Source organism: Diuraphis noxia, unplaced genomic scaffold (assembly GCF_037042655.1).
Source record: "Diuraphis noxia isolate RWA-SAM2 unplaced genomic scaffold, SU_Dnox_SAM2 contig0001, whole genome shotgun sequence".
NCBI lineage: Eukaryota > Metazoa > Arthropoda > Insecta > Hemiptera > Aphididae > Diuraphis > Diuraphis noxia.
Genome location: NW_028301711.1, coordinates 81,296,549 through 81,415,576, shown reverse-complemented (window position 1 = coordinate 81,415,576; position 119,028 = coordinate 81,296,549). Strand labels below are relative to the sequence as shown.

General features: G+C 31.0%; 5 protein-coding genes, 1 long non-coding RNA gene and 3 pseudogenes across 6 annotated transcripts; 2 read left to right on the top strand and 7 right to left on the bottom strand.

The window, feature by feature from the left end:
- Positions 1-23,733: 23,733 nt before the first annotated feature.
- On the top strand, positions 23,734-24,260 carry LOC149062023 (uncharacterized). The gene is made up of 3 exons (XM_089217375.1): positions 23,734-23,939; positions 23,999-24,039; positions 24,070-24,260. The coding sequence occupies exons 1-3, from the start codon at positions 23,734-23,736 to the stop codon at positions 24,258-24,260; spliced, it is 438 nt and encodes a 145-aa protein (XP_089073501.1).
- Positions 24,261-26,301: 2,041 nt separating this feature from the next.
- LOC149062021 (uncharacterized) lies at positions 26,302-28,876 on the bottom strand. Its single transcript, XM_089215179.1, has 4 exons — positions 28,555-28,876; positions 28,120-28,371; positions 27,830-28,050; positions 26,302-26,625 (listed from the first exon to the last, which is right to left on the bottom strand). The coding sequence occupies exons 1-4, from the start codon at positions 28,748-28,750 to the stop codon at positions 26,302-26,304; spliced, it is 993 nt and encodes a 330-aa protein (XP_089071305.1). The 5' UTR covers positions 28,751-28,876.
- On the bottom strand, positions 26,992-27,648 carry LOC149062022 (uncharacterized). The gene is made up of 2 exons (XR_016189744.1): positions 27,516-27,648; positions 26,992-27,444 (listed from the first exon to the last, which is right to left on the bottom strand). It is a non-coding gene; the product is annotated as an uncharacterized LOC149062022 (long non-coding RNA).
- A 6,190-nt stretch (positions 28,877-35,066) lies between the features above and the next one.
- Positions 35,067-36,647, bottom strand: LOC149062020 (uncharacterized; annotated as a pseudogene).
- Positions 36,648-44,671: 8,024 nt separating this feature from the next.
- Positions 44,672-45,491, bottom strand: LOC149062019 (uncharacterized; annotated as a pseudogene).
- A 5,450-nt stretch (positions 45,492-50,941) lies between these two features.
- LOC149062018 (uncharacterized) lies at positions 50,942-55,090 on the top strand. The gene is made up of 6 exons (XM_089215178.1): positions 50,942-50,946; positions 53,604-53,765; positions 53,833-53,889; positions 53,949-54,035; positions 54,100-54,382; positions 55,046-55,090. The coding sequence occupies exons 1-6, from the start codon at positions 50,942-50,944 to the stop codon at positions 55,088-55,090; spliced, it is 639 nt and encodes a 212-aa protein (XP_089071304.1).
- Positions 55,091-65,799: 10,709 nt separating this feature from the next.
- LOC149062017 (uncharacterized) lies at positions 65,800-67,416 on the bottom strand (annotated as a pseudogene).
- An 8,478-nt stretch (positions 67,417-75,894) lies between these two features.
- LOC149062016 (52 kDa repressor of the inhibitor of the protein kinase-like) lies at positions 75,895-77,057 on the bottom strand. The gene is made up of 2 exons (XM_089217366.1): positions 76,231-77,057; positions 75,895-76,156 (listed from the first exon to the last, which is right to left on the bottom strand). The coding sequence occupies exons 1-2, from the start codon at positions 76,956-76,958 to the stop codon at positions 75,970-75,972; spliced, it is 915 nt and encodes a 304-aa protein (XP_089073492.1). The 5' UTR covers positions 76,959-77,057; the 3' UTR covers positions 75,895-75,969.
- Positions 77,058-89,836: 12,779 nt separating this feature from the next.
- Positions 89,837-94,284, bottom strand: LOC149062015 (uncharacterized). The gene is made up of 7 exons (XM_089215177.1): positions 94,113-94,284; positions 92,780-92,922; positions 92,230-92,295; positions 91,982-92,059; positions 90,855-91,472; positions 90,601-90,769; positions 89,837-90,327 (listed from the first exon to the last, which is right to left on the bottom strand). Exons 1-7 carry the CDS (start codon positions 94,180-94,182, stop codon positions 89,837-89,839), a joined length of 1,635 nt encoding a protein of 544 aa, XP_089071303.1. The 5' UTR covers positions 94,183-94,284.
- Positions 94,285-119,028: the final 24,744 nt, after the last annotated feature.

Sequence of the window (119,028 nt, the reverse complement as noted above, 5' to 3'; positions counted from 1 at the left end):
AGAATTGATGAGAATGAATGTTTAAAGAGAATGAAGGATTACAGGAAAAGAACTCCATTACCATTATGCTAGAAAAAATAAATCAATTAAAAGATTAATACAATTTTGTAAAAATTAGTATTGGTATATGCTTTGGAAATAAATAAATATAAAATTGTTATTACTCTTTTCGTTATTGTGGTTTGCAAGAAGGCTATCTCTAATAGATTTCAAATAGCTATTTTGTTCAGCTAAAAGAGACAGTTTTTGGTCCCAATATTTTTGTTTTGCCAACAATTTTCGTTCTCCCAAGTCAGCCCAAGTCAGCCAATTAAATTGCCTTCATCCAATCTAGCTGCAGCTGATGTGCGTTTATTGGTGTTACTGTTACAGTTAACTTTTTCTTGAACAATTGCTTTAGGAATGAAAAATAATCTAAATATACTTACTAACTAACTGACTTTTAACAAAATTGTCTAGTATTATATTATACCGATAATACTTATATATATAACAAAAAAATTACACAAGTACATAAGTATTTTTAGGAAAATTATATAGCTTATGATACTTACAAGATTGTTGACCATAAACTTTGGAATTGATTGTTGGATTAGATTTAGGAAACACTGTATAAGGAAAAGATTGGATTTTTATTATTTTTTTAAAAATTGCTATATACATTTTAAATCTTACTATTATTGATAGAAGTAACAGGAGCTTCAGTTAGTTGGTAAGGAAAAAGATTAGGACTTGATGGAGTTTTATCTAATAAATCATCTACGTCTGTATAAGTCTCTAAATTATCTAAAAGTATTTAAAATTATGGTATATTAAGATTTTAATGCCACTGGCTATGCAACTGAGTACTACAATATACCAGGTTCAAATGTAAACTCTGCAATGGATTCAGCTGATAATGTATGACCTGATATTGCAACAGGCTTAATTAACTGAAGAGCATTTTCCTCAACGTCATTCAGTACTATTGAGGTGGGTGGTCCTCCACCAGTTCCCCTACGCACAAATGCTGACATTTCAGCAGCTTTACTTTTGGTAGAAGCTTTAGTGTCTTGCCATGTCTAAGAATTGAAATTAAAAATATGTAATTATTCATATTTATTGAAATATTTATACCTACTATAAATCTGGGGGTTTTCTAGAGAAATTTTATAAAACCATAAAAATATATATTAAGAAAAATATTTTTGATCATTGTAATTCAAAATGTAAGTTAAATTTATTTAAAACAATTGTTAAAAATTGGTTATTAAGTGAATGTGTATAAATGTAAACTTTTTTGTAATATGTTATGTGTAAAACTTATTTTTAGTGATATATGTCATGTACAATTAATGTATTATTTACTAGTCATTGTATACTGTAACTCATTTAACCCGCTATTTTATTTTATTTGCCTATTGGGTTAAATTAATCAAGCTGTAATTTTTCATATATTATTATCATAATATGTAATGTAAAATTTGATAAAATAAAATAAAAGAAAAAAAGCGGGTAAGTCGTGTATGTCGCTCTGCTGTACAGTAGGTTACAAGTGGGTTACTGTAATGGATGGAATTAAATTTGAATCCAATGATATTATAGCATTGTATACGAAAAACGATTCTGAGCGAAGACGGTTTATCTGTCTAGGATATATTATAGATTATTAAAAATTTTCAAATCTTAGTTTTAAAAAGAAAAATTTTTATGAATTTCTAGTTTGAAATAATTTGCGAATTTTCGTAATTTTTATATATGTTGTCAAAATTCAAACTTTGAATGCTTGTAAAAAAAAAATTGTGACTACGCATTTCTTTTATTTTTCAATTTTTATTGTAAAAATATATTATGAGCCTTGTATTAAATTTTCAAATCTTAGAATTAAAAAGGAAAACTTTTATGAATTTCTATCTAAGATAATTTGAACATTGCCGTAATTTTTACGTATTAAGTCAAAATTTGAACTTTAAATGCTTATAAAAAAAATTGTGACTATATATTTCTTTTATTTTTCAATTGCTATTGTAAAAATATATTATGAGCCTTGTATTAAATTTTCAAATCTTAGATATAAAAAGAAAATTTTTTATGAATTTCTAGCTTAAAATAATTTCTGTATTTTCGTGATTTTTACATAATATGTTGTCAAAACTCAAACTTTGAATGCTTAAAAAAAAAATTGTGACTATGTATTCCTTTTATTTTGCAACTGCTATTGTAAAAATATGTTAGGAGCCTTGTATTCAATTTTCAAATCTTAGAATTGAAAAGGAAAACTTTTATGAATTTCTATCTAAGATAATTTGAATATTGCCGTAATTTTTACGTATTTAGTCAAAATTTGAACTTTAAATGCTTATAAAAAAAAAATTGTGACTATATATTTCTTTTATTTTTCAATTGCTATTGTAAAAATATATAATGAGCCTTGTATTAAATTTTCAAATCTTAGATATAAAACGAAATTTTTTTATGAATTTCTAGCATAAAATAATTTACGAATTTTCGTGATTTTTACATAATATGTTGTAAAAATTCAAACTTTGAATGCTTATAAAAAAAAAATGGTGACTATGTATTTCTTTTATTTTTCAACTTCTATTGTAAAAATATGTTAGGAGTCTTATATTAAATTTTCAAATCTTAGAATTAAAAAGGAAAACTTTTATGAATTTCTATCTAAGATAATTTGAATATTGCCGTAAAATTTACGTATTTAGTCAAAATTTGAACTTTAAATGCTTATAAAAAAAAATTGTGCCTACGAATTTTTAATATTTTTTAACTTCTATTGTTACAATGTGTTAGAAGCCTTGTATTAAATTTTCAAGCTTTTCTACCGAACAAATAAATTTTTATCGATATTTATAGAAAAAAAACTAATAAAGTTGAAAAATTAAAATGTCAGTAAACAGCTCAAAACAAATCTAAATATTTTGAAAAATTTATCAAATATATAACATACCTATATAAACATTCAGTCGAAATTTCAAGTATCTGTGGTAATTTGTTTTAGAGTTACACCAAAATAAGGAAATCGCTAAAAGTGGAAATCCAATGTTGTAAAAATTTAAATTTCAAATGCTCATAAAAATTTAATTTGAATTTCAGGTGGAATTTTTATTTGTGATAAAGATTGAAAAACTTGTAAGGAATCTTGTATTAAATTTTTAAATCTTAGATTTAAAAAGAAAATTTTTTATGAATTTCTAGCTTAAAATAATTTGTGAATTTTCGTGATTTTTACGTATTTTGTCAAAATTCAAACTTTGAATGCTTATAAAAAAAATTGTGACTATGAATTTCTTTTATTTTTCAACTGCTATTGTAACAATATGTTAAGAGCCTTGTATTAAATTTTCAAGCTTTTCTGCCTAACAAATAAATTTTTATCGATATTAATTTAAAAAAAACTAATAATGATCGAAAATTTGAAATGCCTATGAATAGTTCAACTTAAGTCGAAAATTTTTGAAAATTGCATGGTGGATAGAATATACTTATATAAACATTAGGTGAAAATTTCATGTATCTATGGTTTTTTGTTTTAAAGTTACATCAAAAACCAAAATTGATTTTGTCGAAAACTGATTGTGCGTAAAATTTCCCGTTTTTCCCTTAATTTTTAGTTTGTTTTTCTCAATTATTTAGAAAAGTATTGAGAATTTTTTACTTTTGACCCCCCAAAGTACCAACTAGATTCACTTTCTGATCGAACGAGGTACTGAAGTCAAAAATCGAAGCATTTTTACTGCCCCAAAACGTGATGACAGACACAAAAAAAAAAAAAAAAAACACACATCATGGTAAAATCAATACATTCATCGCTCCGCTCAGAATCTAAAATGTATCTCTACATACCATTTTATCTTTAGTATCCTTATATTGAAAATAAATAAACAATTCACCTTTTCTACTGACTTTTAGAAACTAAATATTCTTAAATACTTACTAAATGTTCATAGCGTGTTATATTAAATTTTTTTTTTTTTTTTTTTTTATTAGCTATTAGTTGAAACTATGATAGCTCGACAATTACGATTGTACAGGTACAAAATTAAACATTACAATTATATGATATAGACTAAAATGTTACAGTAATAATAAGAATTGAAGACCTATAGGTACATTAATTACATTTACATACTGGCAATTAAAAATATTTAAAATTCAATTTAATTATGTGATAAGAAAGGTATCAGAGTATCGGACTATGGAACAATCTGTTTATTTAGAACAGCTGAAAGGAGCGTAATGAGGGGAGTGATTAAAGAGGAAAGTTCAGATAAAAATTTAGTTAGTGGATTATCAATTGCGTGGATATTGGGTAGAGGTATATTTTTGGAGTTAGTAACGGAGGCGTAAGAAGTTTTGGGAGGGGGAGGGGTAGTCTGGAGATGAAGAGAAGTGGGTACCGGAATCGGATTCTGTGATTTTGATTGAGTGATTTTGCGTCGTTTGAGAAGAGCTTTGAAAATTTGACATCCTTTGTAATTGGAAGTGTGATTACCCATGCATAGGGCGCACTTGGCTGGACTGGTTTTGGATTTGGTGCAGTCTTCGGTGTGGTGGTCACTCCCACATTTGACACACCGTGGAGGATGGTGGCAATAATTTGCGGTGTGACCGTAGTTTTGGCAGTTACGGCACTGAGGTGGACCACTCTTTGTCCTATATGGTAGTTCGACTTTTACATATGTGTGCAAAATTGAAGACAAGTTTAGGATATCTTTATTGTTGGTGTTGGGATTTAATTCCACAAGAAACAGTGGGCATGGGAGCCCATTTTTTATGACGTAGGTTATTACTATATTGGCACTAAGCCATAATTATAATATTATTTAAGTATTTATATATTTTTCCGATTACCTATCCATAAAAATATAGTTCCTATCTACCAAATTTACATTTACCCTCCCTAACCCGATTTTATAATTCCTGGTCTAGAAAGAATACATAACAATGCAGAGTAGCTATATAGGTTCAAGTGTTTTGTTCACTCATGTCTAATAAGACTTCTGAAAATTATATTCACTATCTAGTATCTGTGAAGTAAAATGTAATTTTTAATTTTGTATTTATTAGATTATACTATTATATTATAGTACCTACCTCTCTTGTTTGTTTTATTAATTAAATTGTAATCTACTTTTGTATAATTGTTGAGCTGTATTAGTTGTACCTAACTTAAAGCTATCAATAAAAAAAAAGATTATACTAGGGGTGGCAAAATGTATATTGGCAGAAATCTACTACGAAAAAATTTCTCCTTGAGAATCGTCTTCCGTAAAAAAAATATTAGGTACGGTCAATATGAATTTAAGAAAACAAGGCAACGGAAAAAAGCGGACCAAAAAATCGAGCATATTTTTAGTGTCGGACAAAAAGTCCTAAAAAACTTATAATTCTATTAAATTATCATCTTTAATTGATTAATTTATTATATAGGTAGTTAGGTAGTTAGGCCTATATACAGGCTCATATATATCAGTGTTGTTTAATATAAGAATCACACTGAATATATAATTATAATATATTATAATCAATTAGGTAAAAAAAGTTTGTACATAGGTATATATTTTATTATTTTTTAATCTGTGTTTTTTTTCTATTTTCCTACTTTTATTATTTCGTAAAACTAACAAAAATATATATTTACTATCATAATTTATATTAATTATATAATTATATAATATTATAATAATTACATGATAAAATTAAAATTAAATACATTTTTTTGTATTTTCGGATTTTTTATCCGACACTAAAAATGTGATCGGACTTTTTGTCCAAATTTTTTTTTTTAATAGACTATTCATCATTTAAAACTCAGTTTGGTTATTAGTATGGTGTTTTGTATTGTACTTTCGTGTAGATTCCTATGTACACCAATGATCTGAAGTAGCATCTGCCGGATGCCGCAACTAATCTTTGTACCTACCCAATGTTGCATATGAATTACATTTTTGCCTATTGTGAGTTTGTGACTCATTAGTAATAAAGGTGTCTCGACTACCCAAATGTCAACTTGTCAAATGATAACAGTATAGTGTTTTATAGTGAAATTAAATACTAATATACAGCTTAATTTTGAATTTCAGTCTACCTATACTGAACCCAAGATAATATTATAATATTACGTTATACACACATGAATACATGATATATATATATATATATAGTATAACAGTATATATATTAGTGTTAATATTAGTATAATATGTATATGTTAATATTATTATATGTATATGTGTGAGCCGTCGTCGGGCTCAAGGAATGTGCTAATGAAGCCATCGAGACCCGACGACCGGCCTGGGGTCCTATTCTCGAAATCGATCGACAAGAAGTCGCATACGAGTAAACTCTATTGATTTTGTCGTAGTCGACTACAAAAGGCTATTCTCCAATGCCATTCGACAAAAATTAGTCAAATTCGAGATTTTGTCGACAAATCATAATCTTGTCGAATGAACCACAATGGTATAACCTAACATTGATTTATTATCATTTATATCAGAAATATTTCCGCCAAAATAATATATTATCAAAATCTTATCGCATTATCATCGGATACACCACACTATAGTTTATACCTTAGATCATAATAATATGATTTAAGCGGTATACACATTATTATTTTTTCTTTGGGTATACACTAGTAGTAGTAAGCTTGTAAATACTAGCTGTTTATTTGATTAAACAGATTGTCTTGCCTTTTGTCTATAATTTCTAGTTATAATGTCGTCTCGTCCAACTCAGCAGAAAATGCAAGAGTTAGTAGAGTTATTGAAAAATGATCCTCAATTGGTAGCTGGTAAATTTACTCCAACATTTACCCAAAAGGTAGCTCAGAAAAGGTGGGAAGCTATTGCCGAAACGCTGAATGCTATACCTGGCACTTCAAAATGTTGGAGTAAATGGCGTAAAGTATGTTTATTTTAGGTGTAATTTAATATACAGTTCATTGTTGACCTGCAGCGAGACCGCACGTATGTACGGTTGTTCGCTTTTTTCTACCTCTTTTCCCCTAGAATATATACGAACATTTATTAAAATGTACCTACTTAAATACGATAATAAAAATACTATAAGCTATTAAAACTCAAAATATTATAGATATTATAAAATATTATGTTTATAATCTGTGCCCAAAAATAAACTGGTCATAATTTGAAGCCAAAAATTTGAATAGAATAAAAAATTATAAAATCAAGATATCATAAACAATCAATTTTTCATAAAATTATACATGAATTAAGTTGGTTTTCAGAATTTGTGAATAAATTCCCTGTGTGAAACAAAAAATAAAACGTGGTGGTAATATTTTTACCAACATTTTGAAATTAATTGCAGACATATGCAAATCTGTTTCAATAATTTACAAATAAGTTCCGTACGTAATGAAAAATAAATAAATATGTTGGGTTGTACTCGTAGAATCATCAGGTTTTTTTTTTATAATAAATATGGATTTTTCAAAAAGATTTGGTTTTGCCAAAAAGATTTATCCAATAGTTTTTTTTTATTAAAATAAATTTGTATATCAAAATAAATGTAGTTTTTTATAAAATAGATTTTTTATTTTTTTATCAACTTGAGTTAAAAAATAGATTTTTAAAATGTTGATTTTTAGCAAAATAGATTTTTTATTTTTTTTTTTTATCAAATTGAGTTCTTTTTATAAAATGTTGATTTATATCAAAAAATGTTTTTTTATTTTTTACCAGTTTTACCAAATCTATTTTTGTTATAAACACTATTTGAAAAAAAATTTTTAAAATTAAAAAAAATTTTTTTGATGAAAATCGACATTTTATAAAAAAAAACTGGTAAAAAATAAAAAACCATTTTTTGATATAAATCGACATTTTATAAAAAAAAACTGGTAAAAAATAAAAAACCATTTTTTGATATAATTCGACATTTTATAAAAAAAAACTCAATTTGATAAAAAAAATAAAAAAATTATTTTGCTAAAAATCAACATTTTAAAAATCTATTTTGTAACTCAAGTTGATAAAAAAATACGTTAAAAGAATAAAAAATCTATTTTATAAAAAACTACATTTATTTTGATATAAAAATTTATTTTAATAAAAAAAAAACTATTTGATAAATCTTTTTGGCAAAACCAAATCTTTATGAAAAATCCATATTTAATATAAAAAAAAAACCTGAGGACTCTACAACCCAAAATATTTATTTATTTTTCATTACGCAGGGAATTTATTTGTAAATTAATGAAACTGATTTGCATATGTTTGCAATTAATTTCAAAATGTTGGTAAAAATATTTTGAAATTGCAGCTAAAATGTGGTGTTGCTGAGTGAAATTTTCCATAAGTTTTCCTTCAAGTAGCTATAGAGAAAAATTGAAGCGTCATTATAGGAAAATTTTTATGAACGTTTGAATTTTAAATTTTTACGAAATTGTAAAATATAAGAGTATTATATTAAGAGTATACGGCACCTAATGTACAGCAGAGTGATACCCACGTCATTAATTATGAGCGTAGTTGTGCTTATGATCATCATGAAAATGAAAGTGTAGAAAAAGGTATTGAAGCTGTGGAAGAATCAAATAATGGAACATCAGACGACGACGTAACAGACATATCATCTTCATCAGAATTTGAGAAAGGGAGAGAATTTTTCGAATTGTCTATTCCATATGATGTTTATAGAACAATTCACCCAGAAAAAGTTGAGTACAAGAGAAAAAATAAAAAAAGAGTTTATGAAATTTTAAAACAAAATGCCTGGACTGACGTAATAAATGATGCCTTGATTGAATCGTATAATTTCCCTTGCAATTATATCTATAAAAGGGTTAAAGTATATGCTTCAATGAATAGCAAGCATTTTATTTCATTTCAAGCCAAGTGTAAAGATAAAAGCTGTGGAGCAAAATTAAATGGTTGGAGTGATCAGAGGCCTATAGAAGGTGAGCCACTTTTAGTAACAATATTAACTACTGATACCCGAGGAATGGAACGTCAACACAACACAAAAAGACCTTTAAAAGGCAGAAAAAGGATATCTATAGGGTTAGAATTAGATAAAGATCTAGCAAGTAATTGGAGACGAAACAACGTCACTGATATGGAGTTTGGTAGATATTCTCCCCCAAATTTATATTCATTACCTACATTAAGAAAAGCCAAACAAGAAAGTAAAGATAAAATAATGGGCATTAAATATAAATGTCCAGTTCAATCTTTGATGGAATTTAAGCACAATTCAAGTCTTTCTGGATCCATTCATAGTATTGGAATTGACCCATTTTTCGTTCACTATTGGACAAACTATCAAATTGCCGTGTATAAAGATGCCAGTAAAGAATATACCAAGTTATCAATTGATGCAACCGGTAGTCTTGTGAAGAAGTTGAAGCGAACGTCATTGGATCTATTTTCAGCACACATATTTTTATATGAAGGCATTTTAAGTACAAGCACAGGCCACATTTCTATAACTCAAATGATATCTGAGAAACAAGACACGTTGTCAATCTATAATTGGTTAGCATCTTGGATGGCTACGGGTATCCAGCCACCAAACGAAGTCGTATGTGACTATTCTCGAGCTCTTCTAGCAGCAATAACCAGAGTTTTTTTTAAGGGAGCAAGTACAGACAACTATGCAAATTATGTTTATAAATTATTAATTGGCGAGGAAAAAGAAGTACCGACTACATATATTCGTTTGGACGTTGCTCACATAATCAAGATATTTTGTAGAATCAAATGTATGGCTGGAATAAAAAACAGGCACTTAAAAGAATTTTATGTCAGGGGTTTTCGTTTGCTTCTAACATCTGAAGATTTAAGTTCATTTTCAATTATACTGGAAGCATTACTGACAGCCCATCTGAAAAACACCGAGAATTTATTTTAAATTTAATAAAAGGTATACACGATGAAGACGAAAATACAAGTGACGTTATAAATAATTTGGAATCAGATGACACAAATATGGATTTGAATGATGACGACAGTGAAAATAACACTTCTAATGCAATAGGATCTTTTTTAGAAAATATAAAGCAAAAAAGTATGGCAAATGCTTTACTAAAAGGTAACAGAATATCGGCATATTTTTTACCAGAACTGTTACCGCATATGATGAGACTTTGCAAACATTTTCCACTATGGATCAATATTCTTCGTAATGTTTTCAAGTCTCCGTATAAGAATGGTTCTTCTGCAGCTGTGGAAAACGATTTTAAAGAATTAAAAACGCAAATCCTAAGGTTTGAAGTGCAGCCTATGACCGCTGATAGATTTATAAACAAACATTTGACGAATATCAACAATAATATAAAACTGTTTAAAAGTAAACAACTAAGGCACTCTTATCCTTCTAAAATTAATTCGAGCTACAGTCCTAAAATAAAAAGTAATGATAATATTTTTGAATTTGAAATTGAAACTAACATTAGTAATATAAAATCGGAAGAAGTTGAAAATAAGAAATTAAAAATTATAAATCATTTAGACATTGAAGACATAGTAGAATCTGGTGATAAATATTTACAGGTATCAAAGTATGTCAAAGAATCCGATTCTGAATGCTGTCAACCTACAGAAAACAATGGACAATTAAAAACTGATGATGATTCTGATCAAAACTTGACAATTATTGAGAGTGCATCAGAAATGTCTGATGATAACTCGTACTCTGAATATAACAGCAAAACTAAAAAAGAACCAATGTCAGATGATTCAATCAATGCCGTAGAAAATTGGAAAGGAAAAGGAAAAGGAGAAAATATTTATGATAAACCAAAACAAAAGAAAAGAAAAACCAAGTACATGGAATCAACAAAAGAAATTGATCGTATATTGTCTTTAAAACGTACACGTTCAACATTAAACACCTTGTTAATTAATGGAAACATGAAGACGCCTGTCTCTATATCAAAAAAATCATTTCTTGTTCAAAACACATGTCCATTTGACGCAGTTTCTGTTTTGATTGCCATGGCGTATACAGATATAACATCATATAAGCAATTCATTGATACAATCAAGAACGAATTTCTTATATTTTGCGAAAATCTTGCTCAGGAAGGACCAACTCTTAATATATATAAAAATAGGGTAGTTTTACTTCGAAACATTTTTAAAACTGATGATAGTATTAAAGACACTAACTTGATAGATGCGAGATGCAATGTTACTTTAATAATAACAGGTTACTTGAGAAATACTCCATCATCCATACAAACCATAACTTGTATGAATAACTGTCATACCTCTAAAGTAATTCACGATTAGAGATGTGGAATTTACCGGTAAAAAAATTTCGGTAAATTTACCGGTAAAATTTACGTAAAATTCGGTAAATTTGTAAATTTTGAAAAAAAAACTAATTTTAAGTGAAATTTTTCTACAATTATCAAATAAAGCTTATGTATCAAATTTTTTACCTTTTTTCACCATTTTTATGAATTAACATAAAACTATATTATGTAAAATAAATCATGAAACTTGTATTAAACATAAAAACATTACTTCAATAGTTCAATTACTTTGTTTTTTTTTTAATATAATTACTTTTATCAAAATAAAACAAACAAATTAATAATTTATAATATAATAAACAACAGAACAAATAACAAAATAAGTAACATATCTTTAAAAAACAAGAAAACTTAAATCAATAACAAAACTGTCTGCAGACTTATACAGTACCTAATACAGTAATACATAATAATAATTAAAAATTTAATTTAAGTTCGGAACATATATTTACTTAATCAAGATTAGGTTTAATGGAGTTAAAAAAATCATCATCACTTGAATCAGTTTCACCAAACTGATCTCCTTCAGACTCTACTACTATGTCATCAGTATTGTAATATTCTTCCTCGTTCTCACTACTAGAACTAGTAGAACTACAAGCCTGATAACTACAGGAAGGCTCATCATCGTCATTGTTAACGGTTAAAGATTCTTGGTTTGTTTGTACACTTTTTACCGGTTTTGACACTTCCAGGTCTCGATTATTTATATGTTCATAAATAAATAGTAACTTTTTGGCTGTTAAATTTGTGAGGCGATTTCTCCTTTTAGTATGGATGAGTGAATAAGAGCTAAAAGAACGCTCTGTAGCTGCTGAGGATGCAGGCAAGGAAAGAATAGCAGATGCTACTTTTGATAGACTTGTGTTTGAACAAAGGCCATTCCACCAGATACGTGCTTCAATATCATCAATATTGTTCCATAGAATATCTTTGGCCCATAATCCTTCGTGTGAACGATACTCGGCTAGTTCAATTATTATCTGTGAAATAAAATGAAAATTAAATACACAAAAAACCAATACAAAAATATTAAATTTACAAACAGTTAATTTTTAGACAAAACAATAGGTTACAATTCAATAATATTTTAATATGATCTCATTGATAGTACCCATTAATTGTATAATTTATTTAAAATTAATTAAATTAATTAAATAAAACACTGATAAGTATGAAATAAGTAGTTGAAGGGGTCAGTGGATAAAGGTGATAACTCACAATTTTGTAATTATTCAGGAGGACAGTATTAGTAGTTATAATACATAAAGGTTTGGAACTTTTTAACTGTTCAAATGCTAAAAAATCCTTGATAACAAAAATTATGTGTTTTAAAGTCATAAACAACACTCTAAAATTTTATACTCCCACTTCTAGTCAGGAAAGATCTAAATCATTTTTAGTAACTTAACACTTTCATCTACCAAAAAAATTAATATAAATAAAATAAAATATGTAATAAAGGTGTTAGAAAAACATGAATTTTTATTGAAATGTATAAAATACTTTTTGTTTATAATAACTGTTCATAAAACCACTTATATTCTTCAGGAATAAACTGTAATTGAGATTTCAAATTTTCAATTTTTTCATTTGATATTGTAGTGGACTTCTTGTGTTCAGTCTATGTAAATTCTTTTGGGGCATTTGTTTTATCTTTAAATATATTGACTGTTATAAATGGTGTTTCCTCATTCAAATTGTCTTTATACTGATACATGCCAACAGTAGTAACACGTAACCATTTAATACCATCACGAAAACAAATTTTTTCACCTTCACAGTTTTTTTTCTTATTTGTCAAACGTAATTTTGTTGCAATATTTTCTATACTCTTAAAATGGTGTTCCATGTCACTAATAACTGTATTTTTCTTTGAAGCTTCTTTTATTATATTTCGGTACTGCTCGGGTGTATAAATATTTTGATATTTTCTTAGTCGTTTTTCTATCCTTCCAAAATCACGATCTGAGTCCAAATATGAATGACCTACCTCTGGAAACTTATGGTCTATAGTATGAAAATAACCTTTCATAATCATATATTGGTACAAACATATAATATTGAAATTTTTATTTTGCCCAGCACATGAGTCAGACCAAATAATAAGGTGTGTTATATTTTTCAGAGCTATAGTTTTCATAATTTGAGTAAGATATAACAAACAACTGCCAACTTAATTACTTACTTTGCCTCCTATATTTTCTGTCCATGTAAACATAAATGGTTGGTGCCCATTTTCGGCAGATAATGTATGAACACCAAAGTTATAAAACCATAATTGTCGAAGATAAAAAGCTTTTGATGTTGAAAGCTTAGGTAGTGGCATGGTTTGTTGCAAGTCCATAGTTAGGTAGCAAATGGAAGAGTCTAGCAATACCTTTTCTTTGTCTTTACGTTGGGCTTCAAATGCATTTTTATATCGTTGAATGTGATTAATATCACTTATCTGGCCGGAGTCACAACGACTGCATGTGTCACTCTTTGGGTTTCCAAAATTTAAGTTAAACCTAGTACAAAATATATTTCTATAACTGTCTTCTTTTACTAAAAAGGAACTTGACATGTTATCTTCTTTGCATTTTTCTATGTACAATAAATACATTTTTCTTATGTTCAATAAAGGTGATAGATATTTTCTGTTGGGGTTATTATTTCTCGAATAATGTGATGACTCAGCAGGAAAACTATCAATATGATTCATAATGTGTTTAATAGTTAAGTCAGATATCTTATTTGGACGATTTTCATGTTTACCTTTTCTATCTAAAGGAGGTTAAACATCACATTTCAGTTGGTTTTGAATCAATTCTATTTTTTTGCGACCAATTTGATAAATTTCACAGAAAGCAGTTTTACATACTTTTACATCCTTTTCTTCAGTTTTCACAAAATACTGGAATGTGTAAGATCTTACTTTCTTTGGTGTACTATTAACTGTTTTACGGGCTGTTTCCAATTTTTTTATACTCTTAAAAATATATGCATTTTTTACATTTACATTCATTTTATAATATGCATTAAATAAATTATTTCTTGATTCAATATCTATATTTTTAGAACATTGCAAACGGCATCGGAGCTGACACAATTGATGTTTATTAACAGATTTTGCTGGAATAATTTTTCCTTTCTGAGATATATATTCTTTTCCTTGAGATCTCTGTAAGGCTGCTTTATTCTTCTTCCAATTTTCTATATTTTTCTTTCTTTTCCTACTGTTTTTTTGTTGATTAATTTCATCTTCTATTTGTAAATCATCTTGGTTATTATCTAAAAAATAATTTTTATAAAATAATATTAACATAATGTCTAATGTTTAAAAATGTATCTATATACATATAAAAACAGCCTAATATTATGTCTAGAAAAAAAGAAGCATATAAATTATAGAGGACCATTATACTTGGATCGGTTTAGTATATTAACATTAAACTTTGAGTTGAAGGAAATATAGCATGACAATATAAAACATTTTACAGATAATATAATATTGAAGAGGTAAAATGTATGTACCTATTTCAAAAATTAAATATAATAAATTATATAACTAAAAAATCATATACATTAGATTAACATGTTAACTGTAACATTTTAAAGGTGTTTTATTATACACATTATTTAATTTCTACAGTCAAATTGTATTATGCATATAGTAATGAAAATATTTAACTTCAAAAATTTAGGCACCGTATTTGTACTATAATTTAAAATTTTAAGTTGAAAATAAATTAAAGTTAGCTTTACCTTCTAATTCAACATAAATATTATTTTACATCATCTTTACTGATTACAAATATTTTTTGTTTATTTGCTAATTTTGAATATTTTAATATACCAATTTAATCAATGTCTATTTTATGCTATTACCTGGAGTATTAATCAAATGAGGAATATCAAAGTCCAGCCTTCTTACAACAACTGGTTCTATGAAAGGAGTAATAACATAGTCTTCGTTTCCTTGAGGAGTCCCTGGTATTATATTAACATTCAGATCTGCAGAGAAGAGTAAAATATAATAAATGTTTAAGCTTTACTGATATATTGGTATCCTACAACTATTGGCGTCACAAGCAAGTGAAGTGATGGGGTTAATATACATACATTACAATTTTTAAATTTTACTCAAATCACCCCCCAAAATAAGGTCCTAGCTACACCACTTATTACAAAAAATGAATCCCTGTAATAATCTGGTTAGGATCTTTATTAGGTGCTTGATAATATTTTTGTTCTGATACAGTAATTACATTTGTTATTTTATAGAAAATTAGTTTTAATTTTAAAATTAATTTTAATTTTAAGATTAATTTTATTTATAAAATTTTATTTTATTTTATAAAAAATAAATAATTATTAATATTATTTAAAATTGTAAATTTGATCTTTTTAAGTTAAACAAAATATTCTGCATTACTTTATAATTTAACATAGATACCTACATTATTTTTTATCAATATTTTATTTAATGAGTAAAAAATATATTTAACTAACTTGTAAACTTACAATATTTCTATTAACTATTTTTGTAATTTTCATATTATGCTATTACCTGGAGTATTAATCAAATGAGGAATATCGAAGTCCAGTCTTCTAACAACTGGTTCTATGAAAGGAGTAATAAAATAATCTTCGTTTTCTTGAGGAGTCCCTGGTATAATATCAACATTAGGATCTGTAGAGAAAAGTATTAGTGTTACCTATCTATATAAATATGAATATTTTTAAATGTTACTGATATTATAACAAATTAATACCTATAGCAATCTTGATAGAATCATCATTACTTATGATTTCTTTTTGTTCTGATGTAGTAAGTAAATCTGTTATATGATAGATGTAAGGATTTTCTGTATCAATAGAAGTTTGATATTGAGCATCAAAATAAATAACAAAATATATTAATAGGTAATAATAAAAATAAGCACCTATTATGTAATATTATATAGGTATTTATAAAAATTACATTAAATATTGTTTTTACCTGTTTCAAGTTGATAATCATTAGATTGTAGTTTATGTACAGTTGTTTTTGAACCTTGTTGGTAAGTGATTGAACGCCCTGGACTATTAGGTACAAGATTTATGTTCAACTTATCTAAGAATAAAAATATTAAACTTATTAATATTGTATTATGATAAATAATATACTGTATACCTACCATCATGAGATGTAATGTCTTTCTCTTTTAAATAATCCGGAAAGTAATATTCATCACTTGAATAATTATTTATATTATCAGAGTCTGTAAAAGAGACCAAACAACAATGTATACTTAATACAATTAAATAAAACTTACCTAGGTAATGGTAGGATAAACATATTTGAACTAAGTACTAACCTGTATCGCTGAAATTGTAGTAGTTTATTATTTTCTTTTTACGTTTAGTTCGGAAATTAGAATGGTCATCACTTTCTTCATCAATCGTACCATTTTTTAAGGCTTTTTCGACCAATAGTTTACTACGAGAAGACATAGTTTATATATTTTTACCATAAAACGCGAACAAAATATGAAATACGAGAAATGCTGAAATAGCTATTCAGATTTCAAATCAATGATCACTCGAATAAAATAATAATATTTTTACACTAACCTCAATTTCTTAAATTAAATTAAACAATATTATTATAAAATATAATATAACCAACACAACAATAATTAATAAAATAAAGTCAACGATGTTATGTCGACCGTCCCAATGTAAATAAAACGCAATGGTATTTTTACTTTGAGTTTGGTAATAACTTTCTTATGCACTGTAGACCGTAAACAGTTGTAGTTAACACCCAAGTTTAAAATAGAAATTTATCTGGTTGTATGATAATAGGGGATATAATACAATAACACCATAATCCACTAAACAAGAACGACAGATGGTATAAATAACACCTTTGTCTACTTGATATCTCCATAAAATATAAGTTATTTTGTTCTAATATTTTGTATACCTGTGTAATACATCATAATACGTTATTTTGTATAATAATAACGATTTTACAAAAAATGTCAGTTAACACCTTTATCCACTGACCCCTTCAGTTATTTGATGAAAAAACATAATACAGAAATATTTATAAGAATTGTATATTTACCTTGTTATATTCATTTGGTGTTAATAATTTATCAGCAACTTTTTGTATATAAACAATTCCCTCTACATCACATCCTTGAGGTAAATCTTTCCCTTGATATTTTGGGTCTAAGACGTTTGCTGCATAATGAATCGGATGAATAGCCATATCATAACGTTTATCAAATGCTTCATTTAAAATATTTTGTTTTTCTAAGAGTAAAGGAGAAGTAGACATTTGCAACATAACATTGTTTTTTATATCATTCAAAGCAGCCGGAACATCAGACAACCTTGGTATATCAGACTCTAATTTTGTTATCCAAAGAGTGATTGGACTAATTAGAGTAATAATACTTTCAACAAGCTCCCAGAATTCATCTGATAAAATGCTTTGTTTTACACTTTTGTCAAGTCTTTCAATTACCTACAAAATAATTTGATCAATAATATTTCTTGTTAGTTTTTGTTTTTATCATTTATTGAATATATTATGTAAATATTATAACATTTATATAGGTATATCTAAATATCACTTACACTTAAATCTTCAGAGACAGCTAGCTGTTGTAGTACATTTTTATTTTTACGAAGACTCTTTAAGCATATACAAAGTGAACCCCATCTTGTTGTAACTGGTAGTTTTAAGGAACAGTCAATTTTTTTTGTTTTTTGAATGTTCGTAAAGTTGGCTATTAAAAAGTCATACAATAATACATTACTATATCAGGTACAGTGTATTATTTTAAATAGCTACTATAATATAATTATATATTATATTATATATAATTTATTGTTAAATACATTACCTTTAAGAATATGACTGCTAATTATATTTTTGACTATGTTTTTAGATTTTTTTTCAATTTCCATACATGATTTTAATTTAATTATATCAGCTATCAAAAGATTTAAAGTGTGGCAAATACATGAATAAAATGCAATTGGTAAATTTTTGTAACGGTCATCTTTTTGTAAAAGTATCCATGCTTTTTTCATGGATGATGCATTATCTGTAACAACTCCAAAACATTTATTTCTATCCAAATCATCAATCACTTTACCCAGTTCAGTAGCAATATATTCCCCTGTATGACGCTCTGTGTTACAATCTATTGTTTTAAATACAAATGGTTTTGGAGTACCTAGTAACTATGATATTCATTATGGACTCATTTCTGAAATATTTATATGATTATTATTTTAAATTGTATATAAGATAATAATATACATGAAAGCTAATAAGTAATAATATAACAATGTGTTTAAATAAAGAAATATGTAAAAAAAAAATATGTACCTAAAAGTTATTACCACTTATTAGGTACCTATTGAAATTAGTTTAAATAAATAATTAATTTTTAATTTAACATTAAAATCTTTTGAACATTGTGGCAAACTATAAACTAAAATTATTTTAGCTATTTACCAAGTTAAATTAGGTTAAAATAATGTAGATGAATAATAAAATTATAACTAACTTTAACATAAATCAAAATATTGATGCTACAGTTTTACTATGATACAGTTTTTTGATGCTAACTAACCTTATATTACTCCAACCATCAATTTGAATTCCATAAACTTTACTGTTTTTAATCTTATTGTTGACTTCACAATTAATTCTTTCATAATCATTATTTAAAAGTCTTTTGGATAAGACATAACGTGAAGGAGGTGTGTAACTTGGCCTTAGAGCCTTAAAAAAATTAATCCAATGAGTGTTTTCTACAATTGAAAATGGTACAGTAGAAGAAAATATAGCTCTTGCCATTTACTCATCCAGACGCAACTAAAATAATTTCAAATTTCTAACATTATTTCATACATTAAATTTATAAATTAGATATTGTCATATTTATATAAGAAATACATTGTATTCCCACAAATTAATTTAATTATTTGATTTTAAATATAATATAATTCCTATCATAAAAATAACAAATTTGAAGTACTTTTATCTATATAATATTATGTTTTAAGTCACAAATAGTATTATTGTAATAGTATTAATAATAGTAGTGTGTAATGAGAACTTATCAAATTATATTTCCATTTAAAATGTATAATATGATTTTTTACAGATATAAATACAAAAAATAATTAACTATTTTACCTTTTCTTCATTGCTCATAGTATCAACAAAGTTCAATACACTTTGTTGGCAAGACACTTTTGAGTTTTTGGTTTCAACTTCAGGTGGTGTCGAATTGGTCAAATTACTGCAGCTATTTTCCTCATTAGGTTTTTCAACATAAGTACCTAATAAATATAAAAAAGATAATATTTTAAGAATAGTTCAAAAGGTTTTTATAAATTATTTATTATTAGGTATGTGAAACTGATGAGCTACTTACGTGAATACTTTGATGAAAAGTTTCCAATATATGTTTTGGTACTTTTGTACATTCTTTTTTAATATGTAGAGCCATTCTCGTAACATTTTCCTTGTAACTTTTTTCACAATATTTACACAAATACTTGTCACCATGTTTAATATAGCATTTGGTTTTTATCATTTTTGGTTTCATTTTTTAAGTAGGTACTTATTAGTTATTTTGAAATAATTTTCATAAAATATAATATAACTTACATTTACGTCGTTAATCTTTAAGTTCATACGTTTAACATTTATGATAATCGTAATCAGGAACATAAAATAGTAATTAATAATATTATAATAATCATAATTAGTAATAAATGATAACAAATAACACCGATAACCGTCAGCTAATTTTAAAACTTGGAAATAAACAACGATAAAATGTATCATGCTTATTTGCGCAATCGCGCATGTTATTAATACACAGGGTACCTAGTACAAACTACTACACTGTCAATGTTTACTTTTTAAATAAATCTAAATATAGTCATAAACTCATATGGATAATAAACTAAAATACAGAAATACCAACTAAATAAGCGTATTCCAATTGTAAAAACATTTAAAATAAGGGGTCACTCAATTTTTTTCAATGGTAAAAAAAAATTACCGGGTAAAAAAAAGCTCGGTAAAATTTACGTAAATTTACTTTTACCCGTAAATTTTACCGGGTAAATTTACCGAGCTCACATCACTATTCACGATCCTCTTATATCATTAAAATTAACGGACAAGTTTCACAATTTAGAAGAAGATATAAAAACATATATAACAGAAAAAGCAATAAAATGTTCAAACTGCAATGGAACAAAAACAACACTAAGGACTTTGGGAGAACATTTATTTATTGAAGTTGACTATTTTTCCGGTGAAATGTCCTATCAACTTCAAGAATTTCCAGATTACATAAACATTAACAAAGACAGGTATTATAAATTAAATTTGAAAGTATACATAAATAAATAACATAATAAATATTGCTGTACAATTTAAATTAACAATAAAACGTAATTTAATATGTTATATAGATATGGAATTATTGGTGTAGTTGGATATGGAAATGATCACTATCTCGTATTTCATACATTAAAAGAAACAGCAAATGGGAAGTCCACAACGACTTACAAGCAAAGATAGTATGGACCACATCAAAAAAATTAATTCAACCACATTTATTAATGTATGTTAAAATGTAAAAAAAAAATTAACATTAATTTGTATAAATTTAAATATTAATTATTTTTTTTAAGTCCCATAAGAATTAATTATAATATTAATTTTATTACTTTTATGAATAATTTTTACTTATTTAACTAAACATTTTTATTAATTTTTTCTAAATTTTTATTAATTATAATTAAGTGTTATATTTGTTATGAATTAAAAAGATAACCTAATTTTATTCATAATTATTGTATGAGTACAATAAATTAATTTAATTTTTTTTTTTAAGAATTCTAAATCTGTACCATGATTCATTTTTTATTATTATTAATATTAATATTCAATTTTGTACATTCATTCAATTGTTATTAATTTAAGATTTCCTATTTAATCATTATTATTATTGATGTGGGGGAGTTGGGAGGACTGAATGAAGTTAACCCCTCATGTAATTTTTTTTTATCTCGACTTTGCACTTGGTTTGCAAATTCTAAAAACCAATTAGCAATTATCGGCTAACCCCCCGCCCCCTCCACGGGAAAATTGGTTTTGCGGGGAATGTATTGAGTTGCAAATTATAAAACCGTTGTTGCAAATTGTTGCAAATCAACCGGAATATTTGGGTACCGGTTTCGAACCGGTACGACAATTTGGGGGGGGGGGGGGGCTAACCCCCCCACGGGAAAATTGGTTTTGCGGGGAATGTATTGAGTTGCAAATTATAAAACCGTTGTTGCAAATTGTTGCAAATCAACCGGAATATTTGGGTACCGGTTTCGAACCGGTACGACAATTTGGGGGGCTACGTGAAGTTGGCCCCCCCATCAAACAAAAATTAATTGTGCTGAAAGTATTGAGTTGCAAATTATGAAACTAATGTGGCAAATTGTTGCAAATAAGTTGCAAATTTTTTACATATGTTTGGTATATATTCGATAACATGGGGGGGCCAACTTCACGCACGTATGCGGTTGCGATAGATATCAACCAACCTCAGATAACACTTTTTCTGTGTCGGTGGCGGTGGCAGAGAAACATTGGGATTCCCGTGTAGATATTTAGATGTATTATAAAAATAGAAACTAAATATTTTTAACTAGTGTTATAATAACATTATTTTTTTTAAATCAACACCAATGGACAGTTGACTTAGGAAGTAGTAATGTGACTTAAAACAACATTATACAATTGTTGTCAAAGCTATACCTAGTGATAGCTGGAATAAGTACATGTTGTAGTTCAATTAATTAATTTAGTTTCGAATTAAGTTTTTATTATAGTTTAAATTACCATTTTTTGCTATAGTTAACATTTATCGTTGAATATACAATTAAATAGTGTTAAAATAAGAATAAAATATCTATAAGTCAACATTTTCACCCTCTACATTGATATTGGTGTTAAATCAAATCCAATATTTCTATGTGTGTACGCAAATTCGTAAAAATTTGAACTATGTTATGATTTTACACAACAAAATAAAATAACGTACGCAAAATAATTAAATAAAAATTATATTTTATTAGTTACTACGGCTAATAACAATGTTTCGGTTCAGACGTAATTATAAGACTGACTGGCCTCCCGTATAGTGTATTATGCGACGACGCTCCGTGTCACAATCAAAATCCTATGTCAGCGGATTCCACGGTCTCGCCGTCGTACAACACACTATTCCTGATGGTCTTAAAAATATCATGTAGAATAATATTATATTGTAATATTATTCATATTTATAATAATATGATTCAGGGGTTCGTAACAACTATAAACAATTTAAAAAAAAAAATTGTAGCTAATAATTTTTGATTTTTTTTTAACTATAATAAGAACAACTCATAAGGAACTTTGTATTAGTTTTTCAAGTTTTATTGGTTAACCAAATTTTTTTTTATCAACAGTTCAAAAAAACATACTTTTCTGTCACTTTTTTTTGTTTTTCTCGATATTTTTGAATTTTGATTAACTGTTGGAAAATATTTACTTTTAACCTCTATAATGCAAATCTGGGCACTAACTAGTTGAATTTAATGTGTAAAATAGTCTAATCTAACACGATAGAAAAAAATTAACTATAATTATTGTTACAATTTTATTATATTATGTAGTTTTTTTTATTTTGTTTCGCCTTTCATTTTCTAATAACCAACAAGTGATATACCTAGGTATTAATTTTCAAGAAATTGAAATTATTACTTACTTAATTACAACGTTTTGACCAAATTACTATGTGTTTAATTCAATTTTTTAGTTTTATTTCAATCAATAATTGAAGTTAGATAACTTATTATTTACATTTTAACAAAAAAGTTTTTTAATTTATAAAAAAAATTAACTTCTACTCTAACTTTAGTTTCTATTTTCACCAAACTAACTTATATTCTAACTTAGTTAACTTTTTTATTAAAGTAACTTAACTTCAACTAGTTGAAAAAAAATGACTAACTTGCCCAGCTTTGCTATAATATGCATCAAGGATATACACTTTGCCATCCGCAACCACCCACGAAGTTTGAAATTGAAGCATTATTTCGATAAGTTATGCTATACACAGATACTAAAAAAAAACACATTATTGTAAAATTAATACATTCATAATTTCGTTCAGAATTTAAAAAATCATCAATGGGTGACTTACAATAATTTTTTTTTAGTTTTGTTCCTAGTTTTTAGTTTATACTCTTATTATGCCAAAAATACAGATTGTATTAACTGTACAAAACATATAGGACATAGGTAATACTTACATATTTAATTAAATATAAATTTAAAACATTTAATTATAATTTTAGAAACTAAATAAGTTTTATTTATAATTAGCACAATGGCACTTCATCGATCCAAAACTAGTGAGGTATGGAATCATTTTACAGAAATCGAATATCAGAAGGCAAAGTGCGGATATTGCAGTATTATCCTCAGCACTGCAGGAGGATCTTTAAGTAACCTTAAACGACACATGAAGTCAAAACATTATACGATTCCATTAAATACAAATCAAAGGAATGCAAAAGAGGTTTGTGCAATTGTGTTAAAAAATATATTTTATAAAGTATTTTTGTAATTGTAGAAAAACTATATTTTTTTAGATATTGTTACCCAATTATACCCGGATCCGAATCTACTCTAGGTCCATCTACATCGTCTGAATCGACTCAAGGTCCATCTACATCATCTGAATTGACTCAAGGTCCATCCATATCTGATACTGCTGGACCATCAGGAACATCTCGTCGTCGCATAAATGGACAGTCCACATTATCTAGTTATTTCAGCAACACAAAGCCACTAAATGTCAATCATCAAAAAAGAGTAGATCAACAACTGATTAAAATGATTGTTAAAGGGTAAATATAATAATTTGCTATAATAATAATATGAAATTTATATACACTAAAAAGTCAGTATATTTTTATTAAATAAAAATGGTAAAATTATGTTTTTTTTTATAGATATTATCCATTTGATATAGTAGAGGATCAAGAGTTTCAAAACCTTTTGAAGATGTTGAATGGTGATTATAAGCTACCTTCAAGAAAAACCGTATCCAACAGCATGATACCTCTGCTATATCATCAGACACATGAGAAAGTGCAAGATTTCATGACCAACTGTTTTACGGTGTGTCTGACAACAGATGGATGGACGTCAATTAAAAATGAGAGTTTTATGAGAGTTACTGCTCACTTTATTGACGAAAATGTATCACTTCAGTCAGTATGTCTTGGGTGTGAGAAATTTGATGATAGGCATACATATCAAAATTTGGCTTTATTTAAAAAAAATACTATTCAAAAGTGGAGTATTCAGAACAAAGTAGCTGCAGTTGTAAGTGATAATGCTCCTAATATAGTAGGAGCCATTAGAGAATGCAATTTTCGGCATGTACCTTGTTTTGCTCATTGTGTAAATTTAGTTGTCCAACAAGGTCTCAAAGACATTAATAACATTAAAAAAAAAGTCAAATCCATAGTGGAATATTTCAAACGAAGTTCACATGCACAGTCTAAACTCCTGGCAATGCAACAACAAATGGGCTTGTCGCCATTAAAATTAAAACATGATATGTTTAAACGTATAATAGAAATTAAAGATGCTGTTGTTTCTACTTTAGCTATTCTTCAATGTGATGTGGAACAATTGACTGTGGCAGAATGGTAAATTGTTGAATGTTCAGCAAATATTTTACAAATATTTGCAGAAGTCACAAAAGAAATAAGCAGCGAACGATATGTTAGCATGTCCAAAATTCTTATCTTCATACGAGCAATGATTGACACAATGGTTAGTTTTCAAAGTAATACAGCATTACCACATGAAGCTTATGAATTGGTCAATACATTGTTGGGAGAATTGCAGTCTAGATTTTCAGGCTATGAAGAAAATGAAATTTTGACACAAGCAGCTCTTCTTGATCCGAGGTTTAAGAAGATGGCATTTGACGGATATAGCCAAAGAAAATTGGAACTAGCAATTGACCAGTTGTCAAGTTGAAAAGTCTGTCAAGTGACTTTGCCTGGTACGGATAATCCAACTGCATCAACCAGCTTTGTAAATGCATCTTCTAACTTCTTCTTCATCATCTTCATTGATATGGAAAAGGTTTGATCAACAATATGAAGCTAATCAAACTTCACCCACAGCAGGGATTATCGAATTGGATAGGTACTTACAGGAGCCACTTATAAGCAGATGTGAAGATACCTTAAAATGGTGGACTGAGCATAAATTAATGTATCCACGTTTGTATGTAATGGTAAGAAAACGGTTATGTGTAACAGCTACTTCAGTTCCATGCGAGAGACTGTTCAGCAAAGCAGGCATGGTCATAACTGAAAAAAGATCACGAATGCTAGCCTCCAAGTCTTCACAAGGGAACGAATGCAGTTTAGCTCCCAAGCGATTTTTTGGAATTTTTTTTTTTCAAATTGTGTGTTTTTGCATGTTTAATTTGATGGTACTTTCAAAAAAAGCCGGTCGAACTTATTTTGGAAGTTATGGCCAAAAAACTTCAAAATGCTTAACTTTTTCAAAAAACGTGTTTTTGAATGGAAAATACAAAAAATTTAAGTTTTTAGAATTTTTTTTTTTTAGATACGTTTGTGTTTATATGCTTAATATTTTGGTGGAATCAGAATTTTCCTATCGTACTTACTTTTTATGTTATTGTCAATAAACCACATAAAACTGAATTATAAATTTATTTCAAACATTTGCATATTTGTGAAACTCAAAATTAATTTTTTTGACTTTTTTTTTTATTCGATGAATAATAACATATATAAGTTTTTGGTGAAATCAGAACTAACTTATATTTTTTGGTTTGGAAGATATAGATTAAAATAATAAGCAATAAAAAATCAAAATGTACAGATTTAGATAATATTATATATTATATTATATCAGTATCGTCGTCATCAGAAACGTCGATCCCCTCGTTGTTATATTTATGTGGATTGTATAAATTGCCGGCTAAACGAAAAAATTCAATTACAGGGTCTAGATTTAATAAACGGCATTTTTTAAGAAACATAAATTTGGCCATGTAGCCGCCATAGAAATGTTTTTTCCTCGAGTATTGCGACAGCGAAGCTTTCGCATGTCTCCACATTCCTTCGACTGTGTTGGTGTGGGCGCCTGTAATTGGGTCTTTAAAGTTCACTGAATGGTTCACTTTAAAATGTTTGAAACCTTCATCATTCAAACAGTCGTAACTCTGGAATATATTTAATATAAACGAAACGTGAAACCGAAAAATAGATTGAAAGTACCTATATACCGTAAAACCGGGTGAATAGAAACACTTTTCAACTTCAAAAGCTAATAACTTTGGAATGGAAATAACAAAACAGCATATTAATACCTTAAAATTTGGGTCTTTAAACACACAATACAATCATTAAAAATTAAAAGAACTAAATTTCAAAATTGATTTTATATATATTTTTAAGTATGCTGTTTCTATTCATACTCATGTATGGGTGAATAGAAACAAATATATAAATGTAATATGATTTGTTATTCACCCTGTTTGATTGTGAATAGAAACAGTTTTTGAAGTTTTAAAAAAAAAAAAACAATGTTTTTACAATACAAATTATATTTTTTTTTTTTTTTTTACATAACATAACAAAACAAAATAATTATTTACTTTTTAAATATTATAACAAATTATATTTTTCTCTTATAAATATTCAAATAATAAGCCAAGCAGTCTTTTCGTTGCCTTATACAAATTTATAATAACTAGTCTTTTAGTTCATACTTACATAAAATTAACAGTAAAATACCTGCAATTATTAAATCCTCTTCCTGTTTTGTGAGTGAAGTTTGTCCGCCTTGTTTTTTCATATGTGGATTCTTTACATGTCTGTATATAACAGAATGGTGAATACCATATACTTTTGCAGCCTCTCGGTACATTTTTTTTTGCTTAATACACATAACAGCATTTGCTAGATCACATTTATTTGGAACTTTATAACGGTTGCTCCGAGGTTCTGGATTGTATTGATTGGGCATGTTTCTATTCACCCTAAAATTAAAAAATCTAAGTTCAACAATTTATTATAAATTGTATAATAGTTATAACGAGTTTATACTTACGTTACATTAATTTACACAAGTATGTTTGTCCGTGTAAAATAGATTGAGTGGATTTAAAAATTGTTTTGATACTATTCAGTGATAACGAATTTGCGCTTCATTTTTGGAGCCAAAATATTCTTATCAAAATAAATATTTTAAAGATAATAATTTTGGTTTGGAGGTAAAAGTAAATACTGTATACCGTTTGTTAACAACATTACCAATTATTTCATGGAAGAAAAATCCACATAAATAAAAATCATATCAAGATACCAATTATTAAAAGTTATTACCAAAAAGTGTTTCTATTCACCCGGTTTTACGGTACATACTTTCCAACAATCGCTTATTATTTGTGTTCCAGGCAGCACCCACTCTTTAATTACAGCTAGCAATGTTTCCTTATCCCGCTTTTCGACAGGAATTAGAAAACATGCTCCATTGTCTCTTTGTATACCACCAAATATCCACTGACCCTCAACTGCATGTCCTCTATGATATTTGCGTTTTCCAAATTTGGACTCATCGATCTCAACCGTTTTACCTACTCCTCCTAATTGTTATATTAAAATACTATTCAGATACAGCATACTATTAGATTTTAAACTTTATAACTACCTACCAATTTTTTCATGATGTATTATCATGCCATCGAAAACCACTTCACGGTGAAAATACGCCCAGTCCACGACGGTATGTTGAGCAATCCCTAACTCCTCGGAAAGGAACAATAGTGATACTCTTTTCGTCCATAAATACGTAAAACTAACAATCTTGTACAAGGATAAGTGGGACTTGTGGAAAAATGTATCTTTCCTTATAGATTGATAAACATCACATTTTACCTTTGGAAAATACTGTTTATTAATTGAAATTGATTTTTTAGGAGGCCAAAAGTAATTTAAAAAAAAAAAAACACCCCCGATGGGGGGGGGGGGGCATGGGTAAATTTATAGAACGATTACAATGTCAAACTATTGGGAACTGAAAAACTGAATTTTCAAATAATAAAGTTTAAGCATTTACTTTTTTTTTCGACTTGAATTTGTGTAATATTCTCGACATCTCCATACATATCCGTCCAAACAATTTGCTTTCAAACATAATTTAAGATAATGCCCATGATCACATTGTAGTGCATTGTTTTTGGCAATTAGTGTCCAAGACTGCAATTTTTCAAGTACTTCTATAGAAACTGGCCCTTGACGTTTTCGCTCAAAAAGCTCGTAAATATCAATAAAATCGTGAGGCATGTTTATAACAGTTCCTAAAAACTTTTGTAGACAAGACACAACTCTGAAAATTAAATTCGACGCAAGATCGCAACTACGACAACGACTACGCAAAAACTCGATAATGTAGGTATTATAAGTAATCTTTAATCGTGGTCTTTTATTATTATTATTATTATTATTATTATTATATCAACATAAACATCATTATAGTAATGTGATATTATAAATAATATAAACATTAATTATACTGATATTAGTCAGTTAGAACCTAAAGATATTTTAATATTAATGAGGAAATAATATTATATAGTACAAATGGATAAGATTATTATAATGTGGAAATAATAGTATGTAATAAAAATGGGTATTGGACGAAAGTAATTACGAAGAGGGTCCATTTCTACGGCCCCCCCCGATTTGGAATTTTTGAATTCTGTTTTGACAGATCGTTTGTGCATCGTTTGTGCACGAATGTGCACGAAGTCCCGTCGTTTGTGCACAAATACAGGGGGGATTATCCCTAAATCAAATTCGGGGGGCCGTAGAAACGGCAGCCCCCCCCGATTTGGAATTTTTCAATTCTGTTTGGGCAGATCGTTTGTGCATCGTTTGTGCACGAATGTGCACCAAGTCCGGTCGTTTGTGCACAAATACAGGGGGGATTATCCCTAAATCAAATTCGGGGGGCCGTAGAAACGGCAGCCCACCCGATTTGGAATTTTTTAATTCTGTTTGGGCAGATCGTTTGTGCATCGTTTGTGCACGAATGTGCACCAAGTCTGGTCGTTTGTGCACAATTATTCCCGGAGATATCACAAAAACAAAATCGGGGGGCCGTAGAAACGGCAGTCCCCCGATTTGAAATTTTTGAATTCTGTTTGGGCAGATCGTTTGTGCATCGTTTGTGCACGAAGTCCGGTCGTTTGTGCACAATTATTCCCGGAGATATCACAAAAACAAAATCCGGGGGGGGCATAGAAACGGCAGCCCCCTGATTTAAAATTTTGAAATTCTGTTTGGACAGATCGTTTGTGCATCGTTTGTGCATGAATGTGCACGAAGTCCCGTCGTTTGTGCACAAATACAGGGGGGATTATCCCTAAATCAAATTCGGGGGGGCATAGAAACGGTATCCCCCTGATTTGGGATTTCGAAATTCTGTTTGGGCAAAGTTTTAATGAAAATGTCAATTATGTTTGGCTCGACAAAAATATATACAAACAACAAAATCTAATCGAACAAAATATTACCATGGATGAAACATACAAAATTTGTTCATATATAGATTGCAACTTATGGAACATTGTAAAATAACGATTTTGTATAATTGGTCATTTGTGATTTTGTGAGGTCACAGTTAACACCTAGTGTCATAGTGTTGTTTAGTTTGTGTGCTACAGTAAGTGTGTATAAGTACATTGAAGATTTATGGATGGATTTTCTATGGTTTTCTATTAGTGAATTTGAAGAAGTATCAAGTAAGTATCTTTTGAATTAATAATTCATTCAAATGAATATCTAAGTGTATATATTATTATATATAATTTAATTATTGTGATATCTTATTTGTATAACGACACTACTGAATAAAATAACAGTTTTATATGGACTGTATAGTAGGATCATTCACTGTTCACTTAGAATAACTACAGAAATGTTAATAAAAGAAATGATTTTTTTTTACTTCAGTGGTAAAAACTTTATACTAGATATAAATTTTGAATGAATTTAATAGTTTTTCTTGGTGTTTAAAAATATTTGTAAAGCATTTAAAAAAATGATTACTCATAGGCATATTATGGATTAAACCAAAAAAAAAAAATCATTTTATTTAGCATACGCTTCTTTTTAACAAATTTAAATATATAATATACCTAAGGATATTGTTAGGTGATTTACAGTTTAAAGTACCTTATTGTAATCCAGACTTATTTTTAGCATGATTCCGGGACAGAATTTTTTTGGTGGCAGTTGCGGTTACTTATTATTTTTTATACACTGACAAATTGATAATAATAATGCTGTAATTAAATTGTAGGGTCAAAATTCGGAATATTTAATTGAGTTTTGTTTAGAACTTTAGAAGTAATACAAAAATTACCGGTATTAAATTAATTTCACCCAACTATATAATATATACAACGGTCAGAATGATAGAGCGATTTAATTTCAAAATTTAAAATTTTTTCTATTTGCCTTTTTGTTGGATTCTTCTCCGATACACAAACAGTGATAAATGGTTTTATTCCACTCTTTCATGAATACACGAACCACATTTTCCTATGATTTTTACAGTTTCATTATCTTTTAATAATTTTATGAGCATATTGTCTACAGCTTGTTCGACTGATAAGAACGTTATATTATTTGCCATTAATTCATAGTTTATTTTATACAAAATACAAATTATTCATATTATTATACTAGTATATTAAATTATAAGATAAATATTGATATTTTTTTACTCAAAAATAATTAGAATGAACAATTTAATTTTAGTGCGGGCCGCACTAAAGCTACTAAAGTGCCGCATACGGCCCGCAGGCCGCGTAGTGAGGACCGCTGGTTGATACCATATTACCATACATATTATATAGTTGGGTGAAATTAATTTAATACCGGTAATTTTTGTATTACTTCTAAAGTTCTAAACAAAACTGAATTAAATATTCCGAATTTTGACCCTACAATTTAATTACAGCATTATTATTATCAATTTGTCAGTGTATAAAAAATAATAAGTAACCGCAACTGCCACCAAAAAAATTCTGTCCCGGAATCATGCTAAAAATAAGTCTGGATTACAATAAGGTACTTTAAACTGTAAATCACCTAACAATATCCTTAGGTATATTATATATTTAAATTTGTTAAAAAGAAGCGTATGCTAAATAAAATGATTTTTTTTTTTTGGTTTAATCCATAATATGCCTATGAGTAATCATTTTTTTAAATGCTTTACAAATATTTTTAAACACCAAGAAAAACTATTAAATTCATTCAAAATTTATATCTAGTATAAAGTTTTTACCACTGAAGTAAAAAAAAATCATTTCTTTTATTAACATTTCTGTAGTTATTCTAAGTGAACAGTGAATGATCCTACTATACAGTCCATATAAAACTGTTATTTTATTCAGTAGTGTCGTTATACAAATAAGATATCACAATAATTAAATTATATATAATAATATATACACTTAGATATTCATTTGAATGAATTATTAATTCAAAAGATACTTACTTGATACTTCTTCAAATTCACTAATAGAAAACCATAGAAAATCCATCCATAAATCTTCAATGTACTTATACATACTTACTGTAGCACACAAACTAAACAACACTATGACACTAGGTGTTAACTGTGACCTCACAAAATCACAAATGACCAATTATACAAAATCGTTATTTTACAATGTTCCATAAGTTGCAATCTATATATGAACAAATTTTGTATGTTTCATCCATGGTAATATTTTGTTCGATTAGATTTTGTTGTTTGTATATATTTTTGTCGAGCCAAACATAATTGACATTTTCATTAAAACTTTGCCCAAACAGAATTTCGAAATCCCAAATCAGGGGGCTACCGTTTCTATGCCCCCCCCCGAATTTGATTTAAGGATAATCCCCCCTGTATTTGTGCACAAACGACGGGACTTCGTGCACATTCATGCACAAACGATGCACAAACGATCTGTCCAAACAGAATTTCAAAATTTTAAATCAGGGGGCTGCCGTTTCTATGCCCCCCCCCGGATTTTGTTTTTGTGATATCTCCGGGAATAATTGTGCACAAACGACCGGACTTCGTGCACAAACGATGCACAAACGATCTGCCCAAACAGAATTCAAAAATTCCAAATCGGGGGACTGCCGTTTCTACGGCCCCCCGATTTTGTTTTTGTGATATCTCTGGGAATAATTGTGCACAAACGACCAGACTTGGTGCACATTCGTGCACAAACGATGCACAAACGATCTGCCCAAACAGAATTAAAAAATTCCAAATCGGGGGGGCTGCCGTTTCTACGGCCCCCCGAATTTGATTTAGGGATAATCCCCCCTGTATTTGTGCACAAACGACCGGACTTGGTGCACATTCGTGCACAAACGATGCACAAACGATCTGCCCAAACAGAATTGAAAAATTCCAAATCGGGGGGGCTGCCGTTTCTACGGCCCCCCGAATTTGATTTAGGGATAATCCCCCCTGTATTTGTGCACAAACGACGGGACTTCGTGCACATTCGTGCACAAACGATGCACAAACGATCTGTCAAAACAGAATTCAAAAATTCCAAATCGGGGGGGCCGTAGAAATGTACCCTTACGAAGAGTGCCTTTGGCGACGAGTGTATTTAGAATTGAAGAAAGAAGTGTGATTAGTGGACTGATATTACCAGTGTGGCGGTACCTTACTTAGTTATACAGCACACATATGAACATACGATGAATCGTTGGATGTTCGATGAAAGTTTATATGTTTGTCATTGTGGATTACGTGTTTCAATACGTGACAAACCAAATGCTTTTTTGGAAAATAGTACAACACAATTTGTTGTATGCCAAAAAAATTACACTGACCCCTCAAGATGTCGATACTTTAAATACATGGCAGAAGATTACCACTTATGTGACTGTCGTACACAGGCGTCATTGCGTGTCGCCAAATCAGGTAAACATATAGGTAAACCATATTATATTATACGTGTGCAAAATCATATTCCTACCCGAATAGATGCAGATATTTTATGTTGTATCAAATTGAATATTGAATATTATATTTTATGAATAAAATACATATTACCTGTACATTTTGATTTTTTATTGCTTATTATTTTAATCTATATCTTCCAAACCAAAAAATATAAGTTAGTTCTGATTTCATCAAAAACTTATATATGTTATTACTCATCGAATAAAAAAAAAAGTCAAAAAAATTAATTTTGAGTTTCACAAATATGCAAATGTTTGAAATAAATTTATAATTCAGTTTTATGTGGTTTATTGACAATAACATAAAAAGTAAGTACGATAGGAAAATTCTGATTCCACCAAAATATTAAGCATATAAACACAAACGTATCTAAAAAAAAAAAATTCTAAAAACTTAAATTTTTTGTATTTTCAATTCAAAAACACGTTTTTTGAAAAAGTTAAGCATTTTGAAGTTTTTTGACCATAACTTCCAAAATAAATTCGACCGGCTTTTTTTGAAAGTACCATCAAATTAAGCATGCAAAAACACACATTTTGAAAAAAAAAATTCCAAAAAATCGCTTGGGAGCTAAACTGCATTTATGCCCTTCACAAGTATTATTTTTAAATCAAAACCTATAAAAATGTACATATTACTTATCACTTTTAAAGGTTGTAGGATTTTTGTAGTTTTTATAGTATTGACCACAGTTATTCTGTTATAGTTTTATTGTATATATTTAACATTTTAATTTATTTATGTACCTATTAACAACATAGATATCCTGTTACAATTGTTTTAATTATATTTTATATTTTTTATATTTTATTTTTGTTTTATAGTTGTTAGTTGTCATTTAGTGTTTATATTTTGTTTCTATCTATATTGGACAATTTTATTAGAATTTAATCATTTTTTTATGTATATAAAATGTTTAATATAAATGTTTTTTTTAACAAGGGCTTAGTTATTATTTTATTTTTCATATAAGTATGCAATAGTTTTTTATAATATGTAATCATTATTTTGTAATTTTGGTTTTATTTAAAATATGATTTACACAATCTTACAATCTTAAGTACCTATTATTAGTAATAACTTATGGTTTATGGATAAGTAGTAAGATCAATTGCGGTGGTTTGCTTCACAGTTTAATTTAATTAACACATTATTACATTATGCTTTTGTTTTTTTTCTTGGGATGCCTTTACATATACCTACTTAACACTTTTAAGAACAAAATGTATTTAATAAATAATGATAGTTGATATCTATAAAAATAATATTGAATACTTACATAGGAGTGTGTGCATCATAAGACATAAGTCATACATGTATAACGAGACATAAGTAGGTACATAACTAGGCTTAGGGACTTGTAGCTCTAAAAAATACCTAAATATGCATGCAAATATGCACCAAAAAATGACCAAATATGCTCTAAAATATGCACCTAAAAATAACCGTATACCTATGTATTAAGATATGGCCCCCAAAAAAATAGGTATAACAAATATGTGATAAAATTAAATATTTATTTTATTAGAATTTATATTATATAAGAATATTATTACTTGAATTGAAAATGATATAATAAATTGAATTTTTATAAGATAATTGGTTTAAATTTTAGTGTTCTTCCGTGTCTTCCGATCCTAAAGTAAAAATAAAATAATGTTTAAATATTTAAATGTTTTAATTCTTATTATTTTATTAATTTCTTTACCTTGAAAATTGCACTGCACAATAAGATATTTCCTGAAGTTTTCAAACGTGAATCTACGACGATTACTTGATAGTAAATTTTTATAGACGGAAAAACTTCTTTCAACATCTACAGACGACATTGGAGCATACATAAAATAAACCAGATCATTACTTGTCAAGTCTTCAGGCAATCCTTCCATATCTTCAACTTCACCGCTTTAAATTTTTGAAATTTTTAATAAAGATTAGTGACCAGGATTTTTTTTCTAAAACGTCATTTAACTTCTTTACGACTGCTTTGCCTTTTGTACATTTTAAGTCAACAATTTTATTTTTCGCATCTTCGACCGTTTTTAATGAATAGGATAATTTTATTCCTTTCTTTTCCAAAAATGTTATAGATTTGGGTAAAAATCCGAAATTCGATTTAATAAATGCCAAGTTACACTGTAGGTTATTCTTTTCCAAATACTTTTTGGCTGTCTTAATTGAAGCGGCGTCATCGCTGTCGAATGTTTTTATAACTAAATGAATGTTCTCCAAATTTTCGCAATAGTATATGGTAGCATTTATCCAAGTTCCCCATCTTGTTAGTATGGGTTCAGGCGGTAAAGGAATCTCGTTTTTTGTCATATTTAAAAATGTTTTTATACGTAAGGGAGATTTTCGAAATACTTTTTTCACTGAAGATACTACCTTATCTACTTCCGAAAATTCGTCACGAACTTTTTCAGCGAGCCTGTGAAATGCATGTACAAGGCAGGTAATATGAATAACTTTTGAATAAAGTGTTTGTATAGCTTTACCCGCCTTAATCATATAAGGGGCTGCATCGCTCACAAACAATAATACATTGTCATGTTCAACTCCTTCAGGCCACAATATCCCCATAGCTTTATCAAATAATTTGAATATTGTTGAATGGTTAGTTTTGTCAAGTTCCTCGGAATGCAATAAAAATATTTGACCGGCGTTATCAATCTCTAGTGTTCCAATAATAACATTTGCTACAAAACGCCCAGAGGCGTCCGTAGTCTCGTCAATTGAAACCCAGATTCGTTTTCCGTTGACAATCGCCCTAATTTTTAAAATAGTCTCTTGGTAAATATCGTCAAAGTAACCTTTACGAAGTGTTGTTTCACTAGGTATATCTTCATTCGTGTATTTTTCTAAAAACCATTTAAATTCGTTGTTTGATAATTTATTGAGGGGAATATTTGACGAAAGCAAAGCCTTGCATAAATCTTTGTTAAAATTATTCTTTTTGCCCAGGTTAGTGTTTAAAACAAACTGCTGGTTTACCTTATTTATTTTATTTTCTTCCCGTTTAACTGCTCTATTATGCTTGTCAGTCCTTAGATGCTGGACGACATTGAAACGTTTGTCACTTCCAACTTTTATTTCGCAAAATTTACAAAACAAAACACTACCGTTAGACGAAAATGTGTCTTTAAATTCTGAAACATAACTTTGTAACTTTGACGACTTTTGTACTTTCGGCATTTCAACAATTATTTAAAGGTTTTATATTTTGCGTATAAAAATCTACACTAGTGAAAAGCACGCGACAGGCGAAACAACGACGGATAATAATCGACTAAACTGAAATAATAACTATTATCGACTATCGGTCGATGTCGAGCGGGCGATACAGTTTTATAGGATTATTTAAGATTATATTTACACAAAAATTATAACGAGATATGAATGGTAGATTTTCGGAATAAAAGAAGATAACCAATTCATAATATTATATTACGGCTCCACGTGGAGCCTCACTGATTACTTTCTTCACATTAGCCAATAAAATAATAATATTATGTTCTAAAGGAACCTTTTCGTTACCGACTTGCGGTCCAGTGCGATACAAAAATGTGCCGCTCCCGTCGTCGCCCGGTTCAACTCGTGCCGCAGTCAACATGTTAACTATCTATAGTTTTCAATTTGAAATTTAAAAAAATTGCCAAAATATGCAAAATAAGCATAAAAATGTTAAAATAAGCACTTTCCTGCAAAATTTATCAGATATGCAAAAATATGCACATTCAAATTTTAGATCCGATATCGTGGCACCGAGAAATAAATTTATTTCGCACTCTGCTATATTTAACAATAATTAAACAAAGTATGCAAATGCTATAAGTCTATATAATATGGTTATGTACATTAATTCACTAAATATGAACATTGAACAGTAGGTACTGGACACGCAACAATAGTAAAAAAAAAGTATCACCATTCGTTAGCATAATTCTAGTAGTGAACGTAATATCGGTATGGCGGTCTGAACGGTCTCGTTCAGCGAACTTCGGTGGCGAACACTGTGAACGTTTTATTAAGGTGTTGGAAACCGTTCTTCTGTGTACACTGTACAGTGTACAGTGTAGGTGAACGATGAACGACGTCGTTCATCTAAATGTGAACTAGTCCTAATCGTTCACTTTGGAGAATAGTTCAATTGAACTAGTCCGTTCACGAACGACACATCTCTACTGCAGAGAGCTTTGTTAATGATTCACGGCCGTCCCGCGTCTGTTATCATTTGGTCAAGAAATATTATCAGCGGTATAATAATTTAATAATTTATTATCTTTATCTATGAATATGATTAATATTTACTTTGTTGGTTAATCTCTTTGTGTTAGGTGCCTTTACACGTAGAATCTTTCCTTCACTCCTGGAACGTACGGGTTTGAGCGAGGACTTGACTGCGCGCAATACTCTGGCGCACAATCCTTGTCAAATTGCTGTAAAATTCTTTCCCGCGCGCTTTCCTTCTTTCCATTCGTCCTTTGCTTAAAAACGTTCGTCTAAAGTGTATTCCCGACGTTTTGAAAGCGTGAAAGCGTGGCGCGTGGAGTGTTCGAAATTCCAACAGTTTTGCAGTCGCGTGGAAGTTTTTTACTTTAAAAAAGCTAAATATTTTTTTTTCAAAATGATGAAAATTCGAGAAAACAATCGTATTCGTACTATTGCGTTTGTTGGATTGTTTTCAATAATGGATCAAAATCGATAAAAATTGAAACGAGTTCGCAGTGTGTGGGTGAAGGAATATCGGAGGCGTTTTGGTCATTTGCCATTAATATCGGAACTACGAGAAAATTACCCAGACGACTTTAAAAATTATTTACGGATGGATAGTGCATGTTTTGATATGTTATTAGTATTAGTTGGTCCAAAAATTTATAAAACCGATACAATAATGAGGAAATGTATAAGTGTAGAAGCAGTGGCGTGCTGAACAGCTATTTTTTGAGGCAATTGCCTCAGGGAAAATAGGGGTGGGTGGGTGGGTGGGTAAGTAGGTGGGTAAGTAGGTGTGCAACTGTGAACTGGGCACTAGTTTGATCGTACGTTTTAAATATCATATAAATTTATATAGTTTGTTAAAGTATCAATTGAGTACGAAAAACGTGTGTGGAGTACGTGTATAGTAACTCATTAGACTTAATAATTCATAATGATAATGCAATAAATAATAATAGTGTACCTATTAAACTGGTATTATTAGTTTTAATAGTTTTATTAAGCCCTAGAAGTATGTTATTAATCAGTACGTTTAAAATCAGTGCATTATAAATGTGTCAAAAGTTGTAAAAGTAGGTATAATAATAATATTATACATAAATCAATGATGATAAGTTAAATAAATTATAATAATGAATACTGTCATGCTATCATTGCTATCATAATTTCTGGGTTTCTTCATAATATTAATTGTGTTTTGTCGTTATGTGAATTGGGAGTTAAATATAAATTCAGAATAAGATAAGGGTTTATTAGGTTTATTATTATTATTATTTAATATTACTGGGGACCAATAATTGTCCGCGTATAAAATTATGACGGGGACCAATTGTCCGCATACGGCATTTTTATGCGGGGACCAATTGTCTGGGGACTGATTGACCGTTTACCGTGTGTAGTGTATGATCTTTTATATTATAAAGTGTTGCGATAATAATCTATTTTTAAAAATAGAAATAGGCTTACAATTTTTCCCCTACCAAATACCTGCCGACTACCAAGAGTCTATCAATATTATTTAATCATCATAACCCGTCGTCGTCGATGTTGTTGTCGTATACAACTTATTTGTTTTATTTTCTTGTCGTCAAAATATGTTTTTGTGTCTTGTGTCTTGTGACATTATGTTGAAAACTTCAATATTAAATTTAAAACAAAGTCCACTAATATTAATTGTTTATGTGGTAAAAAAAGATTAAATTTGAATGACACCAATTGGAGAAGACATTTAACTTCTTGTAGTATTGCCAAATTAAAAAAATCTAATGTTGTAAACGATGTGTCTAGTTTTTTTACTAAAAAACGCAAGATTTATGAAGAACAGGATTCTCCAAAAAAAGGTAACTGTAAATTATTAATTATGACATCTAAATTGCCTCAATTACTTATTTAGGTATATTAGATTATTATGTTTTTTTTTTTTAATAAAAAAGTTATTCTCTGATGCAAGAGACATTTTAAAGGACTTATGTCTTTTATCACCTGAAAGATTATTAACATTTTCTAAAGAAAAAAAGCCACTTCCAGTAGATTGTTTTAATTATATTTCTAATTGGGTAAAAGGTATTGATACAGCAAGTTTAAGATTAGAATATATTCAATTTAGTAGTAGTTTAAGTGAGTTACTAACTGGATTAAACTTGACTACTAAGTTACATGAGGATAATAATAAGTCCAATTACAGTGAGCTACTTAATGCAAACATTAGCAGTGATGACGATGATGAAGAAATTAATGACATTTCTTTTGGCGAAGGAACAGAAAATGTAATTAATATTGAGACCATTCTTCATGTACTTTCTAATTACACTTTAGTGGCTGCTTTTCCAAACTTATATCAAGCTTTTAAAGCACCAGCATCGTCTGCATCAGCTGAACGTTCTTTTTCAAAGGTAATACTTTCCCCAGATGACAAATTTTAGAATAAAATAAAAGAAACTTGAACTCTTTATTCACTTTTTTAGATATACGAGTATAATCTATAATATTATTATACAATATGTAATAACCAATTATGTACATAAATATAATATTAAATTATCTGTATAAATTTATTCATTCAGGTCAAATTGATGAAAACAAGACTGCGGTCCACAATGCAACAGGAAAGGTTAGAAAGCCTGATGTTGATAAGCTGCGAAAAATATATTTCCATTGATATAAATGAAGTCCTAAATATTTTTGGAAAATCATCTGATTTATTAAAGAAAGCTTTATTATTTAAATAAAATCATTTTTATAATCTTATATAATGGTTGATATTTTTTTAAATTAAGTATGTGTCCTATTTTGTATTATACCTTAAAACTTAATAATATTTATAATTTTTTATGAAAAAAATAAAAATAAAAATAGCGAAAAACCTGATCGTGGTAGGGACTAGGGTGGGTGGTCAAATTGTATAGTTTGCCTCAGGTCTGAAAAATGTTCTGCACGCCACTGTGTAGAAGAACGTCTCACAGCAACACTTAGGTAAATATATTTAGGATTTTAGCATTTAAGTCATTACTTGTAATTTATTTTAATAATAAAAAATTATAAATGTCAAGGTTTCTGGCAACTGGAAGATCTTTTGAGGACCTAAAATTCAGTTCAGGAATTTCTGCTCCATCATTAAGTGTACTAATTCCTGAAACATGCAAAGCCATTTTTGAAGTGCTGAAAGAAGAATATATGAAGGTAAAGTACCTATGGCTTATAATATTTGTAAATTATTATGTTATATATTTATATAATTACGGCTGTACGACTGAACTAACTAAAATATCATAGTATTATTACTTATTAGTATTATATCTAGTAATATCACCTAAATATAATACCTAATATCAAATACTCAACCATGCCCCATATAGGTTAGGTCAACTGTTATTTGTTAAGATGGCTTAGATTTATTTAATAACATCATAATTACAATAAAATTATTCAAACTTCACTTTATTTTAGAATATAATAAAATTACATAACAATAAATGTAGGTAATACATGATTTTTTAGATGGCTTAGGTTTATATTTAATAACATTATAATTTCAATAATATTATTCTAACTTCAGTTGACTTTACAATATAATTACAATTACAATAATTAGAATATAATTACATAACATTGAACATAGGTAATATATTATAGTTACTAGCACCTGTATTTTAGTGTGAAGTGTTAACAATATAATATCGTAGATAAATACATTTAATACATTTAAATCTGGGAATAATTAACAATATTATGTTGGCGACTACTGACTTGGTATATTATGAACGGTGTAACAATTGATAAATCATTAACTTCAACAAAAATTACAAAATGTACCTAACAGAAATGGTTTATTTTTAAATGTATAACATTGGTTGACCATATTATATTAAACCATTGATTTAAGTATATATTTATTATTTTTAAATACAATAACACATAGGTAGGCGCAGAAAAATGTCTTCGTCACAGGTTAGAATAGTTATTAGAAAACTTTACTTTGTGTTAAGTTAGGTTGACCTAGTCTTTTAGTGTTAACCAACTTATTCACATTTTTATTTTATGTTTAAACTTTTAAATGGAAGTTATAGATGGCTTTTTGAAGTTTCTGAACCTATACCTTCATAAAAGGTTTTTAAAATTGTAAGTTGATTGTTGTTTTCTATAAACGATGAATCATCTGTACATGATTCTGGAATTGAAGGTGGACCATGAGATGACATTTCTTCTACATGTGAATCTGGAGTTGAAGGTGGACCATGAGATGACATTTCTTCTGTATAGTATTGTGGTGTTGGGCGTGAAGGTGTGGCTGTATACTCCAATGGATATGTCCGAGTTACATTTTGATAGTGGTTAGAAGTTAGAGATGGTGCGGCATTATGTGTTGATGGGATAGAAAGCAAATGAGAAAAACATTTATTATCACATACATTTGTGTCATCTGTCAATGTATTAAGTAAGCCTCTACGTTAAATTGTATTTATTATCGATTCGGCATAAACCATTTGAATTGGATCCATTCTCCTAACTTTTTGGTCACAGTAATGCCGATTGCTTCACACTCACTAACATCAGTAACATTTTGAGTTTTTAAAGCAGCTGTACATACTTTCATAAATTCCAATTGTGTATCAGCCATTTTCATTTTTTTTTTAATTCCAGGACGAATTGGCGAAGCTGTTGCAAATATGCCACTCTAAACAACCATGAATTAATATTTAATTGAACAATTTAATTTTATAAACAAAATAATAACGTAATTTAGTTAAAATTATTCTACTTAATTTGCAAATAGGTACATATCAAACTAACAGACTATTAATCATTATTTAAATAATATGAAATTATCTTATAAATATTTCATCAACATAAAAATATATTTGTAGTTTTTCTGATATTTTTTAGTTTCCTACAACAACTGATGAATGGCTTCAAGTGGCTAAAGATTTTCAAGATAGATGGCAATTTGTTAATTGTGGAGGATCGATGGATGGCAAACACATACGTATTGTTCCACCACTAAAATCTGGATCAACATACTATAATTACAAAAATTTTAATAGTATTGTTTTAATGGCTTTAGTCAACTCTAACTATGAATTTATATATTTCGATGTTGGAAAAAATGGCAGATTATCTGATGGGGGTGTTTTTGAGTATACAGAATTTGGCAGAAAATTATTGGCTAAGAAATTAAACTTGCCAGATACTAATGCAACTGTGAATAATATGAACTATGTGTTTATTGGTGACAAGGCATTTTCTTTGGAAGAAAATTTTTTAAAACCGTATGCCCAGAAAGATTTAAATTCTGAAAAAAGGATTTTCAATTACAGATTGTCCAGAGCTCGTAATGTAGTTGAAAATGCATTTGGGATTATTTCTTCAAGGTTTCGTATTTTGCATACACCTATCAACATGCAGCCAAAAAATATATCTTATGTTATATTAGCGATATGTGTTTTACATAACTTTTTAAGAAGAAGATGCAATGCATACATTTCACCAACCACAGTTGATAGCGAGGATACGGATGGTTGTGAAAAACACCAAGGGGATTGGAGGAACAATGCAGTGGAATTAGTGGGTTTACAGCTAGTTAATTAGAGAACTGCTACTATAAGAGCAAAAATAAACAGAGATAATTATAAAGAATTCTCAATACTGAAGGAAGAGTTGAATGGCAAGATGCTATGATTATAGCTGGAAGAGCTTAGAATCTATAACTTAGTGTATTCATTGTTACTATTACTATTAATTAAATAATGAAATTTAAATATGAATAGAATATTACCGTGTTTTGTGGTTGGTCCTCACGTACAATTGAATTAATTGGTTCAGTGTTGTCAGTAATATCATTTGATTCATCATCATCAAGCATCGGTTCATTCATCACAGGACATTCATTTTCACCCAAATTTGAAATACTGTCCGTGGGTATTTCTTGGTCTTTAGTGAATAATAACAAATCATAATACCACAGTGTAGGTACATAAATATCATCTTTAGAAGAACCACTACGTTTGCTTTCCATCACTTTTTTCATTTTTTTTCTAAACCAAAATTATATTTAATGAATTATAATATTTAAATTTTAAGTGTTATTAATTATTAAAAACATATAATCGAATAATCACTATATCACAAACAGGCATATTATCCGAGGTATCGGTCTTCGACCATCGTGGTTATACTAAAATCACACAGCCGATTGCTGAACACTGCCCTACTATTATATGTAAATAAATAGTCACTCGAGTACTCGACTACTAATTTACTAAACAGCAGAGTGAGTCCCCAGCAGCGGAGCCGAGATCCTTCAAAATATCATCTTAGTTTTATTATATTTAAATTTGTTATTATTTATTATAAATACGGTAGCCGGTAAGTTGAATTAATATTATTATAAAATTACAACAAAATAACTAAAATCGTTTTTCTTGGTTATTTTATATATAATTTCGTTCAAATATGAACATAAAATAACTATAAAAAGACTGTGAGTTTATATTTTTTAGATTTTTAGGTTACAGAATAACCTACTTACGTGGTACCTTGTTTTTAATTTTCAATCCTAAACTATGAAAGTTAAAAATTTTAAAAATCAGAACTGAACTTGCTACAAGCCGGTTCGCGGTACCGACGGTCGACATCTCCAGGCGCGCTTATCGCGTGTCGGTGTCGACCGCCGTCGATTGGCGGTTGACAGAGAGAATAGACGCCGCGGATTTCCGCGCACAGGCCGTTTGAATTCAAACGGCTATTACGCGGGACCGCGTCATACTCCCCCCCCCCAAACCGCCAACGACGGCGGTGTGCCAGCCAGTATCGGTGGTGCGGTGGTGCGGGTGTTGGAGTGTGTTTGTGGTGGACACCTGGTCCGCGGGCACGTTTTCCGGCTGATTACAGCGGACGTGACCCGGCGGTGTCTGGGGAGTGATTGCCGATGTCGGCTGTAGGCACTTTTCCGGGGTTCCGGCACGTGTTTCCGGCTGGTGATAGCGGACGTGGCTCCGGCGTGTCTACTGCCGCCGAGGTGACGCCGGGAGACTATGGAACGTGTTATCGAACACGGTCTCCATGTCTCCCTCGTCACCAAGGTGCGTGTCCGGCCCGTCCAACAGTTCCGCCTCCTCTTCCGCTGATATTTCCATATGAACGGGTTGTGAGAAGGCGGTGGTTGGTTGCTCCGTGGTCCCGGCTGTTCCGGCAGGTATCCATACCTTTGGTACCGTGGTCACGGTGAGGGCCGGGTAGTTGGTTGGGGGGTCCGTGATTGGTGCCGGTTTTTCCAGGCGGAACTGCTGGGACTCTTGTTGCTTTTTCGCCCGATGGTCCCGCAGGCGCTGCTGGTTCCGGCGTTGACGGGCGTTCGTCAAGGCTGGTACGGGTGTTGACGTGGAGGTGACGGCTGTTGGCGTCTGCGTGGTTGGCGTGAGACGGTTGCCTACGTCGGCCGTTGGTTGTTTGGACAGCCGTGGTGCGGGTACCGGGTGCTGTAGCAGCGGCCTGATTGGTCGTGAAGTTGTTGCCGGTCGTGACGTGGTTGTCGTTCGCGTCGTTGCCGGTACTGCCGCCCGTCGGGGACTGCGTGACCTGTTTGGCCGTAGCACGGTTGTGGGAGCGCCGCTTGTTGCTCTCTTAAATACCTCGGTGCGGTCCTCCCACCCCCGTGTGTAGGCGGCCCACAACACCGGATCCCGCTGCAGCTGCGCCGTTGGCATCCGCCGTACCCGTGCCGCCGTGGTGGTGTTGGTCGCCTCCTCCATGCTGGCTACGTTCCAGCAACTCCGCCGCTTGTTGTATGGTGGTTGATTGTGCGGCCGGCCGTTGTTGGTCCATGGTAGGGCTGTTGTTCCGACTAAAATTTGTTAGATTTAGTTATGGGTTTGTTGGTGGGTGGGGTGGTGTAGGGTGGGGTTATGCTGTGATTGTCGCCCGTTTGAGACAGGACACGTAGATTTTGCGTGCGGGTTGTTGGTCCGTGAGGAACACGCCTTTGCCCACGCGTCTGTGTAACTTCACCGGTCCCCACCATTTCGGTGCGAAGCCGGCGTGAAATTTTTTATGCGCGCTCGACAGGTGGTGTGCTTTGTAGTACACCATGTCACCTGTTCGGTATTTTGTGTCCGTCTGGCCCCCTGTTACAGGTGGTACGTCCAGTACGGCACTTTCCCGTTTCGCCCTGTCCCTATCTGTGTGCTCTGTCTGGTTGTCCGCTGTCCGAGACAGTGCCCAGTCCCCGGGCCGCTTGCCCTCTCTGCCGAGGACAAGTACCGACGGTGGGTATCCTGTCTGGTCGTTGCGTCTATTCCTGAGGGTATGCTTCGGTCCATCTACTGAACAAATCCGTGGCAACCAGTAAATATTGTTTTCCCCTACTCGTACGCGGGTAGGGGCCCATGAGATCTATGCTGATTACCTCCCATGGTTGTCGCGGTGTTCTGGCGGTGATCGGGTCAATTGCGCGCGTGTTTAGTGGTTTTGTACACGCGCAAATGTGGCACGACTTGACATACAGTCGGACGTCGTTTTTTTGGCCGTTCCAAAAAAACCGCTGTCTTACCGCCCTGTATGTTTCTTTCCAACCTTGGTGGTTTGCGAGGACGTGGTCGTGGTATATCCAGATCACATTCTGCGCTTTGTCGTTTGGTACGACTACGGGTGTGTGTTCGCCCATCTTTTTTCGCAGAAGGCCGTCGGTAAAAATGTATTGGTTACTTTTTCCCGTGGCGTTTCTGGTGTTGTGCACCGGCTTGTCCGGTGTCCCGTTGTCCACTATGTCTCGTGTTTTGTGGTCGTTGGCCTGCCAAGTCGCGAGCATAGTGTGTGTGATGGTGTGGTCGTTATTTGGTTTGTCCGGGTCCGTAGTTGCGAACAGGTTGTCGGCCGGTGCGTTAGTAGTGGTGTTGTGTGTTGACATGCTGTGTGGTGGTGTGGGTACCCCTACTAGACGCTCCTCGAGGTGTTCCTCGTCTACCGGTGGCCCGGGTGCCGGGTTTCGTGATAGCATATCCGGTGCCTCGTTCTGTACGCCGGGTACATGCGTGGTGTGGTAGTCCAGGTTAGCCAGTTGTAGTGCCCACCTGGTTAACTTGGAGTTTGTGTTCTTTGCTCGGTGGAGCCACGTTAGTGCTGCGTTGTCCGTGTAAAGATCAAAACGGCGAGCTTCCAAATATGGTCTGAATTTGTCGATTGCCCAAATTATCACGAGACACTCGCGTTCAACCGCGGCGTACCGTTTCTGTGTGTCACTAAACTTCCTGCTTGCGTAGGCGATTATCCGTCTTTCGTCCGGTCTGTCACCCCGTTGGAAAAGGACGGCACCTGCTCCTATTTCGCTAGCATCCGTTTGTAGGCAGAACGGTTTTCCGTAATCCGGTGTCGACAGTTTTGGCGAGTCGTACAAGGCGCGTTTTATTGTATCGAATGCCGCCTGTTCGGTCTCGCTCCATGACCATTTGGTACCCTGTTTGAGCCGGTCTGTTAGTGGCGCTACGGTGTCCGCGTAGTTGTCGACAAATTGGCTGTACCAGTTGCAGACGCCCAGGAACTTCCGTAGGTCCCTAACTTTGGTTGGTGTTGGGAACCGCATGATGCCTTCTAGTTTCTCCGGTTGTTTGTCTATGCCGTCGGAGGTGACTAGGTGTCCGAAAAATGATATTTCGGTTGATCCGAAACTGCATTTTTCGGTGTTGCATGTTAACCCGTGTCTCTGTAGACGTTCCAGAACTTTGTCCAAGTGGCACTGGTGTTCGTCCGTAGTGTTTGAAAACACCACTATATCATCAAGATATACGCGGACGAACTCATCCAGGTACCCTCTCAGTACTTCGTTCATTAAACGTACAAAGGTCATGGGGCTGTTCTTAAGGCCAAAGGGAAGGACTCAGAACTGATACAGACCCCGACGCGTCCGGAATGCCGTGTATTTTCGAGCGTTTTGGTTAAGTGGTACTTGCCAGTATCCCGACTTAAGGTCCAGAATGCTAAATATTTTTGCGCCTCGCATTTGACGTATCAACGTATTGAGGTCCGGCATTGGATAAGCGTCGGACTCAGTGACGTCACTGAGTCGTCTGTAGTCGATGCACAGTCGGGGCGATCCGTCTTTCTTTTTTGCTAAGACGACGGGTGCGGCCCATGGTGATGTGCTTTGCTCCACAAGTCCCTGTTGTTCCATATCCTGTACCATGGTGTCGATTGTGGCCTGTTTTGCCTGCGGGTAGGGATATGGTTTGAGCGCTATCGGTGTTTGGTTCTTCAGGAGTATGTCGTGTTCGATTAATCTGGTGCGACCCACGTTGCCGCTGAAAACGTCCGGGTAGTTGCGAATTACTTCGGTTATTTTCGCGCGCGTGTGTATGTCACCATGTATTACCAAATTATCGATGTCTGGTGTAGGGTGGTGGTGGCTTTTCCGACCCTTCCAGCATGCCGTTGTTCTCCTATGTGTACCAAGGTGGATCGTGCTCGTTGTGTAGTCCCAGGTGACTTCGTTGTGTACGAGGAAGTCGTGTCCTAGGAGCATGTCGCAGTATAGGTTGTCCAGAACGGCTGCGGTGAAAGTGACCGTTAGGTCTCCGATCCTGGCTACGAATGTGGCGGTACCACTTGTCATTGTGGTGTGTCCGTCCGCCATTCGTACGTGTGTGGGTTGTCCGTGGTGTGGTGTGCCAAATGTGTGTGCAATGTTCGGGCTTACATATGACTTTTGTGCTTGTGAATCGAGTAGCGCTGTTACGAAGCCTGACCTAAATTCTAGCTCGACCGCGGGGGTCGGAATTTTGTCGGGGCATGTTCGTTTTTCGTTCCTCGTCGTTGGTTGTGTACTGTAGCGGGGCAACTGGTTCTGAACCGCGTTTCCGGTGCTCTGGTGAGCGGTTTGCACCGCCATTATCAGAGCGTCCGTTTCGGTTGCCTCTGTGCTACTTGTATGTTCCAACGGTGCACGCGTGAATTTCATAGTAGTGGTCAGTGTGTTTGTGTGTGGTGGTGACGACCTACTACTTAATGAAATTTTGTGTGTGTGGGCGGGTGATATATCTGATGACGCTGAGCTTGTTGATGCGGGTTTGACAGTTATATCCCCGTCCGTGATGCCGAGTGTTGCTGGTGGTGGCGTTGTTGCGTGTGTGTGTGTGTGTGTGAGACGGCGGCGCGGACAAATGTCCGCCGACTCAGTTGCCGTTTCCCGACGCCGGTGTGTACCCGGGGCAGTCACTGTTCCAGTGAGGCCCTCCGCAGTATTTGCACGGGTTGGGCGGTAGTGGCTTTCCAGCTGTACCGTCCCGTGTTCGCTGCTGGTTTGTCGGCCAACACGGCAACACGCACGGGCTTGTCCGATTTTTTTATATTCCGGTTTCGGATGCGGTCGAGATAGCGGTGGTGGAGGTGTCTCTTCCGGTGTGTAATCCAGGATGCCAGCGATCCGGCGGAGGTCGGCGAATGTCGCTGGTCTTTGCAGCCGTATGTGCGTGCGGTATTCGTCTCGCGTTAATCCAGTTATCGTACTGACTAGCTGTGGTTCAGGTAGCCCGGTGTTGATGCGGCGCGCGAGTTGATTTTTTTTAATCACGAATTCTGTCAGTGACTGCGTCGACGTTTGTCTAACCGATACTATCTCGGCCCGCAGTCGAGATTGTATGTCCGCGTTGTCGAACTTTTCTAAAAATTCGGCGCGGAACTCATCCCAGGTGAGGTCCAGTAACCTGATGGTGTCCCACCATGTACTGGCTGCGCCCTTTAACTGCGGTTCAATAATGTTTGTCCAGCCCGACCTATCTATACGTGACTGGTATAGTATCGATTCCGCCTTATGTATGAACCGCACCGGGTCCTCGGGTGTGGTTCCGTGGAACTCTGGCAATGAAAATCTCGCTGTACGTACGTCGTCCTACGGTATCAGTATAGACTGCTGCGGTTCATATGTGTGGGTTGGTGTTGGAGCATTGTGATGACACGCCGTGTTTTCAAAATGCACTGACCGGTCGGGTGCGTGTTCTGGTCGTTGATAATCCGTGGCACGCGATTCTCGTGTTGCGGGGTAACTTGATCCGTGGTCCGTGGTGGTCGACGTGTTTGTGTGTGTGTGTGTGCCCGCGCGAGTGTTATCGGTCGCCGATGTTTCCGGCGTGCTCCGGTGTTGTCCAGATAACATCGTGCTGTGGAGGCGGGACGGTGATGGTACCTCCGGTTGTCGTTCCGGTGTTTGTTGAGACATGCCCATCTCCAGACGTCGCATCGTCTCTGCTATGCGACGCTGGTCGTCACCGAAACGCATCATGCAGCTTTCGAGCATGGTCAGTCGCGATTCCAAACTGTCTGCACGCGTCGGTGTCGTTGCCGATTGCTGCGCCTCCTGCAGTATGCCGCGGGCCCGCCTTATCAGGTCCGTGGCTTGTTGGTTGTTTTGTGTGGGCGGCGGGTTGGTGATGTTCTGCGGCTGGTGGTTGTCCGTGTGGTCGTCCGCTGTGTTCTCGGTTGGTCCGGCGTGGTGCGTCTGACTCGTGTCCGAGTCACTTCCGGCCGACCTCATGGTCTCCATCGGCTGAAACCGGATGGAGTTGGCCTGCAGATCCATGTCCGCGAAATGCTGGGTCAGCCGGATTTCGAGGGCGTCTTTCGCGCCCCCTTCCGGTAGCCCGCGCTGTTTACATTCGTAGCGGAGCTCCGCAACGGTCAATTCGTTTATATGTTTTCCCGGCATCTCGTCCGGTTGTGTTTCCGGTGTTGCTGATGGAGAGAATAGAAAACACACTATTCAGCGATTGTTGTTGTTGTTTTGCTGTTGACCGCTTATCGGTGCTATTTCCGTACGAATGTAGGTCAGTGGGTCTGTTGTCGTTGTGCATGCCGGGATGATTACACTAACCGGTTTTCGCAACGAATGTCGCTGCTGCGCGTGTGTGCGTTGTCCGGTCGACTATCGCGATTACGATTGCGGCGGCGGTCGCTCTGAGCGGCGGCGGCGGCGGCTGTCCGGTTATTTGTATCTCTGTCCCGGGTGCTCGCGGATGACGTTGCGGGTGGTGGTGCTGGGCGGTGGTTGTGTGACTTTGTCACGCTCTAGCGTTCCTACCTATCCTACTCCGTGTGTTTGCGGTGTCACGCGCGCTGAAATCGGTGCGTCCGTAAGTCGGGCGGCGTGGTCGGTCGGTCGTTACGTGCTTTGTGGCCATGTTACGTAACGCCGGGTTTTTCTGTTACCGCCTGCAAACCACGTTTGCGTCGTATGGGATCGGGAATTTTTCCGTGAGTTGCACAACGGGAAATGTAATGATGGTGGTAGTATGGGGTAAGTTAAGATAAACAGTGTTTACTTACCGGTGATTCCTGTACGGGGAGCCAATTTTGTGGCGGTCCTGGACGGATCCCACAAGTGTGAGGGTGATAGTGGTTTAATAGGAAAAAAAAAGAATAAACACACGTTTTATTGGTCGCTGAGGTGCGATGATTGGTTTTTTTATTTTGTTTTTATACACAAAAAAAACTACCGCGACAGACAAAGAAAAATAGAATGCGCGATACAAAAAAAAAGTCACAATGGGAGACACTATTGTGTGGTGAGGTGTGTGCGACACGGCGAGGACGGTGGGTGCGTGGTGTGCGTGTCACTCTTAGCGCGGTCGTAGAACTGAACTTGCTACAAGCCGGTTCGCGGTACCGGCGGTCGACATCTCCAGGCGCGCTTATCGCGTGTCGGTGTCGACCGCCGTCGATTGGCGGTTGACAGAGAGAATAGACGGCGCGGATTTCCGCGCACAGGCCGTTTGAATTCAAACGGCTATTACGCGGGACCGCGTCAACCTAACCACGGGTTACTTTTGGTATAATAGTGAGGTGGGGCTATAGTCTCCCTAAGATTTTGTGCTAGTTGCGCCACTGGAGTCCAATAACATATTATAATTATATTTTCACTTGTATTGTTAAATTTTTATTCTGTGTGTCAGATTAGATTATTAATATTATATATTTAAACGGATCTCGTAACGAATGTCCAAAAATATATCAATTTTTAAAGTGTGAATCTCGTATAGTACTTAAGCTACCTAGTGTGTGATTATATTATTAATATTATATATTTCAACGGATCTCGTAACGAATTTCTAAAAATAAATCAATTTATATAATGCGGATCTCACATGGTACTTAAACTACCTAGTGTGTGTGTGTGATTATATTATTAATATTATATATTTCAACAGATCTCGTAACGAATTTCTAAAAATAAATCAAAAAAACATTTTCTTTATGGATCTCGTTACGAATCTGAACACAAAAAGAGTTACTTACCTTCATTGATTTTAAAAATAAATCAATTGATAATATGTGGATCTCGTAGAGTATTTCAACTAGGTACCTTGTGTGTGTTAGATATTGAATTGATTTTCAAAATAATATTTAAACAAGGTTTTCTTATAAGGATCTCGTAACGAATTCGAATACAAAATGAGTGTCTTACAGTGGTGTTAAAAATAAATCAATACGAAAACATGGATCTCGTAAAGGATTTTATCTACCTTGTGTTTGTAGGATCTCGTAACGGTTTCACCTATACTTTAACAAAATACAGAGTTTCCCACAGAGATCTGACTCAAAAAAGCTATTGTTCTAATTAATATTTAAAAAAAAATTTCTTTTAGATATAATTTATAGACAATTGCGCTACATTTTTTATTTTTTAATACTCAAAATAAAAAACTTAAAAATTGATAAAAAAAATTCAAAAATATCCAAAATAGCCAATTTGTAAAAATATTTATTTAAGTCAAGTGGCTGATTTTTTACAATTTTTTTTAAATATCAATACATAGTAACTTACGATCTGGTTTGTGTTAGAAACATTATAATTTCAAAAAATATAAATCATTTTTAAATTATCATATATGAACATTTTGAAATAGGTGAATGTTAAAATCTAACTATTTTTTTTATTGTATTTATTATAATAATAAGTTGTGTACTGGTGTTTAAACTGTATAAATACAATGATACCCGCAATTATTGATTAAATAATCCATGTGCTTATTACCAGAAATGTATAATACTGTTTTTTCAATTAATTTTAGCGTTTATACGTTTCATTTTAAATAATCCGTTGGCAGAATACGGTAATTTCAAATAATAAGAGACGCTTGCCTGCGGTATTGTGTAGCTTAATCGCGGTAGCTGTATTTATTAAAAACCAGTAGTTAAAATATTGATATCTTTTATCTGAAGATAGGCCATAAATTGTGTGCACAATAGTTTATTGTCAATGGTACTAATTGGATAGATATCAATTCTGTGGTACTCGTTTTCTGAATTACTGGAAAAACATGTCATAACAGCTATATTATAAAAATAACCTATATTATTGATAAAGATTATATTGAATATAAAATGTTATTATCATTATCAATTTTTATGTTTTATCAATTGGATCAAAACATAGAGTAATATAGACATAGATAATAAATATATGGATAGGCCATGGCTATATTAACATTGCACGGGTTCGCGTTCTTTTTTGTGGGAGAGAGAAAATATATTTAAGAATGTTCTCTCTCTTACATGGGGTACTATTTAAGGTTATGTTCAAACTTTAAATAAAATCCATAGATAATAGACATCTATTATCTATGATAAAATCGTTGATAAACAAATCAGACCCAAGAGCCACAGACTTCTATAATAGTATAGAAGTCTAGTATAGATGTCTGTGCCAAAAGCCAGAGTTCAACCCATAATATTACATAAATATTTACAATATGGTCCATTCGTGCGTTGTTTGTTTTACAAATTCTAAAAACAAGACTGAAGATATTTCTTTCCATCTGTATGTATTGTAGGTAATAATTAAATAGCCAAATAAATTTTGCTATATAAACATTTTGGATTTATATGTATTTAACTTATTGTTATTATACCTACTTATACCTACTCACATAGCATTTTATTTGTTATCCTAAGATTTCCTACAGACTTTACTAGAAAAAATTTGTGGATTCACATACTTAATCTTAAAAGACCTATCTCTAAATGGCACAGAGTGTGCAGTAAACACTTTTCAAAAAACAGTTATATCTTTAGCCACAGTCGAAAATGTTTGCACCCAAAAGCTGTTCCATTAAGGTAATGTTTGTATTCATTATCCTTTTTAAATTACTTTACCTTGGTTTAAAGTGAATTTTTTATATAGCCATTCAGAATTTGCTGATAATGATGTACATTATTCTTTAGAACTAAATGACCCGAGGTAAATGTTTTATAATTTAATTATAAACAGCTCAATTAATCACACATATAAATATTTAGTTTAGGTGAATTTTTGGACGAAAAAATGAAATTGGATTTTATTAGTACAGGTTCAACCAAGGTTGCCAAAGTTCTGTTTCCAGAGAGGTAAAATTTTGATCTTAGTGAATGAGATATCTTTTCTTTAATAACTTTGAATTTTTTTTTTTAGTCCTTTGACATCTGTAAATCAGTTTCCATCCAATAAGCAAAGAAGAAAATTCTGGAATTCTAGTAGAATGGGAGACCTAGAAGAAGATGATTTCTCAACACCGAAAAGAAGAAAACGAAATATTATGATGGTTAAAACAACTGTATCCAATCTTCGATACAAAAATAAATTGTTGCATCAAAAAAATGGTAGACTCCAAAGGAAAATTGAAAGCCTGAATGAAATGATTTGTGTTCTTAAAACAAAATGTATGATTTCTGATAATGCAGCAATAAACCTAAAGGTATTTCTACTCCACTCAGTACCTCCACAGTGTATAATAATACGTTGTGTTGTTACCAGTCTTGTTAAGTATTTTGTATGCATGCGGTCACTGTCGTGGCATATTAGGTATAAAGTATTTCCTAATAGTTTTGATTTCTATTTGTTTACTAGTATTATATTTGCTTATTTACATGTATTATGTACACTAAAAAATAGTTTTATAATCTAATAATAACTTTAAAAGAATTTAATGTAAATGTATATTATTGATTGATACTATGTTTTTTTTTTTTTTTGTAACCAACTAATACCAGTAGAAATATTGCTAAAAATGTATCTATTAATGTTGTACTACTAATTTGAGTAAATTATTATATAAAATAATATTGTTCACACTAATGAAATAATAAATTTATACATATTGTTATTTAATTTATATTATGTGTTATTGATTGAAGAACTATAATTGGTGCTAGGTTTTAGATTTAGAGCATTGATTTTTTTTTTTATGTTTGATTGATTTGGGACTACTCGTATGAGTCATTTGTGTGTAATACAAAAATTTGAATATTTTAGGAACTGTTCTATACCTATTTATTCTCAAACTATGTGTATATTCATATTTAAATAAAGTATAAAAAATACCTGATATTTTTGACATAGGAATTTTAATTACTTTTAGGCTATGGGTTCAGATGTGTTGGAAAAAATAGAAAAGAATCATTGATAGGGAAAAAAAACATGTTTTTGGTAGAGAGATTAGAGAATTTGCAGTTACCCTACAATATTATTCTCCACGTGCATACTCATATGTAAGGAAAACATTTGCTAATGTCTTGCCTCATCCACGTACTCTAAGACGATGGTACATGGTTGTAGACGGTAAGCCAGGTTTCACAAAAGAAGCATTTGAAACAATTAAGAACAAAGTTTTTGATAGCAAAGTATATTGCAATTTGACAGTTGATGAAATGTGTGTAAAAAGGCATATTGAGATTGATTCACAACAAAATATGTATGGACATATAAACCTAGGAACTGAATGCAGTTATGATAATGATGAGATTCCAGTTGCTAAAAATGCATTGGTATTCATGGTAGTGCGTATGAATGGATACTGGAAGTTACCTATTGGTTATTTTTTAATAGATGGCCTTACTGGACAAGAAAGAAGTAATCTTTTACAAATATCAATATAACTTATAAATAATACTGGTGCTTATTTACACTCTATTACTTTTGATGGAGCATCAGTGAATACAAGCACGTGTACTCATCTTAATGCAAATTTCAATGAAAATACACCTTATATTCAAAATCCTGCGAACAAAGAAAAAATATTTATCTTTTACGATGCAGCGCACATGATTAAATTAATCAGAAACGCTTTTGGTGATAAAAAATGTTTAATCAACTCAAAAGGTGAACTTATTAAATCGGATTATATTGTCAAATTGTATGAAAAAGAAAAAGCAGAAGGCCTACGAGCTGCAACAAAATTAACTCATAGATATATTTTATTTTATAATGAAAAGATGAATGTTCGCTTAGCTTGTCAAGTACTAAGCGATAGTGTTGGCGATGCACTTTTATATTTAAAAGATGAAGACCCATTGTTTAAAGGATGTGAAGCAACAGCTGAATTTTGTAAAAAAGTCAATAATGCATTTGATATATTGAGCAGCAGAAAATTAAATTCAAAAAATCCATATAATAATGCTATTTCTGAGAAGACATTTTTTAAATATCAAGAATTCATATATAGATTTACAGATTATATTAATGGACTAAAATTTCAAGATGGTACACAGGTCATTAAATCACAAAGGAAAACGGGCTTCAGAGGACTAGTTATGGACTTACATAATGCTTTGGAATTGTTTAAATTATTTATATCAAAAGGTCACCTACATTTTTTAATCACCTATAAACTAAGCCAAGACCACCTAGAAACATTTTTTAGTGCTATTCGAGGCAAAGGTGGTTACAATAACAACCCAACTTGTCGTCAGTTTCAAGCAGCATATAAACGACTTCTTGTACACAATGCAATAGTAGGTTCGGTAAATGGAAATTGTTCAATCCTTGATAGCACTAAAACTTTATCTATTATTAAAAAGAAACTCTATAGAGAAGATGTTTTTCAAAATATTGAAAGTCTTCCAGAAAATACATTATTAGAACATGATTATTTTGGAAGCATAAATAAAATTAATGCTTATGTAGAGGATGTTTCTATTTACATTGCCGGATATATTGCAATGCAAGTTTTAAAAAAAACATCTTGTGAGCATTGTAAAACCTTTTTGATTAAAACAAATCATGACAGTAAATTAGCACACATTAAAGATCACGGTGGGCTCATGAAACCAAGTACTGATTTACAAACAGTATGTATCGAAACAGAAAAGGTGTTTAGACAATATACACATGATATAATGTCAAAAAAAATTACTAAACAGAACATCATTTTAAAAGTAAAATCAAATATTCTAAACCGTTATATTTTATTTAATAATATGCCATGTGTAAATGAAAAAATTGTTTCACTTTTTGATCTCACTCACCAGTTCAACACACACACAGATGATATTATTAAACAAGTTTGTGAAACATATTTTAACATCAGATTTTTTCATGAAGTGAAGAAAGCCATTGATAAACTGACGATGAGAGCAAAGTATACAAAGTTGATTCATTTTAGACACGAATAACTATATTATATTAGGTCAAATAAATAAAATCTTTATTAATTATTTTTTATTTTTTATTAGTAATGTAATTAGAATGCTGTAGGTTTTCACTCAAAATGTATTTATATATTACAACATAGGTAATTAAACATTATATTTTATTTTACAATATACCTACCTTGTGTAAATGAAAACATTGCTTTAGTTTTTGAATAGATACACACATCAGTTTAACATCAAAGAATATTATCTCAATCTCATTAAACAAGTTTGTGAACATTTTTTATTTTAATAAAAGACTATCATAAAGTAATGATATAAGAATGAGATCAAAATATACTGAATTAATCAATCTTAGACATGAATAAATGAGGCAGAAATATATGGATAAATTAATTATCAAAATCATAAGTATTGATTTTTGTCAAATTGAAATGTAAGTATTGGTCAAAATTAGTAGTTTAATTTATTCAAATAATCTAGGTTTGCGAGCGAATAATATTTACCCCATATAACCTAAAATTGATAGTAATCCAGGAACGCATGATAAGCTCCAATAGCCTATCCATCTCTTTATTATCTACGAATATAGAGACGCCGTTTCCTATCAAGACTATAAAAGAATTGAAGACCAAATTGCCTCTCAGCAGTGTGACCACTTTTAATGACATAATCTATTGTACAGGGATAAATGTCCAGCAGGATGGCTATGATATACATATTATTGTACTATACATTTATACCGTAGAGTTTAATAATTATTAATAAATATTAATCTACCTATAAATAACTACATAAGTAAGAAGTGCTCATAGAGTAATGGTAGTACCTGAGTGGCTGAGTTCTGAAGTGTTAAAATTATTATTTAATGAACTGATATAAGATCGTAGAGAGTTCTTTGTTAATAAGTGTATTCAAAAATCATAATTTTAGTAAACTATCGCAACACTTAGTTACAAACTGCTGTGCTCAGTGCAAAGTATTTTCAATTATATTATTTAATTATACTTTTTTGTATAAAATGCCGAGTTGTTTTATTTGTGGAAGATCAACAAATGGCAAAAGTAATGCTGAAAACATAATATTTCACAAGTATAATGATTTTTGTATTTACTACCTTCTATAATACTTCCCTTAATACTTATTAAGGATCAAATAGTTAATTCTTAGAACTTATCATTTGGACTTGTGATTTTTAAATTTTATATACGCAAATTAACTCTTTTATGTTTTTATTTTATGCCTACTATAGATTTCCTAATAATGAAAGGATAAGAGGAAAGTGGCTAAATTTTGTTCATGAAAATAATTTATTTGTCAATAAAATAACTAAATATACTGTTATGTTATTTGTTCGTCCCATTTTGATCCGAGAGATTTTATTGATTATAAAAGAACAAGGTTGCTTCAAAAAGAAGCTGTTCCGTACATCATAATATCAAGAGCAAAATATGTATGATATTTTTCGTTGCTTTCAGACAATAAGATATATTAAATTAAATGTTATAATGTTTTAGGCTAAAGTGAAATGTCCAGAATTTTCTAATATACCATTAACCAATGAAGTTGAAACTTGTACTTTAAGTATCTCTGAGATAAGTGTGCAACCCAATGAGATATTAATGAAAGTAATTTATAAATCTATTTTAGTTATACATAGGGCTGAGAAGTTGTTGTCATATTTTTTTGGGGGTATTGGATTTAATGCTATAATGATAAATTGCTCATCAAAAAGCTTGAAATTAGTTTCAGATTAAAATGCAAAAAATATTAAAAGTTTATAGTATTAAAGTGCATATTAAGTGATTTTGAAGTTCTTAGAGCATATTTGATGGTTAATGAAAAATTGATAATTTAAACATTTTTCTAGTAAAAAATATTAATATATAATTTGTATTTGTATTAGGTATAATTTTATCATAATTTTAAGATCCCAAGTACCTTTATACTGTATACTATATTAATATGAGTAAACTAGAAATATCTGATAGGTATGTAAACTCCATCCCAGACCAACAGGTAAAACTAGGTTTTTCATGAGGTGCTGAGAGGAACAGTTAATTTATTTATTTTACAACAATGAGATGTATGTTTTTTCTGTGTTGACGCCACATTCGAGATAGTGAAAATTCTTGGGTTTTTACTTTGAACGTGGTTTCTGTTACTTAGGTAATTAATTCTAGTTAACTTTGAGGAAATTTCCCACTAATTTTTAATACAACCGAGATAAACAAAAATGTTAGTTTTTTTTAAATTATTATTTAACAAAATAAATACATAAAAACTTCTTTTTTTAAACGTCATAATAATTTTATCATCAAGCATTTCCCTCACGTAAGGTAATATCATAAATAGTGTAATCGAATAATTTAGTGGATTTACCACACCATTTATTTTTGATTCTGAGCGGTGCGATGAAAGTATTGAGTTTACAATGATGTGTGTGTGTGTGTTTTTTTTGTATCTGTCATCACGTTTTGGGGCAGTAAAAGTGCTTCGATTTCTGACTTCAGTAACTCGTCAGATCAGAAAGTGAATCTAGTTGGTACTTTGGGGAGGTCAAAAGTAAATATTTTTCTTAATAATCAGGATAAACAAACTAAAAATTAAGAAAAAAACGGGAATTTTTACGCACAGTGCAGTTTTCAGCAAAATCGATTTTGATTTTTGATGTAACTTAAACACAAATGACCATAGATACAAGAACTTTTCACCGAATATTTATAAAAGTATCATCTATACACCATACAATTTTCAAAAAATGTCCACTTAAGTTGAACTATTTATAGGCATATGCAATTTTCGACTATTGTTAGGTTTTTTTTATTAAATTAATATCGATAATTTTTTTTTTTGTGGAAAATGTTTAAAATTTAGTACAAGGCTGTTAATATATTGTTACAATAGCAGTTGAAAAATAAAATAAATTCATAGTCACATTTTTTTTTTATAAGTATTCAAAGTTCGAATTTTGACAAAATAAGTAAAAATTACTAAAATTCGACAATTATTTTAAGCTAGAAATTCCGAAGCTAAACCGTCTCCGCTCAAAATTGTTTTTCGTATACAATGATATAATATCAATGGATTCAAATTTAATTCCATCCATTACAGTAACCCACTTGTAGGTTACTGTACAGCAGAGCGACATCCACGTTCCCGCTTTCTTTTTTTCTATTCAACTTATGAGGAACCTTGCCAATTTAGTATGTATTAGTACACGTTTAGTAGAAACAACCCTGGGTTGTAATTTTAAAAGTTAAAGTGACTTCGCCTATTATCAAACTTTAATATCATCACATCGTAATCAGTGTCACTACGTTGGATTTTTTATGATGTTTTATTTATAATAATTTTTAATTTTAATATTTTACACGATCATGACTTATATAAAAATTTAAATATCATCACACAGCAATCTTAGTGACCAGTGGTACAGCCGTACAGGTTATAGTTCTTAGGTAACTAAGGTTTGGTAACAGGAGAATTCACACTAACACAACATTAAAAGTTGAAACATAGGGTAGGTTTGGTCGAGTATAAATTTGGTATATTGCTATACGTGGGCGATTCTGTGAGAGAGAGAGAAAACAGCTGATAGTTCGCTGACATCTTTTTATATTTTTTACATTACCGATCTATGTCTAATATTTAATAATTATTTATGATTTGGACAATAGGTAAATAATATAATTTTTACGTATAGAAATATCTCTATTAAAAGATCATCACACATTGGAGGCCGCAACTAGCAAATATAGTTTATTTTTTCATGGGATCGGAATATATCTAAGTTAAAAACATAACATTATGTATTGTGTATTTGTGTCATCGATGTTCCAATACTCGATCTACTATTTAATTTATATTTTACTAGCATTTGTTCTACTTTAAAACACGATGATATTATTTTAAAAACTATCAGCTACACCCAATTAGATATATTTCAATCACGAAATATACAATACATAAATATTTCCTCCAACAATTTTAGTTTATTTTCTTTAAATCCAAAAAATATTATTCATAACTATAAACTATGTATAATGTGGTATGTCCTACGTATACTATTGTAATATTAATTATTTATACACATTAAAAGAGCTACATGTGTTCTGCTGAACGTAAAATTTTCTATATTACGTACTTGTATGACGAAGACAACACATCCTCTTAACAATTTTTCATACTTTACATAAAATGTATTTACTACCTACCTAACACTTATTCACATTTTTTAATCAAAATTTAAGTCTTAGAATTTTATATAAATAATAATTTAAACTTTATTTAATAGAATGGATTGCAGTTAAATACGTTGAGGACAATGTTTTATACATGTGTCCTTCAAAAACAATCAAATCTAAAATAAAGATTGGAAAAGAATATATGGTAAAATGGGTAGATAAAAAATCATATTTAGTTAAGGTGCTGAAAAGAGGAACTAAGTTTTATATTATATATTTATATTTGTTTCTTATGTTTATTTATAATTAAAAACTTAACAAGACTATAAAAATACAGGCATGATATAATATACAAAACATAAATATTTATTATATATAGGTAGTCTGCATTAATATGTATTTGTATTAATGTACTATAGTACTTATACATTGAGGCATGTCAATATGTTACACATTATCTCTTAGAAACTAAATAGGTATATCTATCGTACAATTTTCTACCTTGGTTTTCTATATTTTAATACAAATTAATTATTTGAAAATATTGCGATTAACTTTTATTGATTGGTAGGGTAATTATTTTCTCAGAACAATTCCAGATCTTGTTTTAGGTATGGTAATTTTACATACTTTATACTGGGTGATCCATTTAAGTTCTTAATATTATTTAATAATAAGTTCTAATCAGTGGCGTGGTGAAAGGGGTTTAATGACGCCTAGGCGTCATGGTGAAAATTGTGGGAGGGTGTATGGGTGGGTATGTAGTTGGATCCAACTTTTGAAAAATCAAAAAAATTCTAACACACACATTATATACCATACCAGTAACCGATGGAGATATTTCCACCTGCGCGGCTGCGCATCGCGCATGAAAAGTCAACTACACTCAATAACACACTCGTTGTTATAGAATTAAATAGCTAAATAGGTACCGTAAAACGGGGTGAAAAGGAACGATTTTAAAGGTTTTTTGGTCATAAAAACGCCAATTTTTTAGATAGAGTTTTTCCGAAAAGTGTTTTAGATAGACTACACACTGATTCGTTATTATAATGGGAATTTTTTTATTTCAGTCTGTTAGTTTTTTTAATATTTTTTTTTAAAAACGTGTTCCTATTTCCCCGTTAATGGGGTGAACCGGAACATAGTTAAAATGTTCTCAAGTTTTCTTATTCTAACCAACTGGAGGTTGATAGGAACACATTTTATTTTTTTAAAAAGGTTATAGGACATACCTACCTTATTAATTTTAAAAGAAATTATAAAAAAATACCAACATAATTAATTAAAAACAAATTAAAATAATAATTTATTACATCAGGTATATTTAAAACAAAACAACTTAATTATTTTCATTATCTTTTAAATAACTTAATAAATAATATAACAACAACTTACATTAGAATAAATTGAATAAGTCTTTTCATTTCTTTTTAAATAGGTACCTAACTTAATAAATATCATAATAACAAATTAAATCAAAACAAATTGTATGAGTCTTTTCATTTCTTTTTTAAATAATTCAATAAATATTATAATAACAAATCAAATTAAAACAAATACCTAGCATAAGTCTTTTCATTTCTTTTTTAGATAACTTAATAAATATCATAATAACAATAAACATAACAACAAAATACATAAGTCTTTTAATTTCTTTTTAAGATAACTTAATAAATATCATAATAACAACTTAAATTAAAACAAATTGTAAACTCTTAATTTCTTTTAACAGTCTTTTATTTTCATTTTGATAGGTAGGTTTTTAAGTAGGCAGGTAACAATAATTTACCATTCATTAAAATTTACAGCAAACAGCATTTGTCCTCTTCTTTGAAGAATAGGATGATTTAAAACTCCTATAATATCTTCTTTATTTATCCAACATTTGTCTTCAGGATCAGGGAAAACAAAAATTTTTCCTGAATCCAACTTTGTAGGACTATACTTTACAAAAGATGCTTGAACCTCAGATTGTTTTATTTCCAATACAGTACCAATGAATAAAACATTTTTTGATGAACACTGTCTTGATCCAGAGTAATTGGAAAAATCTACAACAATCCAATCATTTTCCTTGAGTTTTAAATTTTTACCATATGGATATACTCCTTCTAATTGTTTTCCATTTTTCAAAGTTGTATCTACACTGTTTTTGTCACTTTCATAAGCATCTTTCAAACTATTGACTGAAATATCATCATTCTCCTCTAGATCAGGTTGCTACTAAATAACTTATAAATTTTTTTTTTGTTATGCACTTAGTCTATAGCATTTATATAGGCAGGTAGGTAATAGAAATTTTTATAAATGTGGTAGGTAGGTATTGAAATTTGTTAATATTTTCGAGTGTTCCTGTTCACCCCATTTATGACACAGATGAGTAGTATTGAACTTTGAAGCATATTTTCTACTCAAGAAAATACTATAAATTCCAATATTATAGAACAAATCATTATTAATATATGTATATTAACTTTTAATAATTGTAAAAATTGCTTACCTCAACTCCGTGTATGACTTTCCTATGAAGTTTTTCGTGTATTTGAATTTCACAAAAAAAAAACGATAATGATAATAGCTTATCAGTGATAACAAAGTGGTGCTATACCAAATGCGATATAGTCAATATCACCTAAATGTTATTTGAAACAAAATGCCGGTGTTATCATAAAAATTTGTTAACTTTTGCACCAGCGTTATCAATTCGAAACAAATTTTTCTCTTTTTGTTCCTATTCGCCCCGTAGTTCCTATACACCCCATTTTACGGTAATTGTTCTCTGCTAGTGGCAGCACTGGCAACAATATGATTAGTATTTTGTTAAACATAATTATGTAATATTGTCTAACGTCATTGTCGTCATGTTCGCCGTTTCATAGAAAAAAACCATGCCCAGTCCCAGTGGCGTGGCGAAGGTATTATTTTGGAGTAATAATTGCTCCTTCAAAAATGTTGGTGGGTGGGTGGTGGTCCCCTTGCCATAAAATATCTAGGCACCTTGGTGATTAGGTTTATGATAGAAAATATTAATACGTTGTAACGAATTTCAAGTCTGGTATTTTTTTTCTTGATAAGACGTCAACTTTATTTCTGATAATTATATTTTGGTTTACATATATTTATTTATTTTACAATATATTCTTTTGTTTTTGACTTAGTGTCGTTTTAACTACAATAAAAACTATTAAAAGGAGTTACAATCATAGGGGGAAACAGATGATAAATGAGAGTGACTCACGAACTTCTTGGTGATATCGCTCAATTTGTATGACGGCAATTTGTCGTGGGCTGGGCGGTGATTCTACGGCTCCTAGCTGGTGGACTGCGTGGTTTGGCTGAGCGGCGGCTCCTAGCGGTTAGACTCGTGCACTGTCCTAATCCTTGGCTGGCTATTTGTTTCACTGTCCCGATCACTGACGGGTTGGCTGATGCACGGTTCTTGGCTGGTTGGCTGGGCGGCGGTTCTGCGTCTCGTTTTGCACAACTTAATATTGGGTATATATCGTATATTCTATTTTATCATATAATGAAATGATAGAATACCTATATGATATTATGTCCCGTTCAACCGGGTGTTGTTCCCGTCTCGAAGTATACCTCGAGAGGGCACCACGGTTCGTCGTGACTGATTTACTTGGGTAGCTATGTGGTTTTATGAACACCGTATGAAGGTCGTTTGTTACCTCCCGATGAGCACTCGACCAGCTACGGGAAGACAAGGGGAAATGTGCGGATTCCGGTGGTGACTCCAGCGGTCTTATATGCATGTCTGTGGTTCACCGACGTTTGTACTTTTAGTGTTTGTTTTTTGTGGTTTAGTATCTTTACTGATGTCTTTTGAGTGTTCGGACTATTTTTATGTGTTTCTGCATGTTGTGAACTTGAGATAGGTATTAAATGTTTTTTGTTAAATTAATTTTTGGTCGGAATAAAAAAAATAATTGAAGGATTGAAAACTGTTGCGTAATGACGGCGGCGGGGCGTGCGCCATCTTTATTCTGTTTCTCGTAGGTGTGAGTGGCCGTCAGTGCGTTTGCGCTGATGGTTACGCAAATTGTTATGGATTTTACACACAACACAAAATAAAATGTACGCACCAATTGAAGATTAAAATAATGAATGTATTTTTATTAAAATTGGTAGTAAAAATCTTAAGTATAGCTACAAATTGTTAATCGGACACTGGTTATTCTACGACTGTCTGACTCCCCTGTGTGTTGTCGTGACGGTGCTCCGTCTCACATAAAGAAAACCCTTATTCAGCGGTTCCCACGGTAGCAACGTCGTACGACACACACTCTGCATTATCGTTGTCATAAAATATGTGTTAATGTATGTTAATAACATATATAGATATATAAAACTAAAATATGTACCATTCAGGGGTTCTTAACACCCCCCAGACTAAATGAGACACGGGGGTCCAATGACCACAGTGTTTCACTCAAATTAAAAGTTTCTGTAAAGTTTCGAATTTTCTGTTATTTGGGGGTCAGCTCAGTTTGACAATAAAATAATAAAAATAATAAAAAAAAATAATAAAAGAAAATAATTTATACTTGGATATCCTGAATACCATTAGATTATTCTGCTTCTGGTATTTCAGGGTTGTATAGTTTTGTGACATTTTTTCTTAATCTAAGACCTAATATACTAGTTGTTAATATTGTTAGTATTACAATAATATAAATGAAAATAACATGAATGTTAATATTAAAAATTAATGAAGGTTCAGCCAATGTATGTGAAAGTTTATTTAACTCAACTGCTTTATTAGTTAGTTGGTTCAAATTTTGAATTAGGATTTTATTTGTAAGGTTTTGAGGAATAATTGTTTTGACTTTATCTGTCAATGTGTGTAACAGTTCATTCCTAGAATTTACTGGTATAATGTCTGAATGAACTTCCCTACTAGGCTTGTTATTAGAAAATAATATAGAGTTTCTGAGATTGATTCTACAAGATGGGGGTATAGTTATTCTGCCCACGCCCTCAATTTCTATCTTGGAATTTCTTATTGGATTTGTGCAAGTGACGGTACCTACTTCCAGTTGGGTGTAATAGATCCATGAATTAGTTTGCACCAACTGATGCCATATAGGGGTTTTTAAGGAAATGAATTTGAACTTGCAATTGTCTGGATTAAATTGGTTATTCACTAGTAATGAAACTACACATACATCCGATTCTGCACAATGTTGGATATGTTGATTACCTCTACAAACTCTATAGGGATTTAATGTTATACATTCTCCCCATTTTACGTTATCTAAAACAATAAAATTTTCATTGTCACTGCTTACACCTAAATAATCTATTTCAGGGCCAACTAAGAAAATATTTTGTTCACTGTGGATTATAGGTAAAGGTATCGGGTGGTATATATTGTATTCTTCACTGGAAATTAGTGGAATTTCTATTACATAGATAAGATAGTTGTCTTTAAAGAATATAGTTTTTTCAGAGATTCGGAGAATATCATTAAGAGATTCTGTATTTACTTCCAATGGAAAAGTATTTCCAATCGGCAAGTCTGCCTTAATTTCAAGAAGTTCTTTAATAATATGCTGTGGGGTAAAGACACTAGTGTGAATTTTTCCATCTAAGGCTGTGTTTATTATAGAGATAAGGTTCTGTGTTTCATAAGCGTACTTATTTAATACTAGTTCAAATAGTAATGATTGTTCTAATACTTTGGTTCTGAACGCCAATTTATTAAGGTTTTGGATAGTAGTATTTGCTTGTGCTTGTAGGTACTGGAGGTTTTGTTCTACCTTTTGTTGTTGAAGTTCTAATTGTTGTGTAGAGTGATTTACTTCTGCTTGTAGGAACCTGATTTTCTCTGGAATATTGTTTTTGCTAAGTACTTTGCTTCTGTTTAGTTCTGTTATTTGATTTATAATGAATTCAACATCAATCTTTGAGCATACACCGTACAGAACGTTGGCCACACGCCTGAAGGTTTGCCCCAATCCCCGTCGAACTTTATTACCATCATTACCAATTGCTAACATGAGACTTCTGTGATTAGCTTCGATCTCGTTTAAATATGGCAAAGTCGCTCTAGAAAATTGTTGTATAAACAGAGAGCAAATCTCCTCAATTTCCACACTACCAAATCTGTTGTTCATATTTTTACAAATGGTCGTAGTTGCTTCATAGTGAGCCATGATGACATGGTATTTTGAAATTAATAATTGTACATCCAAGGAGATTACCAATTCCCAATTAACATGTGACAATCTGGCTACTTCATTTGACTCATAATAGATCCCTTGTTGGTTCTTGAATGACGTTAGATTGAATACTTGGTAATGATTTTTATGGTCTAAATCATTGATAGAAGGTTCTGTGATGCTTATTGAAATTAGGCTGAGTCTGAAACATAGTTATGTTCTTTCATGAAATTGTTTTAAAAGGTTCCGGTGTACCTTTACAGGTTTGTTTCTCTTAAGTATCGTAACATTTGGTGAATCTGGTTGGATATCTACTATGGGGTAAGGACCTAACCATTTTGGAGCTAGTTTTCCCTTACGGGCCTTGTCTTGTATTAGGACTCTATCCCCTTCAGCAAGATTTAAAGGTGCTATTGATTTATCATAACGCTCTTTAGATTTGTGTTTGCTTTCCAATAGCTCTGCTCTCGCTAATTTATGAGCTTCCTGCATTTGTTTCATGTACGCCCGAAACTTCGTAATCCAATCGATAAGGAAACCATTATGTTTCTAATTGTAGCGTACGCACTAGTATTTTATTTTTATATTTTCTAGGTATTCCAATATCTTTATCTAGATATTCCGATATCATTAATATCAGATTATTTACAGATTATTACTGAGTAAAATTTAGACTCTACTCAGTAACAATCGAAGATCATTTCACTTTAAAAACTTGTACAAACATCTCATTATTCAATGTAACTTTCAAGGTAAATATATGTTTTTTTATTAATTTATATTAAATATTAAAATAATTTTTTTTTAACAGAACAATAGCAGAATAAATGAATACCACAAGTCGTCCATGATACAATAAACAATAATTCAGTTATATTAATTCATATTTTTTTTTTAAATAATTAATGAAACCTTAAAAATGTTTTCATACAAATAATTTTTTTTGCACATTTTAGTATTTTTAATATTAGAGTAGCCTGGGGTAAGAGTGCACATGAGGTAAGAGTCCAATTTCGCTATTATCAATTTAATTTTCAATATATGGTCAAACTGTATATTATCAATGATTATTTTATCATTTCTCCACGATCGTCCGTGCGTTTGCACATGGTTGGAACACTATTTTGTTAATTATGAGGTAAGTTAAATTACTCAATCATCTGATGTAATATTCTAGTTTTTTCTAAAGTTTATTTGTAACCTAATACCGCTTGTAATAGGTATGATACTGTTAATTAAATGTTGTAATATGTTGTAAACTTTATATTACAAGTGTCGTATAATAGTATTGTTACACAGATAAAAAGATAATTATGAATTAGTTAAAAATGTTCGTTTGGGGTAAGAGTACAAAATTAAATTGGGGTAAAAGTTCGCAGTACGTACTCTTACCCCGGGCCAGGAACAATTTAATTTTCTAATTACTATATTTTATTGAATACCTGCCCTTTATAATTTTCATTTTAGAACTCATGTAAGAAAAACGAATCGTGTCCCAATTACTGAAGTAATATATAATGCTGCAAAAAATTTAATTGATAGTGGAGTATCGGTTCGTAGTGCAGCAATGCAATTAGGGATAGGAGAGTCAGCACTAAGAAAAAGATTAAAAGTTGGACATGGTGTTTCATCATTGGGACGTTTTAAAAGAACATTTAATGATGAACAAGAAAATGAGTTAGCAAAACATTGTAAAGACTTAGACAATAGATTTTATGGGATATCTTTTAAAAAATTACAACAGTTAGCATATCAGTTTGCATTAAAAAATGACATTGAACATCGATTTAATGAAGAAAAACAATTAGCGGGATATGACTGGGCAAATTCTTTTATTGTAAGACATGATTTATCATTAAGAACTCCTCAAAAAACAAGTGTTGCGAGAATCATGGGATTCAATCGTTATCAAATAAATCGATTTTATGATAATTTAAAAACAGTGTATCAAAAATTGAATGTACCACCAAGTTGTATATTCAATATGGACGAAACAGGAATACTTACAGTACCAAATAAAGTCCCAAAAGTGATTTCGTCTAAAGGAAAAAAAATAGTAGGAAAATCTGTAGCTGCCGAACGTGGTGAATTAGTTACTGCAGTTTGTTGCTTCAGTGCGAGTGGTATTTATGTACCCCCTATTTTAGTTTTTCCGCGAAAAAGAATGAAAGAAGAATATTTGAATGGTGCACCCCCAGAAACTTTAGGTTTTTTATCTGACAGTGGTTACATAAATTCAGATTTGTTTTTAAAGTGGTTAGAACATTTTAAACATCATGTTAAACCATCTGAAGACTCCCCAGTTTTACTTATTTTGGACAATCACACCTCACATATTAATATAAATACAATAACATATTGCCGAACTAACTTTATACATTTGGTAAGTATACCACCACATTCAAGTCATCGTACTCAACCATTAGATAGATGTTTCTTCAAACCGTTAAAAGACTACTATGCCTACCATTATGATATATGGACAACCACACATCCTGGAAGAGTGGTCACTTTATATCAACTTGCAGAAATTTTTGGTAATGCATATGGAGAAACTGCAACAATGAGCAAAGCATTAAATGCATTTCAAATGTGTGGAATTTGGCCACTCAACCCAAATATTTTTAGTGATGATGATTTTCTACCTTCTACAGTGACAGATCAGACAGTTTCTGAAGATCCTCAAAATGATCAGCCATTAGACATTTTAAATATGCCAATTGAATTTGTTAATGATGAAGTTCAATTAAATCAAACAGTTGAAGAGCAATCTACATCATCGCTTATAGTAATTTCTTCTAATATATCTACAGAGCCAATAGAAAATAGTATACTTCAAGCCTCAACTTCAAAAATTATAAAATCCCCAGTGTCACCTGCAGATATAATACCTCTCCCGAAAATATCACTAAAAAGAAAGCGTCGTGCCAAAGGTAAAAAATCTGAAATTTTGTCTTCTACTCCTTATAAAATCCAACTTGAAACTTTAGAAAAAGATAAGGAAAATGCAAAACTAATTTCTGAAAAAAAAAGCAGATAAGAAAGCAAGAAGAAATTTATTTGAAACTAAATCAAAACCAAACAAGAAAAAAGTACTTAAAAAAGCTGATACCTCTGAACAAGTAAGCACACCGGTTAACGCTGAATCAGCTACAACAGTAACTTACAAAGAAAATTGTCCAGCATGTAATGAAAAATATGAAGATCCACCAACTGAAGATTGGATTATGTGTTGCAAATGTAACATTTGGTGGCATGAAGCATGTTCATACTATGAGGATCCCCATAAAGACTTTGTATGCGATTTATGTTCATAGAAATAATACTTCAGTTACATTTTTTAATGTCAGTTTTTTTTTTAAATTTGTATTTTAAATATCTATTTGTTAAAATTGACAAGGTAGTCATGAAAAAGAGGTAATTATTTTTTTTTTTTAAATTTGTATTAAAAGTTTCTATTGAAATTGACAAGTTAGTTATGAGAAAGAGATTATTTATTTTATATTTTAAACTATGCAATTTAAGCATATATTGTTTTATTTTTATGTTTATAATCATTAATTAATATTTTAAGTGTTAAATAATTTATTTTTCCATTCAGGGAAAGATATTGTTCAAATGTTTAATATGAGTTAAATGAAACAAATTGTCAAACTAGTCACAATTATATGTTTTTTTTATTTTTTTTATATTAATTGTATTATGCAATTTAGTTATAAAAGTTAATAATAATATTGGACTGTAAACAAGGTAACCAAGTTCCTTATGTATTTTAAAGATTATAATATTTAATATTGTTAAATATAAAATATATTTTGATTAATAATTTCTAATAAAGAGTTATTCTACACAACTAAGTCTATATTAATTTCCCATAAGGACTTTTACCCCTACCTATACGGAATTTTACCCCACGCATGGGGTAAGATTCCCAATTTTTATTTTTTTCATTTTTTGCAAATAATTATTTAAAGGTATATTAAAATAAAGTTTAATCTATAAATTTAAATTCCTTATAAGTTTACCTTTTGAAAAAATATCACTTGAGAGCATATTAAAATGTTTATCACATTATAAAAACCAAATAAATAGAAAACGCGCACTTTTACCCCATGCTACTCTATTATTATTTTTTTTTTTTTTAATAAAACATAATTTTTTATATAAATGTTTTTTTTGCATATTTTAGTATTTTTAGTGCATATTTTAGCGCTTATATGAATATTTTTTATAGCATATTATTGCGCTAATAACAACCTTTTTTAGAGCTATAACTTATGAGCCCTGATTATAATGTATAAATATATCTATATGCTTATCGCGTTTCAGTGCATTTTTTAAGAAATTTTGACTGGGCGACAAATACAATTTTCTCATAATAAATAGTCAATTATAGTAAGTAATTATTTCATGTGACATGTTCATCCCTCATAATTATTATAAATAAATCTTAATGTTAGAAGTAAATGGTAGGTAAAATTTATAAAGAAGTCATAATTTATTTAAAAAAAGATAATGTAATTTTAAGAAAGATATAATACAAAATATTTAATTACCTATATAATCTAATTATAAATATTTGTATAATGATTACTTGTTTATTATATAAATTGAAAAACATATTACAAAATTATGTTTAGACTTAGCAATATTACTATTTTTCAAAAAATTTTTTTACGAATGGCCGATTTTTATAACATTCTTGGTCAGGAAGATTGTAACGTCTTTCCTTTGTTCTTAAAAATTTGGCCACTGCTGGCCTTGGATCAAAATTTGCTGTCCCAGTGCTGTTTAGAGCAATATACATTCTACTATTAATTGCATCTCTTGAATAGCAAGACTGTTTGTTGCTTTTTAATATAGTGTGACAGGATACAGCACGTTCTGGTCCACAACTATGTGGTGTTATAGTGGCATATGCTTGTATTAGTTTTGCAAAAAATATCGTAGAGCTGCTTATTTTTAAATAATAATATAATTTACCCGTTGGATCTGTAATGTTTATAGGACACGGAAGTTTATCTGTTGCATATAAACCAATAATTTCGTCACAAAACGTTGATACATTTTCATTTCCGAAAATGCCTTCAATATCACATCTTATCGCGTTGATTGTATCTTGAGGATTTCGTGCATTCAAAAAAGTTTTAAATCGTTGTATAATACTTGATTGATCATCGGCAAGTCGATTACTTAAAAATTCTTTTGCGCTTTTTACTATTTCAGTTCTTACGCTGGTTACACAGCGTTTCGTAGAAACATATGCATTCGGAACTTTTCTTTGGTTCTTAGTAGTGTTATCATCATAATTTATTTCATCGCTGTTGTCAGGTATTTGATCATCTAACAATTTTTTAGTTCTTCCTCTTTACCACCAGGATAATAGGCAGTCTCTATCAGTTCCAAAGATGAAATGGCTATGTTTTTAGACGTCTCGATGTCACATAAGGTAACCATTGACTTTTGACCATCCTTTTGAAATCTTTCAAAAAGGCGAAGTACATCCATCATTAACGCTGTATAAAATAATTGATCTCCGTCTTCTTTCCATAATTTTAAAAATCCTCTGACTATTGCTTTTTCTTTTTTATTACTAATTTCCGCATCGGCTGTAACTATATTATTCCAATGTTTTATCATAGATGGCATATTTTTCCAAACAGATTCGCACAATAAAATTAGATGTTCAACAAAACGAACTTCAAAATGTTGTGGAAATCTGTAAAACTTTACTCCTTCCTTTTCCGAAATCATCTTGAGCTCATCGTTGCGAATTGCAGAACCTCTATAGAATGTAGCAACAGATTTTATATTTATTTTCCAATGCTTAACTTCCGTTACCATTGATTCTATATCAGAAAATGCCAAATCACACCTATGTGTTACACACCAAATACATAGTATATCCCTTTTCAAGTATTCCCTCAACCTAACCCAAAGACCGCTCTTTTTTCCTGTATTGGCACTTTCTCCGTCAGTTGTTAAGCCGAGTAACTTTTCTTTGGATATATTTTCTAAACCAAGTTTTTTTAAAGTGCTTAAAATACAATCAAGTAACCCTTCTGCACCACGTTTGCTTGAATGACTTTCACCTAAGAAAACGTTTTTGATAGCATTTGTTTCATCTAAATAGCGAGCGGTGATAAACTTATTGTCAACTGAATATTTATCAACTGATCCGTCGATTTGAATAGAGAAACAAATAGACTTTTTCAAATCTTCTGATACAGATTCCATAACAATTTCCGCAATTATATCTAGCATTTCACGATAGATGTTTGGATCTTTATAATGTAAAACAGCTTTAGAAGGATTAAAACTAACAAAATTTGAGTCTAAATCATGTTCACGATAGGTTGCAATTTGAGCGTTAGAATGTATTTTAGAGAGTGACCTAGATGGCCAGGAATTCGCAGATAAGGTCATAACTCTACTGTCATTATGAACATCAATAGCTAACTCAATTAAATTGGTAACAACTTCCGACTCGTGAGATTTTAAAAGCTTTACCCAAGGATGTTTATTTGATTGTGACATCCAAAGTGTCTGAGTTTGTTCTGCACAACAAGCAGCATTATGAGCGTCACTATTTAAATGGTCTATAATTCTCATGAGCTCTTTTTTTCCATCACATCTTACCCCATCAGCTATTGGAACTTGTCCATTGCGAGACAACTTTTTGGCTTCCGAAATTTGATTAAAACATAAAATACATTGAATACCTGATCGTTTTCCTAATTTTACTTTCTTCAAAAAATCAAATGTTTGAATTAACCAATTCGCATCTAACTTGGACCCCTTGTACCATTCTGAATTAACACTGGTCGAATTTGAAACATTAAGTGGAATCTCAGTTGTAGTAATTGAAGACGATAAAGTCGGCAAAGAACAATCAACACTATCATCTACTTGATTTGTAAAAGAAGTATTAGAATTCGAAGCTTTGTCAGGTAAATTTATATTTTGAGATAAAATATAAGATTCTGAATTACTCGTAGAAGATTTTTGTTTTTTTGAGGATACTCCAAAAAAATCTGTAATGCGTTTGGCCATAGTGGTTTTGATTTGAATTATGCTAAAATGTAATAATTAAATAATTAAGAATTGACAATTGCTTATAAAATGTATGTTGTATACCACACTCTTTTAAGAATGATTTTAATTAATTTAATTATGATTTTATATTATTAAATATATATTGTATAAATCATCTTAAAACTATGAAATAAAATGTATTTTATAATAATTATAATTATTCATATTACCATTTAATGCTAAAAATAAGGGTTTGGTAATCACAGTTGATATAATTATTATTATAGAATAAGACATAAGTTAAACAAGAAACACAATTTAGAAAAATACACAGCAAAATATACGAGTAATATAGGTAGATAACTGTTGTGCAATTCTCATAACTCATAAGTCATAACAGTTTAGTGTCTGCTAATCATTTAACAGTGACTACTCGTGCCTAGGTGTGCAAGACGTGTACGCACGTCGCACACCACATAAATTACAACAGATAAAATAGTAGGTAAAAATGAATTTTCGATTTTTATAAAATTTAAGCTTAGTTATAATAATTTATTGTATAATATTGTATTAATTTAAAAAAATAAATCTTTGTTCGCTTATATACCCGTAAATAGTACTATAATAATATTTTAGGTGGGCTTATTATTTTTTTTTAATAACTTCTTAACAAGAATTGCACATCAGTACACCACCCACTTTAAACACCACAAGATGCTATTGAGTTATTAAGGTACTTACCAGTAATCTCTTGACTTGTTAACTATGAGTTAATAGTTGATCAGAATAAAAATACAGAAATCCTTGTTATTGCGACGTCGTTACAGTCACAGTGAAAAACAAAATAATATGCGGATGCGGAATAACTATCAAATATCAATAAAAACTATCAATATCGTGAACCGTCGCGCGTCGGAGTCGTCTCGTGAATCGTTATCGGCGACTATTTTTACACACATTGGAATTTTACGCTTATTGCTATACATTATAATTTATAATTAATGTATAACAATATTATTATAACTTATTTTCTCATATCTACAATGATAAATGCGTTTTGTGTTTAATATCGATTGACGAATACGATAATAATATGAACATTTCACATTATTGTAATATCTATAACCTACACATTCATTGCAATTATTAGGTACTTAATTTTTTTTTTTTTACATATAATAAAATTTCATCTTTTATAAATTGTGTCGCCCAGTCTTTAAAAATACTATCTACTAGGTAACAAAATATTTTCACTGGGCGACATTAGTGTCGCCCAGTTAACTAGCTTAAAAAATACACTGTCGCGTTTACAATAAGTAGATTACAATAATATTAATGTTCAGGGACGCCCGCAGGAAATCAGCTCAGTGGGTGCAAATTGAAATGCATGTTCTATATTTTACATATATTTATATTATTATCTAAACATAACTCCAAATGTATAATAATATAAATCATAACTAATACAATACATAGAAAAAAATTATAAAATTATTAATAATATTATATGAATTATGAATCAAATAATAATGATAAACGTCTGACATTTAGTCCAAAATGATTCATAACATCGGTTTTGTGATTTTCAAAAAATAATGTATCGTCAAATCTATTTTTGTGAATGTGAATTAGTGCCAAACTGCTTAATCTCATATTGGACATTGTAGATCTTACCCATGTCTTGATACGACGCAAAGCACTAAAATAGATAATAATTATAATCAATATTAAATAATCAATACAAAATATGGTTTATAATAATATGTTAGGTACCTAAAGGTTCTTTCAACTGAACAGGAAGTTGCTGGTAATGTAATAGCTATTTGTAAAGCTGTATTTACAGCAGGATAGTATTTAGATTCTTCTAGTAAATCAATTATTTGTGTATTTGGATCACATGGTTTTTTTAGCCATATTTCATACCAAGTTATTGCTTCTTCTTCAAAATTATCAAGAAGAGGTCCATATAAGTTATTGATAGATTTAACTACTTCACTGAACTCTTCAATATTCATTTTTATCATTTTTTTTGGGTGTAAATTAAATAATGAAAATGATTTTAAATTTTCATCAGAGAATCTATCACTAATTGACATTATTATGGAATCTAAGTAGGGAATAAATAAAGATTGTCTAAAAAAGTCATTAATATTATTACTTGGATAATTATCTCGTTGTGTTTGTCTGATAGCTCTTCGTGGTATTTTTAACTCTAGACCAATTTTAATTGCAGTTTCTTCTGCTTTTTTGAATATTAAGTTAAATTGACACTCACTGTTACATCTGTCATTTTTTACAATCTGTAAAAGCTCTTGAATGCGTTTTGTGGCTTCTTGTAAATCAATATTCACACCCTGAAGAATAGTAGATATAAATTCAAATTTGGCGGAATACTTTGCTATAATTGATAGTAAAATAACAAAACTTGGAGTAGTAATTGCATTTAGAATTTCAAGGCTTCGTTGCTTAGTTTTACTGTTAAAATGTTTTGATGTTGACATTTCTTCTAAACCTTCTACAATAACAATATACTTTTCATTGAATTGTCTTACACTCTTATGCTTCTCTACAAATCTAGTTTCACACAGTTTGGTTAATTTACAATTACTAGAATTAATTACATTCATGCGAACTGCACTTTCTTTAAAAAATGTTATAGTGTCCTTTATTTTGGTAATACAATTTCTAACTTCAGGCAAGACATTTAAATCATTGATGACTAAATTAAGGCGATGACTAGCGCAATGAAAAAAATGGGCTCTAGGATACATATCCTTGATTCTCTTTTGCACTCCAGATATACATCCAGCCATAGTGGCACACCCATCATAGCCTTGACCCACACATTTGTTTAAATCTAATTTCATATGATTACATGCTTCTAATATTGTTTTAGAAATGAACTCGGCATCAAATTCTTTTAAAGGATAAAACCCAATAAATTCTTCATGCAAATTGTTATCTTTTAAAAATCGTATACAAATGGATAACTGTTCAATACCACTTATATCTGCTGTTTCATCAGCAATAATAGAAAAACAAGAAGCTTCATTAATTTCTTGTGATATAACAGATTTTAATGTTGCAGACATTGATTCTAACATCTCATTTTGTGTACGGTGAGAAATATAAGTTAAATTTTTAGGGGCATTTTCCAAATGATCTTTTAAAATATTATCCCCAGCATCAATTCTGAATTGTAATAACTTATTAAAAACAGCTGAATCATCCGTCTTTCCCCCTTATTGGTAAATTATGTAATGCACAAAAATATAGTGATGATAATATAGGTATTAATTTCTTTCTATTTGCATCAATTTTATTTTTGCAGTTTGTATTAATCATCTGATGTACACTAGAATTTTTACTCGTCATATTTATAAAATCATTGAAACGTATAGAAGATTCAATATGCCATTGAGTTTTTGAATGGTTGTTTGCTTTTTCTAAAAACTTTTGATAACGTTGGAAAGGCTTATTTATAAACTGTCCTTGAAAACCTCCATGAGATACATAAGTTTGAAATAAAACACAGTATAGACAAAATGTGCCCTTAAATATTTTTGAATAAGCCAGCCAAGGATAAATTGAAAACCACTTAAATACAAATGCCCGATTTCCAACAACAATATCTTTCTTAAAATTATAATGGATACTTGGAACCCAAGGATTCTTCAACAGTTTATACTTAAAATCTTCAGTAATATTTAAATCATGTTTTATATAATGTCCAATATCATACTGATCACAATCATTTTCAACAGCAAAATCATTTGTCAAAACTTCATCAACTACTTCTTTTGTTTCACTGGTTAATGCATTAGATTGCTTTATTTGACAATAAAAAAAAAAAACATATTTAATAGTATACAAAAGTAAATGTAGGAATTAGGATTAGTAACAAAACTTATAAAATTGTATTTTAATTTTTTTTTAATTAAATCACCTGACTATCAATATATAATCAATACACCAGACACCTACCAATCATTTATCATCTTATATTTATAGCTAGTATTAATTTTTTATCACTCAGTTAAAAATTATTTATATTTTAATAGAATAAAATTTAATGAAATATTATTTATATTAATTTATTGTAAATATGTTTTTTATTTATAGAAAAAATTACATATTATAATATATTTTATATATTAATAATGTTTTATATAATATGATATATTTTTGGTTAATAGTTATATTAATAATATATTTTTTTTTTTTGTTTGTACTTATATAATAATAAAGATTGTGTTAGTAGTACATGTATGTTCCATTAATTGTTTATTTATTTGATTAACATAATTGTCCTATAATACTAATAATAATATTTTCCCATAACCATAGTTTACATTTTTTTTTTTCATTATTTTTTTTTTTATAACAATATTAATAAAGTTCCTCTAACTAACTTATCCCTTTAATTTAATTCCCTTAACCATACATTCTAATCGTTTTAAGTGTATATATATATATATTCTAGTTTATAGGTACTATCCGGTTTTTCCGGTGTTCTTTATCTATTCCAACCTATGGACATATCCGTTACGACTCTTTTGCATAGGTCTCAAGTCGTAGCGGTCCATCCATAGTTTTCTATTCTCTACCTATAGTTATCTAAAATGTTTAATTAAATTATCATACCCCATTTTTCTTATCACGTGGTCAAATATACATTTTGTAAATTGTACATCAGTCCGAGGATCATTGGCATGTGTTATATTATGTGTCTTTTTACAAACTACATCATGTGTTTCTTGGAGGTTCAGCAATCTCCCTATTTTATCGAACTTTTTATTATTATTCCATTTCTTCGCTTATTTAATACTTATATCTATACCTAATTTCACTAATTGCGTACTACTCTATTATTACTTATGTGTACCACTTTTTCTTTATACAATATTTAATTATCTTTTTTTTTTTTTATATTTCCTTTATACCATGGTCTCATAGTATTTCTTTACATCGTTCTTATGCACGGTGACCTGCTGTCTACCTCGCGCTATTACCACGTTTTCACTATCTAGTATTTCTAGAATTTCATATGGTCCTTTCCATAACGCGCTTAATTTATTCTTTTGGGTTTTATCTTTAAGTAATATTAGATCTTTTATCCTTAAATCCTCACTGTGAACCTTTTTATCATAATGATTTTTAGATTTTATTTTCTTTTGTATTAATCTTTCTCTCGCGATTTTATGCGACTCTTGCATTTTCTGTTTTAGATCGAATACATAATCGTCATAATTATACCTAGGTTCTGGATTACATTTTAATTTTACTGGTATATCTAAATCTCTTCCATATAACAACGCATACGGTTGGTAATTGGTTGCGGTGTGTTCTGTCGAGTTATATACGAATAGTGCGTAAGGCAGTAACTGATCCCAATTATTTAAATCTTTATCTACGTAATGTCTTAGATATTCGGCTAAAGTTCTATGTGACCTTTCTAAACTACCGTTGGTTTGTGGATGATAAGGACTTGTATTTATTTTGTTAATCTTTAGTAATTTACATACTTCGGAAAAGATTTTGCTAAGAAAATCAGTGCCCTGATCTGTTAAAATCGTTTGAGGTATTCCATGCACGCATACGAACTTAGTAACAAATTCTTTCGCTACCGTATTCGCCGTGTGGTCATGTAACGGGACTCCCAACGAATATTTTGTCAAATCGTCTTGAAAAGTAAGTATGTACTTGAAACCTGACTCAGTTTCTATTAATGGTCCTACAATGTCCATAAATAATTTTTCGAATTGTTTAGAACTTGTCGTAGTGATTACCATGGGACTTCTATGATGTTTGTTAGTAGTTTTATTCGCCTGACATGAAGCACAACCTTTTATGTAATCTTTTACTTCCTGTTTTAAATTTGGCCAGTTAAATTGCCGTTTAATTTTTTTATATGTTCTATGTATTCCTGCGTGACCTCCTAGTAAAGAATCGTGAAATTGTTTAAAAATAACTAATTTTTCTTCCTTACTGTATTCTAATTTAGTACAGATTATTATCTCGATGTTTGTGTTACGAAATACATATCGTATTATAGATCGAACTTTTGCCCAATCTAAACCGTCTTTCCGCCCTAACTGGTTCATAGCTAACTTAGTTAATGAATGTTTTTCGCAGAAATATTTTAAATTCAATAATGCCAGATGCATATTTTCATACGTCGCTAATTGCTTTTGTTTACTTTTCGTTATCAAAAATATTATATATCTATCGTCCGTTTTAAATTTTACAACGCCCCCGATATCCTTATTTGATTTTAGCGTTTTATCCTTTCCGAATCTTTGTTTTAGTTCGTAATTTATTCCTGACCTAAAATTATAATACTTTTCTATTTTTTGAAACTTTGACACTATATTGTATTCATTTGGTGACTCTATTAGTTCACCGTGTACCTCTTTCACGTTTCTATTGGTTATTATCATAGTTTCCGATTTTTCAAGAAAGTTTGCGTAACTTTCATCTTTTATTTCTTTAATATTATACATCCGACTTAACGCGTCTACATTCGCGTTTTGTACACCTGGTTTATACCTAATTTCATATGTATATTGTTCCAATTCGATTCTCCACCTTGCTAATTTAGATAAAGGACCTTTTAAGTTAAACAACCAAGATAATGGTCGATGATCTGTAAGAATCGTGAACTTTCTACCGTAGAGATATGGTCTGGAATGTTTAACCCCAAATATAATTGCCAAACATTCTAATTCCGTTGTTGAATAATTCGCTTCCGACTGACTCAACGTCCTAGACGCGTATGATATAGGTAGATCGCTCCCTATCTTTCCTTGTGATAATATTGCTCCTAGCGCTTTCCCACTCGCGTCGGTCGTAAGTATAAATTCTTTCGTAAAATCTGGGTATTGCAAAATTGGTTCTGAACAGAGTAATGTCTTTAATTTATCAAACGCTTGTTGACAATCATCGTCCCAATCGAACTTTACATCTTTCTTTAACAACCTAGTCATCGGTCTAGCTATCGAACTATAATTTTCTATAAACTTCCGGTAATATCCACTAAGTCCTAGAAAACTTTTTATTTGTTTTACATTCTTGGGTATTTGAAAATCTAGAACTGCAGTAACTTTCTTTGAGTCTGGTTTAATTCCATGTTCCGAGATTATATGTCCTAGGAACAGGCATTCTCGTTTTAGAAATTCACATTTGTCTGGTTCTATTTTTAGATTATGTATACGTAATCTTTCGAATACGCTAATTAATTTATTGTTATGGTCACTTAAGTTTTTCGCGTATATTATTATGTCATCTAAATAAACTAAACACTTTACTCCAATTAGTCCCGATAAAACGTTTGCCATAATACGTGCGAACGTACTGGGTGCTGACGCCAATCCCATCACTAATCGCTTGAAATGGTAATGACCTTGACCTGTTGAAAAGGCCGTAAGCTCTCTAGAATCTTTTGCTAAAGGTATCCCGCTCGAAGGTCGAGTAGAGTGAAAAGCTGACATTGACCTAGTTGGTCCAGAATCTCTGTGATATTCGGTAAAGGGTGGAATTCGTTTAAGGTAACATTATTTAATGCCCTGAAATCTATAACTACTCGAAACTTCTCCTTCCCTGACGCGTCTGCCTTCTTTTTCACTAATAAGAGTGGTGCGTTAAACGGACTCATACTCCGTTCTATGATATCGTTTTCTTCCATTTTCGCAAGTTCTGCCTCAATTATAGGTAACTGCGCATGCGGTAGCCTATATTGTTTTCGATGAACTGGGGCTTGGTCAACAGATAATTTAATTACGTGTTCTGCCGCTGTTGTCATAGTTAAATAATCGTTCTCTAAATAAAATATGTCGGCATATTGCTCACAAATTTTTATTATCGTTTCGCGTTCTTCTGTATTTAAATGGTCACTCCTAATAAGACTTTTTATTTTATCTACGCGTGCATTATCATGAACTATATTTTTTATTTCGTGATTATCTGTATCCACGTCATATTCATATGATATTTTATTAATCTGCGCTAATTTCACTTCCTGTGCTACTTCTGATATGTTTAATACACTAACTGTAATCTTGCCATTTTTAACCGTATTATATATATTTGCGCAATACACATCCTCTGATAATTGTTGTTTATTTATTAAAATATTTTTATTTTTCATATCGGGATCTGCAATCGGTATGCAAACCACCGTTTCCGTTCGCGGTTTTAATGTGAAACATATTTTATTTTCGTTAAAGTCATTTTTATCTTTTATTGTTAATGTACTATTTGCGATATCGATTATAGCGTTATTTTCTATCAGAAATTTCTGTCCTAGTATTCCGTCCTTATCGACCGGAAACTGTTTATCTACTACAAAAAAGTCAGTTTTAAATTCGTTTTTATCTATTATTAATGTAATTATTGTACGTCCAATTGTAGGAACTATTTTTTCGTTTATGCCTTTTAGATAAATTTTTTCATTTTCATTTATTATCGTGTTACCAGCTAATTTATTTATTTTTATTAAATTTAAATCGCTACCCGTGTCTAATAGTAATTGAACATTTTCTGTATTAAAACTAGATGATTGTAACATTATATGATTTTGAATTATAGCTGTTGAAATGCGTAAGCATCGCTCTGTGAGGGTTCTGAATCGATTATTTGATGTACCAATCTCACCCCACTCGAGGTTGGCATCTGAGCGTTTCCCGACGAATTTGCGTTATTCCTATCGTTTCACTGTTTTGTGTAACAACTCGAAATTTCGTGTCCTCTTTTATTGCAATAGGTGCAACTCAGTGGTTCCACTACGTTATTATTACTATTGTTGTTTCTACGCGGATTGAAATTTGGAATTTGTTGTCTATTCATATTAATGTTTTGTCTCAGATTTTGACCTGCCTGCCTACAGTCTCGTGCGAAATGATTTGTGCCGCCACAGATATAACATCCTGCGTTATTTGGCGATATCCTGTTTTGATTATTATTACGCTGATTAAAATTGCTCTGGTTTTGTCTTCCGTTATTATATCCATTCCGATTAAAATTTTTATCGAATGTATTATTATATACGTTATTATTAGTTCGCCTATTAGAATCGTTAAACCCGTTGTTATAATTATTGTATCTGTTATTTCCGCGATTAAAATTTTGTTTGTTACTATTATTATCATTTCCTTGTTTCCTAAACTTATTTTCAAGTACATTTCCCCCGTTTAAATCTTGTCTTTCCAAGTTTTTCCGTAATTTTTCTACATCTAAATTAGCGTTATATTCGGTTTCTTCGTCTTTCGCTACCTGCATAGCATCCTCTAAAGTTTTTGGATCCCTAGCTTTTAGTGTAAAGTAAACGCCAATATAAATAACTGATAAAATTTTCAAGTCTCTACGACTTATACTTTTTGAATAATATTAAATATTTAAAATCGTTTCAGGATAAATCGTTATCGTACGCTATTTCGTAAAAATTTAAAATTCAAACGCACTTAAAATTCTTCGTATAATGATGCCTCGAGTTTTCTCTATAGATACTTGAAGGAAAACTTATGGAAAACTTAGTGTTGTATTTTTAATCCTTAGTTATAAACACAAAGAATTTTATAATTTTTCAACTTCAAAATTACTTGCAAATTATCGCATTTTCGACAGATTTCGTAAAAATTTGAACTATAAACGCTTATAAAAAAATAGTGACTAACGATTTTTAATTTTTTTTAGCTACAATTAGAACAACTCATAAGAAACCTTGTATTAAATTTTCATGTTTTTTTGGTCGTCCAACATTTTTTTACCGACACTTCAAAAAAAAAATCGAAAATTTCAGTGGTCTATAAATAACTCAAAAAAGACGAAAATTTTTGAAAATTAAACTGTATATAGATATCACTAACATTAACATTTGGTGAAAATTTCAAGTATTTACAGTGATTAGTTTTTGAATTACAACCATATAAAAATATCGATTTGGTCGAAAACTGGTTTTGCATAAAAATTCCGTTTTTCTGTCGTTTTTTTTTTTGTTTTTCTCGATTTTTTTGAAAGCTGTTGGTAAATGTTTACTTTTGACCTCTATAATCCACCAAGGATATTCACTTTTACATCGGAAACCACCCCCAAAGTTTGAAATCGAAGCATTATTTCGACTAGTTATGCTGTACACAGACACAAAAACAAACATAAAAAAAAAAAAACACACACATCATTGTAAAATCAATACATTCATCACTTCGTTCAGAATCTAAAACCTCTAAATAACTTTTATAAAATAGTATATATTAATATATTTTATATAAATACATTTAATAGATACATATCAATGCGTTTAGTGAACAAAATTTGAATTGAAGGCTTAAAGAACTTAAATACGTCATAAGTAGGTCAAGAGGCTGTTTTAGTTCAAGCAAAAAGTAAAGGATACCTTACACATCCAGATCACAATTTGTTTATAATTCTAAAATATCTGGAAACTTGTTTTGAAAAACATGCTAACTCAAATGATGTGTTTGAACTTACTTAGTTCTTATTATTAGTTCTTTAATAATAAGTTTGAGCTTGAATTTTTCTGTTCAATGCATAAAGTTGAGATGTTAACTAACATTTTTTCTTATTATATTACAACTAGCTGCCATCGGAAACTCGCTGTCCTGAAACTCGGGGGTCCGTGAGACTCGCTGTGAGTGGTTGGTGTTGGGTGGAAACGATAATGTCGTAGTTTATTTTTTAACAAAAAAAATGAAATGTTGGTTGAAAAACAAAAATTGTCTATGTGATAAGGAGTTTTGATAAGACTCGGTGTTGGTGATCACGTTCCGAAGGCGGGAAGTTTGAATATCGAGTTTGAGTGTCTAGATTTCTCACATTGCCCACGGAAGTCGGCAATTGAATAATACGGCCTCACGTCACAAGTCCGGTGCTTTTTCGTATGTTAAAAAAAAAGTAATTTTGAAGTGTCTAGCAAGTCAGTCAACACAGATAAACATCGATTAATTTTCAAGTAAGCTACTCAAGTTGGACAATGTGCTACATCAATTCAAGTATGCAGACACGACGATAAGTGGAATTTATATTTAGGGAATACTGAATAGGTATTTTAGTATAAGGCGGATTTCATAGACATTCAAAAATCATGTTATACGCGTAGTCGTGTAGATAGTAAAGTTTTATGGTATAATGTTAAGTTATATAAAGAATGATATTTGATCGAACGGTGTTTAATATTTTTCAATACATATAATATATTGTTATCAAAGGCGCGTTTTACGACACGGTCTCTGTCTATCTCCCGTATCCACTATCGATCTCTGTGCTCTGTCATACGCACCTTTCGTTTAATCGCGCAGTTATCGATACGTCCGTTATCGTATGTAACCAATTTAGAAGAGTGATGGAAAATACTTTTTTGGCAACAGGCTATGTGATCGGGAGATGGTAAGACTAATTTCATTTAACAATCGAGCAGTAATCGAGTAAGTAGACCTTTGTCGATATTAAATATTTGTTTAAGGTACTTTTATAATAGATTTGTCTCGCGTTTTTTTTATTTACCTATTTATTTCTTTTTAAATACTTTAAAATAATTTTAATATTTAATATGATATTCTATCCCAGAAAATATTCGATAACCATTTAGTAGAATATCGTTAGGTTGAAAGGGCTTTTTCGGCACATGTGCGTTTGAATCAATGTGAATTTTTGTATTCCTTTCAGTTAACTCAAACACGTAACACTGCTGTAAAGTAATGTATGAGAAAATCTTTTTATTTTTTTTTTTTAGTCATTGCACTATGCACTGTGCAGTGGTCATTGCAGCACTGAAAAAAAAATATTGTTACGTGAAACGAAATATGGTAAATGTAACCACGAAAAGTGGTTGCTACAGTGACAACAATAATTTTAGTTACAATAATTAATCAAATCTTGTTAACAATAAAATGTTGTTTGAACATCATCTTTAGTTATCAGAACCGAACTGTGATTAGTTCTACATACAAACCATTTGTATGGGTAACTTCGGTGTATATAATATTTTGTTACTACTCAATACAAATCAAAATATAATCAGTACCAGTTAGATTAGTGCGAGTAACAGGATAGTTATGATGTTATCGCAGTAAATTCTGATATGATTACCAAACAACTTAGTATTGCCTTTGATATGTTTAGTAATAATAACATTGACGTTAGAAAATATAAATTATTGTAATGTTGCAATTACAAGTGAATATGGTAATTCGTTTAATAACTACAACCATGTTTATTAGGTAGCTATTATCGTCGAGTAAAATATATAGACATATATTCAATATATATTATATAATATAATAATACTTTACTCAATGTTATTGTCATAATAATAAACATATTAATATATTTATGTTATGTTAGTCAATAATATATTTACTACTTATTATTTAAAAAATTAAATGTTTCATAGACAATAATGATTTATGAACACAATTATAAGTACATTATTAAACACCATTTATTTATCAAGTAGCCTAAACCATATTTTCTTATACATTTTAAAATAAAAAATTTAATTGCATTGTAAGTATTTTTTTTTTAATGAAAAAGATATTTGCAGTTTGCACAGTATTTATTTACAATTAGTCAACAAAACAAATAGTTAAGTAAAAATATAATAGTAGGTAAATATAAATTATACATAATTCAATGCATTTAATACAAAATTTAACAGTAGAGAATTAAGATACATAAAATAGGTTAATACATACAACATAGGTATTGTATAATAATTAATAAGCTGTAAAATTAAATTGATAAAATGATAAAATTTACAATATTACATTTAATAATCTATAATATAAAACATTAAAAAGGACTTCTTACAGTAACATATTGTTTACCATTATATGCTATGTTTAAACTGTTAGGCACAGGAGAAATTAATGAATCTTGAAAAATATAACACGTAGAGTCTTTATTTTTTATATCAGGTTTATTAATCTCATAACAAAACACATGTTCATCAAAACAAATACTTGAGAATACATTTACTTCAAAAATAATTCTGTCTGGACCATAAAGAAAAATATTTATAATTGATGCAAAAATTGGATAATTATCTTCTAAAATATCTTTGGTTACTATTGTATTAATCTTATAATGAGTTCCCTTGACCTTTGCCCAGTTTACCAGTTTTAAGGGTACTTCTGAGCTAAGGTTTAATGATGTTTGAACTTCATATCGTTTTATGGAGTTTAAAAACTTGTAGGGTCCAACAAAAACTGTATTACATAATTTACCATTTAAAAAAGTTTCATTAAGCTGTAGTTGATGTTTAATAGCTAATGACAAACAAATATTACGTCTATTAAAATTTGATCGTGCAGAAATTTTAGATGTTCTGTGCTTGGCTTCAAACCTCATAGACCAGAGATGAGAAATGGGACCAAATTTATTAATCAAAGCAGGATAATGAAGCATAAAATGAAATTTTGGTTTCAGATATTTTTTACTGTATTTTAAGTACAATTCATTTAATTCTCCCACTAACGTTCTGAGCAATGAGCAGCTATCTTTTTCAATTGATACTGATAACATAATATCTAAAGTTCTACGCATAGTCATGTACAATGTCCATACTGGCTCTTCAACTGGTACAAAATCACCAATGATTAATCCAAAATATCTTATCAATACTAACATTTCAGATGCTGACTGTCGGATATTTCCCTGATTCACATTTTCTTTGGTAAACGCACTAGGTCTATTATGTTCAGGTCCAAAATCAAAACCAAACATTCTATTGTTTAAGATTTCAAGAGAAAAAAGTTTTAATTCATTAACATAATAAGGTATAATAAAAGCAAAAATATATTTTGCACTACCTTCAAGAAAATCATGCATCCAATCCACACCTACCTGGTCAAAGAGACTAAAATGTGTTATACCTAACCAAACACATTCCTCTTTTACTCCCGATGCTGACATGTTTTGTTCTATAACGTGTACATTATGTTGCTCAACATTTCTTAAAAGAGTTTCATCTTCATAGCATAAGATTTTCAATCTATCTTTATGTATCATACAAAACCGACAAGGAAAATTGGAAGAGAAGCTTTCAGTAAAGCCAGTTATAGCATGTAAACCTAAGTTATCGCCTAGGATAAGACCTAAATCAAAATATAATTTTCCTTGAAATAAAGGTGTATTAATTTCAATACCATTACTTTGCAAAAAGTTGAACTCATCAATTAAAGGTCTAAAAATAATATTGTTTTTAAAATCTTCTCTGTCAGCAGAATGAAACAGAAGAACCATAAAAATATTAGACAAAACTGTTATAAGATGTGGAGGAAGGCATGCAACAGATACATATACCGCTCCTAATTTGTGAATACCAGAGTGACTACCAAGTATATTCCCACTTTCAAAGTCATCGAAGAACATGAACAGTGGTAAAACAGTGCGCCCATTATGTTTTTGTAACTTTGATTGCCAAAAAGATCCTTGAATAAAGTTGCTAATAATACTATGATTTTGGACAAACTTTCCATATATTTCAAAGTATCTGTAAGTACATTTTCTAAAGAAAAAAATTTTTGGAGAATTTGACGCAATGGCATAAATTGCATTGTACAATTACAAGGTTCTAAGGTAGACAAGCCCCCCCTTAAAACTGTATTCAACCTTTGTCCAATTACAATTTCTTTGGGTTCTATATAAGTACATAATTGTTCACTGAAATATTTAAATCTTTTATGTTCACTTTTAAAATTATCTAAAGGGTTTTCAATAACTTTCAAAATATTTTTAGAAGCTTCAAAAGATCCTGGGGAAATTTCACCACGGTTTAATAATTTCTCGGCATAATTATCAACACACGGTAAAATACCTTGTGTTATAACCTTATCAATACCATCAACCACCAGTTGAACAGCATTTCTTGGCATAATTGGATTTGCATAAAGAGACGCAAGAAAACAACTTATTGATTTATTTAAAAATTCTCTTGGGTCAGGTACATTATCTGATGTAGGAATTATAGAATTTAATGAAATATCTTCATTGAGCTGCTGGGAAGTAGACGGTTGTATAATTATGTCAGGACTTGTTTCAGAAGTTTCTATTGTGTTATGGCTTGATAAATGTTTTCTAAAAGAATTTTTTAAAGAAAATGATCTTGAGCAATTTCCTTCGGCACAAACATATGAATCAATACTTTGAGAATGATATAGATCTAAGTGTTTAAAAAGAACCTTAATATTAACAAATTGTTCTTTACATAAAAAACAAGTAGGCATTTTAAATTTAAAATAAACAATGTATCTTTTATTTAAACTTTAAAATCAAATACATTATAAAATACTTGAAAACTTTTTATTAATAAAATTAACTGTTAATTATTGTTCAACTAATACAAATTCAGTGAATAAAAAAATAATTAATCTCCCTGCAAAATAGGAATCCCTAAATCAGATAAAAGGGCACTAACAGTCGTGTAATTTTTATCCCAGAGCGTTTTTATCTGATAAAACCCCTTTTGAATAAAGGACCATATTCCTGTGGATTCTACAGGGTACTCTGCATTCAAAGTTAAAAATATTTTAAAGCAGCAATCAACAGCAGCTGTAATAGAGTGGAGTTTATAAATAGTATTATCAACGATTACCAAGTAGTTTTGAATAGAGTTATAGCTTGGTCCAACAATAATTATGAAGGGCTGTAATGTGTGGCCTAGGCTTGACAGTTTTTCTCGCCTTCTCGTAATGGTTTCTTGTATTTCAGCGTCGCTAGATATTTTAGTTATGAAACCATCTCTAGCCTCTAATTTTGATGGCTTCCATTGTGTTGATGCCTTTTTCCCCCTAACAACTGAATTCCCAATGAGGAATACCAAGCAAAACAGACAAACTATATTTGATGTTTCTTCATCTAAACAAAAAAAAAAAAACATTTTAATTTATTACTTGACATAATTCTTCATTTTAACATAATAATTCCATAACATACAGTAAACACTAAACATTTACCAATTAATTTTCAAATTAAAGCTTGAATAATAAGTTTAAGAATACAAAATAGGTATTCATTAATAAAAATCATGTTAGTCAAGGACTAGAAGATTGGTTTTATTTTTTTTGGACACTGTTTGATTCATAAAAATATTTATTAATCAATTGTTAAGCAAAATAATTTTCAACTAACCTTCAGAGCTGTACTGTAAGTAATCATTCAAAATTTGATGTACAGTGGAATCTTTAGTTTTTTTACTTTTAGTCAATGTTAGGTCAATAATCTTCTTTCTATATATTGGTAAGTTCTGATACAGTTTATCGACAGATTTTGGATACGCAACGGTAAAGTCTTTTAAAATCTAAAGAATAAATAATAAGATCTTAATAATCAAATGAGTAATCAGATACAAATTACAAATTATTAATAATATCATATGCACTTACAAGGAGATATCCTGCAGGTTTTTTCAAACATGGAAACTCAGTCATGTACTCTGCAATCGAAGGACCGTCTTGTGACATCAGTCTTTTTAAGCGAAAGCTGGATGTCAAATTCCAATTTATTTCTACTAAATCCCATGGGTCACTAGAGTTTCTTAGCCAATTGAGATTTTCCTCCACAACAGATTGAATGTAATTTCCTTCTTCTTCAGTCGATTGTATAAGTCCTTCCGGTAATGGAATAGAACTAAAAGATGATTCAGAAGATGTTGAGCTTCGTCTCGATGAATTAATCAAACCAGATTTTCTATATTCCCTTCTCCTATTATTTAAACAGTCGAGAAGCTTTCCTTTGGCTGCTCTTTTTAAGCCCGGTCCGTAAGAAATGTATGGAATAAAATAAGTTGATGGTCGTTCATTTTTAAAAACTTTTGTGATTTGGTATGCAAGGTTATGTAAACGTGATGATGGAATACGTCTTTGAACATCATCTCTGAGTTCTCTATTCATTATTAAGTGACACAAACGCCTACGACCTGTACTATCTAACAAACCACTTTGATGAAATGTAGCCAATAACGATTTTTCTTCATTTGTAGTTCTAAGTAGTTCCAATACTTCCTGCAATAGTAAAATTATTTATTATTTGAATACATTTTCATTAAAACTTTCTAATAAAAAAATTGTTATTAAAAAATTCAACAAAATTGTTAAGCATAACACTAATAACAATTTTATTCTTACATTAATACTAATAAAGACTACCTAATAGGTATATAATAATTAGACTAATAAAATCAATACTGTTTCTGAAACTGTTTGTATGAGTTCTGATCTAAGTCAAGATAAAAATATTTGTATAAATTACCTAAATTATATATTATTTGTTGAGTAGGTACTTGAGTTCATAGTCTTACATTTAATGTATACAATCCCTACAACCCTACATATTGTGACAAAAACATTTCATTGGCAATATATGCAGATATTAAGGACTTTAATAGGTAGGTACTAATATTGAATTATAATAGAAAAATGTTTAGAAATATAAAAAAATAATCTTATGAAATATTAGAATAAATAAATTATTTGAAGATTATAATATAATATAATACAAATTATAAGCTTACCGATACATTATCTTGTGTTATTTCTTCTGGTGATTTCTTCACTGTGCTTCCACTACTGTTACTACTGGGAGTTTCAGACTGAAATTTTAAAAACATATTATTCACATATAAATATTTCATTGAACATTCAACAAGTTCTGAAATAGAAATAAAAGAATCCACTGAAATATTGAAATAATTTAAAGATTATTATGAGATAGAGTTAAATCAAGGTATATAGGTACTTATAATAAAAAAATATGACTTACCCATACATTATTTTCTACTAAATTAGTTATCTGTATATCTGAGTCAATACTACTGCAAGATACAGCCTGAAATTAAAACAAAAAATTACTTCCATAAAAAGTTTTAATTTTTAAGTGAAAAAAAGAGTTTGTAAAATATAATAGTATTAGTAAAATAATTTAAAGAAAATCACAACTAAAAACAAAATTTATCCAGAGTAAAAAATGTACATACTAAAATTAAATTAACCATGATTGATTATGATAACTAAATAATTAAAAAGTAAATTATGTTTTAAATTAAATAATAAATAAGACCATCATGTAATTACTTTAAACTAAGTCTAAGTAGGTACATAATTGAATACTTTTTTCAAAAAGAGAATAAAATATTTTTATACAGATGATGATTGTTTATGAAACCATTATCAAAATAATTGTCTTAATATTTCGTAAAACAATAGGTACCTACTAACCTAACCTGGAGCATTACTAATTACATTTTATGGATAAGTTATTTTAAAATTACGATTGATTTATATACTTATGAATTATTATAATATAAAATTACTGAGGGTGAAGGTATCTGCTGGATAATATTTTTCCATTGGTCAACATTTGATTTTAATTGTGCTCGGTGTCCAACACTAGGAATTAATTCCATCATCATGGCTTCAGTTAGCAAGGGTATGGTCTTCATATCTATATCGTTTTCTGTCGAAGAAAAAATTAAAATTCTGTAGATAGTTAAATTTTATTATTATTATGATTGGCAGTGTTATATCCTAGACTATTTTATTAGCTTTTACTTATTTTAGATTCTGAGCATGACTCAAAAATTATTAACTGTAGACCATTGAAATTTTGATCAAATATTTACATTAGCATTTTACATAGATGGGAACATTTTCATAAACTATTTCGACACTTTTTTAGCTATTTAAAGCCATGATAATTTTTACAATTAATGTTGCAACTATTTTTCAGTTAGAAATTCATATAAGTTTTTATTTTCATAGCTATAATAAGAAATGTTAATGAAAGATTTCCATCAAAATTGTCTACTTATAAAAAAACAATAAAGTTTAGCGTTAAGTAACAATATTTTTTTGTGAACAAATTAAATTAAATTTTTCTATCCGTGATTTCCGTAGGCAATAGGTATAGGTACCTAATTAAATTCTTTGATTTGGATATCGGATCTCAAAAAACTCTGGTATTCATGTTAGGTAGCTACTTATTTAGTACCTAATTTAACAACTAAATAATAAGCAACATTTGGTGTTGCTTAAATATTTAAAAAATTAAAGAAATAAAAACAAACTTTACACCTTATATATTTTATAAATGTTCACTCCATAAAAAACTAGAGCTCTTATTACCCGTGTACACGGTTTACACGTGTACACGTGAAATTAAAAATTTCGTAATGAAAACCGTGTAACCCGTAGTTCACGTAATTCACGTGAATTTCGTGTATTTAAAAATCCTACACGTGAATTTCGTGAATTTATAAATTCTACACGTGAAATATAGATAGACATTATCTATCTAATCCAACTAATTGGCAACTATAGTCATTGTTAAAACCGAGAAAAAATTTAAAAATAAAACGAATCACGGAATACACGTATTTTGTAAATTCACGTGAATGCCATCGCGGAATACAAGTGTCACGTGAAATACCTATGTGTTTATTCAAAATATTTATATTTATGTGCAAAAAAACATGTGTTCCATTGAGACCTCTATAAAAAATCCTGTAAGCTCCGTGTAAGGTATCAAACAACACATCGATTAATATGTAAAAATCAAATATTAAAATGGTCTACGGGAAAAAAAAATTTTGGGACCCTCTGCTATAGAGTGAACTGTAAATGTATCAAATGTTAAGAGGTACTTACCACGAAAAACTTCAATGTATTGTTCTAAATTCCAGGCTTTCAGAAAATCAGCTGCATCGCAGTCTGCCATTATAATATTAATAAATGTAATTATTAAACGCTAAACGGCGAAAATGCGAAATGAGACAACTGAGTATAGATACAAGATGAATAGCAAATGAGTCAATCGGCAACCCGCAGTCCGAACTCCGCTGACAACAGTCTTTGAGTCTTCTCCAGTCGACCGCCGCGCGCCGTGCCGATTAGCATCCTCCACCCCCTTGCCACTCTTGTATCAACTATATATTACTTGATAATTTAAGAAATAGTATTGGGAAAACCTTATTATTGGTTGTTATTACTACAAGGTTTTGTTGTAATCACAAATGTTCCGTACCCACAATCCATCATTCGGTTTTTGGTATACTCAGTTTAAAAATAGATTTTATCTAATAAACGTAGATTACCAGAAATATTGTTCCGTCTATTAAAAGTGTTGTTAATTCGTTTATTCTGTTGTATTTACGTAATAATTTTTAAATACAGCAAATCTTATTGTTCTTTACACCATCAATAACTTACAGAAAGAGGACTTTACTGAAAACAATATAATATTGTATGCATAACAATTTTCTGGTAGTAACTACGATATAATCTCTAACAAACCTATTTGGTAAAACTATACAACATAATTTTTTTCAGTGAGGCCACGTGTTCAGTTTTTTGTTTTTTATTTATAATAATTTATAATGATTTATAATTTCATAAAATTTGGAAAAGTTAAAATGTTCGTGCGATAATCAAAATCAAAATTTTAAATCATCTTCGTAAATTATCGTAAAGCAGAAATCCTTTTCCTACGTGTAGAACGGTATCCCTTTACGTAACATGCGTTGGTATGTAGAATTATTTCTGCAGCAATGTAAATTGTTATTGAAATCGCTAATACTCTATATATATGGTTACAATCACAAAAAAACAAGTTTTCCGGGTTTTGTTTTTGTAAATTCTTAATGAAACTTGTTTTTTAAATTATTGTAGGTATCACAGTCCCTAAAATTGTGTGTAGTACGAAAAATGCAGCGTGCAGTACGAAATTTAAAAGTGTGTTATTCACATTAAACCTTTATATAATAATATATTCTATACAATTTTAAAATAATAATATTAATACAGGATATCAGAAAGTTCTTCGACCACAAAGAAAAAAAATAAAACTATAATTCACATACCCCATATAGGTAATTTAAATTTATTTTTATTTATTTCTGATATTATGTATTATTATTTTCATGCATTTTGTACACTTAAAATGATGTGCGTTATATAAAAAAAAATTTTTCAACAAAAATTCTATTTCACAAATTTGTTTAAAGAACCTTTAAATTTGTTAAATATAAATTCTACTTTATTTAAATAAAATTATTTATTGTAAATACATATTAATATTAAGTGATAGGTTGATAGGTACTATGTATAATTTAAATTTGACTGATTTGGGACTATGTGTGTATTGTGTAGTACGAAAATTTGGATATTTTAGGGACTGGGAGGTAACCAAAATCAATAATTAAAAACCACTCTGTATAGTCAAAAGGTTAGGTTTATACCGTTAAAACTATTGTTCACTATAATTTTACTGTAAATTTAATAAAAAAAAAAAACGATTCTTAGGGGCCATAAAATTGTGGCTCTAGCGTTAGAATTTTATAGTAACATCGCTGCGCTGACATCCTCTTAACTCGAAACACGTAACGTACTAACGTGTACCTATACGCAGAATATAGTTTCTATGGAAAAATCATTTTTTTTGTGGTTATGTAATGTGTGTAGTTTGTCGTTGTACAGGCCACGTGTTCAGTTTATTTTTCGTTAATTCATAATGATGTGTAATTTTATAAAATTTTTGTAGATCTGTAGATGAAAACGTTTCTGTGATAACCAGAGTCAGTGTGTAGTAAGCGATTTGTTGAAATGCTGTATAGGTTCTTAAATGTTGTAATGCAATCCTACACGTCACAGAAGTAGAATAATTAACTGCGAAAATTATTCATTAAAATTTTTTTTTCTGTTTTAGAATGAAAGTCTCACAAACATTCAAATTTTTTGGCAAGGGTGTACAGGTGTACAACGCACCTGTACATTACTCTCCCTAATCTGGCCGCCGCCAAGGTGGAATAAAAAAAATCTTAGTGAGTAGACTCGTACCAAATACAAATTTCGATCAAGTATTCTATTAATGAAATTGTACATTGTTTATTTGTGTTTCAGGATGTTTTAGGTGTAAGAGGAGGGGGCACATAGTGCGGAATTGTTTTGGTGAGTATGTGTGATATTCTACCACGACCTGCAGTTGTATTTAATATTAATCATTTTTACAGCACCACCGACTCCTGGACGGCAATCTGTGCCGCCCCCTCCCGCACCACCATCAACACCACCACCAAAGCCACCAATTGTCACCGAAGACTCCGCCGTGTCTTCAGTGACAGATGGTATAGCCGCGGTGCAGGTGAAGGGTGATGTAAGTATCTAGTACTAATTTTAAATAGTTGCTGACGAAAATGCTAATTCCATACATTTTATAAATTTCAGAGCATGGAAACATCCAGTAAGTTTTCATTTGAACAATATTAGTTAAATACAATATTTTGTAATATTAAATTAATTTTATTTGTTTTCAGCTCAGCTTTTTTTGAACAGATATAATATATCCATAAGATAATATCTATAATGTGTGGTGTGTATTAAATCGAAAGGCGAAGTAGGTATGCAAATGTATATCGGGGTTTTGATCTTTGTGATCAAGCGTTTGTTCTTAAAAAGTTATGAAGTCACTCAACAGTTGAAAAATGAAGGGTAGAAAACTGTATGTTTACTCTCTTTTTCATTCGGAAAAAAGGTTGTGTACACATGTGGAAACTGAAAACTATTATAATTAAAGGTTACAAATCATGGCATAGGGTATCATCATAGCATTAAAACAAATATAATCCGATTAATATAATTATTACGTATCTTAGTGTCTTAGTGATCTAATGTAAATAAAGCAACAGGTAATTAGTTTGTACTGGCGGTAGTAATTCATGAAATTTTTTCATATTAAATTGTATTATAAAGTTATTCATTAAAAAATAATGTCGAGTTTATGTTATATGCATGTAACAATAACACAAACAACATTTTAAGTTTGTGGTATATTATGTAGAAAGTTATGAATACAGTTTAAGTCAAATAATATGTTAAATATTAAATAGTGAGTTATTCATATTACATTTTAATGTTTAATCAAACATTATGTGTAGTAATCAAATTAATGAATCAACATAAATTCTTTTAATTAAACTATTACATTGAAATGGTAATTTTTCTGTTTTTTTTTAACAAACATAAAATGTGAATTAATAAATTAACAGTAATTCACTGTGAGTGTATAATACAAATTGGATTTCAAACATCATAGCATAAGATTACAACGTTATCAATTTATTACAACTTACAAATCTTCTTAATAAATACAATGTTACATGTTCAGTTGTCTTCAAAATGTATCATACAGATAGACATAGACAATATGGCTTGACGTTGCACACGACGGCGTCGTTCCGCAAACCTAAAGTCGCCCTCTCCACCACAACACCATACGATAAATTTATGATAGCGGATAATATATTAGGAGTATACCTATTATCTTCACTATACACAGGATAGTATTATAAGTATGATAACAATCGTAAGTAATGGACCGATATTATATAATGTACCATATACTATACAGTATACACACACATATTAATTAAATGGGTTTTTTCCTTGAAAATGGTTTATTATGGAAGACGGATCGTAAATAGTTAGGTACCCATCAATTATCATTTATCGTCGTTGTGGGATATCCAAATACATTTAGCCATTTAGGCATATAGCTCTAATTGGTTTTCAGTGATTAAGTTTAACATAATATGCATGTATGTATGCTATTTAATAAAAATAACATTTCATTTTGTCAACAAACTGTTTTGTGACTATACTATTATATTACATTGATGTACATTTGTGGGCTTGGTTAAATAATTAACCTAACCAATATAGATTACCTACTTATAGAATCTACCTTGCCCTTCAATAGCATAATTTAATACTGTATCCATTTCAGTACATATAGACTTTCATAACTAACACCGTCAATGAACTTAAGTGTTATTTAGATCTATCACATATTTAAAAATTTATTTTGATAGTCTATGTTTGAGAAATTTTATTAAAATCAAACTATTGAAGTTGGTTTAACTAAATTTGCTTATTAATTTATTCTAATTCTAACGATTTTTAGACAATTTGTCAAAATAAGGAAGTTTAACATTATATGCATGTACCTGTGTACTATACAATTTAATACAAATAACATTTAATGTTGTCAACGAACTGTTTTGTGACTATACTATTATATTACATTGGTGTACATTTGTGGGCTTGGTTAAATAATTAACCTAACCAATATAGATTACCTACTTGCCCATAAATAGCATAATTTAATACTGTATCCATTTCAGTACATATAGACTTTCATAACTAACACCGTCAATGAACTAAAGTGTTATTTAAATCTATCAAATATTTAAAAACAATAGGCTTTTCACAGTAGCTAACTTACCTATAAACAGCAATATTTAATAACACACTGACAATAATAGAGCCGGCGATGAACCAAAGCGTTAATATAATTATCAAAATATTATGCTGTTATTGGTGTAACTCAGTAGCTATTTAATTACCACTAATGTGTACAATTTATTGATTGCTCATAGAATGTACCTTAAGTATCAACAGTAATATTAATTACTGCATACGTAGCAGTACATACTGATATTCATAATATAGCAATACATACTGGCATTAATAGAGCTAATAATGTTAAAATATACTTAACAAAATATGCTGCTCTAATTAGGTACGACAAATGTGTACACTTTATAGGCTACTACTATAAGATCTACCTTAACTATCAACAGTAATGTTTAAAACTGCATCCTTCAATTTCGACGAACCAAAACGTTATTTTAAAACTATTGTATGTATCACCATTCACCAGTATATACTTTCATAACGCCGACAAACAACCGTTTTGTTCCCATGTTCTTGACATTAATTAGCTAGACCACTAATTAACCTACATACTAACGACAATAATATATTATACCACAAATAAAAGTATTGTCAAAAGATTTGAAAGATCCACCGTCGACATGAATTTAAAATATGTATTTTGAACAGAGTTTAGGGTACCAAGGACAAAACAACACGTACTTCAAACAGTCAAAAGCAATATTTATTGAATAGGTAACAAAAAAAAAAAAAAACAGTACATCATAAGTATCAGTATGTAGACTCGGTTGTAAACGCGATTTCTAAGCGTACGGACCGAACCCGCGTACAAACCGCACGTCCACGGTTTTTAAAAGAAGTAAACGACGCGAAAAAGGGCAAACGGCGCGTTTAAATAAAAAGGGGATCGAAAAAAGATCGAAAACCCCGATGAAAACGTACGGAGGACGCTTCGGGAACGGAACGCGACGGCGAAGCGTGCAAACCGATTTCGAGCGAAACCCGTACGCCGACGGATGGCAAAAGAAACGGACGACTCGAAAATGGTACGAACGGCGACGGATAAAGGTCGAAAAGTCGAAAAATCGCGTAAAAAGTCGAAAAAATAAGCGTAAAACGTCTCGAAAAATCTAAAACACGATATCTATGACTGATAAGTATACGATAACTGAAAAATCGTGCTAGCTCGGCCTCCGCCACGAGGAAGTAACGCGATTGGCGGACGTCTAAGAAGCTCCTGGAAGAAACGGTCTTTCGCTCGTAAATCCTCTATTTTAACGCGAAAACCGACAAGGGGCCGCGCCACCGTACTTTCGTTTTATATATTAAGAAAGATGAGAATGAGCAGACAGTACACTTATCTAGAAAATCAAAAAAACCTAAAAAAAAATAAAACTAAAAAAAAGTTGTCTAAATTAGTTAAATGTTAAAATTCTTGTTTATACCTATTTTTTTTTTTTTAATAGTATTTATGTTTATACAGTTAATCATCCTTATTCCTTATATTACTTATGTTTTAAATCCAATATTATTATGTACTTTTCACATATTGTTTGTTAATTGGCATATAACTATATTATAATGCATACTTATAACTTATAAGCGTGAAAATATGTTTTACATTTATTAGAAAGGGCATACTATACTATTTACTGTTTATTTTTATTAATAATATGAAATATAAATTTAATATTTATGAATTTATTATCGTCATTGATAAAATTATTAAAATTGCTTAGATAAAACATTTATTATATGGAATATTTCCGCTTGGAGCACCACACATTAATTATTGCAATAGTCATTTCGTATTTCACCTTATCAGTAGTCGATGTGCAACCTGTATATCTTTAATCGCGATGAGGATTCAACCAGCGTGAGCAGTGATAAGGACGGTGATGAGAATACAACGCGGGAACATCAGTCTAAAACCACGATTTAAGATATACAGGTTAAACATCGGCCTATGATATAATGTATTATTTTATGCCGTCTAACTGAGTCTCTAAATCAGCTGTGGAACTACTGACTGGCACCATCTAGCGGCATTTAGGTGGAAACTCAACAAACCAAAACGTACTATTTAAAATATTAATAATAATAATAATAATAATAATAATAAATAATTAATTATTATTATTATTATAGCACGTAATATTGCACGTATGAAATTGTAACGTGAACGGTCGTATAGTAATTTATTAGTAATTAGTAAACTCGTAAATCATAATGTAGCATTTACTCATTTATTCTAGTTATATAATATGTATAGGTAATGTTAAATAATACCACCTTGCTTATCGGACAGCCTACGTATCTAAGAGATAATTTAAGAATATTTAAAATTACTAAAACCCTTAAAGTGAACCCATAGATCAATATTGAACTATTGTTGATCCTATCTAAATTATCAAGTATTAGATTAATATTCACTAACCGAAAATTGACTTTGTCCCGACACCCATGTTCTAATTATGTCATCAGTTTTAAAATGTAATTCACAGACTCTATAATTAGATTTCAGCTCTATACCAAGAGCATTTTGCCACAAATGAATAGCATTTTTTGGTACACAAAAAGTACTACCAATTGATGAATTACAATTTGGTACACAACACCGCATGTTGAATTACTTGAATCGAATCAAACTTAATAATTACACTACAGTGAATTTATGCGAATAGAATAGATCGTGGGTGATATTCAGACATGAGATTATATAAATAATCAGTGGCTCATAAAGATTTAACACATTTAATCGTTAGATGGCGCCTGTTAGCAATTCCACAGCTGATTTTGAGACTCAGTTTGACCGTCTCCTTATCACATTTCGATGTGTAACCAGTATATCTTAAATCGTGTCTAAAACATAGACATATAAACTATGGACTGCGTATTCCACACCCCCAATCCATGTTTTATCGTTCCAGTATAACTGAGAGAGACAGCAATATGAATTGGGAAAATCCCGGAGTAATAAATCTGAATAATTTATATTCCATGATAAATCACAATAGCCAATGAATAAAACGTATTCTATATACATCCATCTATGATTCTATCTAAAGTCGTGAATCCGTGATATACATTATACATAGTACATCGTGCGAGTGCGACGTACATTACTACATTCTAGCCGTTCTACATTGCAACAAAATTACCTACGCTAAGCAAATAAACCACTTACATTTTTAATTTATTTATAATTCATAATCATTAGTCAATAGTCATGCTCAAATAACATATTTTGAAAATTTTTGATCTTTAAACTGGTATTGGGACAAAATATCCTGTACTAAAATATCCAGGGATAAAATAACCGATATATAGGACAAAATATCCAAATAATAATTATTTTTTTTTGTTATTTAAAATAAGATCTTATCACATAGTAGTATAATAAAAGTAATATATTATGTACAAACTCAGTTCATAGTCAGTTCAAAAATAAATAAATAAATAGTTAACTATAAAAAATAAAATATAATATCGTATAATATATGCTATTGCAATTAAAAAAATATCCAATTCTTTTTGTTCGTTAATATACTCAAAACAAAGTAGCTTAAGTTTTTCTTGCATCTTTATATATTTTGGTTTTTTCCGGGGCGGATCTAACGTTCCCAACTCTGTGCAATTTTCGTTTCGTCGGCGGCGATCTCCATGCTCATTTTTTTTATTAGGGTCCAAATGCTTGGACGATTATGTGTTATCTAAAAATTTAGATTTTAAATGTAGGTTGGGTTAATATAATTGAACTACAATAATCTTATATAATAATAAATTTTGCTCACTAAATTTGAAAACCTATGATTCCATCCTTCACATTGATTATTTGTCCGGTTACCGTCGCGCAAAGTTGTTTCCATAACATTCCATACAGAAGGCGAAAACGAAGGAGCAATTTAACGTTGTTTACGTCCCACTCTTTTATTACTTCCAATATATGTATTTTCAAAATATGTAACCAAATCTTTGGCTTTATGTGGCTTGATATTTTTCAAATAAAATAATCCTGAATAAAAATAAAAATATTATATAGAGAAGTACAAATAATAATAATTTTTTTTAGCCATAAGCATTTAGTGAGGGGTAAATTTTAGGGTAAAATTTGTTTATTATTTATAATATGCATATTAATTACCTTTTTCAATATCCTTGACAGGGTGAAACTCAAGGCCGTCTAGCATTGCACAAAATGTACTGAACGTATCATCTTCTCTGTAATATGTTTCCAAATAGTTAATAGTTAATAAATAATAATAGTTAACATATTTTCATACGTTGTTTGTGTTTTTTTTCGAGTAATATATATATAGCCGTGATGAAAACATTATTTATTTCTACTCTTATCACATAAAGTTGTTGGAATATGTTGGGTGCGAAGGAAAAATTACCATCCATATACCACGAAGACGATTTAGTTAAATATCGAAGACCGTTATCAGTTGCAAATATAATTATTCGTTCTTCTGCCATCACACCATTGTCATACAACAAAAACCTTGTTAAATTTGTATCACCAAGAGTACACCACTCAGAATCCACTTCAAATACTAAATCAGCTAAACTAATTGGACTCACAGGATTATTTTTTGATTTTTGTCGACGTAATCTTCGTTTTACAATTTCTTCTGGCGGTATTCGGGCTTGAACTTCTCGGGATAAATTCGCAACTTCTCTGGCATATACTTCAGCTGGTTTTATTTCATTTGTTTTAATAGTTTTTAGCATAATATCCAAACATTTTGTGACATCTACATCATTCTGGTTACTTTTACATACTATCAAATGTTGTCTTACTATACGTGGGTTACTGTATTCTTATGTTGTTTGACAAATAGCCGGACATTTTAAGCTATTTGACTTCACACATCGCCAAGAAACTATTTCTTTGCCTTTATATTTTATAACGTAGGTACATGTATCCATCTAAACACCCTTTCAATCCACCTTTGTTTGAGTTAATTAATTCCATAGTAAAAAACAAAACAAACTAATTATTATGACTTTTAGAACATGCACTACAAAGTCACACTGACTCACTGCACAAAATAATTCTACAATAGTCATCGGTAAACTAATGACAACAATCAATACCTACTACAATTCTACACCGATTACAGCAAATAATTTGTAGATAAAAGTGTCGACCTTGGACTGACTTATTACGTCTACTATGATAAAGATAACCTACAGATATGATATTGTACGTAATTGTAGTTTAACACCGATAGGCGATAACTAAAGCTTATGCACGCAACATATTACTTTTATTATTTTACTATTTACAGTTGTTATAGGTAACAAAAAAAAAAAAATAATAATAACTATTTGGATATTTTGACCTACATATTGGTTATTGTATCCTTGGATATTTTAACTTTGGATATTTTGTCCTAGATTCCTTTAAACTATATGTTAAAATAAATTAAGATATTTATACAATGTGAAGCTGACTGCAATAATTTGTGCTTATGTTCGATAATATGTGGACATTGTGTTAGTAAATTAGTAAGTGTGGAGTAAATATTTTACACAGTGGCGTCATTTGGGAGGGGGGCAGACTATGTCTAATGCCCCACTATAAGAAATTTTAAAAAGTCGGCAATTCTTTGTCCGATGTTCAAATGCTAAAATCGGTAAATACTAAATTGGTATTTACTATTTTGTACTCATAAATCAAATAATATTATTCTCTTTTAAATACACATTCACGGTTTATTAATATGTTGGGAAACACTGGCTCCTCCACGACTTATGACAATCGTTATTACGCGAAATACTTCTATGGAATATCTGGAAAAATTCTAAAAATAGATATATTTTAACAAATTGTTTATGTTGATAACATCGATCGTCGATTGCTGACTACCACGGTCATTAACTAGTATTACTATATAGTATTTAACTGTTATTAATAATAATCCGACATGCTTTACCCTTACACGTTTTCCTCCGTGTATGTTATTTTCATCTTTACTACGGTAGTCATCGTCAAATACACTGCCACAAATCAAACACTCTAGTTTTATTCGTTTTCTTTTTTTTAAAGAAACTTTAGAATTCGAAACTTCACTTATTTTAATTTTAATATTTTAATTATTTAATTATCAAGTAATAATTCAGATATGAATATTCTAAGGTTTAAAGCATGGCATAAAGTAATAACTAATAACACAATAATAGTAGTAATACCACAGAACAGATGAAATTATAATAACTTATTATACATTTACATGAAATCTAACTGCATTGCCTTTGATTGCGAGGACTATATCAAAAAATTGAAACAAAAAAGAGATGACTGCACTACAGTCAAACCGATTCCACAATCCCAAGGTATACACATTAATAAGATAACAATTGATTCTGATATTAATATAATCTTCAGCAAACTAGACGATGTGTTAAAAAATCAAATAACTACAAACAACACTCTTACAACTCTTAGCAATAGAATTCTAGAGCTAGAAAAAACACTAAAAGAAAAAGAAAGTATTATTCAAACTTTAGAATTTAAAATTAATGTTCTGGAACAAAACGAGAGAGCGTGTTTTATTTAAATAAGTGGTGTTAAAAAAGAAAATAGTGAAAAAACGATATGAAATAAGAGCAAACGGCGCATCGCCATTATTACCTAGACAACTTAATTATTAAAAAGAGTGGTGGAGATCCCTAGACCCAAACAAGCAAACTATATTTGAATTTTTATCAGACATGAAAGATGCTTTTATGGCATAAATTATACATAAATTACGATGAATTCTTATCAGACAAGAAGGATAATTAATTATGAATGAATTAATAAGTATAATAACTATTAATATGGATAAATTTAAAGGATTAAATAATAAATTAATTAATAACTATAAAAAAATTCAGTGTAGGTCAATACCTATATGTAGGTCACTTATTGGACCGAAAATGTATGTGTAGGTCGCACATTGGACCGGTGCCTTCAATTGTCGTTCTACCTCATGCACTTTCGAGTCCCACCGTCGCTGATCTTCAACTGACATGCTGAGAAGAGGAACAATAGTGCGATTTGCTCTTTCAACTTGGCCGTTGGTTTGCGGGTACCGAGTCGAGTTGAGCACATTGCACATGACTAATATTACGTACTTCGCAGAATCTTTCGAACGGGCGAGACGTAAAGCAGGAGCCTCAGTCGGTTATAATCTGATCGGGTATTCCTCGCTCTTCACAAAATTTTGTTAATATGTGTACGACGGTCTTCGCGTCGGTTGTCTTGCACGGAACTAGTTGAACATATTTCGTCAGATTGTCGAAAATTACGAGCAGGTATCGATTTTGTTGTGTGTACGTTTTGAATGGTCCTAGGTGGTCGACATTAATAATCTGAAACGGTCTTCTTCCGGGGGGTATCGGATGAAGTAGGCCAGGACGTTTACCCGACGGACGTCTGTGCGTTAGACACTCCAAACACATACCTTTATACCGTACATAACGGCGAAAACGAGAGAACCAGAAATCCTTGGTGATCTTAGCTACTGTTCGATCCAACGCGAAGTGTCCCCCGTAATCATGGGCAGCAATGGCGATCCCCTTTCGCATAGGATTTGGCACAACCAATAATAAACATCCAATAATTGTACTTACGGTGCAGAATACCATCTATTACTTCATAATTTTCGAGGTCATCTGTCGTTTGTTCGATATTCGGTCCGATCTCTAATTGTTTAATCCGGTCCCTTGTCGGCGGGTCACCCTGCTGCATGAAGCGTACCCTAACTCGCGCGGACATTGTGACAAAAACGTAGGTGCGTCGTGAGAGCTCCACGTCTACAGGTTCGTCGGCGGTGTCGTCGTTTTTAACTGCGTTAAAAAAAAAAAAAAATAGTTACAGCTTGTACAGCATACATTTCTTATATTTAACGTGTGTGAAATGGAATAAAACAATCGATACATAATCCTATATTGCATTTTGAGCACATTGTTCTCATTATTGACTTACAATCCTTTCCAGCACACCTTTTCTTTTTTTTATCTTCGATTTGTTTTACCAAATGATCTATTTTGTCAAATCTGATTGAGTCTGAAATCCGACAATCAGTCGAAAATGTTGATGTCGATGGTCTTCCCATTGCTTTAGACATCGTTTGATACCTTCGTAAATAAACATTTACGATCTCTCTTTTGAAATCAAATTGATTAATTTTTGTTCCATTCGTTTTGTTGTATAGAATCCAACTATTTTGGAGAGCTACATCGAACATCCATGTTATCAAAGGCCAGTACCATTTTTTCCCTCTAATACCAATACGGTAACATGCGATATTCTGGTCCATTTGATCCGTACCACCCATATACGTATTGTATTTTGCAATAAGTCTTGGTCTTGGGACTAATACATTTCGTTTTTTTTTTTGTGAAAATCGTTTTACTTGGCCAACATTTTGAGAACCACATAACGATGAAATCATTGTAACGACGGCATTGTCCATCCAACGTAAGTACAATAGTCCGTCTTTCCTCTCCACAGCAGTCTCAAAATATCCACGATTTTTTTTTTAAAATAATGTTGTTTGTCAATGGGCATTTTTTGGAATCCTATTATCACGTATTGTACCGATGGCGCTATATCCACGAAATCTCAAAAATGAAAATAAAGTGGGACTTGAAAATAAATTGTCCATATAAATATTATAGTTTAATTCTCTTTTATCGTCCGAAATCTCATCTAATAATACCAAGAGTGGACTAGCAGCCTTACCAAATAATTTTTCAAAGTCAGAATTCGATTTGAGGTTTTTGCCTTGATAAAGATCAAAATTCAATAAATAACCATTCTTTGAGTTCAGACACCATATTTTATACCCAAATCGTATTGGTTTTCCCCTAATAAATTGCTTACAGCTATGCCGTCCAAAATATTTCACCATACTTTCGTCGTATGCCAAGTGCTCTTCTGGTACAAAATTTTTAATACATCGTTTTTTCATCATTTCTATAAAAGGGCGAATTTTCCAACCCTTGTCATTCTGGTCAATTTCTGTATTATTAGTACAGTGAAAGAAACGACAAATTTGCAAAAACCTGTCCCTACGCATTGATTGGGATACAGCAATATTTTTAATGTCATCACCATTATCCCAATAATGACGTTTAGATGGCAAATCATTATAGCCACTTACAAACAAAATTGCCAAAAATCAACGAATTTCGTTGGCAGTAATATTGGGATCGGAACAATTTAAAAACAATGCGTAATTCTGGGTTTCTACTACAAAATGTTGTATTATTTCATCGTCAATAAACATTTCAAAAATGTCAATAATTGACATATTTTGATATTGTGAGTAGTTAGGTTTAGGAAATACACTCGTCTTTTCAAGATCAAAATCGGCCCCTTTTATCCAACACGGTTTACGTTTCGATTGTATACGAGTGCTCATCCATTTTTGATATTTATCAGATAACTGATTAGGTTCTACGATTGAAGAAGTTTCACGTGGAGTATGAACTTGAGAATTGTTATGTTGAGTGTCTAAATCTTCATAATTAACGCCTAAACGTTCATTATTTTGAAACCGTATTTCAGCAATTGCTAATAATTGCCGAGAACTGAGATTGTCAACCAAACTACAGTTGGGAAAAATGTTAATTTTATAAAGAAGGTATTATGAATAAAACTGAAATAAATAAGGGACTTACCCACTCCCATCTTCATCTGCAGAATCTACATCCGTATCAACATGAGGATTTGGAGGTTCAATAAAAACATCTCCTTCTATATCTTCATTTAAAAGAATATCTAAGGCTTCAGAGAGCGAAAACCCGTTTCTAATCGAAAAAATAAAAATTCTATTAAAAAAATCCTATAAACGCCTAGCGTTGCCAAATGGCAACATCGAACTTCGAACTTATATAAATACGTGAATGTTTGATTTTTTTTTTTCGACGTTGTTATAAAGATAATATTATACTTAATGCGTCTTACATAAAGAAAATTAAAAATATACAATAAAATAATACCAAAATTTACTTACTCGAAAGAAAGATCCATTTGTCGTAGAACGACGTCAATGCACAAATTCAAACAACGATATAACCAAAATGATAATAATAAACGGAATCGATTTTGTCCCTATCTTATCTTGAAATAATAACCTATTACTTAATGTTATTTCCACAGCAATTTGTCAAATTCCCAATGAGAAATTAGCTTCTAAAAATTGGTCTACCTATGTTGCCATATGGCAACGCACGGCGTTAATGGGTTTTAATGTCGAAATCGTATTCCTGAAGTATTTCATACCACCGTGTGATATGTAGTTTGACTGATTTGTGTATGTTTAGATATACTAAAGCCTAACAGTCCGTAACCACAGTGAATCTTATTCCTAATAAAAAGGGTCGTAATCAGTTTATCGTCCAAATCACAGCATATAGTTCCAGCCTAGATGAGTGGATTCGGCGTCTGTCGTTTTATTGCTGACCACATACGAGTATACCATATGTAAGTTCGTCGACTACGGGCCCTGAAGTAATATTCCAGAGAGCGCCCTACTGCTGGCAACGGTAACCGGCGCGGTTGCATTGTACATTTGCACAACTGGTTCGGAACTAAGCACTACCTTTAGCTTTTCAAACGCGCGAATTTGCTTCTCATCCCAGTTAAAAGGCACGTCCTTGCCAGTCAAACGCGTCAATGGTTCCGCTATCTACGCGTATTTGACGATAAATCGTGTGAAGTAACCAGTTAGACAAGTAAGCGGCGTACTTCGTGGGCGTCCTTTGGCGTAGGAAAATTCTCGATCGCTTCCACCTTTCGTCCCGGTTTTATGACGCTTTTTAATACTTTATAGCCCAGATAGCGCAATTGTTCGGCGGCGAAATTATACTTAGTCGGCTTCAGTGTCAGTCGCGCCTTTACCGCTACTAATACCTTTTGAAAATCTCGAATCATTTCGTCCCAGTTGGCTGAGGGAATAATGATATCATCGAGGTATGTTTTAACTACACCGGACTCTTTCAGGTCTTTAAATACTATATCCATAAGTTTTTGAAAAATGCCAGGCGTGCCTTTTAAACCGAATGGCATCCGTTCGAACTTCGCCGTGATGTTCTCGGTGACGAACGCTGACTTTTCTTTTGCTTCTTTTGTGAGTGGGATTTGCAAAAACCAATTTGATAAATCCAACGTTGTAATGATTGAACCTCCCACTAGAGCCGCTAGCTGATCGTCGACTTCAGGCATAGGATATGGTGGCGTAACTGTCAGTGCATTTAATCTACGATAATCGACGCAAAGTCGTTTGTCACCCGAAGACTTGTTTACCATCGTCACTGGGCTCGCGTATAGAGAACTAGAATCGCTAATAATTCCAGCTCTTTTCCATTCGTCTAGAATCGTGGTTATCAATCGACGGTCCGAAGGAGAAGTGCGGTACGGGCGGGCGTTGACAGGGACCGAGCCATCTGCCACAACGATGTCCATCTTAAGTACATCTGTACACACAAGATCATATATGTTTTTTGCGAACGCGTCGCAGTAACGGTTCAGCAGTATTAACAACTCATCACGCTTGTCGACGGGCCATTGCGGCGATAAAACGATGTCTTCTGCTGTTATCGGTTCTCGTACTTTACCCGGTAATTCGTCCGCGGCGTAGGAATCCTTGAATATCGGTATGTTCGACTACTACATAGTCCGATATGATGTTTAGCGATTCAATAATCAGTTCGGAGTCTCCATTATCATAGTTAACGTAGGGGAGCTCTAGCCAAGTTCTTCCCACGAGCACGTCCACGGGTATCGTGTGATACGACACGACCACTACTACGTGATCATAGGCGACAACTCCGTCGACGGACACGTCCAGGACGGCTTCTCCAACAGCCATCGCGCCCGGTTGTGACGCGTCACCTACCGTGAACAACGGGCTAGGTTTCGGGCGGATCTCAGCTTGGCATCTTATCACCATGGACCGGCCTCGCGTACTAATACGCTTGAACAGCCTGAATCGATAAGACCGGCGAACGGTTGTTGATTAAGAGTCACGGTCTTTACAAACGGATTTTCGTGCGGCCTCGTGACCGTCATGTCGGCGCGATAAACTTCCTGGTTGTCATTCAAGGGCGATTTAGCTCCGGTCGCTTCATCCGGGCAGCATCCTCGGGTGTGCTATTTTGATCCACAATTTGAACATTGAACTGGTCTACGGGGTTTGGGACAGTCCCGCGAAATATGGCTTGACATGCGACAATTATAGCACGTAATTATCGTTCCTGTTGACTTGCCGCGTGTTTTCGATCTGTGCACATTGGTTTATTGAGGTGGCATGTCCAACATCGGCGCTGTGATCTCTTTCACTCTCGCCGTGCGGCCATTAGCTGGGGACGGATTTGCAATAGAGAAGTCAAAAGCTCTGTTCCCATTTTTTCTTGTTTTGTTTTTAATTAAGTTCATTTAACTAAATACCCTATCTACTTCAGCATTTAAAAAAGGTAAAGACAAAGTAGTTAGTGCTAGTTCAGATAATTCTTTTAGAGGATTCTCACCACAGGCATCTTTATAGTTATTTACTTCAACCCAAAATTGTACAACATTGGTTGTTTCATTCCAGAGTAATACATTTATTTTACGCCACTCAAAATCAATTTTTTCAATTAATTTGCTCTCATATCCCAGATGTTCACATAACGGTGTTATTGTATCTTTTACTTGTTTTAATACGTTAGAAGGTGACAACATATTTATTTTTTCAAACACTTCAAAATTCTCTGGTAGTCTTTGTTGGAGTTGCTGAATTCAAATAATTGTAAACTTAATATATCTATCTCTTGATATTTTTTCATCAATTTTGTCTGATCGACGTTATTGCTTTCAAACAATTTATTCACTCTCTGACATCACCTAAAACAGGTCTCAAAAAAAGAAAAAATGCCAAATTCTGTTCATTACAATACATATTGTATAAAACTTCAGCAGTAAAACATTCTTCGTTAGAACGAGCAAGTTGAAAATGTAATTTAAGTTCTATCCATTGATCGATTATCCGCGACACTGCAGATTCAATTGACAACCATCGTGTACACGCTCTGACGATTTTCAGAGGTGCTTCCCCATCATTCAATGTTTTAAATAAATCAAAATACGATTGTTGCCGTAAAGATGATTTTGAAAACTAGTTATAAGTTTCACTTATCATAAAATCAAGATGCCTTGGTAACGTCTGTGAGCATGCAAATAATGTGACTAGTTGAATCAAGTGACAAATACAACGAATCAAAATTAAGTTTGGATTATGTTTTTTTTTTAATAAGGCACGCACACTATTATTAATACCAATCATAATACTGGCATTATCTGTACATATGCCAATTAAATTTCTTATATCTATTTGATATTTTTCTAATGATTTATCGACTGATTCTACAATTTACCGACCATTGCATTCAACCAACTTTTCTAAACCAAAAAATGTTGTTACAATTGTACTTTTTTAAGTACTTAAATATATTATAGCAATTCCCAAATACTTAGTGACAGAAATATCGGTTGATTCGTCTAGAAGTAGGCTAAACTTATTGCTACCAATATTATTTAGATCGGTTTTTAAAAAGGGTTCTTAAACATTATTTATTATAGAAGTGCATTTTGTACAATGTAGAGATAAATTTTCAGCTTGTTTTGACCCAGGGAATTTTTCTTTACATAGCTCTCCAAGATGATCTATAGAAAGTACTGAACAGTGTGCACTTATAAATAAAGATAGTGAAGCTTCGGTTTTTGGGCAGTTTTAGTACATGGTGTTACAAACTTTATTCTATTTGCGTGAGTTAGAATTGCATTTGTAGTCGACTTATGTTTTTTTGTCATAGCATGAGTTATAAGATCTGAACGTCTTGCGCGTATTGTAAATAAACAAGACTTACAGTACACTTTTGAGTTGTCATCTGGAACTTTTTTCAACCAATCAGAAAATGCCTTATCTTTAAGCCACTCCATCCGGAACTTTTGAATAAAACATGGCTTACCCATAAGTCTGAGTTCACTGTAACTCTATAGTTAATAAAAGATAAACAGTAGCATTAAATAATAAATAGTTAATTCTTTAAATTAACTTGGTAATAAGTAATAACTAAGTACTTACTTGAATATTAGTGGTTTTAATCAAGTGTACCGTGATCGATTTATTCCAATCGTCAACGACTTCTACCACAACTCACAACAATTTTATTTATCACATAAACGTCATAAACATAATGCACGCGTCAGTTGTTGTTTAGTACGATTTACGTATAATACGTATTACACAATTACTGATTAGTAATATGTAAATAGTCATATCAGTTATAGTCACGGCTATCGATAATATTATCCTATTATTTATAACCTCGGTTATAGTATGGTATAGGTATATAGGTATATGATATTATATAATATATATATATATTATATTATATATAAAATCATAGCCATTTAGGCAACAAGTAGTAGGTACTGATTGACAGGAGTACTAGAATAGCCGTAAAGGCGCGTCCACATAGTATGCAAACATGAAATATAGCACACGCAAATTCATCACAAACATGAAAAACAGAGATGATGTGGACGTGTTTACAAATAGTACACACAGCGCACACACGCGTATTTCATGATTGCAATAAAAGCGGTACATCAAAGATATTTATAACGACTATTGGACGGGGTTTTTCATGTTTTTACTGTTTGCACATTAGAAATACAAAATAGTTTAAAATAATATTTTGTAAAATTATATTATTAGTTGACACTTTGTCGTTGTGTAGTGTATAGTATAGTTCGTGGTGTTGCTTTTTTTTCGAAAAAAATGGATTTCACAGACGATCAAATTATAAACCTAATAAATGAATATGAAAAATATCCAGTTTTGTGGGATCCTAATGATACATTTTATAAATTAAATAATAAAAAAAAAGATGCATGGGATGAGATGGCTTCATTTTTTAACATTAATGGTGAAGTCCTTAAAAAAAAAATTAATTCAGTTTTGAATTCCTATCGTCGAGAGCGCCAAAAAGTAAATTCAAAAACCTTCCGGAATGGGTGCCAATGAAGTTTACACATCCACGTAGTTCGCCTACAATGCCTTGCAATTTTTGCACACCAAGTATCAACCTAGGCCAACTAAAAATACAATTGAAGTAAGTTATTATGTACCTTATTATACAGCAACCAGTACTCACCTGCTAATTTCTTTCATTATACATTTTATATACTAATACATTATTATATTTGTTTTTTTCAATATAAGTATTTTGATAGTTGTAATTTATTATAATTTATATGCTATTCAACGGTCCATATAGTCGCTGAACAATTACAATCAGTTATTAACATAATAGTATTTAATTTAGAACAAAATTAGGTAGATTAATTTATTTACTATAAATAATGTATTTAAGTTGTAATATTATAAGAAAAATTAACATTTTTTTTTAATCATTGTTTTAAAATTGATCCTGCCAAGCTACTCGACCATTTGTGTGAAAGTAATTTGCGAATTCGTCCCTAATTGACTGACTGGTTTGTAAAGATTTTCGACCCGCTCTTTGTAGTGGTAATAAAGATGATGGCTGGCCTTCTCTTCTCCAATTTCCTGGTATTATTTGCCCATCTTGTTCATGGTCAAATACTCCATTTGGTGTGTATATATTAGTAGATGTAGATTTTTTCCTTAAAAAATTATGCATATAGCAACATGCTAAAACTATTTTCTCGGCTTTATCAGGTTGTAAGAGCAATGGTTTTCTTAATACTCTAAATTTCGCAAACAAAATACCAAACACATTTTCTACAACACGTCGAGCTCGGGAAAGTCGATAATTGAACACCCTTTTTTCTGAACCTTTTTCTTGAACTCCAGGATAGGGTTTCATTATATTATCGTGTAATGCAAATGCACCATCCGCGACAAACCATAGAGTAAAGAATATATAGAGGGACCATTCCGTATACTGTATGTGTTGTGAATTGAAGCAAGCAAATGGAATACGTTTAGAGCTACCATTTTGAGAAAAATAAAATTATTTTCACATTTGGTTGGCACCACTTTAAGTTTTCATATTATCATTGATATTATCAATTAGTATAGGCACCTAAATCAAATATTGCATAATGATAAATTAATATGGTTCAGCTTCAGAGTTCAGACGCTTAAGTATTTCTGTCATTGCTGTGCTTAATTTTTTGTTATGGGCATGTCGCATGTCATAGAGTAAAGGATGTCGATAATTATTAATTGAATGCATAATAGTATTCTAAAGTCAATCTTACTTCGCCCATATTTTCACAACCGGTAATAATTATTACCATGATTTATTTTAAATTCTAAATTAACGTGCTTGTTGTTGAAGAGAGCTGTGAAGGCATTATAATAAATACAAATTCAAACATTTTATTACTTAATATTTTATTTAATTCTTTATCTATGAATATTTTACAGCTGACTATTTTTTATTATTACTATATATATAATTATAAATGAACAAAAAAAAAAAACAAAATACCTTATGGGTTCATAAAATTATAACTTACATTGTGCCTGAGATTTTTGAGCTGTAGTACAATTATTGACCTTTAAACGAAGTTAATTTATTATAAAATGAACGCAATGAAACTTCTCATTTTTTTCTTGCACATATATCTAATTTTTATATTATAAAAAGTTGAAATCACAGATTTTACTAAAAGAATTACATGGTTTGTTAAAGGACCATTTTCTATGTTATGATAATCAATAGAAGAAAAAATGTTTTTATTATTTATAAAGCTGGCTAAGATTTTGCTTTGAATTAATAATGGATTTAAAGGTTCGTTATCATGCATATAAGTTTTAATGAATTTATCAGTAATCAAGCATATTTTTATAACATCTGCACTTGGATATGTTAAGCCACCCATATCTTTTAAAGTAACCAATTAACTTAAAAAATTTGCTTTAGTTCCTATCAATGCTTGAGCACAAATGTCACATTTTAATTGAGTAAAAAGTTTATGAGACACAAACCCAGCTATATAAATTGTAACCTCTTTAGAAACAGAGCTTAAATTAATATGAGTTGTATCTTTTTCTATAGTATATAATTCTGACTCTAATTCAATGTCTTTATAGAGAGTGACATTAGAATTATTAATTGCTTGAACAGGATTTGATGACACACTTGAACAATTTAAAATTGGAATATCTTGAAGGGATATACAGTTACCCAGACCACTATCTTTGATTTGAGCATTAACCAGTAACTTTTTATAAGCGGATTTAAACTGCCGCACAGTTGGATTATTAGTGTTACCCCCCTGCGCCCTAACACTACCATAAAATATTTCCAGGTGATCTTGGCTAAGTTTATAGAATGGTAAATATTTTAATTTATTTGTGTCAATTAAACTATGTTTTAAATTGATTAATGAATTAAAACTAATTAAAAACCCTAAAAACCCGGTTGATCGCTGAGACTCTAAAATCGGTTGCCCTGTAATTAATTTTAATTTATTTACATAGAAATAAAACTTTTGAATAAATGAAAAAATATAAGAATAATTAGTATCATTAACTGCACCTTTGAAACCATAAGGAGACTGTGTTCTCGTATTTAAAATATAAAATGCATCATTAAATATTTAAATGAAATTTATAGTGGCAGTGCAATCTTTAAAATCATCTAATTTCAAGAAATCTTTGCAAAAAGTTAAAGCTTGGGCAATTGAAGAAGAAAGTAACTGTGTTGCCAACTTTACCTTCATCTTATTTTTAAAATAAAAAACATGCTCTTTTTTAAGTTTATTAGCCAAATGCCCTTTCTCATTTTCTTGCAGCATTAATAAAAATTCTATATACTTAAAATCAATTATGCCATTGTTGCAGTCAATTAATTGCCTTTTCTCACCAAAAGTATTGCGTACAAGCTTTATCATGTGTGCTAGGTCAAAGATGATATTGACATTGAAATCATTGAATGCATTAAAATCAGTTTTTATTAATTGAGGTGTAGATGCTAATCTACAGCCTAATGCTTTGGCCATGCTAACATTCACAGCACATCCATCAAATGTTAGACTTACTACAGTAATCCCGGTATCGGTTAAAACATTTATACAGCGACGCTCTAAGTTTTTTTTCTGTTCACTATTTAAATGGTTACAGAAGAAAATAAATACCCAACTGGCAATTTCCATGAAGCATTTATGGCCGTTACCATGAATACAAAGCATTCAGTTGCTTCACTCTTAGCATCACTATCAATTTCAAACCCATAGTCCACAAATCCATGGTACTTGTGGCCATCAAACTCAAGACATTTGCGAATAGCTATTTCATCCATACTCAAAGCACAGTATATTGGATATGGACAATTTTTGCAAGCTAGCGTTAAGGTGTTCAGCGCTTCTTTCGTATAGCCAGGTTCAGCATCTACATTAGCATACCACTTACCTACTTAGCGTGCGAGAGCTTGGAAGGATGGAATTAAATTCTCTACAAACAAATGTGCAAGCCTTGGGGGAATAAAAATTTAGAGTGACAGCAAATTTACGTAGCTGCAAGCTGTAGCGTTTTGGCAATTTCTTTCCTGCATTTTTGTTGACAAAATTTCTGATCAAGTCTTTATGCTTACCAAAATGTAAATCTAATAAATGTGCCTGCTCTTGGTCAATCAATAACTTGGCCTTTAATGTATTAATAACATCTAAAACAGGATAACATTAGTAATATATAATATCTTTATCATTTTGATTTACTTTTTAAAGAAACAATTGTTTTTTTTTTGTCTTCTTAAACGCTGTTTTAGTACTTTCATTTTTTTATCCTTAGCGTTACACATATCAACTAGTGATGACACAGAACGTTTTAGAAATGTTCTCCTAGGCGTATCATAACTTTCTGGAACTGACGATTGAACCATAACATCTACCGACTGTGACTGCAGTAAATAAACTAATTAATTTATAACATTTTTTTTTTCAAAATAACTAAAAAAAGTGTTAATACATTTTTTTTTTTATTTAGAAAAACCATCATAAATTACATAGGATACAAAAAAAAACGATTGAGTTAGATTACATGATTATCTATATCTTTTAAGCTTTTAGCTTGTGTTAGATATAGAGAGTAATAATTATTAATAATAAAAATAAAAACTATACACATTATATTATGCGAGTAGCACAATATGTGATAAATAAACAATAGAAGTTAGGAGAAAAAAAAGAATAATACAGATATATAAAATTTCTTAACAATAGGAAATGAATAAGAGTGAGAGATAATATGAAATGTTACAAATAACACATTACTTATAGAATATAAAATAAAATACAAAATAAAAATAAGAATATTAAATATAAAATAAAAAATATAACATTACTTTTTCAGATGGTCTTTTTAGACTAAAACTATCTGATGGTGAACTCTGTTCATCACAAGGTAAGTGTCAGTAAGTTTTCCAAAACCTTCCAATTCAATACCTTCTAGCTACATAATTATAATCATAGTAATAACACAATTTATATATTATACAAATGTTTAAGAAAATAATATTTTATACTCACACAAGTAGATGTTGAGGTATCGGTAATAGACACTTTCACCTCAGGAACAGTAATTTTAGCCTAAAAAGTGAAAAGTTAATGATTAAATAATCATAATAATTTAAATTATGATTAGTAGGTAAGTGTATGAATGTAATTTTGCAGGGCATAATTTTGATAAATAGCATTATTAAGTTCACTTACATATTTTAAACGTTTTACCACAATAGAAGGTATGGCATCTTCTTTTAAAAGTCTACTTCTGACATAATTCTTGAAGCAGTCCGAATTGAAATGTTCAGAGCATATTGAGGTAGATGGCTTAATTTTGGAGGTATCAGCACCACATTCATCAAAAAATTGTATCCACTGATTTTTACGTGGTTCATCTGCTGGTAGTCTACATTACAAACATTACATACATTACAAAGATTAAATTATTACAATTTTCAACGTGTACCAAAAAAAATGTTTACAAATGTTACTTACCGATGAAAGCCAACATCTGTTTTTTTCGCAGACCAAGAACGTTTACACAAAAAACAACTTAGCATTGTTTTAGACCATAGAGCACAGAGTAAAGAATAGAGATGAAGAATTTTACTGTATGTTTAAAGTTTTAAACTTTTAAACGAAAATTCTAATTTCAAAACTTGGGACTTAGTAGTTTAGTGGGCGCCAATATACAACGATAACATTTAAAAAAATTAAACAATTTAAAATATGATAACTGTGTCTTATCAGTGATTAGGTTCAGTAAGGGATACAATAGTTTGATGCTTTTCAATTGGTCAC

Excerpts from the sequence above, each read along its gene's own strand:
- LOC149062023 (XM_089217375.1), top strand. The coding sequence starts at position 23,734 with ATGGCACTTCATCGATCCAAAACTAGTGAGGTATGGAATCATTTTACA. Across the intron at positions 23,940-23,998 it reads AAAGAGGTTTGTGCAATTGT|ATATTGTTACCCAATTATAC; the intron begins GTTAAAAAATAT and ends ATATTTTTTTAG. Across the intron at positions 24,040-24,069 it reads CGGATCCGAATCTACTCTAG|GTCCATCTACATCATCTGAA; the intron begins GTCCATCTACAT and ends AATCGACTCAAG.
- LOC149062021 (XM_089215179.1), bottom strand. The coding sequence starts at position 28,750 with ATGCCTCACGATTTTATTGATATTTACGAGCTTTTTGAGCGAAAACGT. Across the intron at positions 28,372-28,554 it reads ATATGTATGGAGATGTCGAG|TTTCAATTAATAAACAGTAT; the intron begins AATATTACACAA and ends CTAAAAAATCAA. Across the intron at positions 26,626-27,829 it reads TAATAAGCGATTGTTGGAAA|AGTTACGACTGTTTGAATGA; the intron begins GTATGTACCGTA and ends AATATATTCCAG.
- LOC149062018 (XM_089215178.1), top strand. Across the intron at positions 54,036-54,099 it reads AAAGTTCTGTTTCCAGAGAG|TCCTTTGACATCTGTAAATC; the intron begins GTAAAATTTTGA and ends TTTTTTTTTTAG. Across the intron at positions 54,383-55,045 it reads ATGCAGCAATAAACCTAAAG|GCTATGGGTTCAGATGTGTT; the intron begins GTATTTCTACTC and ends AATTACTTTTAG.
- LOC149062016 (XM_089217366.1), bottom strand. The coding sequence starts at position 76,958 with ATGTCAACATCAAAACATTTTAACAGTAAAACTAAGCAACGAAGCCTT. Across the intron at positions 76,157-76,230 it reads TCAGTTGAAAGAACCTTTAG|TGCTTTGCGTCGTATCAAGA; the intron begins GTACCTAACATA and ends TATCTATTTTAG.
- LOC149062015 (XM_089215177.1), bottom strand. The coding sequence starts at position 94,182 with ATGGCAGACTGCGATGCAGCTGATTTTCTGAAAGCCTGGAATTTAGAA. Across the intron at positions 91,473-91,981 it reads TAACACAAGATAATGTATCG|GAAGTATTGGAACTACTTAG; the intron begins GTAAGCTTATAA and ends TTACTATTGCAG. Across the intron at positions 90,770-90,854 it reads AACCTGCAGGATATCTCCTT|ATTTTAAAAGACTTTACCGT; the intron begins GTAAGTGCATAT and ends TTTATTCTTTAG.